This window comes from Macrobrachium nipponense, chromosome 13, assembly GCF_015104395.2.
Source record: "Macrobrachium nipponense isolate FS-2020 chromosome 13, ASM1510439v2, whole genome shotgun sequence".
NCBI classification, from domain to species: Eukaryota; Metazoa; Arthropoda; class Malacostraca; order Decapoda; family Palaemonidae; genus Macrobrachium; species Macrobrachium nipponense.
The window spans coordinates 60722510-60866688 of NC_087206.1; the positions used below are offsets into that span (position 1 = coordinate 60722510).

The following is a 144179-nucleotide window of genomic DNA, read 5'->3' on the forward strand; positions in this document are numbered from 1 at the left end:
TGTAGATGGCGTATAATCACAGCCTATACACATTTTTATTGAAGGAGTTAATAATTATTTAGCGGGAAATAATATATTAGACGATGTAGAGGCATTTAGAGAGGCAAAAGCTTTGCTAGATTTCAATAGCGGAGACCTCTCCCACCATTGCAGGAGTTTCCAATTTACAAAATGTCGTACCTGGACGGACTTACAAGCATTTTTGAAAACAGCGTATGGCTCAAAGGAACGCGGAGATAGGTAAGGGACCTTCGGGGTCTTTATAAACTACGGAAGGGCACTAATAGCCTCGTAGAACATAGTTCAAAACTTTTTGACGCAGTGGCGGATTGGGTAGGAAAATTGAAAACATCTAAATGGGCTACAGGAGGTAATCTCTCTCTGGATAATATTCCTAAACTGATCTATTTTTCCCTGCTCTTGCATGAGGTACCAGATGCGATAGTGAATGGCTTTGATGAAAAGATTGAACCTACTTCAGACGAAGAATTACTTTATACCCAAATAGGAAAACATATGTCTAAATGTCCCACTGTAGATAGCACAATTTTTAATGGGACAGGCCCGAGGGATAGAGTGCAAAGAGACAGAATTTTCTCCTCCTCGTCTGTGCGCAAAAGTTGAGTATAACAAAAGATTGATCAATCAGAAGCAATAGCAGTTGCGCTGTTTCAACTGCAATAAACCAGGGCATCCAAAGAAATTGTGTAGGGTTAAATAATGTGGAATGTGTAAAAGTACTGATCATTATTGGCAGTCTTGTCCGTCTCAGATACGGAGAGATGTGAGACCTACACCTCAAGGTTCTGGTAATTTTGTTGTGAGAACTTCCCAGGCAGGTCAAACCAGAGGGCAAAGGGATTGGCAAAATTTTTGGAAGCCCGATCAACAAAAAGGGTACAGGTGATTGGTAAATGCCATTGTGGTCTCGTGGGGGACGACCCAGAGCCCAAGCCTATAGTCTATGGAACAGTAGGGGATGTGGATATCCCGATATTCATAGACTCGGGAGCATCAATAAATCTAATGGACTATAATTTTTATCAATCCATGTTCTCCAACTACCCTTTGCAACCTTCAACAGAGACGGTGTGTGATGTGCAAGCCCATTGATTAAATACCCTGGGTTGTGTTCAAATACAGATTACTCTTGGTGACAGACTGTTAACAGAACCATTTTTGGTAATGAAAGGAATTGCGTTGGGCAATAAACTTTTGCTGGGTCATCCTGCTTGTAGATGACACAACATTTCGATCCATGCGGGTGCTAATGGGATAACAGTCGGGACACTAGATATTTTTCTGCCTTATGAGGACGTGAATAGAATGGAGGACATGGAGGTTATTGAAAGAGGAGATGTGCTCGGTGGTATTAATGGCGGTGATACGAGTGTTATGGAGAAAAGTAATATTAAAACCCACGTTGCTGATATGGGAAATGATTACGGGGGTTCTATCAGAGTTCACAGTGATAACAATGGTGATGATGATACTTTGGATGGTGATGTTGATACTAACATTGATGTTATTTCTGATACTAACAATGCTGGGGTGATACTGAGGGTGGTAATGTGTATGGGGCAGTGGCAAGGGGAGGTACTAACCACAAATATAGAGGTGTTTTATCCGAAGATATTATGTTACTATCAGGTTCAAAGACTATGGTAAAAGTTAAATTGAAGGAAATGAGAAAACCCACAGATGTGTGTGTTATTGAAAATAGTGAAAAGCTTAGAGGGGTTGTTAGCACGGCATCGGTGAACAGTGTATCCAAGGATGGGTTTACATGGTTAGAGTTGCTAAACTGTAATGATACAGTTAGGAGATACCAGAAAAACACATATATATTGGATTTCCAAGATTGAAGTTGTGATTGGGGTTCAGTGGCTATCGTAGAGGGGAAACCTGAGTTTTCGGAGGCAGAAATGCAGTCAAGGAAACGAACATTTAGAGAACATTTAGCTAATGCGGATTATAGCAAACACATTGAAGCGATAAGCGGGCTCTTGGGAGAATTTGGGGACATGGTAGCCTTACAAGCTGATAAATTGGGGTTGACTAATGTGTTAGAGCATAAGGTAAATTTGGACAGTGGCACAAAACCTATTTATATTCCTGCATATCGCATACCTTTCAAAATCAGAGAACAAGTAGAGAAAGAGGTTAATAGATAGGAAGAAGAAGGAATTATTAGACCCAGCGTGTCTCCTTACAACTTTCCCTTGTTAGCGGTGCCTAAGAAAGACGCACTAATGAATCCCCCTGTTTTGAAGTTTCCAGATTTTAGGGAACCTTTTACATTAGTGACTGATGCAAGCCAGGAGGGTATAGGTGCTTGCCTTATGCAAAAGTTCGATGGGAAATTTCATCCTATAGCTTTTTAATGCAGGAAGTTCAGGACAAAGGGCAGCAACGAGAAGTCCATGGCCACCATAGATAAAGAAGCCTTTGCAATAGTGTCGAGCTTAGTTCATTTTAAAATGTTACTGATGGGGAATAAAGTAGAAGTTCTTACAGACCACAAACCATTACTAGATCTTTTTAATAAACCCGATTTGTCGCCCAAAAGAGCTCGGTGGTTTTTAACTATCAGAGATTTTAATGCAAAGCTCAAATATATAGAGGGCAAATTTAACGTGTTGCTGATTCTCTCAGCAGGAGTTTTCATGACACAGAAGGTTTTTTAGCAGATGCAAAAGCGTTTCTAAGAGGGGAATTAGTCAGGAAACGTTATAAGCTGCCTTTTTCGGGTTTGGAGTTAGAAGGTAATCTATTGGTTAGGAAAATTAAATATAAGTTGAGAACCAGTGAAAGTAAAGGAGATACGACACAGATCGTAATTCCGAAGGTCCTAATTCCAGTGGTTTTGGATATAGTTCATTGCAGGTTCGGTAGTCCACACTTGGGAATAGAAAAAACATATGATGAGGTTTGTGCTAAATACATTTGGAAAAACATGGGAAAAGATGTGGAAAATTTTTTAAGGAATTGTAACGGTGTGCAACGCATGTAAGCCTGCAAGGACAACTTCATGCAAATTAGGACTGTATCCTATACCGAGTAGATCTTTTCAGAGAATACATGTGAATATCTTAGGGAATTTTTGTGAGTCTAAATATGCGAACAAGTACTTGTTAGCGATAATAGATGAACTTACAAGGATAGTAGAAATTTTCCCACTTAAGCATAAAACGGCTGAAGAAGTAGCCATAGCGTTTTTCAATGGTGTCATTTGCAGATATGGCTCACCCGAAGTTCTATTAACCGACAATGGGAGGGAATTTGTGAACAAAACCTTGGAATGTTTAGCTGAAGTAATGGGGATACAGAAAGTAACAATTATTCCATACAGACCCGAGGCTAATGGGTTGTGCGAACGAGCAAACAGGAAAGTGCTCGAGGCTCTCAGGAAAACTGTAGGTGGTAATGATAAGAATTGGGACAGATATATTAATGTTGTTAGACATAGTATTAATACTATGGTTAGTGATTCAATTAAAATGTCCCCATTTGAAGCTTTGTTTGGTTGTTCAGCACGAGGCACATTTGATTCGCTAACTATGCCTCATCATGGGGAGGATACGGTTGAGGCGTTAGTATCCACAGCGAGAGAGAGACACGTGTCTCAGCCGTAATCTCGAATCCACAACCAGAGATATGGTACAGACGAGTAATAGTAAATCATCTGATCCCAAGATCAATGTCAGAGACAAGGTATTTTTAAAACTTAACGTGAGAAATGAGTTAAATTACAAACTAGGCCCGAAGTTTGAAGGTCCTTTTAAAGTCATTGAAGAGAAAATTGGAAACAGATTTGTAGTCTTAAATGAAAAAACAGGTCAGTCGAGGTTAACACATATCTCGAAATTGAAAAGAATTGGTTGTGGTGATTAATATATTGTCACTCAATTGCATTTTTTTTTCCTTTTTTTTTACTGTCTGTTTTTGCAATTTGGTGGCGGAATGCTTTCACGTTTTTTTTTTCTCTTATTTCCTTCTACTGTTTTTTTTCTTATTATGGGCAAATCTCCGGCGTTTTGGCATAAGATTTCGGGGTTAATATTTTACGTGGGGATGTGTTGAAATACGGCAAATTTTTGTTTTAGATGAGAAACGTGATGATAAACATGTGATTATTCCTGCGTGTATGATATTTGGGCTGAATTTTTGGGGTTTCACGAGCCGAATAGATGACATTGGAGTTTTATATAATTCGGGTAATGTCGTGGGGTGTTATGATTTAATGACAATTTTTTTGGAGGGGGGATGATTTTTTTGGCGTGGGGTCATTAATTAAATGGAGGAAATATTTTTATAACTGGAGTGGTGTTATTATTAAGATGATGATTTATATATATATATGGAGATGGCATTAATCTTTGGCGGGTGACCTTTTTTGTTGTTATGATTTTTTCTTGAGTTTAATTCCTGGAGTTTTTTCGAGCCAAGAGAAGAGTTCTGTGGTTCTTTCTTTTTGGTTTCGGGACTAATTGGAGGCGAGTGGCATTACTGCATTACGAGGCCTGTGGAGATGTTATTTTTGGAGGCATATAATTGCTGAATTACGAGTTTATTATAGTTTTTTGTCCCGAATAGGTGATAAATTTTTATATAATTGGACAGTATCGTTTGGGAGAATTATGTCTTCGAGATAACTTTGGAGCACCTTGGTCATATCCTGGAGATAGTTTTGTGGAATGTGCTGACGTAGTTTCAGTATAGAACATTTTTTTGAGAATCATGAGTTTCTGGTGGTGCAAGTCTGACTATGCTGCAGTTCGAAGCACCTGAAGTGTTCACAGGTGGATTTATTGCTAATGTTGGAGTAATGAATCCAATTGCGGATTTTTCCCTTTGGAATTGATTACTCGGGGATTTGCACTATTTTGTAGATGCTGATTATGGCATTCCACGGGAGTGTATCATGTAAGGGGATTCTTTTCTGATCGTTTCTGGTCGATGGGATTGCTGCAGTAGCAGATTCCGCAACGGTACACATTCCGTTTTGGGAAAGATATTGAATTATATATGTTTCTTTTTCTCTTATGTGCACTGTGTAATGGGGGAAAGTTCACTTATTATTGTTGTTATTATCTTATTTTCTTTTTCTCCTTTTTTTCTCCTTTTCTTACGAGAGATGTTGTAATGGGGGTTAAGCTCTAAATAGCATTTTTAAATTAGATAGGAGATATAATTTGTCAGGGTATGTGAGTTAGACAGAAGGGGTGTTCGGCATTATATTTTATGGAGGTTAGTTACATAAACCATAAAGGGGTTTTTGCTGTTAGACGTTATGGGTTCTCTTTTGATAGCGTGTTTGTCAGATATGGGATTATTTGTGAGGATTCAGTGAGTAAAGATTATATTTTTGTTTAGCGAGGAATTTTTAAAATTTGACTAGTAGATTGAGTATATTAATTAATGACGGATTTGTGGGGTAAAGCATGACTTTAGTTATTTTATGACCATGTAGACCTTTTAAATACGGACACACAGTGACTTTAGAGAATTCCCAACTCTACGTGATGATGGCGATGGAGACGACTTCGTGCTACAGTACCAGAGGTCGAGTCAAGTCTACACACGAATGGCGTTTCTGTGGACTGCCTTTGCAAAGGATGAGATGTCTTCGATATATAGTCTCAGGATACGTTCTGGGATAAATCAGGAGTCTACAGTCTTCGATGAGGCGGGTGCAAGTAGCACATGCATAGAAGTCACGGGATATATCCTTGACAACGGGGTGGTGACCACATCTCCCTCAGTAGAAAACGTCGAATCTACAGTTTCGCGACGAGAGGGTGTTGGATACACTCACAAGGGTCACAGATGCTGAATAATGGCGCATGCTGAGTTGTTCCGAGTTGGTTTACGCACTCGACCCACGTCTACAACAATTCGCTCATCCTACAGGGATCCCAGCTGTTTGATGGTTCCTGCAGGGTTCTCTCGGATTTCTTCATGGTACTTAGACGGCGTGTCTACAACTTGTCCACAAAAGAGTTTCATAAACACTTATATGAAAACCATGAGGCAGTTTGAATTCCGCCTACAGTGGAGACCGTTACAGTCCCGCTGCTAGAGAATAGTGGTGAGGGTGAGCCTTTCTTTATTGACCGTTACACTATACCAATATTAATGATCATGTTAGGTGCTATACTGATCATAATTTGTGCGCTAGGAGTTCTTAAACTTTTGTGTATTCAACGAAGCACAAGGGCTCCAGCAACGGAGGTGGCCCTAAGTCATGTGTTAAATTGATACATTGTGCATTAGTTGCTGATGTGGTGTGCGACAGGAGTGCATAGAGGACATAGGTGGCCGAGCCATCTTGCAAGTGTGTAATGTTAAGTGAAATCACATATCACGTCTTGCTTGGAGACAAGCGGAGCTGTAGGGGCAGCTTACTTGAGCGAAGGAATTTGAATACGCAGGCAGTTTAACCGAGAGATCACTCACCCTGTCGTGAGGCATGTACATTCGTTTGTACGGATGTTACAGGCCTAATAGTCCAAGGCACTTGCAAAAGTCACGTTCTTTGCAGTGAACGCTAAGAGGTCAGGTGGTACACGCCAAGTGTCGGGAGAGAAAGCCCCATCGTAAAGGTAGGACATATTTTGTAAAGACTTAGAAAACCGTTACGTTTGAAAAAGAGAGAGAAGTGGGAAATACTCTCTTTACGTGAATACTTTGAAAAGAGTGATGTGTGAAGTGTATCTTTTATCCATTATTATCTTTATTACAGATGAGTCCTATTCCATGGCTAATTTAGAGACGGGAATCTCTAACCTGACTAATATGATGAACTTATTGACATTTTGGGTCTGGGCATGAATTCTTAGTTAGGAGGGTTGAATGTTAACTTACTGGTTTCTTTATGGGCAGATTTGGGTTTTCTGTCATTATGACTTGTTAATCATTTTGTTCTATTTTATAATCAACTGCTTTGGGTAATAAATGGTATATTTTTATACTTACGAGATCTTAATAGCCTAACGACATAGTTGCAGACAGAGGGCACCATTGGCGACAGGTGAGGGTTTATGATTTGTGTAGTTTAATAAAAGGGAAGGTAAGATATATATATATATATATATATATATATATATATATATATATATATATAATATAATATAATATAATATAATATAACTATTAGTGATCTACCATTGATTGATTGATTTGAACAGCTATGGCCAACTTCTAAATATCATATTTGCAAGAGCAATATATATATTTGTACTGGCCGACAGTTTATATCTTTTTTAGTATTAAAAACTTGTATATTTTGGTGTTGGTAAATAATATGCTAAGATGCCTAACATAGGTGAGTTAAAGTGGAGACGGTTTTTTTAAATCTGTGATAACTAGTTGGTCAAAAAAGTTTGAAACTATAACTGGTACAGGTGATATCAATGGTTTTCTTCATTGAGAGACTACTTGAGGGAATATTTGTAGAAAATCCAGCAACTGGATAGTGAAATATTGATCTAACAGATCCTATAGGACAGCCTGACCAAATGATGAATCAAGCAGAATAAAGGTAGGCACTGAAATTCATAAACCAAACTCCTCCATCACTGATCCTCTAGCTTTAATGAGTGAACTTAGTGCATCAATATTGCTTGTAAAAGCCAGTGTAAAGTTGCCTAAATTAGACCTCTAACATTTTGATGATGATGTATCAGAATGAAATTCATTTTGGGAACTCTTTGGAGTACCAGTACACCAACGTGCAGACTTTGAGAGTATACAAAAGTTTTCGTATTTAAAGGGTCTGTTGGAAGGTGAGGCTCTGGAACTGATATCTGGTTTTAAATTAGAAGGTGATAAATATTTGCAAGGAGTGAAGTTGTTGAAAGAAACCTATGGCTGGGAGAATGAGATTAAGTTGTGTTTAGTTAAGAAACTTTTCCAGACTGTGACTCGCAATGCAGAAGCAGAGTGCAAATTGAATGCTTTATAAGGTCATTGGAGAGTTGTATACCATTGCTCTACTCCAAACTACCTATAGTCCATTCACATAAGGTAGATTCTTGTGCCTACGAGACGTTTGTTTGGCGGCCTCTGATTGGCTGGTACTGGGAGGCAAACTTCTTGCTCAGTGGGTCATATTTCGTTTGTAGCTTAGAAAACTAGCATTATGTTTACATTTCTTCATTTATCTCACGTTTTACAGAAGATAGGAAAGTTTTGGTCATACCAAAGGATTCGATATTAAATGTACAATTAATTAATCTTTTCCTGAAATCAATAAGTTAAAATACAAAGGAATTACATCGAGTAGAAGTGAAGAGAGAAACATTTCATTCTTTATACCTGTTTTTATTTATCGTCGGATTTTGCATAATTCATGAGATCAAGATAAAATAAAATCTTGTGTTTTTAAACAATAAAATCACCCTGAATACGCTGGTTCTTTCAGATTTTAGATGTATGTAATATATAAAGAAAAATGAAGAATATGTCTAATGATGTTGCATCCATACTTGACTCGGTTTGACAGTAGTGTCGAGAGACGCAAGATATCGTGGGGTCTGGCCGTCTGGCCCTCTCAGCTACAGCCGTTGGCAGTTGCCAGTTGGCGATATGAGAAGTTTGCAGTTTCGAGAATATGTATTTACCGAATTATTATGTCATTACATTTTCTGTAAATAAATGCATAGATTTCCCATTATGACTTTCGAACATTTTAACTCAAATATCATATATGTCCGTATTTCTAGACATATCTGATAAAAAAAAAGTAAATAATCAGATGGATGCATCTGGGTGTTGGCTTCAATTTAGTCTAGGTGAAAAATGTGCATGCTTTATGAGGCTCACTGATAAATAACAGAACTTGTTTCTCTGGATAATTACATCTAAAGCTTATGGTTTTCATATGTTCCCTCAATAAACAAAAGTACATCTGTTTATTTCTTACCATAAAATTTGTTGACGATGTAACGAATATAATATTCTGTCCTTTTCAGAATTGCTTGAGTTAGTCTTACACCAGAATTTGCAAGATATCAATTTCTTTTTGTTCATATCGGTAGCCTAATGACATACCGATGTAAGCCTACTGTGTAATGACTTTCTTTTGTGTTTATGACATATCTGCATGAATTTCCATTCTTTTTGTTTAAAAAGACGAAGATATAATAGTCTTCTGATTAGTCTCATTATCCTACCAAACTAACCAAATAAGACTAAATACCGGACAGGAAAATAAGAGGCTAAGCAGTCAATTTTACCTACAGCTTCAATAACCTTAAAGGGTAAAATAGGTTGCATTGTGTGAAAGAGATGGTTGTTGGATACCTGTACTGAGAGATCATTTGCAAAGAGATCTGCTCTTAAGGGACTCCATTGCAAGAGCAAGGGTGTTGAGGACTTCCAAACCAGTCAAAGATTATGAAAAGGTAAACATCGTTGTCCCTCACCGGGGTAGATAAATACATATGGATTATATAGTGATAAACGAGCTACCAGAATATGCAAAGAAATTTTATATTAACAAAAATTTGAGGTCGCTATGTAAAACGAAAATCAACTAGCTGATAAAGATTTATATCTACCCTTAGAGAAAGAATCGCCTTTAGAGTTGTCAAAGAGGTTGACAATTTGTTCAACGTATTACAAACAGGGTTTAGGAAATTTGAAAAGTTAATATTGCTACCAACCATATTTGGTTATGTGGTAACTGGAACCTGTAGTTCTCCTCCCACCAAGTAGACTCATGTTTCCATTTTAATACTGGCAGTGGAAACAGGTGATATAACGATGACTGAAGGAGTTACTCATTTAAAAGAACCAAGGGAAGATCTTGAAACTTCATGGAGTTTAGATTATTTACGTACTGACTGCAGTGAGATTATGCAACAAAAAAAAAAGTTATTGGAGAACTTTGAGAGTACTGTAACCTATTCTGAAATTGACAAACAGTAGGTGACATTGCCTTGAAAAGGTAATGAAAGGAGATTAACTTCCAACTCTGGGTTGGCTTTGAATAGATTAAAGCAAAAGTGTTTCAAGTCTAGTTTTGGGAGAAGTAGAATATTTTAAAACTGATGAAGCCTGTCATTTCTTGGGATATTATGGTGTTAAAAATGACAGCATTTGACTGGAAAAATGGGTTAAGCTTGAACGACTGTTTATGGACGGGTCCACATATAACAGCTGACCTCTGCAGTTTAGAACAAAATTGTCTGCTAGTATTAGTGACACAGAGAAGTCATTTGGTGCAACTTAGAGAATAAGATAGAAACTATACAAGATTTTTATGGTTGGAAGATCCAACAGACCTTGGCAGTAGATTGTTGATGTATAGGTTTTGAGTTGTTTTAGAAAGGATGAATAGAGGGCTATATGTAGATAACTTACAGTTCATCAGCAATGATGATGAAATGGTAAATTTTTTCTTTGAAGCAAATAAGATAGTTGCACAGGCACATTCATATCTGAAGGGATGGATGCTTAATAATGGCTCCTTGCAAACTATAGCTAGAGCATATGGGATCAGTGCCAGAGAACAAGCAACTCATAAGGTCTTAGGTCTGAATTGGGACAAAGAGAAAGATACCTTGACATTAAATCCTATTACGAGCGCCTCAGTGGCGTATGGTCTTTGCCTGCCACCGAGGTGGCCGCGAGTTCGATTCTTGGGCATTCCATTGAGGTGTCAGAGAAGTGCATTTCTGGTGATAGAAATTCACTCTTGACATGGTTCAGAAGTCACGTAAAGCCATTGGTCCCGTTGCTGAATAACCACTGGTTCCATGCAATGTAAAAACACCATAGAAACAAACAAACAAACAATCTATTACGAGTACTTCTACCTGTTATTATTAGGCAATACTTGCAGAATTTGTGGAAGCAACAAACTGGATTGGGATGATCGACTTCCAGACCCATTACAGAAGCAATCAGCTGAGTTATCCAAAGACTTGAAGAAATGTCTTGATATCTCCTTTCCTAGGAATACTAGCCTTGGAGAGGGGGACTCCTTACACATATCCTTCTATGCCAGTAAGTCAGCATATGGTTGTGTAGCATATAGAGTTAAACGAAAACTCTTATTTAATGATGGCGAAGGCAAGAGTAGCACCCATTAAAGAACTAACTGTTCCAAAACTAGAGTTGATGTCATTGTTAAATTGATTCAAGAATCCTTCGGGAAGAATGAGTTTGTTGAACTGTTCATTTGGTTAGATATTAAAGTCGCCCTAAGTTGGCTAGTAACGAAAAGTGTTCTCTCTGTATTTGCGAAAAATAAAGTACAGGAAATAAACTTTTTAGTTCCAGAGGCGGTCTTGTCCTATGTGCCTACAGATGATAATCCCATTGACTGGTTGACATGTGGGAAAAGGACAGAAATTATTTGGATAGTTCTTTCTGGTGGAAGAGATCCCCTTGGTTAAAAAATTCCTCTTGGCCAATAGACAGGTCATGGTTGTCACTTGTACGGGGTAAGGAAGAGAGCATTTGGGTCAATAATGTAGGGGACAACCTGAATTGTTATACACTTGCTGAATTGGGAAAGATTCAGCACGGTTAAAAAGGCCTATAGGACCACAGCATGGATCCAACAATTTTTCATTAAGCGCAGGAGTTCAACCAATGGGAAAATTACTGGTAGACTGACCTTGGAAGAACTCCATGAGGCAAAGAATAAGACCATTGTCCTCATACAAAAGGAATTTATTCAAGAGGATTACAAAAGCTTGATGAAGGGGGCAAGAGAACCAAAACTAACTCTTGTACACCAGTTGAATCTTTACCTGGACAACAGGATAATAAGGTGTAAGGGTAGACTAGAACACACAGTTACCCAAAGTTGCTGAGTTTCCTATACTGTTGCTAAAGAGTTTCTATGTTACTCAGGTAATCAATAAAGAACATCATAATACTAATGCTCACATGGGTGTAAATGCAACTATGGCAAGTTCTAGGCAAGAGTTCTAGATCACAGAAATAAAGCAACTAACTAATAGTATATTACACCAATTTGTTATTTGTAGGAGAATGCAGGAGAATCTGTATAGGCCCAATTTGGTTACTCCATTACCTAGTTCAGGGTACAATGTAATCAACCTTTTAATAACACAGGCATGGACTACACTGGTGCATTATGGCTTAAGGAAAGTGAACAGAGCCCTAAGAAGGCTTATTTCATCTTATTTACTTGCCCGATAACCAGAGGCATACATGTGGAACTAGTTGACAACCAGTCTTGTAACTCATTCCTCATGAGTTTTAGAAAGTTATGCAGTAGAAGTGGTTTCCCAGTACTCGTGTTGAGTGACAACACCAGCATGTTTGTAGCGGCACTAGAATATCTTGGGACCATGGCGGAGAATCCCAGGGTAAAGGAACCTCTGTTAGATATACAGTGTAACTGGAAGTTTATTCTAGCAAGAGCACCATGGTTTGGTGCTATGTGGGAAAGGCTGATAGGACTTCATAAGTTATGCCTAAAAATAATCATAGGCCAAGCCTCACTCAGTTTTAAAGAACTGACCTGCGTATTGATGGAGTTGGAATGGATCATCAAACATAAACGATTAAGTTACATCCCCAGCGTTTTGAATCAGTTGGAAATTTTTACCCTTACCATTTGATTCATGGGAGAAAGCTTAATCACTTCCCAGAGAAGTAGTAAACTGGGAAAAGATCTTTGGCAACCCTACCAATGGACAGAGGGATTTCATGGAGAAAAGAGTCCTGTATGTGTCCAGGTTGTGTGACAACCTGTGAAAAAGATGGGAGAGAGAGTATTTAACAATGCTAAGAGAAACTCAACGAGTAGGAACGATGCATAGCTCTTGGCCTAGGATAGGGGAAATAATCCTCATTCATGATGAGGGGCCAAGGAGCAAGTGGAAGTTGGGCCAAGTGATCAAGTTACATATGGGGCGAGGAAAGATCCCAAAAGTGGCTACTGTAAGAATGGCCCACAGCCAGCTCATGAGACCTGTAATTAAGTTATACCCCCTAGAGCTGTGGCAGGATATAGAAGAAATTATTCCTGCGACAGTTGACACTCAGTCAAGCACCTGCCTGAGCTGAAGGACCGCTCAGATAGTTGCAGAACCAGAAAGGCATTGATAAGAACAGGACTTGTAAATAATGTAGATGTTGCAGTACCAAGGGACATCAGAGTGGATGAGAAAGAAAGAAAAAACTATTGAATATCAAGACCTGAAAATGGAAATAAGAAGGATATAGGATATGCCTGTGGAAATTGTACCGATAATCATAGGAACGCTAGACACCGTCTTACCTCAAGAATTTTTATTTCCAAATTCAGAACAATCTTCACTGTATAAAACCGCTTTTAAAAATAATAAAGGTAAAGGTATAAATCGATTTCATTGAAGTACTTAGATTTTATGTAGTAGGGTATTTTCAAGCATATCAAAAGTCAATATCTTACATTTTGAGGACTGCTTAGAATGACTAAAATGGCACTGGTACACGAGCCTCAGAACATCTTAGTTAAGAATCACAGCACAATTGTATATCCTGTAACACCTCCATGCTGTGTCCTGAAAGTGAGGAACAATACCGTTGCAACTAAAAAATAGATTATTCAACAACAAAAATCTATATACAAGGACCTACTCTGGAGAAACTACGAGGCAATACAATTAACACTACTCAAGAAATCAGTCCTGATTCCAAAAATTCGTCAAAGATAGACAAAAAACGAGGCTTGCACAAAGGATTTGTTTTGAGCAAACTGAAGGCTACTTTTTTCATTTCTAGCATGAACTTTTCTAGGTCTTGGTCGAGAAATTCTGGAGCTTCTTCAGGCTCTGCCAGCAAGGCTGGTATGATGCCCATGGAGAAAAGCAAGCCAAGTTTATTCTTGCTTCGGAATTCCTTCACGAGTTCCCCTTTGTCAAAATACATAGGCACATCAGCTCCCTCTAGCACTTCTTTATAAGACGAATAGTAAATGGTCATGAAATTATCGATGTTTGGTCTCCTGACGTCACCTGTAAGACTTGTATATAAAAAGTAATTCAAGTCACAGGCTAACGAAGCTTCACGACTTATCTGAAGATCCACTAACATAGGCTCAACAGGACGACCTTCATCATTATATCTGAAAAGAAATGTGCGGAATTATTGGAAGGCTTCAAATCATTACTGAAGCTTTCAACACACCTTAGAGGTTTACTGATATCGATAAAAACTAAGTCACCTAGATGGAAAACCATTTTTGAAAAAAAGACAAGACTTGCCAGGAAAGAGAAGAATGTAAAGGAATTTATTATGTTCAATTGTCAGTTGCACTTGATCTGTACCGGGAAACAAAGATTATGTACTACTGAACTGCATCTATTAGCAACGTGCTGATATTTGGCTACTCATTTCATAAGTTGTATCACCAAAAGAATGTAAATGAAAATCCCCTGGACTCCCATGTACTAGAGTAGATTCACTTCACCCGTGCATCTCATGCCTAGCGCCGTTCCTTACCAAGCTCCTGATTGGCTATTGATAAGCCAATCACAGGGCTGGAAACTTCCAGTCTCTTGAGGGTGTTCACATAGGCAGGATGCATGTTCCACCTCTCCTCTTTCAAAAGTTATAATTTTCATTACACCTCAGTTTTACCGATAAAAAAGTAGCGTTTCCCAATTGCATCACTAAACATCATGATGATATAAGAATTATGAAGAAAATCGTAATAAATAATAAAAAAGAATAATGAGAGGGATATAGGACTGACTAGCAAAAGAAAAATCAATGGGATGAATAAATTTCCTCCACTAGGTATCAATATCTAAGTAACGATTTTTTATATAGAGATATCCACTATAAGATATGAAAGGGTGATGGTGATAATGATAGTAACGATAATGAAGTCTTAATATTCTTTTTCCCCCATAAGACTTCTTCGTATCGAGGGGTCGTGCTCATGACGATGACGTCATCGAGTGATCACGTGAGCAACACCTGACTACACGAAGATAAGAGAGAGAGAGAGATTAATATTCTTAATCTTTTGCTTGATATTTTCATATTGATAGCCCTGTCTATCATTTTTTTTTTTTTTTTTTTTGTAGCATTGTCTTCCATGACATTTAAAGCCACGAAACTGTATGATACACAAGATGACAAATGATGAATGCACTGCGATTTCATGTAATGAATGAAAGAATATATTTTATACTAAGAATTTTATGTTTGTTTCACTATAAATATTTTAGCATTAGTTTACTGAAGTACATATTTCTTATATCATTATAATCCTTAAGTTATTAGCTTGACGATGTTCATTGATGAAACTGGGAAACGTTCCTTTTCTGCAGGTAAAACTGAGGTATAATTAAAATTATAATGTTTGAAAGATGTTGGAACATACATGTTGCCTACGTGAACTCTCTCGAGAGACTGAGAATTTCCAGCCCTGTGATTGGCATAGATTACAGAGACATTTGATATGATTATGCATTTTGCAAAATTGAGAGTTCTAATGGGTTTTACATAAACAGCCTTATATAACTAAATGTTACAATCACAGTACATTGTAGGCAATCTCTAACATTTGCTCTTAAGAGTTGCAAATAAATGTTCTTGCATATCGTACTTTAAGAATTCAAGTATAAAATTTTGCATACAAGAACTAAAGTCACAAGCTGAAACAGCTCTGAAATCTTATTGGTTATTCTAACAACTGTTTCTCAGTTCCAGAGGAAAACCTTATTTTCTATTTTTACTTGATTGCAGTATGGTCCATAGCAGAAAGGTAAACAAAAATGAAGATAGATTAAGGAAATCAACAAGGCCCAAAAATCTACGACAAAACTATATAATGAGAAACCCTAGGTATATTTAGTAGAAAATTACTGTAGCATATACCTTACCTGAACAGAACATTGTTATTCCAGCAATCACCGTGGCAAATGCTGGTATATTTCTCACTCTGGGTACCAGTAGAGCAAACTTCCGGAACTTCTTCTTTGAAGTTTCTCAGCCACTCAACGCTGCTCTCATATCCGCCAATTGCCTCCAACATCGTTATACCCGTGTCAACATTAGATTTCATAAATGATTCAAAGACAGGTGCAAAATCAGGTGAAAATAAATATTCGTCTGAGATGAAGTCAAATTTCGACGATAAGGATTCCCCTTCCTTTAATTTCTTCAGAAGCAGATAAGAAGCACTGTGCAGCCTTGCAAGCTCAGACAAAACAAGAGATGCATGATCATAGTCCATTCCTTTTCTCCTGTCAAACATTTTGAAGTCCCTCGCTCTAAGATCCTCTAGGTACAGTTGCTCCTTCCCATTTTCTAAAGAAACAAAGAAGCACTTTGGAACCCGAAGGACCTCTTGACCAGCCGAAATAAGCACTTCATTCAGCACTGGTACAATCTCTTGGTAAAATCTTCCTTCCTTTGCAAAGATAACTGGTGAAAAGTCGGGGCCACCTTGGGGAGCCCTACAGGCATTTAGCTTGACGACATAACTAACTTCATGTTGGACACCACTCTTGGTATATTTGACCTCCACGCTTGTCACCACACAGGCATAGTTGTCCCCACGCTTGGTGAAATCGACTACCTTCCAGGATCTCAAGAGAGCTTCACTACCCTTGTCTGCTTTCAGTGCTTCCCTGACATAACCTTCAGTTATTAGGCTCTGTGGTATTAATGCTTGTTCCTTAGTCGACTCCACTGGAAATTGATAAGGAATGTTAATTTTCTATTGCCACTTATACTTTTGGGATATAGATATATGGCTGAATTCTTGAAAAAATTTGTATGAACAAAATACTTGCAGATGAAAGTTTAATTTCTCATTTCTATACTCCCCTATTCAACAAAATAGATAAAGTTGTCATGTTTTTTTTTAACGGGGTTTCACATATGTAGATTTATTTGCAAGGGAATGCCTATCCTCTCACATCTCTTGTCCTAATAATTCTAATAAATCTCTAAACTTGTTAAGATTGTAAGTTTAATTCTCCAATCCACGAAAGTAAAAAAAAAAAAGATCAAATTTTTATGAACTTTAAAGATAGGATTTTTCTTTTAATGAAAATATATTGAAATTTGAAGTATAACTTCTGCATTGCGGAAGATTTGTTAATATTTACAGAATTACGTGGTTGAGGAAACAATTTCCAAGGAAGGAATACAATCACGACTCTTTCCCTCTCACCTCTGCCAGTCTCTTCACGCCTGGGATGGACATTGGCATTAGATTTCCCCTTCCATTTGCTTCAGATTCAGGAAGATTAACACAAGCAGTAGAGAACCTCATACATTCATGTGCATTTTAAGTCTTTAACATTCTACAATAGCCACAACCAAATCTTAATCAAAATACCTAGTTCTGGCTCTCCAAGGCTTTTTATCTTTGAATCTTCATCCTTAGTTAACACGTTATCATTGTAGGTAGTACGCCTATAGTCAAAATGTAGATATAAAAGAGGGTTGAAACCGCAATTTCCATCCCTAATAATGCAATGTTGATGTGACCTTTGTGATATACGAAGCAGTGGAAGCTGTGAAAATTTCTGCTCAGAAGATTAATCCATTATTCAACTGGATTTTCCTCTGCAATGACACCCTCTCAGGAAAAAACATTTAATGGGAAAAAAATTCTGTAAAATGCAGACCAACCGTATGACCAAAGTATAACCATCATCTGTGCCAGGTACGATGAGAACAATAAAAGAAAGTTGTGGAAAAGGACAACGCTTAAGCTTGATGGTAGCATAGTAATGTACCACTGTCTCGAGACTACTTACATTCATAATGAACCGCAGCTTCATCTTTTAGTTTTCAGCAAAGAAAGTCAGTTTGACATCATCTTGTAATTAGACATGCTCCACAAACAAAGAAGCCTAAATTTTAGCCTTTAAAAACACTAAGGTGACTCATATTACCATTTTCCGTTTAAGAGACCATTAACAATCATTCCCAGACATAAAGGGGAAATTTTTTTGAATAACGAAAAAACATACTTGCGAACGGATGCAATAATATTCCAGTTGACAGAGCTACGACGAACGTGACTGGAGGAGGACCGCCAGTTTCTGATGCCCCAAAGTTATCGATGATAGCTGAAAGGAATAATAGATAAGCAGTTGCTTACAAGGTTGTATATGAAATCTTCAATTACAAAATTAGTAAATCTATAAAAGAAATGGGCACTCAACTATCAGTGTCAGGGACATAATTAAGGCAGCAGAGTACCAAAATCAATGACTCTGGTACTCTTTGCTTCTTTGCTGCTTGTATATTTGTTTGCGCATGTTGGCGTCATGCATGTGAAAAATTTCACACACTGGATACAGAATACAGTACTTTATAATCAAATATATTGGCTTTTGCACCTAAGCAAAATTAAAAAATCAATCCAAAGTACTCTTTATTGTAAATAACTAAAATGTAAATATGCAACTAATAACTCCAAAGGATCAATCCAGACTTAAACTTCCAGAACTTCTTATGATGAGCTCAAAGATGATAAGCAAGTAGGTAATGGGGAATGTTAGCATTGAGCATGCAGAGATCAATAAATGGTTCATAAACAACGGTATTCAGACCTCAAGTGGTAGATAACGAAATCAGTTGATATGACGATCTCAAAAAATGGTTCATAAGTGACAGGTAATGGAGGTAAAAGGAGTACAAACCTCAGTCACTGGTACATAAAGGGCATGTGATAGAGGAGTCACTGGTACATGAAGGGCATGTGATAGAGTAGTCACTGGTACATAAAGGGTATGTGATAGAGGAGTCACTGGTACATAAAGGGTATGTGACAGAGGAGTCACTGGTACATAAAGAGCATGTGACAGAGGATTCACTGGTACATAAAGGGTATGTGATAGAGGGCACTGGTATGGCAATCTCAGTCTGCGGCCGCCCAATGAAAGGTAATAGAATCAATGAAATATCAAGACGGATAAGATGGGAGCCTCCTTTCCCCGTGATTGTGTCTGGAAGAATTCGTTGCTTATCCCAAGCTCCCATGTGATAAAAATGAACCGTATTTTCTGATGACTCCTTTCAACCATTCTGTGGCCTGGTTATCCAACTTGGTTAAGATGAAACCTTCATTTTTCCCTAAGATTACACCTGGAAAGAGAGTGTGACCACTTGCAAAGTTGTCCTTTATGATCAACTGTGTACAGTGTCTCAGATCTTGTGTTTGAGATCAAAGGATTCTTTACAAAGGACCAATTGTTCAAAGAACAATGTAAGACCATTAAGCTATAGAACCATACGGAAACAAAAACGAAAATGGCAGTGAAATGGAAATGTGTATTAAAACGTGGTATCTAAACTTACATTATTAAGGTCGGCCAACTTGGAAGATGGGGGATGATGTAGCCTCATATATAATAGCAGAAACATTTAGATTTTTTCGTAATATATAGGCTGACGGGACAAGCCACCTATAATCATATTTAGCCCAAGTCCATTTCACAAAAGCTTGTTAGTTTCAAGGAAAATGGAGACGAGAAGAAAATTCCGAAATTTAGCGGTAAAGGGAAAACCTGACATGGATAGAATCTGAACCGACTTGGCTCTTCGAAGCATAATGACTCAAATACATAGAAGTTAAGATTGAGGTTATATTAGTGGAGTCCGGTAAGTATGATCCCAAACTGTAACCAAGTACCGAACCTTCCCTGGAAAAGCGGAACGTCCTATCTTAAAAACTAACCATAGAAACCTTCTTGAAAGCCATCTCATTATGATTTCCACACCAACATCATAATCTGGTCGTTTCGTTGCACTAACATAACCAAACCTAGTGGCATGGTAAATAAAAAATGAAAAATAAAAACTTTTGCGTCCGGTAAATGATTTATTGGAGGAAAGTTAAAATTAATGAAAAAAGGTTAAATAATGTAAAGCTCGCAGATGTGACCTTGTAGACCCCAGCCGTTAAAGTACAAAATCTTATCAGCTCAGAAAATAATCCTGACTTAAACGTGGCAAGAACTGAGGGATTATTATCTTTATTAACATTTTCTACAGCTGCAATAATGTAGCATTTCGAGAGTTACTCCAGGTATGTCTTGCCTTCTTAAAGTGACTTAGTTCAGTGGCTGCAAACATCTTGACTCATTAATTCCAGAGATGTTTCAAATACGTCTCGAAGCATTTGTCAGCTGTCATTTTGAGTCCGAACGTACTGTTTATGTCTTTCGGCTCCTCTACAAAGGCAATAAAAATTTCTAAACCATTCTGCTTTTTGCCTTTGAATATTACGCTTGTAAGTGTTTCCATTCAAGAGATTTTTGGCTGTCACATAATCACGAACGGGATGTATTCGGAATTCCTCGATGAGATTACTTCCATTATTTGTATTTTAGGATCACCAATATCTAACTGCCGCATATTCCTGATGTTATATTGTTAACTGGTTTACGTAAAAATTTCTCCATTTTGTCCCGGGGTATTTTGCATTTGCTGTTACATTTTCAGTCTCTTGCATTACACTTGGTTGGCTTTATTCTGATTCTCACAGCGAACATTTGCACTTTTTAGTTACGGTACGTAATTGGTCTTTATAGGAACTGACACACACACACACACACACAGAGAGAGAGAGAGAGAGAGAGAGAGAGAGAGAGAGAGAGAGAGAGAGCAGTTGCATGCGCTATTATGATGATAAAAAAGATTTAAAGCTGACACTGAATATGAGAGGCGAAAATATTCAAAAAAGAATAAAAAACAGATAAAGTTTTTTAAAGTTTTATTCATATAACTCCCACTGGAAAATTTTTCAGAAAGAGGTTTAAATAATGGATTATGTAGACAACAAGGTTAAGAATAAGAATCATATACAAACATTACTGAGGATACAAAAAATACATTCATAATAATAATAATAAAGAGAAAAGTGGAAGAAAGATATCACTGCATTTATTTGATATAGAAAACCAAACAGTTTACGATATGAAAATTCATTCAAATCTTGTCTCGTGTCTATTTAGGGGGAGCGCCCCCCTTTGGAAGGGGTTATTGAAAAATTGTCCCTGATGGGAAGTTGCTGCAAGAAGTTTCATAAGTTCTTTATTATTCATTTTTTTCTGGATGTTTTCCCAATTTTTAGATGTGTTGCTTTAAATCCACAAGGCTCCATTAGTTTCCAACTAAATTTTAAAAACTACACCAATAAATACTCACAGAGAGATCTATCAGAAACTGTAGTCAGAATTAAAAGAAAAAAAATTATTTTTATCAATGAAAAAAATTTTTTACTGTGATATTAAATTCTAAAATTAATCAAAATTCAATACATGAATAATTTTCAAATGTGTCGACAATTTCTGATGTAAAATTTATCAAGGATTCTTATGGTTTTTGAATTTTGAAAATCTGACAACAAATTAGAAAGCCTTGTTGTTTTAAAGTTACTCATATACCGTAATACTTAATTTTGAGATAAGTGGTTAAGTTTACGTAACGAAATTTCAAGTGTTAATGTATGAAGCTTCTTCCTCCTTCTCGGAGCTCTTGTTTGTTTTTCCAACTTTAACTGTGTTTGTCTTTATACTAACCTTGCACGGCTCATCTGCCGACTCCCAAACCATTTTACGTGAACAGCAACACAAAAAAAAAAAAAAAAAAAAAAAAAAAAAACGGGAAAATAAATATTGCTTAGCTGGGCTTGAGAATCCACGAGTGATGTAAGGTTACGCGTGCAAGTTTATTGGGTGACTGAGGTATCTGCCAGATACCTCAAAAGTACCTTAGATTGAGCCCAAGATTACCCTGTTTGCTTCAAAATTACCCTATATTTCCCAAAGATATATATATATAATATATATATATATATATATATATATATATATATATATATATATATATATATATATATATATATATATATGAAAAATAGAAAAATAGTAAATGTTTAATACTGTCTCGGCGTGTGCATTCATCCATGATCAAAGAAAAGCCATTGTTCCTCAGTAGGTTATGCAAATCATCCTGCTCTTTCCCGCCTAACACATGCTTCACAACCGCTTTGTATTTTGTCTTACCACATTTTGGTTTTTTAACAACTTCCGAGTCAGGGCATATTGCCTATATCACAGAAACTAACCGATCAGCATCTGTGAAAGGCAGGTCAAGTTCACTGATGACCCCTGTTAGCCTCATTTCACCTTCTTTTACAAGCTTTTCTGTATATAAATGAGGGATGAGCAGCAGCATAATGTAATTTTGTTAAAATTACCCTAGAATTAGGGATTTTTCAAAACTTTTACCCTGCTACCCTGATTAAAGTTAAGCTAGACCTGTCTTGCTCTAATGAGACTTACCCTAAAGCGTGTGTACAATACACCATAATTTGCTCTCCCTAGGGCTTCGGTGGTAGAAAAATACACCGAGACTGCTTTACTGATTAAAGTTAAGCTAGACCTGTCTTGCTCTAATGAGACTTACCCTAAAGCGTGTGTACAATACACCATAATTTGCTTTCCCTAGGGCTTCGGTGGTAGAAAAATACACCGAGACTGCTTTACCGTTGGTGTACACAGTAGTGTGTTTGACGAGGAAGTCTCAGTCAGACTTAAGACTTGTTTGTAGTGAGATGTCGCAGGCCAGGCACCTATACACTGTTTTTTATTCCATCTGTCCACCCGCCTGTGGTGTTTGCGTATGGTAACACTGCGTCCCAGGCTTTTGATATTAAAGTTCAGCTTACATTCAACAATAATAATAACATCTTATTTCGAATAATAACGGTGTAATTCGCATACAGTAAATTATTAAATCACTTTTCAGTTGCAAATGTACACCCAGATATCCTTTTATTTACCTAAAACTTACACATAGCGTAACTATCTAAAGCCAGGGACGCAGTGTTGCCATACGCAAACACCACAGGCGGGTGGACAGATGGAATAAAAACAGAGTATAGTTGCTGCAGCTGCGGCATTAGTCGTAATGAAGGATTTGAAGAAAAAAAAGAGAAAGAGAAGTGTGTGGATCATAAAAAATGGATAGCCAGTCGAAATGAAGAAAAAGCACATGTAAAGCTTTTAAGAGAATTGGTTGATGAAGAAGCAGTATCCTATACGAACTTTCTACGTCTGTGCACTGAAGATTATGATTATTTGTTGGAGAAAGTGACCCCTAAAATTAAAAGACAAGACACTCATCTCAGATAAGCAATACCCCCTTCAGATTGTGCCACTTTCGTGTGATCTCTGATTCAGGAATATTCAATGTCTTTGCTATTTCTTTTGTAGCACTTACCTTCCTTTTTTTATTATGGTAATGCACCAACGACACATTCCGGAGTTATGGGAACCTTTCATATTGCTGTATTAGTGACATTGTCTTGTCACTGTCCCATTTCCATTTTTCACTGGACGTCATTTTACCCACGTTGTACAGCAGTTCTTTCCCTAGATCGAAAAAAAAAATCTATTTAAGTTCACAAATATGTCTAGAGCAGTCCAGGCACATGCTCTAAACCTCGTGTCCACTACAACACTAGCTAGACTATAATTTCGGGGATTAAGTCTACCTAGAGCACTCTCACTGCTGTTTACACTATTTAGAGAGTTCTAGCTAGAGTAAATCTAGCTAAAATATCTACAGTGTACACGTACCTAGAAAATTTTGAAATTACCCTAAAACAGGGTAATTACCCTGTACCTGACAGCACTGGCATCTGATACTAATGTTGTGTATGCTTCCTAGCTTTTGTTGTAAGCCTTGATTGGCAACGGAATGGAAAAATAACGTAAAAAACGTTGATTATCTATGTCTAATTTATGTAAAATGAAACACAACGAAAGGATATCGTGATATCAGGATTATCTTTCATTGCAAATACTTTCATTAAAAAGGCTTTTACTTATTTATAGGTTAGATAAAGTTTTAATACTTACGTCTGGCAACAGCACACATACAGGGTGCCAAAAAAGATTTAAAACAGAAAATCGACCTTTGCACCCCAAACCAACCCCCAGCAGGGGAGGGGCTCCCCTTATGTCCCTATCATCCGGTAACGTTTTAAACAGTTCTGAAGCCTGTGAAATGTTTTAATAGATCCGGTTTACCATGACTCTTGGCCACAGTGATAGCAGATAGATAGATAAACGTAAGGTAAACCCGGTTGAGGGAATGAATGTCATCGTGATTTCCAGAACCTCACTGTAACAGTGACTCGTAAGTTTTCTGCAGACATTCAAGGGAATGGATTGTCGTTATTATTATCATCACGAGACGCCAAGACATAAATGCGTTTGTCACATACTGACTCAAGATTCAGCCATGATCTTGACTAGAGAACTGTAAATTGATGACTATGGTTTCGTCGCGGTAATCTGCTTTTATTGAATTTTTATGTTTCATAGAACAATACAACTGTTTATATATCTATATATATATATATATATATATATATATATATATATATTATATATATATATATATATATATATATATATATATATATATATAGTGTATATATATGTATAATATATATGTATATATATATATATATATATATATATATATATATATATATATATATATATATATATATATATATATATATATATATATATATATATATATATATATATATATATGGCATTCAGTGTGTGTGTTTAGCGTCAACTGTCTACATAAAAAGCGTCAAAAAATACCTGATTTGAACTTCTTTCAGGCAATGAGCCCATTGTCTATAAACTCGTCAAAAACAGACAGAAACAGAGATTTGCACAAAGGATTTTTATCCAACTTCTGCAGGGCTGCTCTTCGAGTTTCCTCCATGTACTTCTTCCAGTCCGTATTTTTGGAGACAGGGACATCTTCTCGTTCTCTTAGTAAAACTGGTATGACGCCTAGGGCAAAGAGTATTCCGACTTTGTATTTACTTCTGCATTCATCAAAGAGTTCGATGTCACTGAAGTGCATTGGTACCTTTAACCCGTCGAGCACTGCCTTGTATGACGAATGGTAATTGGATAAAATATGGTGGAGGTTCGGTGTCCTGATGTCCCCAGTGACACTTGTGTACAAGAAGTAATTCAAGTCACACGCCAGGGAAGACTCACGGCATAGCTGGAGATCCAATAACATGACTTCTAAAGGGCAGCCTTCGTCATTATACCTGGAATGAGATGCGAGTCCTTGGAGGTTGGTCCGCTGTAGTTTAATTCATAATGACCTAAAACAACCTAGCGGCTGAATTTCCAGGACTGATCCTAGTTATGCCTTTCGGTCAACCCCATTTTTCCAGTATTACTGATGGCAAAGATTTTGTCAATTAAGGAAAAAAGATATAGCTTAATACCCGCCCTTATGCGAGTAAAATAAAAAGAGAGGTCCTCTGGCTGCCCTCACTATCCTTTTTCCTTGAATTATTACAGTGCAAAAATCCTGAGCCTAGCCATCATACAAGAGCGCGTCACTTTATAGGCCGGGTCTAGGCATTTTCCTACCCTTAATGATTTTTCTATGGTCTGTTCAATTAACTGTACACATAAAATGTAAGAATATCATAGTATAAATGCTACAAATATCAAAATATAACTAACTATAGAGACGCTAAGCATTGTGTTGTGTAGTAATATTTGACAGCGAGCGGACTAGAAAATCGATAATAAAGAAACAACAACTTTGTCCCTGGGACTGTCATTCTTTTGGTGTATCGAAGAATAAAATTACAATAAAATAATTAGCTTCTTTTACTAAATAGTTGACTGTAATCTTATATTTTCACCCCAGATAAAAATCACTTGGATAAAGTTCAATCCATAGTTAAACAGAATTCAGTTGTCACATACCAGAATGTCAAAATTCCTTTTTGGAAAACCCTTAGAAAAAGTTGTGTAAAGAATATTCAAATAATGGTCAAAAGTATCAAACTGTGTAAATTAGAACAGATCACTTTGAGTCAAATTAACTTGATTATTTACCTAAAGAGAAGGTTATTGTTCCAGCAATCACCGTGGCAGATGGCTGAAAACTTCTTGCTCTGCATGCCAGTGGTAAGGACATCACTAACTTCGGGTTTAAATCTCTCCAACCAACCAACAGCAGTGTTGTAGCCACCAATTTTCTCTAGAATTTCGATACCGCTGTCAATTTTACTGTGAAGTACTGCTATGACCTTCTCTTTAGAGTCTTCAGTAAAGTTTAAGAAATCTTTTGTCAAAAAGTCATACTTTGTAGATACTGTTTCACCTTCTGGCAATTTTTTCTTCAAAAGATAAGAAGCACTATGTAATCTGGCGAGCTCCTCCAAAACTAAAGTGACGTGATCCATGCTTATTCCTTCTCGTACATCAAACATTTTGTAGCCTTGTACTCTCAAGTCAGCAAAATACATTTGTTCTTTTCCCTTTTCAGTGATTACTAGGAAGCACTTGGGAAAGTGGAGAAGTTCATGGCCTGCGGATTTTAGTATCACATTCAGTGCTGGGACTATCTCTTGGTAAAACCCTCCTTCCTTGGCAAAGAGATTCGGTGTGAAATCTGGGAAGCCTTTTCTGTTCCTACAGGCATTTAATTTTACAATGTAAGAGACTTTGTAGTCACCTCCATTTGCTAAAGTATATTTGACTTCCACACTCGTGACAACACAGGCATAGTTATCTCCGGGCTTGGTGAAGTCAACAACTTTCCAGGACTTTAGGAGCGCATCACTCCCTTTGTCAGTTTTGAGGACTCTCTCGATGTGGTCTACAGTGATAAGACTCTGTGGAGCAATGCTCTTCGTCTCGGGAGATGCCACTGAAAACAAATTCAGTTTTCATTAGTCTCCCAGCTGTGTCCAGCTCTTGGTTGACTGAAGGTAATCCATAAGCCAATAAGTTGATTAGCGCCATCCGAGGGCGTCAAACTCTATTGTCATTGTTTGACAGCTAACTGTATTTGTAATTCAAAATAAGAACACTGGCACTTGAGAGTCACAGCTGAAGATTAGTAAAGCAGTTAACATATCCGTGTGTAAGATAAAGAAAATATTGTTTTCCATTTGAAAAACTACACTGATTTTATATGTTGACTCTATACTCAAAAAATTGCTTTCCTTTAACATCAAGCAGAATTACTTTGGATAGTGTACGCATAACATACATATATAATTAACTATAGCGATAGACATAATGTATAAAATACACAATTTACTCCAGAATATAATAGTGTAATGATGCTTAGATCATGTTATCCATACATTCTAAGTATCATTTATATAGGAATATCAAACAAATCTTTTCAAGCTACAGAAATTAGACATCCTGATTCATATGGAATGAATGCAATCTTTGCTATTACAGTATCTGGTTTGTTCCTCAATTTTACCACAATCGCATATATATAGGCTATAAGGCAGACGTTCACCAATTCAAGTTACTGCCAGAATAATCCATCTGTACTCTGGATTCAATATATGATCCCGTAATGACCCTCTTCAGAGGCACATTCATGAACATGCTCATTGTTCTAGAACATTGTTTCGCCACTCCCTGTGACATAGAAGTTCCGTGACAGGATCCAGGTCAATAGGGTCAACACTCGTGGCTACATGAGCCACCCAGATTTCCAAGACCCAAACACCTTTCCGTTCTTCGCGAGAACTAAAGATTACAAAATAACCTGGTATGCGCTGGCAAGTGTTCATCTGTTCTCAAGATTTCTCTGACACATCAACACTGTTTGGACATTCCATCAAATATCTTATATTATCTACTACTAGGAATTGTTCTATAGGAGTTGTCAACATATTTATATATATGTGTGTGTGTATGTGCCATTTTTACCAGATACATATGTAATTGCAATAACAACAATGCCCTCTTAACTTCTCGAATTCTTTTCGCTTTATCAGATACACTTGTCACTACAGAGCCTTAAGATCCACAAGAAATATAACGAAATTATGATGACCTGTAGCCGGTCATTTTAACGTGAGCACTGGAAGTAACGTGGCAACACCAACTAAATCTTCTCAACCAACCTCCCTTTCCACGTCCATCTCCTCCTTCGCCTCCTCACAACCTTCTCTTCCTTGTCCCTCGTCATCCTCATCCTTAGCCCCTCCTCATCAACCTTCATCCCCTCTCCCTCTTGTCCTCCTCCCCCTCCTCATCCTCAACGCCTTTCCTTTCCACCCCTAGTCTCAGACGCAAATGAATCTCCACCTCTACCCAAATATTGAGCGCTACCAGACGAAATAAGGACCTCATAGACTGCAATTGTTGCCTTCGAGGTGACCAACAAAAAAGCAAGAACATTTTCAGAATAATCTCAGAAAATTTCATTTTTAATTATGTCATTTTCACTGTTTCTATCTTTGAGTACTGTTTACTGCACGACAACGAATTCTCAGGAGATTAATGTAAATAAAAGAATTCATCCAATGTATCAAGTCACTGAGTGGATCTTTTGTCATAAGCTTAAAAAGTAATCGCTATTCAGCAATGACCTATTTCATTTGCATCACAATTACTTACTTATTGAGGAGCAATTCAGACGCTCTGTATAAGACACCAGCGGGAAGCTCTGACGTCAGGCACAACCAGTAACACGGTAACTCTATCACCAACTCGAGTTCAGGGCTGAGTGGCTTTAGAAATCACTCAGAGACCATCAAGCCCTCGTGATATGTTATCTTTCAGATCATAAACGCACAGTACAGCTCTAATCAGTTTATCAGTCTTGTTTCTCCTTCTTCCCGAAGGGAAAGTGAAGGGTTGACAGATAATAGAGCAAAGTTTTATTGTGTCTCATCTGTGTCCTGTTCATGATTGCAGTTCACGATAATTCATGACTGCGTGTATTGTATTCATGTCTGCCCGTTGTTAACCTTTCAAATGTGACAGAAATGAGCTTATTGTCTCCCTGAGTATGCGAGGGAAAGAAGTGTTAATTTTATATATAGTATTATATATATATAGATATCTATATATATATATATATATATATATATATATATATATATATGTGTGTGTGTGTGTGTGTGTGTGTGTGCGTGTGTGTGTGTGTGTCTGTGTGTGTGTCTGTGCGTGCGTAAGTGTTTAACAAAAAAAAATTTTTGTTTTTTTAATATTTAGTTTTTTAATATTTGCATCAAAATGCTTTTAAAGATTAATAGATATATATTTTCGCTTTGGCTGTTAACATACAATGAATTTATTATTACATTCAATGAAGGAAATGTTTAAAGTTTTTCAGAGAAAACAAGATCGGGAAAATGTTATGGAAATATCAAATTTACAATCAACTGTAGACAATGGAAAAAAATTACCGTTTTAATATTGAGAAAAACAGTTTGAAAAATACTATTGTTACACCCTTGGTGTCCTTTTCTGTAATTTTGCTACCCATGTATTTTATGTAATATCTTTGCATACCCGAAATAGTTGTTGAATAATGCAAATTTTCTATGAACACTAGATGAAATTATCAATAATTAGGGTATGAGCCCCGTTGCCAAAAATTCGTCAAAAATCGACAGAAATCTTGGCCCAAGCATGGGACTTCTCACAGCCGAATTCTTCATCCGCGTCCAGAAGTCATTCACAACCAACTCCGTCTCTGCTTCGTCTTCAGTCATTTCAAGTACTTCGTCCTCGTCCAGCAGTTCGTTTGGAATGCACGTTATAACAAAGATGGCCCCTAGAATGTTCTTATTCCTGAACTCATCCATAAGCTCTTCTTCGGTGAAGTTCGGCTCTACCCCTCCAGCCTCTAAGATACCGTTGTAGGTCGAGTAGTAAATGTCCAAAAAACTTTCCAGGTTTTCTGACCTAACATCGGAAGTCACAGTTGCGTACAAGAGATGGTTTAGTTCTGACGCCACTGTGGCGTACTGGCAGGCCTGGAAGTCCACCAGCATCATTTCTACGGGTTCGTCTCCTTCATATCTGTTGAAGAGATGATATACTACTTTGTATATTGCAGCAACAATTGAAAATAAGATACGATTTTGTAGTAAATCATTAAACTCAGAGCCCTTTCCTGTGCTACACTAGTTAGTTCCTGGCTGAATCTTTGATATGTAGTCATAAAATATTACTTTAAATGGTTGAAAACAGTGAAGAATTCTATAATAATTTATTACTGAACTTATCTTTCTTTCCCTTACTAAACTGTTTACGTCCACAGGCAATCCGCCAGTAATCTGTTGCTTTGTTTTAAGAATTTAGTCACTGTTAAGTACTTTCATAAATCCAGGTAGATATCCTCTTATCATTGTAGCTGAAATTGAGAAGTTCCTCTATAGATGTAACTATTTCTGGGCATGTGATCGAACTTTTGAGCTATTTTATCAGAGAATTACTAGAAACTACTTTTAAGTATGCTTTTAGTTCTCTACTCTTAAGCTTTCAAAACCAAAATGGTGTATGGGAAACTAGTCCAGGTGCCAAACTAAGATTTTTTACATGACCTTGTTTTGTGGTCTGCCTAATGTTTTTTAACTGATTTCCCCCATTTGGATGGTGCTGAATTCAAATCTGAATGATGCCACTCTGGCATCCTTGAGGGTTTTGAGATATTCAAGATGGCCGCCAATATGGCCACAGTATTTTGTACTTTTTCTTTTATTAACACTATTCTAGCTAAACTGTAATTCTAACAGATAAAACTTGATAGGATCATGTTACAAAGACCAATTTTCATGTTCTGATGAGCAGATAATAACTGGTTATCATAATTATACTCAATTATGTTTATGAAATTTTATATTTTGTTTGTTTATAATAAGAAATATTGATCATATGATATATGATATCTATATCTATAAAATCTATTTCGGATGTTTTTAGGTATTTAAACTTTGGATCCAAATGCAAGAAATTTGAATCTGAATATGTCACAGCTTTGAATAAGCACAAAATCATATTAAATATCAAATTATATTCTAAAGCGTTTCCATTTTGCAAAACTAATTTTGCTCCAAGACTTGGTGGCATCCACATGTTTATGAGTTTTGTTGGACGTGTTAGAACTCTTATGGCTGACACTGGACTGAAGGAACTTATGGAGGCAGCTTTTAGAGGGGTAATCAAAATGTTATCTGGAAAGAAATTCCCACAAAATGTTAGAGCTCTTCGGCTGGTTGCAGAAGAACTTCTTCGCTCTGTTAGCCAATAGTATCAGAGCTATGAAAAGATGTTACAGATACTGGAGAAAATAGCAAATGAGAGCAAGACAACAAATTTATGAGTTGATTGCTTAATCAACCTAGTGCTTATAATGATGCTCTTTATAAGAGCAGAGAGAGAAAGAGAGGCAGAATGGCCCCTTCATCTGATGGCAGTGAAGATTATGTTTCCATATTTCTTTACTGCTGGTCGCATTAACTATGCCAGGTATAGTTTCTACAATTTGGAATCTTTGAACAAACTGCCAAGGGAGGTCTTTAATTCTTTCATGAAAGGAGAATATGTAATGCGACATCAAGCAGGCATCTGGAACGGGATGTGGTCTGATATGTTCATAGAGACCACATTTATGAGATATGGCAATGGCCCCGGAGGACTGGTGGGCATTATTCTTAAACCAGCTGCCATGAAGAGATGGGCACTTAGTTTACACCACTGCAGCCAGCTTGTTAACATTCTTGTAGAAATGAAAGAAAACTATAATCAGGTAAATGTTATTTCACACAAGGAGGAGTCGTATACTCGCAAACATGCTGATGAAACTGACAGAAAGAAAATCTGTGAGAAGCTGTTATCTTTCATTGATCCTTGGAGTCTAGATGAACATCAAGATGGCCTTGTCAACATAACTTTTGAGGTTGTGATATATGGCCAAGTGAATGTTGATGAAGCAGTTGCCTTCGGAAATGAACAGATGGTAGAATTTCATGAATCATGACCAGCAGGGTTCCATAATCCGATTCGAACCAGAGTTAAAACACTGTCTGACACTAAGAGGAGCGTTACTACTGGTCTATCATCCACATTTGACACTGCTCTGATATACTCCAGAGTAATGGGTATTTACCATGAACTTGCTCCAGTACCAACATCAGTGTTTGATGACAGTGGCCTTATGAGAATAGCAAAGGCAAAATCAGTATTAAAGAGGAATCTACAGATTGAGCAATCTTCTCGCTCAAACTACAATGATCAACTAATTCAAGAAGTGCTAATCATTGATGGATGTGCAATACTGTGGGTAGTTCATTGGCCATCAAAAGGGACCATTCATGATTACATTGATAGCTTTGTTGACTACATCATGCGCAAGCTCAGCGAGAATGGCTTGCATTTAGTTTTTGTCCGGTACTATGATTACAGTATTAAAGATGGGACAAGGAGTGGACGTGCAGGAGGCGTTACCAGACAATACCTACTGAGGCTAGATATGCCCTTACCAAAACAGTGTTATCCTTAATGTAACATACAACAAGAAGCAACTGATTGAACTTATTTGCCAGCAATTGCCATCAAGGATATCATCTTTACCATCATCTCATGAAACTAACAAACACAAGCCAGTCCTTACAGGAGGTAACCCAGTTCCATTTCAGGTTGAAGAACGAACTTACTTATCAAGACATGACCTCAAAACTACACATGAAGAGGAACATGTTATCATTGTACAACAGATGATTCATCTTGCAAGAGAAGGTGGGTGTTTAATCAAAGTTATTTGTGATGACACTGATGTGTTCCTCCTTCTTGCACACCATTACCATAGGAACAACATTAACATTCCTGTTGTGATGGAAGGGACAAGTGTCAAGAGCTCAGTCTGCAGCATTTCTAAGACAGTGATCAAACATCAGGACATAAATGAAGATTTTTTAGCAGCCCATGCAGTCACTGGAGGCGACACGACAGCTCACATGTTGGGCATTGGAAAGACTACAGCTATCAAGATCCTGAGAAAGGGGTATACACTAGTAAAATTAGAAGAACAAAGTGACTTTATCGTTATTGTCCAGGAAGTTAGCAAGTTTATTGTAGCATGCTATGGTTGCCATGAGTACACTTTGTAAGAGGCTAACAGAAATATCACTAGGATGCCAGCACTGAAGTCCTTGCCACCAACTACTGAGGCATTCATAGAAAATGTGAAGAGTGCTTACATTCAAGTGTGTACCTTGAACCATGAGAAAGAGCCAGATCCTCCAAACCTCCAATAGTGATGTCAAGAAAGAGAATATAGAGGAAACTGAAGACTAGTATATCCTACTACAAATTGTACATATTAAACTTTCTCAAAGCAAAAGATATGGCATTTTAAAGCATATTTTTCATCATTTATTGAAAATAGTACAGTAATGACGTAGCTGAGTAATAATTTTTTTTTCATTGCTTTGTATTTTGATTCTATGCTCGAATGTCTGGTAATTATGTTTCATCTTTCTGGGTTTAAGTATTAAATGAATTTTGATTGAAATGAATAGTTTTTGAGATATCTATTGCTCAAAGTTAATTCATAACATGTGGAAAACCTATCATTGGACATTTTGAAGCAATTATGATGATAAAATGAGATATTTCATATTGAATATTAACATTCTGGCACAAGTTATTCGTTTCTTTTTTAATCCTAACAGAATATACCTCTAATAATAATAATAATTTATCAACGTAATGACCATAAGACCAATATTTACATATTGCGGCATCCATATTGGCGGCCATCTTTAATATCTTAAAACCCTCAAAGGTGCCACTGTGGCATCATTCAGATCTGAAATAAGGGAAGTCAGTAAAAGAAACATTGGGCAGACCTTGCAACAAGGCTCGGGCTTTGACACCTAGACTAAACTACTATGCATTTCAGGGACCACGAGTCATCGTTTTTCTCAAATATCTTTCAAACTAATTATTTGATCGAAATGGTACTTTAACACAGTGTACAAGACTCCCCACCCTAATTGTTGGTAACATACTTCATTGTCAAATGGTGTTTGTTAAGATGTTTACTCTTGACTTTTAAAGGCAACGTCATAAGAGTCAGCAGGTCTCATTTACAGATTCGAACGTCTGCTATCCCCCATCCCTTCCCTTTCCCTCTCTCCCTCCCTCCCTCCCTTCTTCTCACTCTTTCTTTATCGCTGTTTTTCATTTCTCCCCCAATACCTCTATGTAATTTACATTATGGAATAAAATACCGTTTTCCATGATATTTTTCAATACCAGCAGATAATTGGAGAGTTCATAATGAAGACGATAGGGAGGTTGACATAATGATCATAAAAATAGTTAATTTTCCCCAATATATCCTGTTTATGGTATCCTTGGCGTGTCAGGCAATACCATAATACTAAGAGGTTGTCCGTCGGCTGCAGCACTCGCACTATAAGTATTCACTTCGTAATTGATGAAGACGGATTTTTTATCGCTGTCATGGCCGCCATGTCACTTTGTCAGCGTCGTTGCATAAATGCATTTGCATGCTCCAAACCATATAAAAAATTAAGAAATTTAACGATAGGTTAAGGATCAATCTCAAAAGAAAAGTGAGACGGTCCAGAGCCATCGAGGATGAATACTGGTCCACGGATAACATCCACAAACCTATAGATCCCGAAATTATCAACATCGACAGTGATAACGAAGATTATTCGTCCCTTGATAGTGACGAAGACTGTGGATAATGTTCCTGGGATATTATCAAATGTTTTCATCCCTTTTCAACCTATGATAATACTTAAATACAAGCGAGAGACAGAGAGAGAGAGAGAGACCGATTTTATCATTCCTTTACCACTGTAAAGAATAGTTTAATTATATACTGGGTTGTCAATTAAACTGTGTGAATTAATTTTGCTTGCCTGATTGTCACGGGGTAATAATTTAGTAAACGTCTCCGTTTTCTTCAAGATGCACTTGTGAACTAAGGTAGACTTGAGAATTCCTATCATTCAAATTCATAAGCAACATGTCATGAAATCTGTTGATAAATATATATCACCAGCATTTTTGGCCTTTTGCCGTCAAAGAATAAAAATCGAGCGACTCTTCAATTATGAAAGTCGCGATGCTGCAAAATAGATACAAATCTGTGAAAGACATGAAAATTGAGTTCTTAACTGATTATGAATGACGCGAAAACTGGATACCATCTTTATAACAACAACAACAAAAAACCTGAATGTCAAATGCCTGAAAAAGGGGTAATAGGTAACACCTACATTAATGATAAGTAATATCATTCAAGAGGCAAGAAGCTCAGCTCATTTACAAAGCTCAGTATATGCGGTACAAGAATGACATCCTTATTACTGGAGTTAGATTAGTAGAAACGAAATGGCAGTGTGATATGAATAGAGAAACGCAGATATACAATGATATTATGATAGTAGCTTCTCCCAAATTATGCCCCTTTTCTTTTTTTTCCTTTTTTTCTTTTCTCATTTACGGCAATTCAGATGCTGAGCATTAAGGAATTAGACAAAGATCCACCTATTTGGGGGATTTAAGAGAAGTGAGGAGACCGTGGTGAACAGGGTGACGGTCATACATCCCACGGTCTTTAGCTTACTCCCATTTATATAATTTAAGAAAATACAATAACAATAATCAAATGAACACAGATTCTACAAAAACCAACATATTTATCACATTCAAGTTCATTTAATATAATAGGCAGGAAAGGGGCAGGGGCGGGGGGAGAGGGAAGGCCAGGAAAGTGGGTTGAATGAGGGATGAGGAGGGGAAGGGTGAGGGACGGGATTGGAGTAAAGCACGTTCGAAAGCATAGTTTGGCAATGCTTGGCAACACCTTGTAAGTCAAGAGTAAACACCGTAACTAACACCATTTGACAATGCGCTATATTATCAAAAATTAGGGCGAGGTGTCTTGTGCACGGTGTTAAAGTACCATTTCGATCAAATAATTAGTTTAAAAGATATTTGAGAAAAACGATATCTCGCTGTCCTTGAAAGTAGTATGCTAAAGGTATTATAATGCCAATACAGTTTGAATCCTGTAAGATTCTAAACTCACGTCTAATCGTGTATGTCTTATATTTTTCCATCTTATAAACTAGTTTGTGATAAATATTTTTGTGAATAGCAAACCCAGGACCTCCCAGTTGAGAAATGATGGGCCAGGTTGGCAGCTCCTGGTTTCTCACCTGAGAGGTAGTGGATTCGCTCAGGATGTAAGGTAAAAATAAGATTATTTCTATCACTTTGCGCGTTATTGTATCTGTGTGTATTGCCATTGGTTTTTGTTTTATTTGAATGCTAGGTTCACAATTAGAATGGCTAAGTTTTAGCCTGGTGATTGTATATATCTGTGATTTTTTTTAAGCTGATAGATAAGATGGGTGAAAGAAGACTGAGGGCAGTTAACTAGCTAATCATGGCAGGGAATAGTTTAGAAAGTTAAGTATTAGTAAGAGTAATGTAAAGTGTGGTTTATCCACAATTTTATCTGTGATAGATATTCATACATTCTCCGAGGGCGAAGTAGTAATTTTGTGTTAAGGGGCACTAAACTCAAAATTTTTCTGTTAAATAAAGGTTTTCGCGTACTTTCCATACCTTTTTCCATTGTGGATTGAATTTAATGATACATGTGACAACATTCTTTTCTACAAAGACCGTCAACGAAGTAGCTCCTCGTAAATTGACAATGAATTAGTTTTGCGTGTGTGTGTGTGTGTGTGTGTTTCCGAAGAACGTTAAGGACTGCATCATTTGACTCTTGTTACTTCAGTATATAGTACATGCAACGTTTTTTATATTGTAGTGTTTGAGAAGTTCCATTCATAATGTAGGATGGTTGTTAAGTAGAAAATAATGAACACAGAATGGTATGGAATTCTCAGAGCATCTAATCACTTACCGGAAAAGCAAATTGTTGCTCCAACAATCGCCATGGCAGATGCTTCCGAACGTTTCGCTTTGCATGTTGCTGGTAATGACGTCTTGCAGAATTGGCAACAAATTTTCGATCCAGTCTAGGGCTCTTCTATCCATGCCTACACTTTGCAGTATGTCTCCTGCTTGGATAAAATGTGCTTGCAAAATCGGAATTAAAACTGCATTAGCATCTTCTCCTTGATTGAACCAGTCTCTCAATGTAGGATCATACTTCTCTACCAGAGGTTCCTCGGGAAATTTCTCTTGCAGGAGACGTGAAGCAGCATGTAATTTTGCCAGCTCTTTTAGTACCAAATTAGTGTGAGCAATGTCTAGGCCTTGTTTTCTATCAACCATCTGGAATCCACGTGCCCTGAGGTCCTCGTAATAAACTTGTTCTCGTTCAGCATCTAAATTTGCATGATAGCAAATGGGAACATTGAGCTTCTCTATTCCAGCCTCTTCAAGCACCGAGTTCAGATCTGGGACAATAGATTTGTAGAAATTTGCTTCCTTTTCAAACAGGGCATGAGTGATTGATTGGAAGCCTTCTAAATCCCTACAGGGATTTACTTTTACAACATAGGAAACCTGCAACTCCTCGCCATTCAAGGAATATGTCACTTGAATGCTTGTTACAAAGGTAGAGTAGTTGTCCCCAGTTTTCGTAAAGTCCACGATTTCCCATGATATTAGCTCAGCGTCCTCTCCTTTGTCAATCAGAAGAGTTCCTTTCACGTCCTCCTCAGCGATCAAGCTCTTGGGGTCTACGGGTCCTTCCTCAGGCGCATCACCCACTGCGGCGGGAAAGAAAATCAGAAAGGATTATTTAGACTAACTGCTAATATAGTTTCTTTGAAGAGTAACATTCTTTAATTTTGATTTTGAAGTAAGTTGAACCAGTCTTCTTCTGAATCAATAATTTATAACCTAATATTTCATGACTGGTTAGTAATTCTTATCTTTGACAGTAATAAGTATCAAACTCTCGTTTAGTAGTTGTGAAAAAGGAGCTATATTTCAATTTCGTATCGTGTAGAGTCGGAGCAGAGGTCACGTACGACCTAGTTACATACTTATCATGAAAAAATATCAGTAGACATATTAAGGTTTCGATATGAGAGACATCAGAAAACCATTGCTGATAAGTAATAATTCAAGAAAATCTCAGTGTCATTTGCTGAAGCTGACTGACTACTCCTGTATCAGATATTCCTGGAATCTCCTTACTTCTTTATTGGCTGATAGAAATCTTTGCACTTTCTACTTCTTTTACCAAGTGGAAGTTTTTATATCCATCCAGATCCCATCTCCTACTCAAAAAAAAATGTGACCCTTGAAAAACCAAAAAAAAAAAAAAAAAAAAATCAACGCCATCTTGCGTCTCCCTTCTCATTTGACGGATCAATAGTTTGCTCTACTAGTGGATAAGTCATATACCTGTTACACTTTGTCCTTTTCTCATCCCTCGTCCTCCCAAGCATTCTTTCATCATAAGATTCATTGTGCTGCTTAATCGTAAAGGTTGGCAAGATAGTTGGTCCATGTCATATCAATATAAGACTCAATTTAGTCGGTTGCAGCCGAACTGGCAGCTGTGCTTAACCGCAAATCTTCTGGTTCGCATCATCCCAAAGCTAGGACACTTAATCGTTCCAGTCACTAATTATGCATGAATTCTAATACTGCTGAATTACTCAAGTGTCTTAAATCCAACTCTCTTTATTTTGTTATATCTACCATGTGAGACTTGAAAATGTTATCATAGTTCCTTATACCTATATGGCAATTGCAACTGAATTTACTATACGATTCTTTCATAAGAAATTTCGGCCTTTACTTTATTCCTTTTCATTATAACCTCATTTCCAGCGTTTAATCTAGCAGCCTTACACACACACACACACACATACATACATATATATATATATATATATATATATATATATATATATATATATATATATATATATATATATATATATATATATATATATATATATATATATTTAATCTTAAATCACGAGGAGCTAAAAACCGTGATGATTATACGAACAAACATACAGCCATTCAGGAAAGTTGAAACACTGGAGATGTGAAGACGTTCGTCTTATTAGCAACTAAAGATACACAGAAGCAGGGGCCTATATAAATAGTGGTCACAGAACGGTTAACAGATTAAAAGCGAAATCTACCTATTGGTAATCCTCTTTATTCTATCTTTCAATCCCTTCTGGAACATATGTCTTATGACCTGGTCAAAAGAAAATAATCCTTGACTTACATTAAAATTATTCATCCAGGCAAACTGAATCAAAACAGATTCTAGTAAATTCCTTGAAATGGTTTCGTTACAACGTGACGATATTTGGCTTTGCGTCCAATGTATTCGGTGGGACTTTTCACTTAAATGTAAAAATAAAGCATTATTTGTCTCACTTGCTCCTATTGAGTATTTGCGTTGCTTTAATCTGGTGTTTAATTCTTTACTGATGAGCCCTAAGTGTAATAAATCACAATTCATACATGAAATTTTGTATACAATATTGCCATCTTTACGGAGGTATTTCTCATTCGTTTCCTACCTGAAGAGAGAGACAGTAGTCTCTGAAACATAGTACTTAGTTTCTATAATTTGCCGTTTTTATGGGAGCCTTTTATTATATATAATATAATATAATATAACATAATATAATATATAATATAATATAATATAATATATATGCATATATTTATGTGTATATATATATATATATATATATATATATTATATATATATATATATATATATACTGCAATATCTACTGCACTCTTTCTTTATTGGCGTTCGTCAAAGCACTCTCCTCTCACTTATTCTGTTCCTTTATTTTCTTAGAAATTTTGATCTAGTCACCTCTGGCCATTGATTCCAAATTTCATATCAGTTTATGTTTAGCACCAAGCACTCAAATTTGGATAGTTTTCTCATCTTTAATGACTCGAATCTTGAGGGCAAATTGAAATGGGGATCCCAGTCATTCACTTCTGTTTTCTTTCCTCTCCTGTCCATTTTCCTGTTCACCTTCATACAAAGACTAATTAGCCCTTTGTCTCAGTCAATATTTGGGGTATTCACACTCATTAGTATTGTGTCTTCCTTCTCGACAGAACGGAATCAAAGGCATTTTGTATTACTAATGACACTTACTTTTAAATGGCATTGCTTTGTTGAACGTCTTATAAGGTGACCTCACAGCATGTGCAGACCACTTGTTGGTTTGTTAGTATGGTGTGTTTACGTTGCATGGAATCAGTGGTTATTCAGCAACGGGACCAACGGCTTTACTTGACTGCCGAACCAAGTAGAGAGTGAACTTCTATCACCAGAAATACACATCTCTAACCCATCAATGGAAAGCCCGAGAATCGAACTTGCCGGCATCGAGGTGGCAGGCCAACACCACACCGCACCGACCACGCCACTGAGGCGCTCAGACCACTGGTAATCACATACATTTTATTGTGGAAATCCCTCATCCCCAAATTGTTTTCTTTTCTTGCTAAGCCGAAGACAAATCATGGCGAAACCTTGAAACTGATTGTCTGCCTTCCATTTTGTAAGGGTCAAATCCGTTAGTTTTTTTTCATTTTGTGTACAAGAAAATTATTGCGACGGCTTTGTCTGTCCGTCCGGACTTTGTCTGTCCGCCATCAGATCTTTAAAAACTACTAAGGCTAGAGGGCTGCAAATTTGTATGTTGTTCATTCACCCTACAATCATCAAACTTTCCTAATTGCAGCCCTCTACCATTTGTAGTTTTGATTTTATTTAAGGTTAAAATTAGCCATGATCGTGCGGCTAACAACGAAATAGGACATGCCCTCACCGGACCGTGGTTCAAGTTTTATAAGCCGAGGCTCATACAGCATTTTACCGAGATCATCGAAAGATTGATATATTTTCGGGGCCTTTATTATACGCTGTACAGAAAACACATTTGCGCTGAAGACACTTCGTCGCATTATTAATAGACTTATGGTTAAAACTTAGTTACTCTTCTTTCTCTTTTCTCATTCTTCTTGATGGGTTTGACTCGGAACTTGTTTGCCAGGAATATATATTAGGCTGCTCCTCCCAACGGCCTATACATTCGAAAATTGACATAATAAACCCATTTCTAGCTGTTATTCGAGTATCAGGTGATATACCATGTTGCCATTTCCTAGATTTATTTGTCACAGGCTAGGTACCTAGTTCTTATCCAGCATATTGTAATGTTTCGAAAACTTAAAGGGAATTATGCAGTCTGAATCAATATAGCTTTTGATAGCTATTTCATTTGCACTCATTGTCACATTTACACAAAGGCCTCGACTGCACTTTGCTCATTTCAGCTCTGTTACACATCCCTTTATGTATTGCATCTTTTATTGAACTTAGCAAATTCTGATATACATTAACTTCGTTCTTGAGGATAGACCCAGTTAGACATCCTAGATGTCAATCGACTTGGAGGATGCGGTTCCTGGGAAAGGACAAAGCACAGAGTACTAGTAATGAGAGGCTCTCTGGCCTTGTGTTATGAGAAATGTGACCCCCTCCTTACGGGCTGCTCTATGAGCAAGAGCCCGTGCTCGCATAAGGCCAGCTTAATCAAAAACAACAGCCCCCCTCCCCACAATCCCCCAACTTCCAACACCAAAAAAAAGTCGGATTTGCGTTCACATGGGCTGTCGGCCTCCCCCTAGAAGTCAGACGATAGGTTGCATCCTTTTGTCCTTTAACTAGACGGGTCTATTGCAATGCTTTTACTGTTTACATTGGGTCGCGATCAAATGGGGTTATCAGATTACCTGATCTACCCACCTCTTCAGTAAAAGAAAAAAGTATACTGGAGTTCAGCTTATATCTTCATCTTATGGTGTGACAGAGAGAACGTAGATGTCGGTTTTAGTCGTATTTAAAATGTTATTACGTAATTTCCGATAAACAGCATGCTCTTGTTAAGGTATGAAATGATTAATAAGATATGAATCATATTTACCCTCGAAGACACTCGTATACAGGGACATTTGCAAATTTGTCTGTCACTAGCACCACTTGCTTTACTTCCAAAACCAAAATATATTTTGATAAGTTTATTTCTTCAAAGTTTATAAAAGTATTCAATCGTCCCAGATAAACTTGAAATAAATTTGGCAGTTGTTCTAATTGCTAACAGTCGTAACATATGCGAGTAGCCTTTGGAAATTAAGTGGTCGTTGGTTTCGACAACCAGACCATCGTGCCACGGAGATCGGCTTCTAAAGCTTTCTTGTTACCAGATTACACTGGTTCATTTATTGACTGGGTGAGACCTTCCGTTCCATCGACAGAAGAGGGATGACAATTCTGCCAGTCATCCTCGCACTCAGATAGAATGAGTGCTATGAAGCTTCTTTAGATGACAATATTGAAAAAAGTAAAAATCTCCAGAGTCCAGTTATTCTCTCTTTCACATCACTAGTCTATTTTCAGTTGCTTTAATCGCCCTCTTAGTAGCTTTAGCATCATTACGAAATCGTTTATATCGCAGGTATCAACACAGTTGCTCGTGGAACTGTTTCATTGTAATCTACGAAATCGAGCACTTCCAAGGAGGACACAGCTGTCGAAAGTAAATCTCTTGATATAACTTAATAAGAACTTACTTGCACTTGTGCAGACGCCAACGAAATAAACCTTAAAGCGAAATATAAATATCGAGCGTGTGACGCTGTCGCTTCTCAAACACCAACTGACCTTCTGTGAAGATTTTCTGTTGCACAAATGCGAAGCAAAGACGGTACACCTGTTACCTCTCCCGTGTACCCTTTACACTGTAGTACTCTTCATGTATACTTCCGGAGGATAGAGCAGTATTGAGTTCTGATCCTTATTCCTTTTCTTGTTTTCCGGTAAGTAGACACTAGCTACAGAAATCATTTTCTGGGTTGTCCTTCCAAAATGTGTACACATGAAAAATAATACTCATGTATGTGTAAAGATATATTTTTACTGTAATCATGAATATTATGTATGCCTTTAAACCGTCAAAAAAATAAAAGAACAAAGAGTGAGCGAAGTGTTACCGAACTCCTGCAAACAGAAAGGAAAGGGTTCTCATCGATTAACCAATTTTACCGAGATCGATAAGCTTAACGCTGTTCTTACACTTGATATCTCAGTTGCCGTTATGGAAAGACTCCCTGCTCTCGTCACATAACGTTGCAATGGAATGATTCTAAAATTATGCAGAACACTTATTTTCAATATTTTGTGTGACTCACATCTGTTTATATCATGACGCTATAGGTAATGACTGACTTAACTTCTCAGACCTACAGAGACAGGAGGATTTTAAGTCTGCCATTTAATTTGTTTTTCAATAAATGTTTATTCTTGACGGGTGGGTCTTTTCACCTTTATTCAAGTATGTCATATTAGATTGTGCTCCTCAGGGGCTTTACATCGCCATTCCCTTACCTGTTGACCATACCGGGGCACATCAGGTACGATTTACGTCATCTTCACCGTTACTTCATAAGCTCTCATCTTCACAGAAGAAAAAACGTAGGGGTTAGTGCCGTCAGTGCTCCTCGCGCGTTGCTCTGTATATGCGTTACTCAAGCGCTTGCAGCTTCCCTTAAAACCCAAAGTGCACCCAATTTTCAGTCTTGTAATTGACTTCCATCCCATCTTCCTCTCTTCATTCAAAGCTGAAAGGAAAATTGAGAGTAAAGTAACAAAGGTGTTGCACTTAAAACAATTGTTAGAAGTGGTTGGAAAGTAAAGTGGAAGAAAGAGAATATGAAGGGAGTTACAGTAAAAGGAATAAAGGGGGTTGTAGCTAGTGCTGAAGGGACGATACAAAGAACCATAAGAACTGCCTAGATTGCACCTCTCTTGACTGTTGCCTCTCAATGCAACTGTGGGGGTTTCTCTCCGTCCCACCTGTTGATCATTGTAACTCTTCAACTCCTTAATCATCTCAGGCTCTTCATCTCGCTGCCCAACTACTCCAGCTCCCTCTTATCCCTGTTTTAAGCGCTGAATGGCCACCAGTGCCCCAGTGCTGCTTGGATTTTAACAGCCTAAATTTCATAAAACCGAACCGTCACAAAAAAAGAAAAAAAAAACAAATCTCCCCGTGGGGAAAAATCCCAAGGATCATGAACATGTCCTTCGTAGGGGGGTAATGCCGTCAGTGCACCTCACGTGCGGTGCACTGTAGGCATTACTTAAAGGTCCTTTGTGGCGTCCCTTCAGCACTATAGCTGCAACCCCTTTCATTCCTTTTATTCTAACTTTACTTTCCAACCTCTTCTAACAATTGTTTTAAATGCAACAGCGAGGTTTTCCTCCTGCTACACCTTTCGTACCTTTCTCTCAAGTTTCCTTTCAGCGCTGAATGGCCTCATAGGTCCCAGCGCTTGGCCTTTGGCCTAGATTGTATATTTTCCAAGAACATGCCTGGCTAGCTAGCTGGGGCCAACGCTGTAACCCCCAGATCTGAACAGCCCACTTGAAGCGTCCATTCACTCGTACCTTTCTGTCAGGCTCGAACTGCGATATTTGACAACCAGAGCCATCTTGAACACCTCAATAAAACTAAATGATAAAGGGGAGAGACCGAACGGAAAAGAAACTAATTTTAAGATACAGTATATCACAAGTGATGATTTCAACTGTGACACACTGGCCTTTAGATCTCTCTCTCTCTCTCTCTCTCTCTCTCTCTCTCTTTTGCGATCATGAATTTTGTTTTCCATCCACATGTCCAGATTGATAAAGGAACTCCTAAGGGGTAAGGGGAATTAAGAAAAAGAGAAGTAACAGTAATAGTTACAATGATAATATAAAAGAGATTCTAAAATCATTTGAAGATCTCTTTTATTTACCTTGAAAACGATTAATTTTCTTTCTAGCCAGTCCTTGAGACTAACTGGTCATCACAGTCTTTTTTTTTTTAGTGGTACAATGTGATCCATATATAATAAACATCGAGGGAAACTTGTAATATATTTCCAAAATAGGTGATAAGAGCATGTGTAGCTGGATACAATCAAACACACACACAGACACATACATATATAATATGTATACATATATATATATATATGTGTGTATGTGTATGTGTATGCGTGTGTGTGTTGTGTGTGCATGTGTGAGGTATTTATGTATATACATATATATATATATATATATATATATATATATATATATATATATATTATATATATAAATATATATATATAGATAAATAATATATATATATATATATATATTACACACACACGTACACACACTCACACACACACACGCACATATGTGCAAAGTATATGTGCGAGTGTGTGTATTGTGAGATATATATATATATATATATATATATATATATATATATATATATATATCTCACAATACACACACTCGCACATATACTTTGCACATGTATATATATGAAAAATATGTATATATGGCACATATATTTCTAAGCCGACAAAAATAAACATTACGTTATTATAATATCGTTGTAAGAAATATCCCATTCGCTCTCTCTCTCTCTCTCTCTCTCTCTCTCTCTCTCTCTCTCTCTCTCTCTCTCTCTCTCTACTGCAAAAAGGCGTTTGATGTGACTCAATTATAAACGTCTCAGCTTCAGTGGAGATAACGACCATATAATTGAATCCGCCTAACCTGTAAAGACTCCAACACCAAGAAGGTTTGGGTTTCGTGTTTCCGGAGAAATTAAGTATCGAATTTTTTCTCTCTCTCTCTTTTTTTGACTTTGTAAGTATATTTATGTAAATGGATATATTTGCTGCGTATACTGGTGTGTTCATAAAGCGTTATTTGTACACGTAAAGCTATCAGTAAGACCTACCCGGCGGAGCCTCAGCGGTGATCTAACATTGATGAGGCTGAACTAGTTTTCTTTGGTTAGAAAACTTGCGTCGATAGAACGGTTTCGCTGAGCCATTTTGTATTCATGAATCTCCCTCTCTCTCCTCTCTCTCTCTCTCTCTCTCTCTCTCTCTCTCTCTCTCGTGTGGTGCTATCTCTGGCTCACTCTTCAGCCAAGTGCCGGTTGAGAAGCGATTCATTTATGGTCGTCTGTTGCAGTAGGTCTTAAAGAAGTACTACGTGGTTGTCAGCCTACTGGAGTGGATAGTGACTTGGGTTAGACATAGGAAGATTAGGAGGGAAGTAACAAAACTGCTAGCATACTTGAGCAATACACCACCAGAATATATATACTTTTATAATGTGGTTAAAGTGGGAAAGCATCGACTATGTAATCCTTTGAGGAGTACAAAGTCGATTGTGGCAAGGATTATCCATACCACACTGGATTAGAATCTCTCTCTCTCTCTCTCTCTCTCTCTCTCTCTCATTCTGTTTTGTGTACTGACCTTGTTGGTTTGGAACCCTCATAGAATGCAATATAACCGGCATGATTCCTGCGAGCATTTACTCCAGGCGCAAAATTCCAGATTTAGTCGAGGAGATTTGCTGCGGAGACGATCGCTTACTGCGCCTTGACACGCTACGTCTGCCGCCCCACTGCAACTCCGTGCAGAGTGATCTATATCGGTGTCAAATAAATCATGAAGAAGAAAGCGCCCAGGAGCGAAGTTTCTGGGGACAAAGTGCCAGCGACCAGAGCTAGTGAGGAGAGGGTGGGAGGAGAGGCGTGTTAGATAAGCGTCGCCAACGAGAGCGTTGTGCATTAATGCCTGATGGATTTCTTGTAGTAATAATACAGTAGAATGAATAGTATCGGCATGCGCCAGGTACACTCTCGTGAATGGATGATGAAAGTAATCGACACAATTCCCAACCACAGCTGTTCTATGTGGAATATAATGTTATGATAAAGGTTCGGCTACTTGTGTGGAATGCTGCGTAGTACTGTAACTGTATCTGTAGCTGTTAGGGTTCTCACCCTTTTTCACACCATTCCTCCCTTCATGAATTCTTAACATTCGTGTGGCTCCCCTTCATTTCTCTCCCATATCCCACCCCCGCCAAAAAAGGTAAAAAAGAAAAAATAAATAAATAAATAAAATGTTGATGAAGAGAACACCCTTGCTTTATTGCGAAGTTTACAGTCATAATTATCTTATATTCGATAGATTTCTGTGATATGCTTAATTTACATCACTAGACTACAAAAGACTAGCGGACAATAGCAAATTTGAATTTGTGTGGGGAAAATTTTTTTTTTTATTATCATTCAGATTCCTAACATTATTTAGAAATGTATTATTTGCAACAGCCCACCGTGGCCCCTAGGTTGAGAACCACTGTGTTAGGGGGACGATAGGATAGGACGAGAGTTCGGTTGAAACCGATTTAAACCCTTTGGAAGCCCCCCGGAAGGGAGATAAGGTTTGGAAGGGGGAATGGCGGGGGTGAAAGGAAGGTTTTAGGAAGAGGAATAAAGAATGGGACAGACGAGTAATATACTCAGGACATTATGCGCTGACTCAGAGCTCTGCGTTGTCGATAGCAGTGAAGGCGCAATCGGAGCAGTTTTTTTTTTTTTTCTGGAAGGACACAATGCCGCCCTTTCTTAAGAAGCAGTGTACTGCTGTATCGGATTCCTTTGACGAGTATGGCGGGCGAGTAAGACTTCGTAACACCGCTCTTTATCATGAGCAGACATATTGATCTCTCTCTCTCTCTCTCTCTCTCTCTCTCTCTCTCTCTCTCTCTCTCCTACTTTAGCTCAAAATTCTCAGAATGCACGTTATGACAAATTTCTTTCTATATGTTTTCCGAAAAAGACCAAAGAATCTTCCATTATCGAGCCTCATAAAATCTCTTGTGTGAAGAACATTCATTTGATAATTAATTCGTATTGAGAAAAACTTAAAAAATAAAAAAAAACACAAACAAAAATATTCCGAGGAAATAAACTGAGAACGGCATTATTTTCACTTTCTTTTAAAGTGAAGGTTGCCATAATGTTCTTCAGATATTGAATTTTTATATAAAAAATGTCAGACAGTATATACATGGAATGCAGCAAAAGATCCGTCTTAGAATACCGTTTAACAGCCGTTCTCTGAATGACTAACTGCTATGAAGTATTGCTTTACGCACATTCAGTAGAAAAGTTAAAAAGGTTAATATAGGGCTCTTAATTACAATTGGAAATAACAAAGTAAAGATTAACAAAAGAATTAGGATGTATACAAATACACGCTATATTGTCAGAAATTCAGGAAAATTAAGGCATTATATTACAGCACCTCTTGAGCTATCGAATATCGACTATCACAGCACTGAACTGTTTTAGTCGAAGGTTTAACCTTTCCACCGTTTTAGATTGAAAGGAAAGAAAAACCTCTGACTGAGAATCATTTGTCATTGAGGAGTAGAATTTAGTGAAGGATTTGTTTGTGTAATGGTTCAACATCTTCATTGAAAACTCTCTCTGGAGACATCTGGTATTTGGGCCATGTTATTCCAGTAAACCAGTTTATTATGGAACAAAAAATATTCACCACGGTTCCAGTTTAAATGTAAACTATAAAGAATAACAACAGAAACGTCTTTTTCATCACTGGAATTAAATTCGTTCCAGAAACAAGCGATTGTATCACGCAGTCCCTAACAAGACTACTTCATTTAAGTCCATTTACTAATCTAAGTTTGATGTACCTTTGGATTCACTATACTCTATTTTTTTTTCCATCTGTCCACCCGCCTGTGGTGTTTGCATATGGTAGTACTGCATCCCGGGCTTTAGATAGTTACGCTAAGTGTAAGTTGTAGGTAAATAAAAGGATATCTGGGTGTACATTTGCAACTGAAAAGTGTTTTAATAATTTACTGTATGCGAATTACACCGTTAATATTCGAAATAGGATATTATTATAATTGTTGAATGCAAGCTGAATGTAACTATCTAAAGCCCGGACGCAGTGTCACCATACGCAAACACCACAGGCGGGTGGACAGATGGAAAAAACCCGAGTATAGGTGAGGGAACGGGCAGATCCATCTTACGAAAAGTGATAGAGCATAAAAGATCAATAGATATGCATCAGAGAGCTCGGAGCCTTGGAGAATTTCGGGTACTAGCCATGCCATAAATTTTAGCAGGGTTGAGCAGCTGGACCTTCTCTAGGGAAGAGATATTACGACGCTAGTCGATAACTTTTTTTTTTTATACAATGCCTTTCTGTTACCTTGTTGTAAAACGGTTCTGAATAATTTATTAAAGTCTTTCATCAAAGAAACCATGCACAAAATAAAGGAGAAGAACTCTGCTATAACTTACAAGCTTGTTTATATTCATTTTATAAAGATTTGAATGTTATTCTAACATTATACTTCCTAGTTTTCATATTCTGACTTTTTCTTTCGCATTCATATTCATTCAAACAAAAGAGCTTATCAGTATGTAGATTTACAAAGAATATTGAAAAAGACTAAAAGTTTATTAAGGGTATGAGCCCTGTTTCAGTGAATTCTTCAAACATATCCAGAAATCTGGGTCTCAACAAGGGACTCTCATCAACCAGTGACTTGACACGGGCCCAGAAATCATTTATGGCTTCTTCAAAGTCACCACTAAATTCCGAAATGTGAGGCAATTCTCCTGTCTCGAACAGAACAATCGGTACAATCATCATAGCAAAGATGGCGCCAAGAATGTTCTTATCCCGAAACTCCTCCATGAGTTCTTCCTCACTGAAACTCATCTCGAGCCCACCAGCCTGGACTATGTCATTGTAAGCAGAGAAGTAAGTCCTCATGAAGTCTTCAAGGTTCTCCTTCCTAACTTGGTAAGCCACACTTGAATACAGCAGGTAGTTCAGTTCGGAGGCGAGTGTGGCATACCGACAAGCTTCCAGATCCACCAACATCACTTCCACAGGTTCTTCGTCTTCGTACCTGTGGGAAGAAGAAAAAAACTGACTTTCGGAGTTACATACTCTGGGTCCTTATGTTCACTCTGTCAACTGAAAATGGGTTGTAAAGTATGCATTTATATTGGAAGCAATATGCAATTTGGCAAGCTTGCATTATGGAGTTTAGCCTTTCTTGTAACTGGGTCGACCTAGCGATTATTGCACCATCAATTAAGACTAGAGATAGTTGCTGTAAAATCTGAAATTAAAGGAAGTATCTTAAAATGTTACACTAAGAAGTAATTATTGCGGTTACAATCAAAATTTTTTTTAACTGTTTATAAATGATTCACCATAATCACTCATACAATACTGCATTTGTTCTTTCATATGGCTGGGAAAATTCATCATTCTGCTATTTGACTGAATGATTTCCCATGAATTCAAAGCACACCAATCAAAACTAGTCTGTACGAACTTAACCCATAGCCAAGACCAGCAGGTTAAGGCCTTAAGTAAACCGAGCTGCCTGTGATTAGCAAGCTAGTCAGTGTAACCACACTGTAGCTAACAATATACCCTGGTTAGCAGATAATCTCGGAACTTTCATAGATGTTAGACTTTAATGTGCATTCATGCAATAGATACTTGTTAAAGCTGAAGATATAATGTAAAATTCTGGATATTCACTGTTAACTTCAGGAAGCTGCATGCCATATGTTGCTGGATTCTAGTGAGCAAAGTGTTGAACTGCTATATGGTTTTGTGTTCCTTAGCATCTGTTTCTACTTTGTGCTCACTGTTTTTGCATCACTTTTTCTTATATATTTATAAACAGAATATGTATTTCTGAGAATATCGTAACATGATGTACATTGTTCTTTATTTAGGGATAGTCACTTGTCTTTCTTATTTTCTTTGAATATCTTTTAGTGAATTGGATTTTCCTGTTTTCATGCTCCCTAATGTTAAATGAAATTAGCAAGCAACCCGTCTATTCCAAACACCTAACTAGACAAGTCTTTCTTTAGGTCTATTATATCTACAATTATTAACAATCATTGGGCGTGAGATAACATTTTCCGAAGTACATCATTATACTAATTTTTGAATGAAAAACTATTCATCGAGTAGTCCCTTAAAACCTTTTTTCGCCAATGCCATAAACCATTGAAACGGTTAATCTGGGATCCAGCTGAGCCTATCGTGCAAAAATAGGTTTGGACCTGACGCAGAAAGATAGATTTTCACCGTTATTTTCCCATTGAGACACAATAGTCACAATAATTCAGGGGCAACATTGCCAAAGTTCCTTGAAAACTTTGCTGTTATCACAAAAAGAGGTAACTTTAGGACGTCTATGCACCAGTTTTGTTCAGTTCACTAGAGTAGGCAAAAGGTTAATTGAAAGCGTTACTACTTATTTTATCTATAATATAAAGAAATCATTAACATGTCAATTAAACAACTAAGAAAATTTCCGTATTTTGTTAACAATACTTTCTTCCCATATTTTAAGCTTATGAAAAAATATTGGTGGTATATTTTTTCCGTATTGATGATGTCTTTTCGTAATTTTAAGTTTCATGTTTTGCAACAGATAAGTCATTTTACTTGTGAAAATGCAGTATATTTACACTGAAAAGTTTAGCTTTTCAGTTGACCATGCACATAACATTACAATATCTGTTGTGATTATAGGCTATGATAAAACTGCCATTTCCTTGTTTTCTATAATAACTGATTTCTTAGTTCCTATTTTGCAGCTTAGCTCCATATGTATTCTTTCGATTACGAAATACTTTAAATAAGAAATTCTGAAAAGCAAATTTCTAACATTTATTTCACTGCTATACAGTAAGTTAGTTTATTATAGAACGGAAATTATTCACCACGGATGAAGTTCAAACGTGAAATATGAAAAACAATAACAGAAGACCCGTTTTATCATTGGAATGAAATTCTTTCCAGCTTTATTTACGTGCATCTTCACTAACATTAATGTATCGTATCATCGGATTCACTGCGTTGGGGAACAAGTAGACCCATCTTACAAAGAGTGACAAAGCTTAAAAGTTCAGTTGGATATGCTTCAGAGAGCTCGGAGACTTCGTACAAACGAGGGATATTGGCCATTGGAACAGCGCTGAGCTGTTTTTAAAAATTAATCGCCCACACAAAAGGGTTTGTGGAATACGCCATCATCATACCAGACTAGCAGCAGGTGGGGGTTAATGAGGACTGACCCCTTATAGAAGCTACACAAGGACGATTTCTTTAACCCATGCTATTTCTGGCTTCAGATCCGATAGATATTTACAATGAAGATATATATAATTTTTTTTCAATTTCCAAGTAACACCAAATAGCCTTGATAGCAAGTCATCTATTCAACTGGAGTGCTCTTAAAACCATGCTGCTGTTCTCAACAAAGCTGGTATGTATCACTAAGATGGCAGATCATATCAAAAGAACATATGTGACGATGCCATTATGGCATCTCTACAGTTTCCCTGTATTGGGTTGTTAGCAGGGGCCTGTGGATGTTATTTCACATGAAAATGAATCAGCAAGTACAAAAATTATTTTGGAAGTACTGTTTCTTCAAATCCTTGAACATCTGTATGCTTAGTCAATGGCTTCTGACAATTTTGAGGGGTCTTCAGAGGTCTTCTTTTGGATAGTTAGTATTGTCAACAGAGAATGAACTGCCAGAACACAGGTGGTTTCGTCAAATGCCACTTCTGTGAGAGAGTTCTTGATCCCTCATTTGTGGGCAGTATGTAATATGTGTCCATCACATCTGGCAATAAAGGTAGTTTTGAGAGATCAACAGGTTTTTTCTGGCATTCACTTGGTGAATTTTTTAACCCATTAATTTGGCTAAGTAGCTCCATATCTCGGAAATGAAAGTTGGTTCTGTCAGATGTCAAGTAGCTGGTAGCAACAGAACAGATAACCTAACCATTGAAGAGAGCTTTGGAGCAGGTATGTGTCCCCAGTCACTATGTACTACAGTGTACTACAGATTATTCTGTTACCATGAAGGTTGGCCTACGTTAGTCCTTGAATTGCCAGGGTTGACATGAAGATCATGTTGTGTCTACTGAGCCAGTGGAGAACAACCTTGTGCTCATGAGGAAAAGAAATTTAAGTCGAACTAGGCAGCATACTGTGTCTGTCACCGGTTTCTTATGTTAGTAGGGCATGGTGACATTTAGTCCAAAAGTTACCAGTCAGTTTATGTGAGAACCATACCGGGCTACCAAAGAACTCCAAGGTCACCATCCTAAGGACAGTCATACACTAGATTCTGTGAAACACCTGACTTTTTTCGTGGGATAATGCCCGGTTTCATATGAAATGTTGATAGAGACAAGGCTACAGAGAAACAGATAAAGCTAGTGATGCAGAAGCACGTTTACAAGGATGCTCTGTGATTTCCTGCCAAACCTGGTAGCTAAATCTGGGTTTGGCAACAAAGTATGCAACTTTCTGCTGTCAAAAAGGCTTTATCTAATAGTGGTTTATAAACACACATTGTATAAAGAGCCAAAGCTGTCAAACCTTGCTATTTGGGAGGAAGATGCACTCTGGTATCTTAGAAAAGCTCGTGAAAAAAATTCGAATGAGAGGTCTGATTCAACATGCTAAGATTTTAGTGTCAAAAGGAAAGTATTAAAAAAAGGGCATCTATTCATCAAGGAAAAAAATCAAGTGCATAGTAGCATGTAAACACAAAAAATTCCCTTGTTGGAAAATATATTCTAATCAGCTTGACCACGATGTGATTTTGCATTACAGTGGTACTTTGCTGATAATTGTTTAGCTATTTTAGAATGGAAACCGTATGTTTAATGTATTATGTAGGCAAGGGTAACCGTATTGCTATGTAATGAATGATATTTTATATCTGAAAAATGGTGGTTTGATTATGTAGATGTCATAGCAAATTTTATTGTTTCATATTAGAGGATTCTTGTCCCAGAAAATTATAAAAATGGAAAATCGAAACCAGAAAATTGATATATCAGTGTTAAGTGCTTTGACAACATTGAGCCCTTGGTTCCTGACTATGATTTGTTTACATTTATATTTTTGCCTCTTTCATAGATATATTTTCAATTATAGATATCTCCTAAAAGTGGTAGTACAAGAATAACACAATACTCAAATATCATAAATCAACTAACCTGAAGAGAATGTTGTTACTCCAGCAATCCCCATGACAGATGCTTCCAAAGGTATCGCTTTGCATTTTGGTAATCATATCTTCCCGAAGATTTGGTCTTAAGCTCTCAATCCATTCCAGGATTCTCTTTTCCCCACCAGAATTTTTCAATATATCTCTCGCATGGTTCAGGTAACCTTGCAACATTGGCGTGAGGACCTCATTGGCCTCTTCCCCTAAATTCAACCAGTCTTGCAAAGTGGGGTAGTACTTTTCCTCCAGAGATTCCTCGGGAGATTTTTCTTGCAGGAGACGTGAAGCCGCGTGCAATTTAGCTAATTCTTTTAGCACCAAAGTAACGTGAGCAGCGTCTAAGCCTTGTCTTCTGTCGACCATCTTAAAGCCACGCTCCCGTAAGTCCTCGTAATATGCCCGTTCCTGCCCTTGGTCTAAATTAACGTGGTAACATCTGGGTAAATTTAATGTTTCTATTCCAGCTTCCTCCAGCACAGAGTTTAGGTCTGGAACAAGATTTAAGTAGAAATTGACCTCCTTTTCAAAAAGGGCATGGGTGATTGATTCAAAGCCCTCCAGTTTCCTACAAGGATTCACTTTTGTAACGTAAGAAACCTGTAACTCCTCGTCTGCCATGGAGTACGTCACTTGAATACTCGTTACAAAGGTAGAATAGTTGTCGCCAGTTTTTGTGAAGTCTACCACTTCCCATGAAATGAGTGCAGCTTCTTCTCCTTTGTCGCACAAAAGAGTTTCTTTCACGTCCTCCTCTGCAATCAGGCTCTTCGGGTCCACCGGGTCATCTTCGGGTGTATCCCCCACTGTTCGAAGAAACGGAAGAATCATTGAGAGTGATCAAGGTTTTCGTTTAGAAATGACGGTAAATATCCGCAGCTGAAATCATGATACAAATGGCTGGTGGTGAGCGTGAGTTTTCGAAGTGACAAATAGTTTCAGTCATATCGGCTCTAGATATTACCCATCATCCAAAAAAAAAAAAAAAAAAACTCTTTTCTGTTGAGAATTTGATAGATAAGTGGGGCCAACATTCTATGCCTGCCAAAGGTATTGTTGGTTCTTGCTTAGTGATGACCAGATACGTGTCTTTACGCAATAAAGGGAATTGGTAAAGCAGTTCGCGTGCAAGCAACTAAGCAAATTTAGTCTTATTTCGTGCTCTACATCAAAATGATATTTCCATATTAAATTTGAGATCTTTAGTTCGAATTGTCCTTGTTCATTTAATTGAAAGACTAAAGAAAAGTATTTTTACTATATAAATAGTTATTAAAACTCAGCATTTAAAAACTCCAATTTACTGTTTTTTTTACTCCAGTCCTCTCTAAGCAGTCTTTTGCTCTTTACATCAATCTGCAGTGTGCGTCAAATGCTCAGTTCTGTATTAATGCATTTAATGTTAAAAGTTATATCTAGTGTAGTAAAGCATAAATTTAAAGATAAGGCCTCATTATGTTATTTTAATGAAGCTACAGTAAACATATGTTGCTATCTTTTTATTCTCTCTCTCTCTCTCTCTCTCTCTCTCTCTCTCTCTCTCTCTCTCTCTCTCTCTTATCAAGGTTTTATTACTTCCACTTGTACGTACCCTGCCTATCGCCTGCCCACTGTGGATCCCATTCACGTCTCTTCTGGAACTTGACCATCGTCTCAAATCGTATCTAAGAAATTAATGCAGTGTGTGTGAGTGGTGGGGGGGGGGGGGGTATGCTCAACACTGGGATAGACCTCAGTGCAAAACCAATAAATCTTAGAGCAAATGACTAATCTCAGATGAAGCAGTTCAAAACCCTGCTCTTACGCTGATACACGTTGGTTTTTAATTAAAGAAGTAACCTCAGAAATCTCTCGGTTCTAGCGGTGAAATAAGTTTATTTTTAAGTAACATAAGTATTTTTACAAAAGAAACTGTACCATACGGCCTATACAGCATCCAATGTATTTAATCACAAGTTAGCTGATAACGTTTGACGTATTTTTAGTTAGAAATACAGCCTTCCTGAAAGTGTAGGATAGGGAATGGCACCACTCCCTCCCTGGTGCTACAAGATCCCTCCCTGGTGCTACAAGATCCCTCCCTGGTGCTACAAGAATCCCAATCCCTGGGGCTGATAACAAGGATCCCTCCCTCCCTTGGGGCTACAAAGTATCCCTCCACCCTGGTGCTAACAAGGGATCCCCTCCCCTGGGGCTACAAGATCCCTCCCTGGTGCTACAAGATCCCTCCCTGGTGCTACAAGATCCCTCCCTGGTGCTACAAGATCCCTTCCCTTGGGTGGGGCTACAAGGATCCCTCCCTCCCTGGGGCCTACAAGATCCCTCCTTCCCTGGGGCTAACAAGAGCCCTCCCTCCTTCCCTGGCTAACAAGGATCGCCTCCCTCCCTGGTGCTACAAAGGATCCCTCCCTGGTGCTACAGGATCCCTCCCTGGTGCTACAGGATCCCTCCCTGGTGCTACAGGATCCCTCCCTGGTGCTACTGGGAAACTCGAATGACGATGGACTTCAACACCATTGCTATCATAATGTCGCCACAGCTCTTGTAAAATATTGCTTAATTATTCGTCTAGATTGGGAACCCCAAAACATGGATGGTATAAGACTATAACCTAAATTTTTAACAATTACTTTGCGTACTTTCTTTGACAATTTCGACTAAAACGCCTTGCAAACTGAATTCGTGACTATTCGGATAGCTCTAAGGATAATGGAACTGAAATCGTAGTTGTTATAAAAGATTCCTTTACAGCAGACAGTGTAATTTATTTGAAATTGGAACTTAACGTATTATTATAATTAAAGCTCTAATGGCCTTGTGAATAGTATAAATAACTGAAACTGCGGATGAGCCCTCTGTGCAAATGTGAATCTTGCTGTGGTAATTGTCTTTTCTTCTCTCGGGAGCCACCCTTTGTGGGGAGGAGAGCCTTAATGTTAAAAAATAATAATAATGATGATAATGATAATAATTTCATTTGCAATTTATAATTTGGATTTTGAGTCTCTTAAGCTACTCGATGAGTCTTACCACTGAAGATAAATCATCTTGCCTGTAAAATGAATGCAGATCAAAACCACTATTTCTAATTGAATTTAGTTTCTTTTCTTAGTTAATGACTCGGTTTCTTCCCCACTTTATAAAATCTATGAAGCATATTGCCACTTATTTGTTACCATCTCATCTGAATTCATGACCTGAAATGTTGAATTAAGAATTCAGTTACCAGACATATCTAATGTTTATATGCAGTACCTTTCATCTTTATCAGCTTTGACCTGATGTCTAATTTTATTGCTCTGTTATTTTGATGAATGTTTTGAGAACCTGAAGGGGGCCCTTCACCATAATTATTCGAGTGTATGATTGTGTGTGTGTGTGAGAGAGAGAGAGAGAGAGATTTTAATTTTCTTATAATTCTCTTATCTCGTCTTTGTTTTTCTCAATTTTACTGAGGGAGATTGGTGGTTTGTTCTCTAAGTCTTATTGAATATTATCAGTGATATTAGAAACTGAAAACAGTAAATCATTCCCGTATGAGAAATGTGCAACATTAGTTAAAACACCAAAATAACACTTCGTGCATTTCCGGGGTCTCTTCACGGAGTGTATGTGACTAATTTCGGTCCCGTTCTCGAACCCTCACATTTCTTTCTTTTTTTTTTTTTTTTTTTGTCTGTACAAGAAAACTATAGTGTCGGCTTCGTCTGTCTATCCACAATTTTCTCTCCACCCTCAGAACTTAAAAACTATTGAGGCTTGAGGGCTGCAAATTGGTATGCTGATCATCCATTCCTTCAATCACCAAACATACCAAATTGTAGCCCTCTAGCGTTAGTAGTTTTTATTTAATTTAATGTTGAAGTTAGCCATAATCGTGCGTCTGGCAAAGCTATAGGACAGACCACCATCGGGCCGTGGCTGAAAGATGCGTTGGCGCGGCTCATACAGAAAACCCGACTGCTCCGAAGAAACTGCGGCGCATTATTTACTTGTTTATTTTTGGTGCTACTTTTGTCCCATAAGATCTTCAAATTTATTCTTTTGGCGTTAAGCTTCGCGCATTTCTTTTTTTTTTTTTATTTGAGATACGGCTTAAACGTTCACTTTACCTCTCAGTTGTCCTCTGATACAATACTATTCATTCTTATGTTTCCCTTTTTCGTCTGGAAGTCATTTTGAAAATTGCTCTTAAAGACGGCGATAAAGGAAAAGCAAAATGCAGTGTCAATTATACGTTCTTAAAGATGACGGTTCCCGACATGATATTTTTCCAGACTTCCATCGTTTGAACAGAAATCCATAATACTGCGTTGCTTGAGTCTGGTTTAATCAATAGTGTTTTCTGGTTCTCTGCAAAATTTATATTTGGGAATATTCTCTCTCTCTCTCTCTCTCTCTCTCTCTCTCTCTCTCTCAAAGGATGACCTAACCCTTATCTAGCATAGACATGGCTCAGAAACGCGATGTGTGAGGAAGGAAAACGGAAGATAGGAACGAGTTCCATGACCTCTTACTGCCTTATTTAACCTTTGTCATTTTGCCTGAATAAACCTGACTCTCTCGTAAGGATAATATAATAATAAAATCCGAGCGGATCTTTCTTTTTTGTCCGGCCCGGATGAGGTGAGGTAGCTAGGGGATAGAGAGGGTAGGGGAGACATGACGGACAGCGCCGGGTTCCAGGGGATCTTCGCCTCGCCATCAATCACGTAATTAATAATCAATAATAATAATAATAAGTGATGGCTGTCTAAAGAATACTGCAATCACAAGACTAAATAATTCCGCTTCACTTTCCAATTAGTTTTGCAAATGAATGTGGTAAGGATAACAATAATACTGTTATTCGTTGTATGCAAAATGAATCATTCCAGATCATGCCAGACGCGGTTGCGTGACCGTCTCCAGTAAATCCCGTTTTCTAAGAACGCAGCCATTAATATTCTAAGTATCCTGTAATTTGACCGACTTTGGAAAATTCGTGCTATCCATATTTTATCGCGTTTATGCTTTTAAACTTGACGACTTTCCGTCAAATCCATTGCATGTGTTTGTTTATCAAATCTGTTTGTCTATTTTCCATTGCAAAAGTAAACGTAATTATATAACCAATTTTGGTGTGTCTGTAGATCGCCATACTTGTTTTCAGTGACCTTTCAGCCTTATGCAGGAGTGAATAACGCAATTAAATGACAAATGATGTGCGGAAGTCGCTATATTTTCTTCCTTAATGTTCTTTTTTTGGTCTTTTAAACTCCTTGTCGAAAGGTTTAATTATTTTGATTGTTGGTGATATTGCAAGACTAAGGAACAGGGATTTTTTATCACTTTCGTCTATGGATGCTTGCTATTGGAGAATGATAATAATATAAATCTTTGCCATATTCATTATGGTGATGATTTTTGCTTTTACGCCCAAGGGCCATAATTTCATTTTCAAATCTTTATTTTTCTGCTTGGGTTACCAGAACACCCCTTGTCATAAGGTAATTCTATTATGATGGTTGAAAATGAGTTGCAAATTCTGTGTATTAATGAATAGTGATGAGATTAACCTTCCGTACTAAAATTAATTCCGATGAAAAGGAATATTCTCTTCATGGAGGGAATGAACTTTCAGTGAATTTTGTGCGGTTATTTAAGCCCACAAAACTGAAGCCTTGACACTTAGTACCATCGTGGTTAGTACAATCGTCCTGTGGGAATGAACAAATTTTATTCACCTCACTAATTCTTGAGGATCTCAATCATTTTCCACAGTACTACATTTAAATTTAATCTTGACGCAAGTTGAGAAATAAGTTTCTCGGACTATAATTTCGTAGTAAGGTGTGCCGAACAGTGCTTAATTGGTTGACGAAAATTCTTTTCTTCACTGTTTGTGGTGGTGCTGTGTACGTTGCTTATAATGCTAATGATCAAGTGCTTTTACCAATTGATCTTAGGCTATGTCAAGACATTGTATAACTACTCTTATTTTATGGAAATTTGTACATTATTTTTGTGCTCTCTCTCTCTCTCTCTCTCTCTCTCTCTCTCTCTCTCTCTCTCTTCCTTACCTGACAGTAAATATCTGCATCTGATTTCAGTGAATCTCATCCTGATTGGATGCCAAACTGCTCAGCAGCCATCATAGGTTTTATGACATCGGCTGCTGATATTTACCGTTAGCTCCAAACAATCAAAGTTACAGTGTCAAACTAAGCTAATGAGGATGCGGGTCAGGATGAGAACAGCTGATGTATATTGTCACTAGTGGTTCAAAACTTTCGTAATACCTCACAGTCAACACCGGTGTCATTCTGACCCGTTTCGCGCATTTATTATTTATAATTCACTCGTCCTATCCGGCCTCAGAAATGGAGGCTCCATCATAAAAAGGAAGCCTCGCACTGCACACATACACTTTCAAACTCAAATTGCATGTTATGTCTAACGTACTTTACGAAAAATGTTTCCTCTTCAACTTACGGGTTAAACAATCGGACGTTCTGCCACCTGTGAAAAATCAAACACATTCACACCAGACGAGTTACTAAATAATATCTTCGAAATGTATACATATGATTGTCGCTTACTGTCACGTGAACGTCGGCCTCCTTTTATTCCAGATCGATGAAGAAACGAAATAAATAAGATGGTGTGCGTCGCTGCAACTAAGCAAACCTGAACTGGCTCTATAGTCTAGGCTGTTATGTACTTAGACGTTGGAATGTGTGGCAGTGGAGGGAAGGAATGGAGGAATTGGACACATCCCCTCCTTCCTATCCCCCTCTCTCTCTCTCTCTCTCTCTCTCTCTCTCTCTCTCTCTCTCTCTCCACCAATTCATCGATTCACACGGAGGAATTATTTGTGAATTATTCAGGATTACCTCATGACGCCCTCAGATGGTATGTGCGGACACGTAAGCTTGAGGTGGAGACGAGAGAGAAGGATTGATCCATTGATTTCCGAAATAAAGTTGGCGTCGTAGCGTTGTGGGTCAATCAAAATAAGTGAGCACCGCGAGAGAACGAGATTGTTACGTCTGTGCATATTCAACCATTATTTATTGAAAATTCTCGCGACAAAGATTCAATGAAACGGCGCTGTTTGCTTTCAGTTAAAATTAACCATAATTACCTCTATCATTTTCAAGGACAGTGAGATCCAGTTCTCTTTGTGTTGGCTCTCACTCCTCCTTCAGCATTCTGTGTCCACGGTTACAGCTGTTTACAAAGAAAATGGTAACTGCTTTTCTTATTTCACCCCGGCCCTAGGACTGTATCATTGCAAATTTCATCAGTTTGATCAAAACAAACTGCTTTTCGTAGCTCCTCTGAAGTATGATCTTTGGTAAGGACTAACAAATTCGCAAGAGAAAACGATGTCTTACATTTTTCATGGCAATATAATTTCATATCAGACGTAGTGATCTTACCAGCCAAGTTACAGCGCTAGCTGGATAAGAAGCATGGGCAACCGCCATCTACTAGAACATTATTGATATATATTAATATATATATATATATATATATATATATATATATATATATATATATGTGTGTGTGTGTGTGTGTGTGTGTGTGTGTGTGTGTGTGTGTGTGAGTGAGTGTGTGTCTGCTATGGTATTATTATAGGCCTGTACCGAGGGGGGGATGTGTCGGAGGGGTCGAACGACCAACCCCCACCCAAAATTTATGGAAACCCATATTTTCTCTGACTATCCTTTTCACTGAACTGTACTTACAAAGTAATGAATAATAATCTTTTGTTTTTTGAGCAAGTCTTTTTTTTTATAATTTATTTTTATTAAACATTAACATCATTCTTCAGTAGTAGGAAATACAAGAGTGTTAGAAGGAATATAATATATACCTGTATATGCAATTACATTTAAAGAGGAAAAAGACCCCCCCCCCCATAAAATAATTCTGGGTAATCACTAATAACAGAGTGTTGAATCCAGGAAGCAGGAACGAAGTAAAGAGAATAGCGTCATCTGTATAAGCATTAAGCTTGTTTTCAAGGCCAAACCGCTTATCCTACTTATAATGTAACTAGTAGTGGACTAAGAACTCTAACCTGAGGAACGCCAGAAATTACTGTCACCGTGGTTCCCACCAACAACTAATCTTTGCAGTCTGTTTAATATGAATTCAATATAACCTCTACAAAAAAAACTTTCCCCCCAAACTCCCATCTGTCTTAATATGAAAACACTCAAAGTTACTTTATGCATTGCACCCTAACTTCCTCCTATAAAAGGCATATTTAAATAATCAAACAATAATGTTTTACCAGCAGTATTATGATTTTGCTAAGTAGCAAAGCTTGCCTTCAAGAATCATTTTACTTCAAGACAAACATAAGCTATTCACAAGTCATTTTCCCTGAACTGAAGCGGACACCGAAAAGTTACCTGAGTTGATCCTATTACATACTTTAGAATTTCTTGTAATTCTATATTTCCAGTAATCTTTGGTTTCTGGAAAACCAACCTCCTTGAGCTCTCCTATTGCTTAACTGGACAGTTTCTGTAAAGGTGTTCCTGTCACGGAGCTACTCACAAACATTATTTTTCCCTTTTCATTTATGCTGCCCATGCTCATCTTGACGTGAGTTCACTGTTACCTTGATAATGACGCATAATCTTTACATTGCAGAAACAAATCCAATTAGGTATTTATTACTTGTATCTTAAGAGAGATTGAAAATAGGATTCGAACAGTTTCCCGAAAGCTTTCTTTGCAGATGTATCTTTAAATATAAGTACTAACTACATATACACCAAGCCCGAGAGGAGCCATTATTAAGCTCAGAGGTCTGGATAAACTAATCCTTTATACTAATAGTAATAACTACATATATATAGCTGTGGATTTGTTTCTCCATTTCAAGACTCATGCTACTGAGTAAGTCTTAATTTTTACATTAATGTCAACCTACATACAAAGAACTGAAAGGAATTATTATGTACAAGAATGCCGTTAGCTATATGAATCTCAAAGTAAATCACAATCAAGGGATAAAATGATGATACCACCGTAGATGACTTTTGCGAAAAACAAAAGAACTCCTCTTTCATCAAAGTGATCTTCTAGTGAAGCAGTTTTTTGTTCCACTCACAGACGTTGCGTTCCGACACCGATTCCCGTCCTGGTTTATTGACTCGGCCTTCCATCCATTGATTAGCTTAAAGGAAAGTCTGGCAAATCTTATGTGAACCTGGCTGAGTCAGAGCGTTTGGGCCTGAAGTCCGATGGAAGCTATTGGTAGAATTGATATTATGTTACCCCCCACCCCCACTCTCTCTCTCTCTCTCTCTCTCTCTCTCTCTCTCTCTCTCTCTCTCTCTCTCTCTCTCAAGATTTTACATTTTTATATACTGGTAGCTACAGATAATCTTTAGAACGAGCCAAATGGGACATTACATTCCTCGTACGTTTCCCAGATAAGTGTGCAATAAGGCTGAAAGAAAATATCTGATATCAAAATAACTGAATAAATCTATATATAACCAAATAAATATAATACCAGGATCCTTAAACTGCCTGGTTTGTGGTCTTGAATTTTCTTTTGATCTGTTTTACTTAACTAATGAAGAGGAATAGAATTTTGATAGAATAACTTTCTTAACAAATATTCTTGTTCAAGGTCAGTTGACCCAGTTTATTTTAAATTCTTGTTTAAGAAAGCAGCTGAAGACGCCTTCATGTTTTTGCTTTGTGTGAATAGTCTGCAGTGAGCAGTTACGATCGGAATCCCATTTCCTGTGAGCCATAATGACTGTGTCTGGCGCTGAGGTTTTCAGTCATTTAATTCGAGGTATTTTAGTCCTCGTGAATACTGAGATGTAGTTTGACACTTGAATCAATATTTTTTAATCTGAGTATAGGAAACGAAACTATGTTAGTATTCATAGAATCATCAGAAATCTTTCTTATGAAAGGATGAAAAACGTCCATGAAGCCAGAGTTCATAAACCGGAGGGGCAGCAGGTTCGGTCGATCTTTCATACTACGTTCTTCCAAACGGTGGACTTCTCTGCCTTCACTCGGGCTTCCATGGCAACCTTGTCTCTTTATTATGAAACACTATGAAATATATAAGTATCGTTATCAGATTCATCGGTTCTTACTTCCAGTCGACGTACAGACAGTATGTTTGATTGTTTGCAATCAAATGGAAAGGACTCCGTTGTATCCATTTCATTCCTCATTTAAAACTAGGTTTCTTCTTCTTAGTACCTTCCTTGTTTCGTCATCGTAGAGCTTTAACTAGGTTATCAGATCAATGTGAAAATTTATCCGAGCAGTAAAGCCAATGCAATGAATTTCTCATTGCACTGTTGGACATTGATTGTTCCCTTTTTTTCTTCGTTTTCTTATGAATGTTAGATGGAAGTGCTGCAGCACTCGCCAGTTGCAAAACCATTGACGTTACCTACACGTTGTGCATAAACCAATCACAGGCACGACTACATGCAAAGGTACACACACATACACACACACACATATGTATATATATATATATGTGTGTGTGTGTATATATATATATATATATATATATATATATATATAATATATATATATATATATATATATATATATATATATATAAGCGAGAACCACAGGAAAATGACAGGCAGAAGTTCAGTACTGAAATTCTGCCAGTCATTTCCTGTAGTATTCATTTATATACTGAAGTCCCGTGGCATTAACCGTGATTTTTCAGCATATATATATATATATATTATATATATATATATATATATATATATATATATACATATATATATACATATATATACCATATATATATATATGTATATATATATGTATATATATATACGTGTGTGTGTGTGTATGTATGTATGTATGTATGTATGTACGTATGTATATGCATATATACATATAAATATATATAAAATAGATTAAGTCGAACTTCTCCTAGCAGGGGTAGTTTCAGATAAAAACCACAGCAGTTGGTGCCACATTCCAGAGCAGTTGATCGATCACCGTTACCCACTCTGTGTAATTCGCCTCTCAGACTCGAGTGTTCAGATTGTTTGATTGTTTCTCTGAATTGCTTTAGATCTTTGAGTGCCGCCCTAACACTGCATTTCTATGTGAAGTAGAACAAGAAAATGAGTTATCATTTTTGGATACGCAGATATGCAGGAGTGAAGTTGCATTGGAAACTCCTGTTTTTAGTGCAGTGCATAATATTGGATTCGGATTAAATTGCATCACTTTTAGATCAGCAATGTATAAATATCATTCTTTAGAATCTTTTTCAAGACCATAAGACTATAGTTCCGATTTTAAACTCTGCATTTTCTTTGCGTTCAAGAAAATATTTCTGTACTTTGACCGATATACATTACTAACAAAAAAGATGCCAAGTTATGTCAACTGCCTTACGTTGGACAAGATATTTATTGAGTTAGATAAAGTTACAAGAAATGCTTGAATATATTTCTAATAAATATTTCCGCTCTGCTTTTACAAATCCCTTTACTAAGAGATCACTAGTCAGGAAGAGACCGGCTCGTCCCACCGACCTGTATTCGATGTCGTTCATTATTTATTCATCTGTCGAGAGCACAGGTTTAGGTTACGTACGTGGAGCCACTTTTCAATGGGTTAGAGTTAGACCATTTAGGAGCTCTGTCGGGACAAGGTTTGGAGTAATTGTAATTGTAATTTAACTGAAATGTAATCAATTACAGAATTTCGTATAATTGTAATTGAAAATGAAATTATAGTATGTAGCTTTAATATAATTACTTGCAGAATTTCGTGATTATGGTTGTAATTGAAAATGAAATTAAAGTAAGTCATTAAAATGTAATTAATTACAGAATTTCGTGTAACTGTTATTGTAATTGAAAATAAAACCATAGTAAGTAACTGTAATTTAATTAATTACATGATGGTGTAATGTGTAATCTAATTAATTACAGGACGATGCAATTCTTAATCTAATTAACTACAGGATGATGTAATTTGTAATATGATTAATTACAGGATGATGTCATTTGTAATCTAATTAATTACAGGATGATGTAATTCGTAATCTAATTAATTACAGGATTATGTAATTTGTTATTTTATCAATTACAGGATAATGTAATTTGTAATTTAATTGCAATTATAAAACTGAAGTGGTAAGGGTCGGGCTCCATTGTGAGTGAGGGGTTGCTTATATGACTTAAATTTTCAGGTGCTAATAAATGCGTTTTTAGTATGACCTCTGCTCCCCTGCCACTTACGCTTCTGGAAATGAATTGTGAAACCCTGTTAGCTCGATTTGCTCGCCTCAATACACTGATTCTAGTGCCAGATCCCTCGTAATTGTAACTGTAACTGCAATTATATTTGTTGTAAGTAATTGTAATTGTAATGTAATTGATATTTCAAAATTTGATTACAATTGTAATTATAATCTAAATTTGTTAAAATTGTAATCATAATTGTAATATATTACTTCAAGTGTGATTACTCTAACCCTGATCAGAATATGATGTCTTTTTAAAACCACATTTCTTACAGAGTGGAAAAAAACGTTGTTGAACCAGGATCATCACTTCATGGTCCGTGATCCTATAACGCTGTCCTTTTCTTACGAGAATCGACTTCCTAGTCTTGTGAGTCATTGTTTGTCAGGAGAGTGAGACTAGGCGTGAATGACAATTTGTCTGGTGCGGCCATTAAGAGGGTCAGCTGTCGTTTGTCGTTTGTTTGCTTGCTGTTTAAACAAACGTATTAATTTCGTTTTTCTTTTTCCCTCATAGTTTTAATCGCTTTACTTTTATTTAGTCTTCAGATCCACTTTCTTTCCTCTTTCGTTTTTATTAGTTTTGTCTCTCCCATTTGGTTCATTTCAACTATAAGAGGAACATTCCTCTTAATTGCATTTGTAACAATTTTGATTACTTTTTGTAAATTTCAGAGTGATGGCTCGGCCATTAACCTCGAAAACTGGCTGATCTCGGTACTCTCCCTGACTAGGCCAATACTGTTTGTCAATTACACACACACACACACACACACACACACACACATATATATATATATATATATATTATATATATATATATATATATATATATATATATATATGTATATATGTGTATATTATATATATATATATATATATATATATATATATATACATATAATTATCACATCACCGTGATTCATATATATCATTCGAGCTACAAATGTCCTTTAATATCTTATTCGCTCTACCTTGGAATTGATATATTTTCATGTATGTACGAAGGGGAATTTTTAGTGATAATAATTTCGTCCCCTCATGGGATCGAACCACCGTCCAGTGGACGGGAACGAAATCAGGCCGACTTGATAACGTCACTTGTCCGTCCTGATTTCGTTCCCGTCCACTGGACGGTGGTTCGATCCCATGAAGGGACGAAAAATTCTTCCCCTTCGGTACATATATGAAAATATATCAAATTTCCGAGGGTTAGAGCGAATTAGATATTAAAGGACATTATTTGTCGCTCGAATGATATATATATAATATATATATATTATATATACCATATATATATTATATAATATATATATACATATGTACTTCTTATATGTGTGTATGTTCCTTTAGCATCTTACTACCACCTACAGTGCATGACTCAAGCAACCCTGGGCCTAACCAGTATTGAGACGGATGCAAACTGTTTCAGCAAAAGTACTTTGCTGTCAGTATCTTCTAATTACCTTAGGCCTCGTTTTTCTTTTAGCCCAGAGACAACAAAAAAAAAAAAGGTATTTTTACTACCTCTCTGTGACATTACTGAACGTTGCAGCAGAAGAACTTTTATCGTCTTTTTGCAGCAATTTCTGATTATATGGGAAAGAGAACAATCAAGAGGAAACAGCCATTTATTTAACTTTTGAACTTTCTTTTACTAAAAGGGAAACAGACAGACACACAGACTTATAGGGAATGCAAATACAAAAGAACACTACCAAAATTACCTGATTTTAGTGGTGTTATTATTTCTTCGTCACTTCAACTTTCGTAATAAAACGCTCCACAAAAGTTTTTTCGTAGTCAATGGTTTATCAGCACGAACATAATCTGTAGCTCCTAAAGATAAAGTTACATGTCAATACTGCATCCTAATAGAAAAAAATTTTTTTTTGTTCCTGCAAATACACTGCAGCCTCTTCCCTGACTTTAGATGGTAAGAAGCGAGGTTGACTATTGGTAGATATCTTATCTCCCCAGGGATAGCTGGAGGTATACCTCGCATTACCTCGCATTTAAGGCATAGTTTTTTCAATCCAGTGTACTTATCCTTTGCTCTAAATAGGTTCTCGAAATCACACCATTTGTGGGGTTTTTCCTGTTTTATTCCTGGTGAGTTACATCCATTTTGTCGCCAATATAATAATTAGGTTACCAAGTCCTCTACAATTATATTACCTGGTAGTTCAAACGGTCATGAAGAATTGTATATTAGCAAGCTTGCAGTATATGATATGAACGGCAAAAGAGCCGCTGATTCAACGAATTAAAAATCTCTGATTGCAAGTTATTTCATTGTCACTTCATTAAGTTGCGTAAAGATAAGTATTTGAAAAATCTGTAACCTTTTTGCCGAAAAAGTATGTTAAGTGTAAAAGCTGAACTTTTGCTTTATTTATTTAACTAGTTTTCCTCATGACAGAGTGGTGAAAATAAAAATATGCATAAATGTCCAGTTGAAAGATCAAGAACTTTCACCGCTGAGGTTGTACGAAAAGCCTGCGGCGACCAGTCAGTTTAGTTAGGAATCTTTTAAAAGAAATCCAGTTGATGCGCGTAAGAACAGATAAAGAAGTTGAATGAGCAGAGATCTGAAAAGCTTACATATGCAAGCTAATTTTGTTCCTAGATAAGACATGAGTGCTAAGTATCGGAAGTGCGCAGTGAGACCTTCAAATATTTCAGGAATTCTGTGTCCAGTGCACCACATGAAATAATATTTGTAGTTTCACAGATAACATTAAACTTTTTCTATTGTACCTGTGCAGAACACATAATCGTTTGAAGAGAAGAAAGCTACAACTATTCACTGATCAACCCCGATTCCATGAATTCTTCAAAAATTGCCAGAAATCTTGGTTTGAGCGTTGGGCTGGTCTCTATCTTTTCGTCTATATTAGCCCAAAACTCGTCGAGTATTTCCTCCATCTCTCCGTCAATCGTCGCACCATCTGGTAAATCACCGGATTCCAGGAGGACGGCTGGAATAGTCAAAACCGTAAAAAGTGCTCCGACGACATTGTTTTCGCGGAATTCTTCTGTGAGCTCTTCTTCGTTGAATGGCATCTCCAGTCCCGCGGCCTCAATAATCTCCTGGTAGGCGGCAGTATAAGTACCCATGAATTCTTCAAAGTGCTCCTTTCGCACTTCTTCAGTCAGACTTGTGTACATCAAGTAATTGAGATCATGAGCCAGGGAAGAATAACCGCAAGTTTCGAAGTCCAACAGCATTACTTCCTCTGGTTCCCCATCATCATTATACCTGAAAATTCACGGCTGCTTATTAGAAAATCGTATCTAGTGAAGTTATATCAGTATTGCTCGCTCTGCTCACCTATTCTAACCTATTTGGAGTTTCTTCCAAGTATCTGCACATTTCTCATCCCTTCAATCCTTCTTACTTCGCATATACTACATTTCTGTAAACAAGGTTTGGCTTTTTGTTTCCCCTCCAAATCTTTTACATACCCCTGCTTTACATAGTCTGTATCTCAACTCTACCTATCCTACCACTTGTTATATTTACTCCAAAATATTCACACCAATTAACAATTCCTACTCTTTCATGAAGCATACAAGTACTTATTGCTCCATGTTCAAGGTTTTCATTTATCCTCATTGACTTTAGTAATTACTTTTATCTCTTTCCTCTTACAAACCCTTTGCAACTGTTTAATCATTCACTAAAGCCTTATTTCACTATGACAAATCAACAGCCCCTTTACTTGTCCCACGAAGTTATCCCAATATCTCTCTCTGACCTTGTCTGGCTTATCTCATCGCTCAGTTTTTAAGGTATTAAACAGCCATAAAGATATACATAAACCATACTTGTCTGAACCCACTGTCACGCAAATCATTCTCTCCCATGTACTTATATTGATACAGTCTTTTCTTCATTACTAAAACTTTGTAGCATTTCTGACAAATCGCTTTTTCTTTTGCTTTCTGACTTTTCATATAACTTCTGGACCGAAAATAGCTGATTCTTTTACCCACTTCCATGTCTGAACTCACACAGATTATCCCTTATCGATCCATTTTCTCTCTCGCTTCCTTGATCAAATTTTTTGCCTCACAAATTCCTAGACATATTGGGTATCGTTGGGCCTTTGCAATTCTTGCAGTCATCTCCGTTACATTTACCACTATATAAATGACCAACGTTCCCTTCACCCCTTCCCTTGGCACATATCCCTTATACTCATATACCTTACACTCCCAGTCAGCCACTTACCTTATATCATTACTATTCCTTAACATCTCTTTTCCATTCTTTTGTCTTTTGACTTCCCTCCTGTTACACTTCTAAAAGTGTATCAGATTTACATTAACCCTTTCGCTCTTGTGCTACACTCAACAGCTCTTGAAAACTTCTATACTGTCGACGCAAGACCTGATTCACCTCAGAGGGTATTCCGATACTTGTATTGTTCCCATTTTCATTTGAATTTCTCTCATTTTTTTTATTTCCGTGTAAAACAACTTCCTTTCCCCCTCAAGTAGTTAATCAAACTCAGTATTTTTTTACCAGTTACACTCCAAGTTATGCTGGTAAAAAACGCAGTGTAAAAACCGAAGTAAGAAATATCAAATATAACATAGAGAGCACAGGAGTCAAAAAGGAGTTTAAAAATAAGAGAATGTTGTAGTCGATGAGGTAGCGTTAGGACTATTCATTTGATCAACAGTTCCTTTTATTTTTTCATTTTGTTCAATGTCTTATTCCAAGTTTGCAAAGATGTATATAATGCTAAAACTTAGTCATGTCTAGTGGTATTAAATCAAGTAATTACTTTGTTATGGAACCCCTAATAATATTTTTCCAGTGGCGCGTTGAAATTATTTTGGCAACATAGGATCATCTTATTAAAATGAAAAAATGTAAAATATTTCTTACCTGAAAAGACAGTTGTTGCTCCATAGACCGCCATGATTCACTGCTGCAAAGGCTTCCTTCTCTGCTGGCTTGCCAAGAATTTCAAAAGCCTGTGGTTTGAGACTTTCCAGCCAATTTACTGCCTTCTCATCCCCACCGGCCTTTTTCAGTATCTTTCAGCATGATCGAGTTGCCCATTGATCATTCCAACCAGCAGAGGATTTTCAGCAAAGCTTCCCCAGCTCTTCAGAATAGATTCATATTTTTCCCCTAGAGGTTCCTCAGATTTTTCTTGAAGAAGACGAGAGGCTGCGTGCAGTTTGGCAATCTCTCGGAGCACCAAAGTAGTGTGAGCGGCGTCTAAACTTTGTATTCGGTCGACCATCTTGAAGTCACGAGCTCTAAGGTCTTCATAGTATGCTTGCTCGGTCCCAGTTTCGAGATTCGCATGATAGAACTTAGGTATCTGCAGCGGTTCCTTTCCCGCTTCCTCAAGAGCTGCATTGAGCTCTGGGACTAATTCAGTATAGAACTTCACTTCTTTCTCAAAGAATGTGTGATTCAGTTCTTCAAAGCCCTCTAGTTTTTTACAGGGATTGACCTTTGCTATATAAACAACTTCATGTTCCTCATCCTCCAAGGTGTACTTGACCTCTATGCTGGTTACGTAGTTGGAATAGTTATCCCCTGGTTTGGTGAAATCGACGACTTCCCAGGAGGTCAGCTCGGCTTCCTCGCCTTTGTCGGCCTGAAGGCTTTGCTTCACCTCGTCCTCTGTTATCAGGCTTTTTGGATCGGTGTGGTGGTGCTCTTCATGATCATGATGTTCATGATGCTCATGTTCATGGTGATAGTGGTGATGGTACGAGTAATGAGGGTGTTTGTGATACACTGAAAATCAGAAGAGGAAGAAGAAGTTTATATTAAAGAGCTACCAGATGGTCATCATGCTGTTATCAAGACTAAATTCTTATATAAATTCAGTTATGAAAATGCTAATAACTCTCCTTTCACTTGAAGACGAGATTGGTTTTATATATTGATTTCTTTGAATAAAATATGCAGCAGACTACGACAAGAACCGCTTACCTACAACGCAAAAAATGAACAATGATTCGGTCTCATGGTATTGATTATGCATTAGCTTAGGATGATATATCATTCAGAGTTCATGCTTCGCTTATGTTAGCAAAACACAACAATTGAGAAAAAGAAATCCATCACTAACGCACACGCTAAGAGTATATAGTCTGAAGCTATTTCAGTCTGTCACTAAAGGATGGTGTGAAATACCATCTCGTTTAAGCGTCGGTGATGTAATTCACTTTTACATCCTGAAAACCCTATAAAGTCACGAAGGACTAAGTTTTAAGGAACGGGACATCTAGATTTCCAGGATTAGAGTCATTCTAACGTCACAACAAAGAGGCTTCATACTATAATTTTCCCGTTGAGCGAAAAGAAGACGCAAGTGGTAGCCACGGTCTCGGTATATAAGTATGTAATAGTATATATATATATATATTATATTATATATATATATATATATATAATATATATATATATACCATAGACCGTGGTAGTAGCCAACTGTGGATCAGGTCCACGAGTGGGTAGTGCCCAAAAAAATTAATTTCGTCAGAGCTTTGGATTAGTCATTGCTTCAGCACTACAGCCTTCCGGTTTTGAACTTGAGTTCTCTTACTTTCCTCTGGTATTTTATTGTCATCTATTGTTTAACTTTTTATTGCCTCTCTTTTCTCTATCCTTTCATTCATTCACAACATTCTGTTCGGTAGAAGTATGATCTGCAAACCGTCTCGTTCCGTTCAAATATATGTACATAATGAACAAGAATAATGATAATAAGGATAAGAAAAGGTAAGAACCAATAACAACATGGTGGTTTTTTCTAGAAAAGCTGAATGTCAACTAGATATTGAGAATTTTCTTGTTGCATAAGAAATGTCTAAAGATTGAGGGTCAATTTTTAATCTTGCTTCAAAGGTGGAGCAGTACACTTAATTTGTTTTATATTTGAATTACGATTCAAGCCTGATCTACGAACAAGGAAAAATAGACTGGACAGTCGAAGTCAGTAATGCAAGAGATGATTTAAGAATACATATCACTCTTTCGTAAGTATTCTCCTGAAAAATTTATTTCTTTGTATGATGAAAATACCGGAATGAATATAGCTGTTTGTATGGAGGTCTGTCGATGTAAGAAAAGTGTACTGATGCATTACGCATGTGATGCTAAACAGACCTCTGGAAATGATGCAAGTTGAAATTATGGAACAACATAGGTTAGGTTAGGTTAGGTTAATTAATTGTTAATGATTGGTTTCATTAAACGTCAGCTCTCCTCGTTGTCAGTCGTCTGATTCAAAGGAAACTTCTGAATCGAAACCTTCATTAGTTTTGGTTCCGAGATCTGTATCAGTAGTGTTTTACTAGAATTGCTGACCGGTTTTTCTCTCTCTTATCTTTTATCTATTAATCATCTGAGCTTCCATTTTCCAGCAAATGCAGTCCACATATAAATCATCTCCTTTTGGGAGACAGCAATAAAAGAACCACAAATTACTTTTACACAGTAGGGGACCATTTAAATGAAATTAAATCTGAACTTTTCGCCTGGAAGTATCGAATTATTAGGTCAGGCTACTTTAGTACACAACGGGAACGTTTGGAAATTCTTTTAAGACTCTGGAACTGGTCATGACTGAAGGCCAGTTTTGTGTGTTGCATGTTACATGTTAATTAATATATCATATGCGGATCTATTGAAAGAGACATTTTGCAAGAACGCAGAATATTACTCGACACGGAAAGTTATCTCTTCAAAAGAAATAAAAGAGAAAATCATTATAATCGCTTCAAAGACAAAACGTGGGTTTTATTGACATGAACAAGACGACATGTTTCGTCATCCATTCTTTTCTATGTATACAGTAAGTTGGAATTACTTTAACTATTATCAGATTAATCTTTGTTAATTTAGATAAAAACAGCATAAAAGATCGATTTAGGTTATCTAGACCTTTTGAACCTTAACTTCAAACTAGACGTCACTTCCGTCGTTCATTTAAAGGAAAACTCAGATTTGTCTTTCTTTTTTGCCCATTTAAAGAAATGCCCAGTTCTATTTATCTGCCATGCGCCACAATAAGGGGTTCTGACCCTAACAAGCAAGGTTAAATTAATGTTAATCAGGAAAAAATTATAGGTATCACAGTCTTCCATCAGATAATGAAAATAGAGCATTGGCCTAAGATGATCCTCCTGGCATATTGGAACTTGGTTAAAAGTCATTGGAATAGAGTGTGACCTAATTGCTCACCCCCTACGTCACACAGTCCTTGACAAAAACATGACTGAACTTTTCATTAAGATCAATTACTAAGTACCATTAAGTAACCTTCTCCTGAAAAGGTTGTAGGATTGGTGCCACAGGCCCTGTGGTAACAGTTACATTGATGCAATGAGGGTTCGTTGTCGCCATAGTCATGTCACTTGGGTCAGTTACAATACCATCAAGACGTCCTTTATTGGAGTCCTTCAATAACTGTTACAGTATTATCATTACTTGTTTCATGGGAGTCTTTTGTAACTCTTACAATGAAGCATGGCTGTCTTGCAAGCGATGCTAAAATAGAAAACTAGAGGATTCGGATATTAAAATAATTGCATACGTTGTTAGAATGGATAATAATAGATAGGTAAATTGCAGAGTGGTGCGCAAAGTCTCCCTTTTCATTATCCATCCCAGCCATAAGTTCTCAATGTCCTTACAGAAAATCTCAGTGCTCTAGATGCATGAGTCAGAACAGAAAATCCTGAGCCCACACTACAAGTAATGGTAACCCATTTGACTATATTAGGTCTTGATAATGACGACGAGAAATTGAATGTGTTGATGGTGATCTTTTACTTGGCCCTTTGATCTTCTTATACAATATAAAGCAAAATAAAGGGATCCCTTTTCCTTTCTCTAGCAACTATTAATGTAATTATATAATTTTTCTCCATCTACAGGAAATCCATTGCTGAATGATTTAGTCATCAAAGCTTCTTCATGATTTGCCAAAGCATGTCATGAATGTCGTAAAAAACACGATTGGCACTGAATAGGAAGAGGCTGGAGCCCTCAAAACGTTGGTCCTTTTTGAAACCAAAAACAAAATATCTCAAATGAAATCATTTAAAATTTATGGATAGATTAGTAGGTGAAAAACAATCTAACCACTGGTATTATTAATATTTTCGAAAGCGAAACGTGTTCATCCCCTTGAAACAGCATGCAACTTGGTAAACTTTGCTATTGCATAAATTGAGATCTACAGGAAGAGACAAAAATACATTAGCATTAAACCAGACATTTTAAAACTGATAACGCTTAAAATCTGCCTACTTTGAAATCAGACCCATTAGAATCACAAAAGAACCGTCCCCTAACCCAGTAAATGTAAGCTAAGATCGCAAAACAACAAGGCGTGATCCGACCTCCAGCTTACTCAGGGCTCTTGCAAGATTTTCCCCTTGCGCATAAGATGCAATCATTATATTCCTAACTTAACGTAACTAATACTCATAGTCACTACTACTCATACTAACAACAAGGATCAAATAAAAAGGACTCAAAATAAGCACGTTCATATATTCTCAGTTATAAGTCGAAAGACAAAATAACTAAACAGAAATATAGTCTCTAGATTCAGCATATCAAATCAATTAAAACGTGCTAAAATCTATGGCTAGATATACCGTTGTATTGTTTTACCAACGGAAAAAAATATGCGATATCTTATTAGAAGCAATTTTTCTGTATTTTAACATCCTCATTCTTTATTTTTTACATTTTCATTCTAATAATTAATCATAAATATCCTATTCTAAAATTTATGTATCTGTAGCTCAACGTAAAACATATTTTTCAAACCTTTTTAGGCTTTCCTTCCCCCACCCAACCAACAACAACATGAACAACAAAGTAGTTTGTAGGCTTACTCCCCGAGTAAGCAAAAATATCTGTCGAGAAAATCAGGATTGCTTCATCTCCGTATATCTCATTAACAAAGCACCAAGTTATTTTATAAACAATACCACCGGTAAAGCGATAAAAAACTTGCTACATAATTATACAGTGGGCCTTAGTGTCAGCGAATCTCGTTTGGCTTTTACCTGTGATATAATATAAGGGACTTCTTTATGGCCACCGTACCTTCAGAGAATCAGAGAAGTTACTCAAATCGTAATAAAAAGAAATGCCCCCACAGTCTATTCTAATGTGTAATAAAGCAAAGTATCAGATGTTCTCAAGAAAATGTATACTGCTCACATGAATTAGAAAAGAATTCTGTCTACCTTAATTAACAATGGATGGTGTGAGACTACTTGATAAGGGGACTCTATTTTTTTCAAGTTACTCAAAATCAGAAGAGGCACTAAGTACAAGAACTCTTAATCAATATTAACATCTTACAAAAAATAACTCCTACACGAATACATTAACATAAATGGACTGAAGACAACTGAGGTCGATTTATTTCCAACATACTTGCGTCAAGTTCCGAGAGCAATGTTCCACCGGTCAGTAGGGCTTGGGCAAAGGCGAAGTGTGTGTGCAAGTCCTCCACGAATCCACGCTCGACTGAGGGCAAGAATTCCTCGAGGCTAATATTATATTCGAAAAAAGGTTTTCTGTGACGGATATGACGACCTGTATTGGGGATTGAGGGGGTTTGGGCTGGCTGGGGGGGGGGGGGGGGAATTACCTGGTTTAGCCCCAAACGCAATGCTATCAATAACCATGTCTCTCTCTCTCTCTCTCTATCTCTCTCTCTCTCTCTTCTCTCTCTCTCTCTCTGAGCGTATGTGTCTTATGCGAATAATTCACTTCAACACTCCAGCGACATTGATTACGCGGTTTGTAGTTTTCTTAAGCATTGGCATTGCCAGAATAAAAAATTATTTTAGGTCTGTCATGAGAACCTGTAAACCAAGAACTCTGTATAACTGTATACTATCCTTACAACTTATTCGATATATATATATATATATATATCTATATATATATTAATATATTATATATATGTATATATATATATATATATACATATAAATCTCTGTCCCATACAAGAGTGAATAACTTTTTATATTCGTAATATTAAGTTACCGATAACTTTTCATACCGAATTTACTATACCTTGGGAATAACCTGCAACCAAGGTGAATTATAGTTAATAACTGTGTCTGTGCCAGCCAGGATTCAAACAGTGGTCTGGTTTAGAAGCAATGATAGACAGTGACTTTGACCACCCAGTTATCAACATATATATATATATATATATATATATATATATATATATATATATATATATATGTGTGTGTGTGCGCTTGTGAGTGTCTACATTGAGCTACAAGTTTCCACTAAAATCCAATTCGCTCTACCTCGGAAATAATATATTTTCCTATATGTTAACCTAAGGGGAATTTTTTAGTTGTTAATAATCTCGTCCTCTAGTGGTTCGAACTAGCACATAGAGGAGGAATCAGGACTGCAGTGACGCCCTAACCGACCAGGCCAACAAGTGAGGACATTTGTAGATTAATGCTCGTACATGAATCAAAGTGATGTGATAAAAATTCATATATATATATATATATATATATTATATATATATATATATATAGATATATATATAGTATATATATATAGATATATATCTATATATATCTATATATATATATATATCTATATATATATATATATATATATATATATAGATATATATATCTATATATATACTATATATATATATATATATATAATATCAAATTTCTTTCGCAGTTACTATATTTGTGGTTAATGCAGTCTACTTAAAAAGGTTTTTCTTCCCTATGTTGTTACTGATGGTAGAAACGTTTGTGCTCTAAAAACACAGGTAAACAATTTGTTACATGGACCACTGTTTCACCAGGATACTGCAGGCGTCCACAGAAAGTTACTACATAGCATGGTTTGTTGTTGTTTGGTTTGAATTGAGTCTACATTTTGCCAATACTGCCCTTGCCCTGATGTGGCCTGTAAGTATTTCCATACGAGGTTCACCTCTGAGTACCTTCAATTATATAGGAGTGTTTGTTAATTTTTCGATTTCAGTGTAGAGGTAGTGTCTGACACCGATTGTCCTGTAAACAAGTAAACAATAGAACAAAATGGTTTATAGTAAATTCATTTTCAAGAAGATGCGTTTTTAGCAGTTTTGTTTTCTTTAGTACATCACTGTGAGTAATGCATTTTCTATAAATAAGGGGCTGAAGAGGATAGGAGGCTTGATATTTATATCTGGACTCTGCCATAGTAACCTTTTTCTTTGTTACAGGTCAGCTACTGTTGTGCCAGAAATCTTCCCTGATGAAGAGGAAGAAGTGGAAAATGATTCCTAAGCAGGCACTGAAGAAGCAGAAGAATACCGAACCAAAATGGAGGAGACTGAGGACAACAGCCAATGTCCTCTCTCAGTCTTCAGCCACACTATTCCAGTTACTTTGGCCAGCCTGTTTGAATACTTTTAAGACTTCTTCACAGTAAACCTACTGGCCCACATTGTCTACCACACCAACCTGAATGCCCACCAATTGGATGTCTGCTCCACCTTATCGCACAGATAGGCATGATTCCGTTTTGTTCTAGGCATCATCCTCTAATTAAGTGTTTGCAACTTTGCCCGGGCTGGATGACAACAGGGCAGCATTAATCAGAGTATTCCAGGTGATTGGCTTCATGCCTCCCAAAGAGTTCCAACTTTTGGAATCCTGGGATCTTTGCTGCACTTTAACAACAATACAAAGGCAAGAGAATCCTTTCCCTAAATACCATTTACTTTGTGTTTCCTCTAGAAATTTTTCACGCCCTTAACAACTGTTGTGTACAGTGTGGTTACTTAGCTTTTCAAGCAATAATTTGATGTATTGGTATATGTGCACAGGTAAGTCTCTTCTCTTATTGTCAGAAGATTATTTCACTAGTACTCACAGGTACTGCACACTCAATCACTTCTGAAAAAACGGGCCAAAGTTAGTCTACATAGACAGAAACTTAGGAGGTTCTAATTCATGAAGTGTGCTTATCAACGGGAATATAATGGATTCTGCCACCACTAGTATACCTGATGCAATGATAGTCAGGCAAAATATCAAATGTCCATACAGTAGACTAAGCAGGAGTACAAAACGTGTGTACGTGTGTCTCTCCTTTGGCTGCTCAAGGGTTTTCCAAAATTCTTTCAATGAACATGGTGAAAGATGATTATAAATAGAAAAATGGAAGATTATAACCAGCCTAGAATTATACTTACAATGACCTGCAGCTGCAGCTTACTTGACAATAAAAAAAAACATGCTCTGAAGACACATGCTTTAGGGTCAAAACCAAACCATGCCAACTACATCTTTTTTAGCGCTGAGCATGATTTGGTCCGAATCACAGTAATGTATGCAATGTTTTCCCTGAATGAACTGAAAACTCCATAACTATTGAAAGTGGATGGTGGCCAGGTTAGCAGGCATGTAAGGAGAAGATGAGACTCAAAAAGAAAAAGGTCAAAAGAATTAATAGCCCTACAAATTTCGCTGATTGTAGGATGCCAAAAATATCAGTCGTAGCTTATGACACACTTTCACGTAATCCAAAACAAATGCATATAATTTTCAACATTTTAATTTTACCTTTGCTTTTTTCAGCATACCACAGTAAAGTACAAGTATCAAATTCACAAACATGTACAAAGTAGGATATTGCTTATGACATCTCCAGCAGTAGGACAAACAGAACTCACAAAGGACTAGTGACTAGAAAGGTTCAGAAGTTAATATCAGCAATACTTATTAACAGTTTTGTGGAAAGTAAGGAATAAAAAATAGAATGGGAAATAACATACTTACAAAGAAGTCCTAAAAACTTTCGATGCCTAAGTTTAGTGGGAATATATATGTGTGTGTGTGTGTGTTTTCGACAGATAACAATAAAAACTGGAGGAGACAACTGGGAAATAGTATTAAAGTAGAATGGAAGAAGAGTGACAAAAAAGTGACACATACAAAACTTAGTTATGAAAGATATGGTAAACAACAGGCTACAAATGCAACAATAGGCTACGAGTATTTGGACGGATTGAGGTGTTGGAAAGACTTCTCACTGAAGTTTGTAAGGTGATGCTGAACATCCAAAGGTTTTAACTTTAAGAAAATGTAGTTTCTATTTAGGAAGTCATAAGACATTACTATTTTTTCTTTACCCTACTCGATTGAAAGCTTTTTTTATGTAACTCACTGAGTGAGAGAGTAATGCTAGAGTCACGCATTGGCTATTCAAGACTGCGATAGTCGTAATGGCTGGGTATGGCGATGAATCGACGTCAGTCGTGGGTCTTGGGCCACAAAAGAAAAGAATAGTCAGCTGATTACGACACTATGGCGTCCTACGCAATGTACCATTAGGACAACATTCCACATGTCGAGATTACATATGTACATAGGTCATGCCCACATTTGGCAGTTGCAAAAATACGGTAATATCCATGAAGGCATGGAGATGCATGACAATTTAATTGCGATGTAGTTATGTCACAAGCCGACATATGCAATGGAATCGTAACTGTGTCGTAAACATGGATGCCCACATATATAGTGCCAGGTGAACTCGGCACTCATCATTCTTGTTCCAGTAGCAGACAGAGCAAGAGCATGGAGGACATGGAATTGCTGAACCTCATACCTGAGAACCTACATGATCCTGAATTAGTAGAATGCATTTTGGATTATTACAGCGCCTCATTGCAGTTAAAGGGGAACTTCTTGTTGCATATGTAGTATTATTCTATTTAAGTACCCCTAGTGAAAATTTTCTCTGAAAGGGGCCTTTTCTTATTTTTTACACCCAATTTTCTATTGCACCAGGGGCGCCGCCATTTATGTGCGGCTCATCTGTTATGCATGACGTCATGTCGCGGTAGGCTCAGACAGGCGGAACTATTCCGAGGGCACATCGTCTTTTGATTATATCCTTTCTGGTTTGTCTTTGTCTGCGGAAGATATATTGAAATGGTAAATAAAGAAGTAGCCTGAAGTAGGCCTAGTTAGGCATATAAAACCCTAAATTCTAAAACCCCATTAATTAAACTAGTTAAAAAGGACTAAGTGAAGGCCCTCATCAATTCATGGACACATACGTTTAGAAAACGGACGTTCACCCCATCACACCACGCACATGGCAACTGACAAGAATAAATTTCAATTCAAATGCATACAAGTGGGGACACCATAGTATAGATAGCGGTAGATAGATAGCCGCCCTATCTTCGTCGGTACCGTGGTCTGTTCAGAGGGAAATTAAGTTCCCAAAACATATCATATAAATTTCATAGCCATACAAAGCAACCAGCTCCTAATGTCATCTTTTAAATCTGTTGGCAAAAAATGGTCCGAACAGACAATGGTTTGCGTCGTAGCTTGAGAGGTTTTGATGATGATATCCTCCCTTCGAAGAGCCATCAGCCAGTGACTTGATTTCTCTCTAATTGACGGAATCCTGTGGAATGATATGCCTTTTGGACACTTACCAGAAGTATTGGCACAACCAAATCCCGTACAAGTTGGCATAATTAATACTATTTGAATGATAATTGACCTAAAACACGAAGTCAATACCGAGGACGAATACTCTACAACAAGTGTGCATCGCTGCTCTTGTTATTGTGAGGCGACGCCGCGACCGCAACACTACGTCATCGGTACTAATCCGCCAGATGGCAACATAGTCAAATCCTGGATAAATGGCGCTCTCCATTGAAGTACCTCGGCGCTAATTTGAAATTAAATTGTAAAAAAAATGGGATTACATATAGATTCTAGCAATGGCTCATATTTTAGCTTATTAAAAGTTCTGTTTGACGAAATTTAATGGCTAATAACTAAAGAACAGTTAAGTGCCTGGAGGAACGAAAATGCAAGAAGCAAAGAAAACCAAGATGATGCTGGGTCTGGTCCTACTTACAAAGAAGATAGGAGAAAGGATACCATGAAAACTTGATGAAAGAATTGGCAACCGAAACTCCAGGTCTGTACCAGAATTTTACCAGAATTACGGATGAGCTTTTCAATGAAATTGGGGAACAGGTCACACCCTACATAAAGAAGACCCTCATATTTTGGAGAAGACCCAATGAGTCAGGCCTGCATGTTGCAACTACCCTACGTTCCCTTGCAACTGGAGAATTCTACGCAATCAGCAGTATTGTGCCTGAGACTTGTAGGGCTATTGTGGCTGCCAATGGAGATGAGGTCAGGCAGGTACCCAGCACTCTGGCCCATAGGCTTGAGCAACGATAGAATATCCCACACACCCTTGAAGCAATAGACGGGAAGCACATCCGCATCCAGAAACCATCCCATGCAGGAATTCATTATTTTAATTTTAAGAAGCTCTACCCTGTAATTGTACTAGGAATTGTTGACACTGAGTACAAATTCCTGTACGTGGATGGAGGTGCCATACAGTCCGAGTCTGATGGTGGTGTCTTTGCCAAGACACAGCTCAGCAAAATGCTTGATCGACATGAGCCAACCTGCATGCCCCTGAGAGATTTCCGAACGAAACCGAAGATAAACCCCCGATCGCCTATTTCTTCATTGGGGATGGCACCTTCGCTCTTAAGTTAAGAAGTGTATGATGAACCCATACCCTGCACGAAGTCTGACAGTACCTGAACGCATCTACAATCATGGACTAAGCAGGGCAAGACGTATAGTGGAGAATACCTTGGGATCCTAGCAAGTAGGCAGATATTGTTCACAATTATTACTATTTTTATGTGGTCTACTTGTTTAAATACGAATTTAATATGAAATACCTATTGTATACCATCATTTTTTATTAAGAAATAATACGTATTTAATATAAAATACCTGTTGTATACTATTTAACAATTAAATCAATATTTTCCATTTGTCTCCCCTATACAAAGTCGTCGTGATCGTATCGAGTCCGTGGTGTTGGCCGCTTGTGTGCTGCACAACTTGGTTTTAACAAGAAATCTTCATGACAGGAGTGAGGGAGATCAAGAGGACTCGGTGATACATGAGGTCCTATCTTGTAAGTGAATGTCTGAACAAAGTTTATCAAGCTTGGCTCCCCCAAACCGGCAGACATCAACCATAATTGGCAAGACTCAACGTAACGTGACCACCTTCGGGATTATGTAAACCCCACTCACAGACTCCGTTCTTTGGTATGAATCAATGATATAAAAAAGCAATAGGAAATGCCTTTCATACTTCACAAAATCATTCTGAAAAACCTTGTAAATTTCCTAAATAAAAGTTGAAATTCAAAAATATTTATAGTACTACCAAATATATCTTCTTTTGAGATGTATTCAGTGTCATAATTATCTGTATGTGAAATTTTATATCAAGAGTACTGAAAATCTTGAATGCGATATATATTTTACTGAAAATAGAAAATGCCTTTTCACTTCTTATACTTCAGAGCATTCTAATAAATTGTATTTGACTGAAATCAATTCATGTTTAAAAAATGTAAAATTCCTGATTAAGAGTAAAAATTTAAAAATATTTACATTATTACAAAATATATTTTTCTTTTATGTTTTATTCTGTGTCATATTTATCTATATCTTAAGTTCTTAGAGTATATCAAGATTGCTGAAAATCTTGAATCCAAAATATATTTTAATCAAAATAGAAAAGAAAGGCAGTTTTGGGCAATTAATTCGCACCTTGACCTTTCTCTCTCTTTCACCCCCATGGGATAAGCTTAATCCAAAATATATTTTAATCAAAGTAGAAAATAAAGGTAACTGTGCGCAATTAATTCGGGCGTAATTAATTCGGCTCTCTCTCTCTCTCTCTCTCTCTCTCTCTCTCTCTCTCTCTCTCTCTCATCCCTTGGGACAAGCTTCAATCTTCTTTTGACTGAGTGGCTGGCCCCAGATCTTGAATCAAGGTATAATCTTGCCACCTGGAATGAAAGACAGTTTCTCTCTTCACAGTATACCAACAATAATGAGGATATATAACACATATATTGTACTTATTACTAGTTTTCATGTGTATCTTTGTCTGAATTTCTGAAAATATTTCAAAAATACTGATTATTTTGATTTGCACATTACTTTTTACAAGTGTTAAGTTTTATTCTTTCTTCATCTCAACTTTTAAAAACATATCATACCCTCATTCATGTCCGATTTGATATAATTGATTTGCTTATTTTTTTACAAAGTTTAAGCTTCATTTTTTCTTTATCTGGACTTATCAAAATATCAACCTTCATTCATCTCAAGCTTGATAACCTTGAAAATATTGTAGATGGTTTGCAGTTAAAGAAATTGTTATCCACAAATTAGAGTTCAACATTTCAAAAAGTATTGTTACAGAAATGTTATTATAGCTTTTAGGAAAATTTAGTACATAAACAATATAAACGTTTTACACAATTTATTATATGATGAAAATATACATATATAGAATTTATAGTAGCAGTATCATATAGAAAAGTTACAAAAAGAATTGACAGTAGCATTATTAGAAAACAGTAGCAAGAAAAACTTATTTCTTTTCACTACTGTGTGAACAATAACAAAAAGGAAAAAAAGGGAACCAAAATACACTTTAAGGTTAAGGGGTACTAGGAGCCGTCGTTGTAGTGACACTTGTAGTAGAAGGCATCATCGAAGCGTGACTTGAAGTAGAAGGAAATATGTTCTTTACGAAACTCACTGGCGTCTTGGCTGAGATTCGGCAGTGTCAAAGGCGACGGCGGTGTCATGGGGTGTAGACGACCCACCACCAGGAACACTGCCTACATAGGAGACATCCGTTGACCCTGAAGCATAGCTATTTGCTGCGTCGTCAGCCGGTAAAGTTTGTCCGATTGTGCAGGAGGCTGAGGCGCGAAGGATGTTGAAGGTGGAGGAGTCTGAGGCACAAAGGATTTTGAAAGTGCAGGCCGAGGCACGAAAGATCTGGTTGACGACATATCTAGGTCCATTTCCCAAAAACGCATCTCAGGTGCTTGGGAAAAAGTCGAAACTCGCTTTCAGTCTCCCTTCTTTCGTCGCCTTCTGTAGTCTTTGCGCAAGAAACCCGATCTCCATTTGCAGGTAGGTATATAAGAAAGGGTCAATCTCCGCGCAATCATCCACAATCTTCTTCAGGTGGAGATTCCAGTGGGTCTCTTGGGAATTTGACTCTATCCAATCCATAAGTGCCTTCTTGGCGGCTAGACTTTTTCAATCACCTAAATAATATAACGTTCAGATGTTAGAAGCTTCTGGATCAGTTCCAAGGTAGAAAATCTTCCATTACGAACTCCCTGAATCAGCTTATTATAGGTCTATGAATTAGTTCTATGACAAACAACATTCCTAAAGGCAAACGAGCTTCTAGCAAGAACTTTCACCAAGACATTGTAGAAGTCGTGGCTCTATGAAGCGAAGAAAATCCCATCTCAGTGTCAGGGTTTTGTGTACATAATCGTTAGCATGCCACCGCTGTTCATCGCAAATCGTTACTGAACCGGCACGCGAGTATGAGTCTAACCAGACTGAGTCTAACGATTCTGCTTGATTCTTCTTGTCAGTTTCTTGCTTCGTGAAGTCATATTTGTCTTCTAGGTAATAGGGCAATAGGCTCGTTGGTAGACACGTCCTTTCAAACCGTGTTCTTTTGACATTTGCGTTACTATAGTTCCGTTCCAGTAGTTAACTGGCGATAATTTAAAAAGAATATACTAAAAATTATTTGTTCTATTGGTTTCTACATTAAAATGACACTTATAAGAAAAGCAGTTATAGGAGATTGTACGTACATCAATGGTAATGCTTATGAAATAAAACAAGACAAGACAGTGATTGGACACTTCCTTTGTGTCTCAACTAAATTGTTCATAGTCTTCGAAGATATGGCTGTCGTCTTCCCTAGGTTGTAACTTCCCGTTGACCTGACCACTACTCCATAAACAGTGCTACTGAAAGAAAATTTATATTCTCCTCTTAAGTTTATTGTCGGAGACAATAAACATTTTCAAAACGAACAGCCTAAAAATGGCCTCTATGAAGGCGAACATCAGCGGAAGTGAATAAACAAACCAACTGATGAAATGATCAAAATGAAAATCAGGATTTAGAATTTCATACTCTACAGGAAGTTTATTCTAAGGTTTTCCTTATAATTTTTTAGGAAATTCTAATAGCATATATGTAGGAAAAGATCAGAAGAGCTAATATAAATAAATAAAATATAAATAATAAAAATAAATAAATATATATACTAATAAAATAAATATAAATAAAATTAATAAAAATTTATTAATATATAATAAATATATAAAAATAATAAATATAATATATAAAAATAATAATAAATAAATAAATTAAAAATTAATAATAATATATATAATATAACCTAAATAAATAAAATAGAATAAATAGATATAATTAAAAAATAATATAATATATATAATAATTAATAAAAATTAAATATATGATATATATAATTAATGTATTTATATATATATATATGTATATATATAGTATATGTAATAATCTATATATATATATATATATTATTATATATTATATTATATATTATAATATTATATTAGAAGAATAAGAGTTGTGTACCTTTCATTTATTTCTTTTTAGACCATATTTCCTACGACCTCATGTCCAAGGCTTCGTCCTTTCTTCCATTTCTTTTATAATTTCATTTTCCTCTACTTTATAATCTCTGTAAAACTTCTTGTATTTCTTTTTAGTTATTTCTCTCCTCCCATTTTTCCTTTCTAAAATTGCCTTTCTGTTCAGAATTTACATTTAATTCAAGCTTTTTTTAACCTATGACCCGATATGACTAGGATCTCTTTTCTATCTTCTGCTTACCTCTACGTATATTTCGTTACCTACTGTCACTAGGCACACTTCACTCTTCTGGCTTCCCATATCCTATGTACATACTCCGTTGCGGTAACCATCACTCTCTATCAAAAATAATCCTGCCTTTTAATGATTCCCGATAGCTTTCTCCTATTTTGGTTTTTTCCTGATATCCTGTGAAACCATTATGTCCTTTGAAGTCTTCCAGAAGCATTGTTATTTCTTTTGCATTTTCTGTTGCTTCCTCTACGTCAGCTTTCTTCCAATTCCTTTCTCTTGTTTCCATATTTACCTTACTACCCAGGTAAACTAATATTATTCTTACTCCCCTTTTAGAATTTTCCCCTTTTAGAAATCTAATAATTCCCTGCTTTCCTTATTTACTTTTCATTAGTCTAAGCTGCATTCTCCTTAAATTGCAGCATTAGGCCATTACCCTTCGATTGTCTCTCACCTCTCATTTCGTGCACTCCTTTGTTGACTATGGGGGGGGGGGGCAATTCTCTTCTGCGTCTCTCCTAATTATATCAAATCACATCTTTCCGTGGGTTTATAAAATCGGCTGCTCAAGTATTCCTGTCATCGTAGACAACAACACCCCTTTCCCTCCGGTACGAAGATCTGGCCAGGGATTCGGCATAGCAGATCTGACGGGAAACTTTCCAAGGCACGGAAATAAATTGGAAAATAGCTTTATTGCTATAGATATATTAAGGCCAAAAGTTATTATCCAAGAACACTCAATGGTCACATGGACTGAATTACCTGGCATGGTGGTTTTCATGCATATTAATCACCAAAATAAAAATGTATAGATATTCCTCCCTAAAAGTACGAAGTTAATATGTTTATGCATACAATTTAACTTGCAGACAACATAAAAGGAGAGAGAGAAGAAGAGAAGAGAGAGAGAGAGAGAGAGAGAGAAGAGAGAGAGAGAGAGAGAGAATGTGTTTCATTTCATAACTATTATCGTTCAAATATGCAAACACACATAAGTCAAAAGCCACACAAACAAGCCATCCAGTGTTGTGACATATAACCTTGTCCTAGCAAACTTTGACAGAATAGAGTACTCACACGCAAAAAAGATTAAAATAAACAAAACAAAGAGAAGGAAGCGATGGACATGTTCGTAAAACATATTCTAGTCACTCCTTGTTAAGACAAACACGCAATTGCCTTCGTCAATTAGACATCACCAATAAGTGCTGTTAGCGAAGCTTTATTCTCTCTGACACTAATGACTCGTTCCACTGTTGACTTTGTATCTGAAAACCGAATTAGCAATGAACTTCACTGTCCTGACATTAGTGCTGAAGGTAGCTGCTAGTGATGTGTAAACACATTCGTACACGCATACGAACAATAGATGGAAAAGCTTTATACGCACTCATTTTGTAAATTCAATTTAGGATGGCTCATGTCAATGGAAAGTCTTCATAAAACTTTGCAGAGGATGGTGGCTGAATGAATCGTTATGAATATTTTACCATATTTTTTGCGGCTGGCGTACAGTAAACAGTAACACTTATAACTGTGCTGTTCATAGTTACAAAGTTTCTTTGAGACCCAAATTCAAGTATAGGACTAAAATTATTTTGGTAATAATTTAGCTATCCCTAGAGATAAGAAAAAGTTACATGATGATTTTTTTATAAAATTATCTTAGTGATTTGGAGAGACTGATGCCCTTGAGAGATGTCTTAAGAAAATCCTGTTCATTTTTCCACTTGAAAAAGCAGAAATGAAAATATAGTTTGTCTTTTGCATAGTGCAGACACTATACAATTAGTGTGTGTATTTTGTTACTGCTTCCTCTAATTACTACATACTGTATGAAAAACTCATCTTTTCTCAGTATTCCTATAACATATTTCTATCTACCTTTCTATTCACATTATCCCTATCTACTTTTTCATATCACTTTTACAACAGTTTTTTTGTCAGTCTATCAAACACCCAAGTTCGAAAAACGCCTTGAATTCCCTAGGATGCAGATTCCCTGAACTTCTCTGACTAATTCTCAAAACTCATTCTAGAGAGAAGCAGTTTCCACATCCTTTACCTTATCCTTAACCCTTCATTTCCATGAAACTGTAGGTCTAGTTCACTGTCTGGAAATTGCCTTGCGATTGTGGAAGGGTGGAACGTCCTTAACACCATGATTAATCTTGAAATATAGGCTATCGCCTTCCATGACAAGTTCAAAAGGTGTGGAAATAAGTGCAAGCTGCGCCAGAGGAAACCATAAATATTCATTGTTGACATCGTCTGACTTCAAAACCCTCATCACCTCCCCAGTGAGATGGACCAACAGATGACCACCAAGTAGTACTATTTAACCCATTTCTGGATTTCTTCATTCTCGTTGGAGCACAGGCTTCCACAGGAAATAACGAAACCCAAGGTGAATTGTTATTACTAACAAATAGTGACCGGACCACTGAAATAACATTCTCATCTCTGATATGGCTTGCCAAGGTCAATTTTCCAGTTGTCAGCCCATTGTAAAATAAACAAGTAAAAATTGCGCCGAAGTTTCTTCGGCACAATCAAGTTTTCTGTACATCGTATAATCAAGGCCACCGAAAATACACCTATCTTCCAGTGGTCTCGGTATAATGCTGTATGAAACTTTAACCACGGCCCGGTGGTGGTTTGGCCAATATCGTTGCCAGACGAACGATCATGGCTAACTTTAGCCTTAATTAAAATAAAAACTACTGAGGCTAAAGGGCTGCTGCAATTTGGTATGCTTGATGATCGGAGGGCTGATGATCAGCATACCAATTTTCAGCCCAATAACTTCAGTAGTTTTTTTAGATCTGAGGTGGGACAGCAAGACTTCGGAAAGAAAAAAGTGCGTACGGACAGACAAAGCAGGCACAATAGTTTCATTTTCAGAAAACTGAAAAGAAAAAACTGAATTTGATGAATAAAAAACTGTTACCAAATGATAACGATAAATCAACAAACAGATAAATGTGTACGAGATCATTTGTACAAATAGAAACAGAAACCTTTTATTTGTACTCTCTACCCACATAACCAGATATCAGAAAGCTTCTCTCCGAGAAATGAGAGATTATGCACAAATGTACCTTCGTACGTCATAGCTTAGCTCAGTAGGCCTTGTTCTTCTCATTTGCTTGTAAGCTGCATTCAAATGGGCTGCTTAAAAGGAACCAGAGCTTGCTGGCGTATGGTCAGCCGGATCCATAAGGCAAGTGCCAGTAGCACAGGAAAATAACATTGTTCACTTCAAGTCAACAAAGGTTGACCTCTGGAACCTCTTCATTCATGTTTACCCAGAATTTTTTCAACAGAAGCTAATTGTCTTTGATGCTCCGGGAATTGTTGTCATTGCCTTTAACATTACCTACATTCGATGGAAACTTAGTTTATTGAATTATGACGCCGAGCTAGCTAATAGCATGCATTTTTTCTTTACCTGTTATATTCATATACGTGTTTACGCATATATGAACGTAAATAATTCTCTGTTGTGTCAAAATGCAGACAAACTTAGAATTCCAGAAGGAGAAATATTTCACCAGCTCCATAATGTACAGTGGAACCAGTAAGAAAAACTAACTTGATGTTGCCAATTATGGGCTGCTCTAATCAACATTCACTGGATTTGATTCAGTGTTCATCGACGCATTTAGATAACGTTCAATACTATTATTCATGGCATTCGTAATGACAGCGTACAAGTCAATTAACGCCAGCTGTATTTAATCAACCAACGTGATTATCGAAGCATTGGTGATAATTTTCCCTGTTCTTTTTCTTCTTCTTCTTCTTCTTCTCTTTAACGATTGGACGAGCGCCATGAATGAGCTTCCTTGTCAGAGAGGGTTTCGCTTCAGTCAACTGCAGAGCTTCGGGACTGGAACTCAAAAGGGGACCGTGGTAGTGCAGAGCAAGGCACCTCTGAAATTCGTCCATTGCCGATAGTTACCGTAATATAAATTTGTGCTTCTAACTCCATGTTACACTTCATTTGCTTTTCTTTTGTTTGGAAAGTATTTTAATTATATTCTCCAATCATCTCTCATTTTATTGTTATATTGTTCACATACTTCATCGTTAGATTTCAAACTCATTTATTTACTTAATTTTTTTCCAAGCAGGTTTTTTTAACATGGGCTTCATAATATCTTGAGTCCATAGGTTTTACGCATTCCAGTTCGTTCTTTTCATTATTCTTATATCTTTCAACTTTACGTATTCTTTCTGTGATTATTTAATTGTAATGTTTCCCATTCACTACATTTTTGAAACCGTTATATTTTCCGAAATTTCCCCGGGTAGTATTCCTATTTTTGTTATATCATCCAGGCATTTTAACTGTTCGTTGTTATTTTCTGAGACAATATTTATAATTACACGAAAATAGTCAGTGTCGTTGACTGTCACGCCGAAATTATGAACACTAATTTTATTTCTTATTTGTATAAATGCAAAATTATTAATTGTTTACAGAGAGTCATTTATGTAAATAAACATCTGCTCGCTGAGTATAGCTATTTCTTCTAAACGACCATTTTGATACTTATTACACTCACAAAGAAATACTCATCTTTCAGTGAATTAACAATTTATTCTCAAAAAGCCGCGCTATGCTGTCTTCATAGTTTGCAAAAGCTCTCTCTCTCTCTCTCTCTCTCTCTCTCTCTCTCTCTCTCTCTCGTTCGATTGCTCTCTGTTCTCAACCGAAGAAACCCAAGTTCGATTCTCGACAGAGGGACGAGGCCTAATGCTCCTTCAAACCCACCGAGATTCTGTTGACCTAATCAGGGAGTTATATGCCTGGCTATTAGTCGATTGTTGTAGATCATAGCTGGCTCCAGAGAAAGAAAGAGAAAAAGAGTATAGAGTCCTAGTATTCATCAGGATTAATATTCATAACCTTCTCTCCCTCGACCAGGATCTTGCCGGTGGCTCAGGGATGTTGTCAATATTCATCCGCCTTGCTTTAATCTTAGGTAAGTTCATGGCATTTGACCTCGACCAAAGCTGAAGGGGCGGCTGTAAATAATTCATGGATTAACCAAACAAAAACTTCTTTCAGTATTCTTCTGAAGATTGAAAATGAAACCCACAAAATCACTGTGTATAACGTGTTTAATTATAAGTATTTACATTTTATTTTACTCCACACTCGAGTACTTTCAGGCCCTATCTGTGGCCCATTTGCAAGAGATGTGTAGGTTGTCAGGCTGGGTCAAGGCCCAGCAGTCTTCTGCAACTTCAAGAGATGTGTAGGCTGACAACCTACACATCTCTTGAAAATGGGCCACAGATAGGGCCTGAAAGTACTCGAGTGTGGAGTAAAATAAAATGTAAATACTTATAAGTAAACACGTTATACACAGTGATTTTGTGGGTTTCATTTTCAATCTTCAAAATTCATGGATTTTCTCGTTTCCTATCAATCCCTTTTTAAATACTTTCCGTCTGTTGATAAGCAAACTGCATAAAGAGCATATAGCATTACATGTGAATGAAGGGTCGGCTTGGCTTGGCTTCTGTCCAAATGTACCTTTCAAAAAGCGACCAGAAACCGATTTCCAGTGGAAATCTAATGGCGACGACAGGACAATATTTTGACCTCGCTTACAACTGATACTCTTCTTCCCTTTTTATATAGACTTATTTTTTACTTGGGCTTTACTTGAACCTCTACCTAAAACCAAGCGTATGCGTTCCCTAAAGGTATACATCTTTGACAAGAATGTAACGTCCTTATAAAAAAAAAAAAACTGTTCTTGATTCGATCATTGCTTCTACTCTTCATTAAAGTATATTTTGGGCAGATGAGCATATTGCTTCAAGACAAATGTTCAACATCACTTAAATAGCAAGATTTTTTGCAACAGTCAATGTGTCTCATCTTTCAAAGTTGCGGTTTGCCTTCAATGAAGACCGCATTAGCGATCACATAAAATATCCCATTTTCCCTGTGAACGAAGACACGTTTTCTTTTAATACTGACAGAGACCTACCTCTCATTCCAAAGCAATGGGATGTCAGACGTACCATTGCAATGTGAGTATGTGTCTGCTCCAGGCCTTCATTCTCATGCCGTAGTTTGCTTTCCAGTACCTCAGACCTATTCCTCAAACCGCAGCTCCCTTCTTCTGAGTACTGAGTCTCTAGAAACTAGAGAATTTTAAGGTATATTGATATCTAAAAAAAAAATGAGCCATGTATCTTCTTGGTAACTGGCTCATGTCGTGCCTTTACCATGCTACCTTTGAGATACCAAAAGCTGTAGTACAAATGAAGAAAATATCACAAAAATCACGTAAAATATAATCATATGATTACTTCTGTGTCCAATACCCCTACCAGGATGGCTTAAAATAGCCTGGTCCCACGAACCTGACATTCCGGAAGACTTCGCACCTTATCGCGTCACGAAGATCAAAGGTAACAGCGGCATGCGTGAGGACCTGGTAATCCATCAGGAAAACCGCTTGGGATACTTTGGCCTATTCAACAACGGCAGGTAGCTTATATCAAAGAAGAAGTTTCCACTTCTTCTTTTTTTTCTTTAATAATGAGTATATCTTTACAATAACTTTACAAGATGGAATGAGAGACAGACTTATTGCCATAAATCTACCCATTCTTAATTCAGAAAGTATTAGATTAGTTTTCCCAATACGTACGTACACGCAGTCATTCAGAAACACACATACCTATATTGTCCAATATAGCACGAAGAAACACGTGTTTGGGAATATCCTTAAATCCACGGTAGAAAGGTGAGCGAAAAACTGGGGACGTGGAACAAGAACTTTCAATAAATATCCTATATTTTCAAGTTTGAAAATGTAGTCTGCATCTTCAAGTTTGAAAATGTAGAATATACCACAAAAGTACTTGTTCCAATTCCCCAGTTTTTCACTCACCTTTCTATCATGGATCTAACGATACCTATACTGTATATATAATTATCGATATACGTATAATATATATATATATATATATATATATATATATATATATATAATATATATATATATATATATATTAATATATATATATATATATATATACGTATATGTAATATATATATATGTGTGTGTGTGCGCGTGTGTGTGTGGGTGTTTATATATATATATATATATATATATATATTATATATATATATATATATATATATATATATATTTATTATATATGCATATATATATATATATATATATATAGATATGTGTGTGTGTGGTTGGTGTGTGTGTGCGTATGTATGCATGTATGTATATAGTTACACTGTGAGTGCGGTTGTTGGTGTGAGCAAGTATACCTATTTCTTTTAGCATTTATTGAATACCTCAATATTTTGAAATAGTGCCACAAGGAAATTAAAAAAGCCAGACACTGAATGCCCCATAGCTATTCAATGGTATCCATCAGTGAGCTGAAGAGAGATGAAAATATACACATAAACCCGATGTGCTTGTAATTTTAAATTAAAGTAATTATATAGAAAAAACAAATAATCTTTTGAGGATGAAAATACATACTTCGAACTAAATGAATCAAAGGTGCCATAGAAAGATTGATCGGGAACCACAATAAGAAAAAAAAAACAGAAAAAAAAATGCCCCGAAGTTGATTCTGCGCAATCGAGTTTTCTGTACAGCACATAAAGCTGTATGAGCTGCGTCCCATGAAACTTTCAGCCACTGCCTGGTGGTGGCCTATCCTATATCGTTGCCAGACGCACGATCGTGGCTAGCTTTAACCTTAGATCAAATAAAAACTGCTGTGGTTAGAGGGCTGCAATTAGGAATGTTTGATGATTGGATGGTGGGTGATCAACATACCAATTTGCAGCCCTCTACCCTCAGTAGTTTGTAAGACCTGAGGGCGGACAGAAAAAGTGCGGAAGGACAGATAAATGCCATCTCAATAGCTTTCATTTTACAGAAAACTAAGAAAAAGCTAAAGAGCTGTTAAATGGAAATGCAAACGTGCGAGAATGATTGTGCGCAACCTTTCCATCCTGACCGGATGTCTGTGGACAATAAAACTCAAACAAATTTTGCAGTTAGGTCAGTTGCTAGTTCCGTTAGTTCCGCTCCATTGGTTGGTACAATTTTTGATGCTGATATGTTGAAAAATGTTGACTTGATGATTAAATCTGAATAAATACTTTCTTTGATATATTAAATGAATGGGTCCCATCAATGAAATTCGCTTTGGAAATAGAAAATGGGTTTTTAGATTACCTAATATATAGAAGTAGTTATGGGTTTACATGTACTATGTTCAGAAAACCCACCAACGTTTCCGCCTATGTACATTTCTATTCAGATCAAAGCAGTAAAGAAATCAGTTTTCACATCCATATTTTTAAGAACTTTGCATATATGTAGCCTTAGATTCTAGGGCTACATGTATATCTTTTCCATCATCAGTGTATCTAGGGCCTAGATACACTGATAATGGAAAAGATATAATTAGGAATAGAGACAAGAAACTAAAATGTCCTGATTCTGTATAACACAGTGCATTAGGAGAAGCATAAAAGACTTTTACGAAATCAATAAAGAGAATTCCAACAAAAAACCAGTTTGAACTACCACATAGTCATAATTTCAAAGGTCTCCCCCACCTACTTAAGAATATTGGTGTTGATGTAGAATTTAAGAGCAACAATGAATTTAAAGAATTTAAAGGATGTCTATGATATCCCATGTAAGTCCTGTGACCACTTCTATCAGGCAGACTGGAAATTCACAGAAAAAGGGAATAGAGCATTATAAGATATTTATAGAATATGGGCAAGTGAACTATATGTTAGTTAAAGGAGCGTACAATCAGTAAAGCAGCGACAAAATATACTTTATTCCAGTTATATTCTTTAAAGAAATGTCAACAAGTCTAGTTTTATAAAAGGCAGCTTTTGTAAAAATATGAATATCAGTCAATTTAAAAAAATGTATGTAAAATGCATAGATTTTAAGAAAAGTCGTTGACATGGATCGACAAACAATTTAACAGCGTACTGACCTTAAATGCTAACTACTAGTTCCACCCATCCCCCACCAACCCGTTTTTTTTTCCCACGTGTAAGTTGTGAATATTTGGTTTCCAACAGTCTGTATGTTCAAATTTTTGTTCCGTCCCTCTGGTATAATGGTTCCCAACCTTTTTTTTTTATTCGTTACCCACTTTTAATGGAGGGTACTTGTACATGGCCCACCGCCCACAGCATCGAACCTGTAAATTGCCTCCACTGGCTACCTACCAACTGAACTCCTTTGCTTTTATACATACATATCCTCAGATATTGCACCTTGCATTCTGCTACATGGTCCCCAGTTTGGGAACCACTGCTCCTGTATATACATTGTAAATTTCTACTACTATGTATCAGCCTTCTAAAGGCTGACATGCGCCCAATGCTTTATTTTCTCTGTGGTCTATTTATCTATCTATCTATCTATATGCATACGTAGTTTTTTCTTTTACTCTCATTTTCATTTTTCTTACAAATTAACTTCCCCTCTCTACATCGTGTCATTTCCTTTTCCTATGATCTAATTTATTTCCAGTTTGGCTGAGAGTCCGACACCAACGGTACTGGAGCAACTCCTGTCGTTCATGTTCTCAGCTTCCCCCCCTTACCAAACATACATCCTGTTCGACAATACGTATCCAGGTATGTGAAGAACGTATTAATCAGCATTGTTTAGGCGAAGGTCCAATGGTCCAATCCCTTTAGTGTTCTCATCTATCTGTTAAAGGATGGAAGGTCCCAAGCTAGAAGAAAGGTCAAAATAAGACGATTTCTTTGGAGCTACGGTGATCGTATAAAAGTCAAAAAATTATTTTGGATTACTCTCAGGTAAAGCACAAGTTCAGTACATTAGGTTATTTTGACAAAAGGAGGTAAGTGCATCGACGGTGAAAATCTATATTACATAACACGAACTAGGAAGGTGTGCATGTCAAGAGAATGAAAAATTCTTCTTTGAAGGAACAAAACAAATCCAAGAGAACATTTGTAATGGATGTCATTGTTCTGGCTTCACGCTAACACAGCCGCTTCATTTTCAAAATTCAAACCCTCATAATTTGTTTTGCTACCTCTGCGATAAACGAAGGAAATCAACACGTATTGACGTAAATTCATCTGTGACAACAAGATGTCACTGCTACGATCCATTAATCTCATCAGGTGACAATAAGAATGGCATGACATGTGGGAATACACAGGCACTGCGGTGGTAGGCGAACGGCATTTCTAGCAATTAAAGTTATGTCAATGTTCGATTGTCAAGGCGAGACGCTCGCGTGAGCCTGGGTTTTGTGAGTACCATTTATTCGAGTGGGTTCTCTTTTTTTTTTTTTTTTTTTTTTTTTTTTTTTTTTTTTCTACTGGCCTGTTGGTTTGGCAGCCCAGTGTCTTCAGTTGTCCCAGGCACGAAGAGAGCAAAAAAAGGAAGGGACCAGGAAGAAGACTAGGTTGAATCTTAAAGGAAACGATGGACCTTCCTCTTAAATGACGAAATGTTGAGTCAAGGGAAAAGTGAGACAGAGAAATCTCAAAAGTTTGCCCACGTAAGGCTTTTTATTTTTATTAATCTATTTCACCTCCCTTACAGAAGCATTTTTGCTGGAACCTCAGTCTTCAATTGTAAACAGCTCGAGGGTACAATAACATTGATCACCATAGGCGTTTTCTTGCATTTTTCTGACCGAATTTTGAACTACTTTTATTCATCTTTGAGTTTGAAACTGATTTTTTTTTTTTTTTTTGTATTTACTATACTTCTCTGCGCTAGGTTTTGTTTTCTCTTTCTTCAGGTACCTAAATGCCTTTATATTCTGTGCCATCTTGGTTGAGTCAATTAATGTTCCTTTTGACTTGTTTTACACATATATGAGTTCATGTTGAATAACAATTTGCAAATCTGTAGCAGAAAAGGAACAAAATAATAAAGAATGTTCATTTTCAACGGAAAGTAGCAATTTCTACACATCACAGAGCACAAATATGAATCAATGGCAAAGTAACTTGATTATTTGAACTGAAATCACTGTTCCAAATTCATTATACAGTAAGAATTATATTGCATTTATTACATTGGCTGTGGCGTATGATACAAACCAGTTCCTAACCAAGACCTTCCCTTTGAACATTACCCATCGTCCACAAAACTTATGAAATTTGTTGGTAACTCTTTGAGACAACATTGCGGTAGGACAAACAGACAGACCAAGGGACAGACACACGTGAATACAGAACCGCCGTGCAACTTCTTAGCGGAGTTAGAGAAAATTCTGCATTGTCCCCAACCCACAGACAAAGAAAAATGAGCTGGTGTGAAAAACGGTAATAGGAAGTTCCAAAATTAATGTTGCCAATAAATTCCTGTCGCTCGTGTGATGTAAACGAAATCGTGTCCCACTCCTCGTTTATCATAGAGACGAAATTATGGCAACGACAGCTGTAAAACATTATTCGCATTCCATTCTCACAATTTGTTACCCGAGGTCCTTCCGATCAGCTGTCACTTTAAGGTAAGAAGGTATTAATCCGTTATGTATACAGCTTTGTCAAAGTCCAGATATCGTTTAAGATAGAATTTGTCGACCATACAATAAAGAAATGGTTTTATATAATACTTTGATCCCAAGGGGCTAGTACTAAACACGGCGTCCCAAAGAGCTTCCGCGATGCTGAGTACTATAATAGATTCACATCAACCGTGCATTTGATGTCTAGGCTAGTCCCTTACGATGCTCCTGATTGGCTGTTGATAAGCCAATCACAGGGCTGGAAATTCTCAGTCTCTCTCGAGAGTTCGCATGGGTAGGATCTATGTTCCACTTCTCCTGAGGGATACGTCTTTCAAAAGTATCCTCAGGAGAGGTGGAACAAACATCCTGCCTATGTGAACTCGAGAGAGAGACTGAGAGTTTCCAGCTCTGTGATTGGATTATCAACAGCCAATCAGGAGCGTCATAAGGAACTGGCCTAGACGTCAAATACACGGTTGATGTGAATCTACTATGGTACCTCGGAGTAGGTGACAAAGGTGGATGCTAACCGGATTAATACCGGAGAAGAAACGGTCTGAGTATGTCGCTGTTTTAAACCACCATTTCTTCAATTGAAAAAATTGTGGTGTCATATTTTGTGTTTTGTTCTATGGTGAAACATTTGCGCCACACATCATGTGCTGGGAGGATCGATGGAGCCCCAGAAGTCTTAGTTACATTTACGTCCTACATGTTAGCTTAGACAGAAATACTTTATTTTTCTCTGCAAGGTAGCATGACCAAAAAAAATCACGAAATAAAGAAGTTATGAGAACAATGCGGTCTATTATATACCTGTGAATAGGACTAGTTGACCATATGCGTCAATAAAACAGAAGGAAAAACTTTACATTACGTCACGAAGTGAGGGAAGTTTTACTTCGGCTCTGGTAAAAATGTATCGGACTTCGACAGCCTTATGAACATGAGCTGGATTACATTACTCTCTTAGCAGTATATGGCGACCTAGTACCACTTATGAAAGGGAATTTCGTTAATTTCCTCTTTGGATTTCAAACCATTCAGCGGAACAGATCTGAGAGTCAGTGTGGTCAATTCAACAGGTATAACTTGTCAGCGAAGGGAAATCATGTTTCTAAAATTATTAAGAGCTTAAACCTGAAACAAGTCATTGACAACCAACCAAAATTACTGAGAAGTCCCGTCCCTTGTTGGATGTTGCCTCACAAACAAAATGGACATTTTAGTAAAAACAGATGTATTGCCAAGGCCTATAGTAGATCATGAAATAATATCTAATACCGTAAATATTAGAAGACAAAATCTCAACCGGAAATAAGAACGTTCAGAAGTAACTTAAAAAAAAGTGTCTAGCAAAAAAAAGGGTGGGAATAATTTCAACTCAAAATCGACAGGGCTGACCAAGCATTAGACAATAAATTCAAACAGACTAAGAAACAGTGGAACAGTACTGGACTACGCACTGCTAAGAAGAACCATTTTGGAAACGAGTTTAATAAGAATAAAGGCAACAATGTAGCTACGTGGCAGGTATTTGAAAACACGATTCTTGGTTTCAGAAACAAAGAAAGTAATCGACCTTTCGAAGACCCTCTCAAGGTGACGGAGGATTTTGATCAGGATTTTGCCACTGCCGGAGAGACATCTTTTCGAAAGTCACAAGAAGGTACTGTGGAGAATTAAATAGCGTATGAAGAGAGAGCAAATATTAAATTTTCAATCCTTACCAAATATCCTCGATTTTCGACCTCAACCTGTGGACGTTCACACAGTTGTTTTAGCATTCAAAGAGTTACGTGAAACAAATTCGCATGGTTCAGATGGTATTCCATATAAATACTGAAAAGATTCTCCTCCTGTTTTGATCTTTTGTATTACAGATATCATTAATACGTCCGTTGTTATCGGTCTCTTCCCAGAACTTTGGAAACACCCTCTTGTCATTACTTTATCAAAAGTGGCGATGTCGACGAAGTGGGGAATTGTCTACCCATTTCATTGCTCCCAATTCTATTAAAACTCTTTACAAAAATCTTCCATTAATCTTCAACCAACGCTTAAGAAGATTAAAGGAAGATTATCAGCGGGAGTGACCTCAATTGGCTTACCTGTAGATGGACCTCTTAGTATAAATACCACCTTTTCTGTAACTTTTCTCATTCATCCACCTGAAGAGGGAGACAGCAGTCTCTGAAATATAGTATTTTTCTCTCTATATTTTGGTGTTTTTATAGGCTCCTATAATATATATATATATATATATATATATATATATATATATATATATATATATATATATATAAATGAGCTGTTCTCCCCATAAGGCGTGGCCTCAGAGGAACACAATTGCCAATCAAAATAAACACTCATTCACACACGCACCCATATATATATATATATATATATATATATATATATATATATATATATATATATATATATATGGGTGCGTGTGTGAATGAGTGTTTATTTTGATTGGCAATTGTGTTCCTCTGAGGCCACGCCTTATGGGGAGAACAGCTCATTTTTTTAATCTCAGCAAGTCTTTTGGGCAGCGGTTGCTAACCCATTACCCGTCTTACCCTTGATTGCGACCACAGCAGTCGTCTAACTACCAGTGGATTTTCTTTGGAGCTTGCCCTTCCGTCCGAATCACGCAGGATTAAAAAAAAAATGTGGTTTCTTCCTAGACTGCGTGGCCTCAGGGGAAAACGATTGCTGGTCAAAATAAACACTCGTTCACAGAGAGAGAGATACAGAGAGAGTCAATGGGACAGCTGTGGTAATTCTTAGTAATATAGCAAAATAAGGATCAGGTAATATAAATGTTACACGGTAATTCAGCATAACAAATATTACAGCCTTTGGTATTTCAGAGATGACGAGATTGCTGAAGATGTTCGCTTCGAAATATGAGCAAGCGACTCTCATCAAGTTTCTGCCAGATGTTCGAGAACTCCACTCTAATTTGGTCACGCAACTCACGGTGAATGGCTTTGCCAGACGTAATATCGTAACTTTATGCTCGACGGACAACGTTGCTGCAGTCTTTAAAACGGTATTTTCATTATATCCCTAACTTTATTTTGTAATCCATTACTGTAGGGGAATAGTACATATACTAGACCTCTGTGACACCCCATCACTTAACAGTCCTGGATCCATTGCATTTCTAGGAAGCCAGTTTAACCAAAGTACAGGATGTAATTTATTTGTGCGTGTGTGTGATTTTAAAGCAATTGTTTTGCATTCTCCGGAAGAAATGAGTAGATGGATATTTTTATTTCCTTTGACAGGTGGCTGCCAAGAATATGGAAAAATCTCAATTTCGGTGGATGGTTGTAGGTTTGACCGACAACGAAGATGAGATGAAATCACGCCTCCAAAATGTTTTGCGAGAAGGTTCTCAGGTAAGCTCCAGAACAAAATGACCAGATTCAGTTTAACATCTACATCAGTTTGTTTTGTCAATTTTTGAACCCAAAAGCCAGCGGGACAGTCAGCCTCATGTCCTTAAGTTGCTATGGTCAAACTCACTCACACACACACACACACACACACACTCATGTATGTACATTCTTTATAAAAATAATATGTATGTGCGTGTGTGTGTGTGTGTTTCTGTGTGTAGTCACGTGACGGTGCAGTCAAACTAGGAAGATTTTTAGTTTATTTAATTTGGCGGTCGGGAGCACTATCGAAGTTTGTGGCGGTACATTAAGGACAAGATTTGTACCTTCTGCAACTATGTCTCAGCTTTAAAGTGCTCATAGCTGCACTCCCCTTGATGTACCAATGTTATCAACTTACTAGAGATGTATCAGATTTCCACATCCGCGTCCGTGGATTATCCGCATTTTTTATAAACCCGCATCCGCATTGACAATTTCTTAACATCTGCATTAGCATCACTAGGAACATCCGCATCTGTAGTTTGAGAATGCGGATATGAGGATATCACCCCTTGCTCAGTGTTCAATAGTCCATACTCATGCATTGTAACTAAAAGTAATTCTCTTTATTTGTGCTAAATTTGGCTCTTTCGTTTTTATTATACAGAATACATGATACACAATTATATATTTCACACAGTATATACTTTATAAGTAGCTCTGTTATAGCGTATTTGTTTTAAAGCATATTTTAGTAATTTCATACCATTTACAGCAGTTGTAATCATAAAGGCAGGGCATTGCATTCTTCAAGAAACAATCTCTCTCTCTCTCTCTCTCTCTCTCTCTCTCTCTCTCTCTCTCTCTCTCTCTCTCTCTCTAATACGAAGAAGGGCTTTGAGTTTTGTTACCCTTATTATGCAGTGAGCATCAAATGGCCATCTGCTAAGAAAACTAAAACGTTCATTTATCGCTGTTGCTGTTGTTACGTTCATATGAAAGTATACACACACATACATGAGTATCACTTATGTTTCTACTTTCAATTAGTACATCAAATATTATGTGGTAAAACGTATTTTTTAATTATTTGGCTGAAAATCGTCTTCAACAATTAAATATTTCTAAATTATTTAGATTTCCAAAGTATCCGCATAAGCATCCACGAAGGTATGGTCATCAGATATCCGCATCCGTGAATTTACAAGATTGATATTGCATTCACATCCGCATCAGCAAATGTAAAAAAAAATTATATCTACATCCGCAAATCCCATTTTCAGACATCCGATACATCTCTACAAACTACACAATCTCTACAGTATGCCTTCTAGGGTCTCCCCACTTCCCTAGACCTAAATAATCTTTCTGTCAGTCAAAAACTTTATCTTGGATGTCTGATCTTCATCCTCCAGATTTCATTTATGACACTGAAGAACTCGGTGGGAATTCAGTACGTTATCTCAATATTATCCTCATGAATAATTCCAGTATAAGGAACATCGGTCTGAGGCTTAGAAATGCTATTTAAGATCCACCAATGACTTGAATAAAATCAGTGGATATAACACTTTCAAATTTTGTTTAGGAAATTTAACACTACGCTATAATGCTCTTCAATATAACAACAAAAAGAGGGCAGTGGGACAAAACCAAAATAACTGAAATCAAGTTTTCTGTACAGCCATGGCCCATGAAACTCTCCGCCGCTGTCCATGAAACTTTCAACCATGGCCCGGTGGTGGCCTCTGTTGTTGGCACATATAGCGGTGCTAGACGCACGATCATGTCTAACTTTAACTTTAGATAAAATAAAACCTACTGAGGCTACAGGGCTGCAATTTGGTATGAAGGGTGGACGATCAACATACCAATTTGCAGCCCTCTAACCTCAGTAGTTTTAAGATCTGAGGGTGGACAGAAAACGCGCGGACCGATAGACAAATAGCCATCTCAATAGTTTTCTTCACAGCAAACTAAAAACTGAAACACAAAATGGTACACAAAATAACAAATAATGGAAATAAAGCCAAGATGAATCTAACTCATTTCTGAATATTATCCACATTATTACGTTAATCGCAAAATCAAACACAGATGCCTAAATAAGAACAAACTAAATTTAGCTTAACCATTCATACATGGTGAGACTGGAGTCGTTAAATTATTCAGCCGTTTCGGACAAATGATAAACTAAAAAGATGAAACTCCAAGACTGCACATTAGCCTCTCTCTCTCTCTCTCTCTCTCTCTCTCTCTCTCTCTCTCTCTCTCTCTCTCCCACACAGTGAATAATACAAAACTCCAATTTTACACGCGAGCGGTGCTTCAAGCAAATCTTCAACAATGTTGACGTTAAGAAGCAAAATACGCCATATTATTATCAATAATTATAGTAACATTAAAAGCTGCAATAATGCAAGAGAACTTTATATCACCTTCTGTCAAAGATAAAAACTCTGAATGAATGACTCAGGACATTTGCACTCGCCATCAGGCACAATCCTTAGCCTAGACAATTACATAAGAACATTTGCTTAAAATGCATTCATAAAGTTTGATAAAATATATGTTCAGCAATACAGAAATAAATTATAATATCTCTATTTATTAGCTTCCAGCGACACGCTGCTACTTGGTATAAACCGTTCTCTTGTTTTACGACTGCAATAATTCAGCAATAGTAATGATTCACTTTAACGCAGAGTCAGTGATATAATTGCAGCATACCACAAGTTTAACTTACATCAAGGACTTCTCTCTTCACGATAAAAATTTCCGAAATTTAACTTTTATTTCAAGGGCCTATTTTGAAATGCAAAAGTTTATAAGTTCAACTTTTACTCTCCGAGTCTTTTTTTTTTTTTCTTTCTTTTTACTACAAAATTTCTGAGATTTAACTTTTAGGATCATGGACCTCCTTTCTAATGCAAAGCCTTCGCAGTTTAACATGACCGTCAGGGACTTTCGTTTATGAATGCTAGACAGAACTTTACCATTCTTTATATGACTGCATTACTGAACAGTGAGACTAAAATCGCTAGAATGTGTTTTAACCAGAGTGGAATATTACTCCACAGAGACAGCACTCTATATAGTCCGGTGGTTTTCAACCAGGGGTGAATTTCAGAGTTTCATGGAGCGAATTGTGACCACAGATTGGCAGGCTCAAATTGGTTCTTGGAACCGCACAAAACGCAGTGTGCACCGGTCTGCACTTCGCTCGCTTGTGTGTTTATGTTAGTATTTTGTTGCATATTATTTGGAATGCACTTGTTGAGGCAACAAATTTTGGAAAAGGGGGACTGGGGAGTTTTGTTCTGACATGACGTTTCCACAAACCATCGAATCGGTAAAATTCTTGTTTTGAGTAAATCGCGTTGAAAGATTTCTCTCGATTCAAATCATTTTTTTTACCAAGTAATGAAATCGGTAAACTGTTGATTTTTGGTAGTTGATAATTTTAAGACCTTCTCTTTCTAACAATGATTAAACAATTTCTCAAAATCATAAAGATTTCTTAATAATGTTTATCAAAGACATTCGTCAGTTTGTGAAAACTGACTGACTTACAGTGTTAACGATTCGACTTCTATTCGTCACTTTGTAGTGACACATTGGTATTTGAAATAGTGGATATTCGTCACATACCGGATCTAAGGTTGAAATTTTGTTTCACATAAATACGCAATATAGGCTGAGATTGTAAGATATATAAACATTTATTTTTATGTCATATATATATATATATATATATATATATATTATATATATATATATATATTTGTTTAAAAACATTAAAAATTTTCGAAACCTTTCTTTTTCTGAAAGGTTATCCATTTTTAAAGGCGACATTCCACCTGATTGTTTTGCATGAGAAATATCCATGGGAGAATTGCCATCCTCAAGATTCTTATTGGTGGTGGTGAGTGTTATTTCAGAATTCTAGTCGTTTGAGGTGTTTTTCTTGGCTAATTTTGACAAAGGTATATCATCGGCATCATCAGGGGCACACACGCTGGACTGCTGTTCTTCAAAATCAAGTATAACTCCTCTCCACCATTTATGGTCTGGTTTCCACCACATTTTAATTGGGAGTCCAATTCTCAACTTTTCTTGTTCAAGTAATTTCAAATCTTTCAGCTCCACCGCATTTTCATGACCCTTTCCATCCGAGCTGAAGGTCAAATTCTCAGGATCAAAAATATTTTTTTCCATACTATCTATATTATTCATTCTTTTCTAAAACTAAACAGCAAAATCCGTAAAGTTTATGATAGTTAGATACAAGTTGTTGCACGTAAATTAGCATAATACAGGGTGGAGCAGAGAGGAAGACCAATTTTGAAAATTTCACAAAATTATTAACTTTGGTTTCAAACAAATTTCATTGACATCAATGTGTTCACATTAAAGTAGCATTTGATAAATCTAAGTTTGGAAAACAATATCCTTCATGTGGTGTCCGATTTCACTTATGCATTTCTGAAGGCGTTCTTGGAAGCTGGTCTCCTCCACTCTCTCCAGCATTGCTCTCTCAATTTGGGCAACTTCCACGAGAACAGCTTCTTTCAAATCCTCAGGAGTACGGGGAGTATGCTCATACACACGTGCCTTGAGGTATCCTTACAAGAAATAATCACAAATGGACAAATCAGGGGACCGAGTGGGCATCAAGGCACGTGTGTATGAGCATAAGCCCCGTACTCTTGAGGATTTGAAAGAAGCTATTTGCGTGGAAGTTGCCCAAATGGACAGAGCAATGCTGGAGAGTGGAGGAGGCCAACTTCCAAGAACGCCTTCAGAAATGCATCAGTGACAACGGACACCACATGAGGGATATTGTTTCCCAAACTTAAAATTGTAAAATACTACTTCAACGTGAACACAGTGATGTCAATAAAATTTGTTTGAAACTTAAGTTGATGATTTTGTGAAATTTTCAAAATTGGTCGTCCTCTCTGCCCCACCCTGTAATCATATAAATATAAAACGTTATCATATTAGATAATGATGCTGCACTGCGAGAAAACAAATTGCACATTCGACAAGCCTCGCGTTTTCACAAAGTGACGAGTTGAACATTCGTCTCTTTGTGAAAACTCATTTAATGTGAAATGACGATATTCGACAGCACTGATATTGTATATGACGAAAACCACTTGAGATATCAATGTGAAAATCTGTGATATTAAAGATCAAAATATGCTTCTTTTTGTGGAAGTAATAACTCATTTTGCCCAAAATGTGCGATTCGACGGTTTGTGGAAACACCGACGATATAGTGAAAGGGTTCATGGGTCAAAAAAGGTTGAGAACCACTGATTCAAAACAACAGTGGAATATTACATCACTAACAGAAAGGCTTTACTGCGAGAAAATTGAAGTATTCCTACACTGATTCAAAAACAGCAGTGGAATATTACATTACTGACAAAGTCTTTAAAACAGTGTAACCATTCGACACCGATAAGAATTCTTTTACTATTCGCCAGTTATGAAACTGAATTCTGTAGGGTCAATTACACTTTAGCAAATTTATCTTAATTTCACAGTACTGTCTTTTAGTTCCGTCTCGTTGAAGTAACTCTCCCTGATTACCCTTTCACACATGCCTGTCCTAAATATGCTAATTAGTCCTAGACTTGGCTGATGGGCCAGTTCTCTCTTGTCCTTCGTGTATACGAGGGTTCTCTCAACATCCAGCACTGGAACATAATTCAGAAGCAACGAGTGGAGCCTTGAGATCTCCTCGTCTGCAATTAGGTTTAAATTTGAACTTCTTTGGAAGTCACTCAGGAGGCATAGTCTTGGATCTGAACTTCTGCAACGTCGTCTGGTACAGGATTAATAGAGTACAGGGTTAGACCAATTCTGACCAAAATAGGACAAGTCATCAGTCAGTATTTGACCCCACCAAAGTGAAGAACAAAGAAGCTATCATCCAGTACCTGGTGATTAACGGGGACCTCTCTCACACAAGGTCGTGAAAGAGATAGAGAATGTGTGAGGGCAAACAATTCCCATAGTGACCCTTAAATTATTTTTTTTCTTTGTTTTCTTTTATGGCCACCTACCAATGACGTCACAAATATGCGCAGTAACAATAGGACGGTCTAACACTGTACTCTATTAATCCTGATCTGGTATACGTGACTACATCACCTAAAGTTGCAATCTTTCACAGTGTATCTGGCCAAGCAATTGATGATCACGTCACTGGAAGTGTTCAGGTTCCGGCGAAAGTTGAAAAGGTCAGGTCATAGGTGAGACGGCTAGGCAGTTTTTTAATGGTTGTGTTTAGATTATTCCAGCACCCGTGTTTTGACTAATACTCACGACACTTCCTGATCGTTACTCTCTCTCTCTCTTTCTCTCTCTCTCTCTCTCTCTCTCTCTCTCTCTTATCATTCATTCTCTCTCTCTCTCTCTCTCTTTCTGTGTCTATCATTTGTCTATTAAGGGTTCTCTCTCATTTCTTTTTCTCTCTTTTATATTTACGCTATTCCTAACTAATATTCTTCCATCGGCTCCTTCATGGCGATTTAGGTATTGTCCCCTACGTTGCCAAATGAACTTCTCTCGAATTTTTAAAGACCTACCCTTCCCATTTACCCCTTTTAATTCGTGCGTCTGTCAAAGAGGTTTAACCTCCTTGGCGTTTGTTAATGTCTCCTGGGAGCAGTATACTTCTGGGTGTTCCCTATTGCCTCAACACTCCTTCGAAAATATTTCCATTCTTCCAGGTCTGTTTTTCATATAGGCCTAATTAAATCACTTTTTGGACCTTTCTTGTGATTCTCACAAGCTACTGGACTTCTGCACTTTTAATTTACTTGATTTTGTGTTAATTTACTGTATATATATACATTATATATATATATATACATACATATATACATATATATATATTATCTATACATATATATATATATATATATATATATATATATATATATATATATATACATACACACATATATATATATATATATATATATATATATATATATATATATATATATATATAGAGAGAGAGAGAGAGAGAGAGAGAGACGAGAGAGAGAGAGAGAGAGAGAGAGCTATTGACATTCGAAAAGGATTGTGTATGTAGACAGATAACAGAGCGCAGCATACATGTACATAGGTTACACAAATAAAATTATCGGCAGCTATTTGATTATTATCTATTCATGATATGGTCCCCCGTTTCTTTCCAGTGAGTGTTCATAACATTTTTCTATTCTTATATCTTCTTTTCTTTACAGATCTAGTTCCAGCTTTGCCATTTACTCGGAATTTTTCATTGTTTTTTTCTATGTTTTCTTATCAGTTTTTATCGCTGATTGTTCTCTCCAGTAGCATTGTTGCTTCTGAGGCGCGTTGCAGTGTTTGTCTGGCATCCACCATGGGTCCATGACTTGCTTTTCTTTAGAAAAGTACTTAACGACCCTATGAACGATTTCTCGAGCCTGTGGATGAAGATTAATGCGAGAACGAAGAATTCCCTCCATGTTCTTTATAAGGCGACAGACACCTTAATGAGTCAGTGAGTGTTTTGACTGAGCTTCCCAAGTGGAGGCAGGGCTGTTTGACATCTTTATGCCCTGAGGTCAGCTTAACACCTGAGAGAGAAACTGGCAGCTCTGGAAATTTTTTTTGCCACGTTTAAAAATAAACTTGTTGTTTTGTTGTTATTAAATGCTAGAAAATTAAGAAGGCTTTTAATAATTGGCAAAGATTGATTAGCAACCAATTATATTTGTGTTGTATAACTTATGCTGCCTTCATATACCATAAAACGTGAGTTGGAATAGTGATGTGGCAACGCCGGTCACCGTCCATGCCCTACCCTTTTCTCCATGAAGGAGCCGATAGAGTATAGCTATCATTACATCGTGACATCATTAGAGAATATCCAATGGTAAATAAGTACCTTTCCATTTTCTCTAAAACCGAAGTAGGTACAGTCTTTTTAACCAATAACCAGTATCTAGCGTTACCAAGTCCTTTTGTTTTAGGAGGGTGGGGGCCAAATACACTTATTTTCCGTCAATTAAGTGTTAGTTGAGCCGGTACGATGCGCGAATTACGAAGACCGTCTTCACACTCCGATCTTGGTGCTGAGGAAAATTTCCCGTTAGTGTGTGAAAACTGCTTTGTGAATTACAGGATTCAGAGCTTTCTCCGGATCCTGGTGAGTTACAGAGATTCCAGGCATTATTATGATGGCCATATTGAAAGACTGGTAACTTTTCCCCAAAATCATGATCTTATTATAACTTAACATATTTTTCTATGAGAAAAGTTACTATATAGTTTAAAAAAAAAAAGTGTAATTTTTTATGTCCCAATAAAACACATGGTTTGAAAAGTTTCATCAGGATATTGAAATAAATTTATCATTTTTTTGTATATTTGTTTCGGATTGGTTTTTGTATAAATTAGCTTGTTTTGAGTTTCACATCAGCGATCCGACCACCAATGATTGGTCCTCATTTTGGGAAGTGATAGTGAATTGGGCATTCAGGCAGTCTCACAAAATTGGAGGGGATGACCAAATAGCCGAAATTGATGAATTTGTTATGGGAAAAGTAAATATAATGTGGGGAGAATTACAGATAGTCAGGGGGTATTTGGTGGTGGTATTTGTAAGGAAACTGTACTCTGGCTACAAAAGGGAGTGCTTTATGGTTCTTGTTGAACAACGAAATTCAGAAGTGTTGTATGGTGTCATTAAAGAGTGCTATCTCGAACCAAGAACAACAATTATTTCTGACTGCTGGAAAGCATATGACTGTCTGGCTAAGAGCGGCTGCATCTGCAAGTGAAGCATAGCGTTAATTTTGTGAATCCTGAAACTCGTGCCCATACGAACACCATATATAAGAGGTGGTGGAGAGACGGGAAAAATTTGATGCCAAAATATGACCGAAGCAAAACGCATTTTGTCGGGTATTTAGCCGTGTCATGCTTTAGATCACAAATACAAGACCCCTGTGAGGACCAGAGATTAAGACAGGTAGCTGGGATACTGATGATTTATTTACAGACAAACTGGGTTGACATAGACAGGTGCGGACGGATAAGTAGTACAGACTCGCACTGCGAACATAAATGACTCTGAGACAGTGGATTTGTGATTTCTTACAGACATACATTTAGATATGATGATTGGATACAATGAAAATAGGGAAAAAGCGTTGTCCTTACAAATACTCGGCCCCAAGACAATGATTATGGAGTAATTATTGGATGACAATCTTGGAGGCAGGGGGTGACCCTGTGTCCTTGTGACACTTGTGGGGCGTCATCGAGTGTAGAGTCCTTCGGTTTTGCCGACTGACAGGATGCCTCCTGGCGGTAGCCTGGGGGGTTCTACTGTACGCCGGGGCGACCACGACTGCGAGAGAGAGAGCTGCATTGTGTGTGGTGGTGGAGTGGGACGGGCCGTGGGGATCCCCAGGTGCGGCAGCGGCGTAGGTTGGGCTGAGGAAGTCCCCAGCATGGCAGCGGCGTCCCGCGGGCAGAGCGGAACCACAAGTGAGCAGCGGCGTCAGCAGGTTGAGGAAACCCACAGGTAGCGGCGTCGGCAGGCAGGGGAGGCCCATAGGCGTGGCGGCGGTGTCGGTGGGTCGAGGAGGACTACAGGCGGCGGTGTCGGAAAGGGTGAGCAGGTCCACAGCCGAGGCATCGACGTCAGGAAGGCCGAGCAAGACCCAGGAATAATGGCAGCGTCGAGGGTTTGAAGAAACCCACAGGCAGTGACGTCAGGGGGCTGAGCAGGCCCACATGTGCGGCAGCAACGTCGGGTGGGTAAAGCACGTCCCTGGGTGTAGCAGCGGCGTCGGCAGGCAGGGGAGGTCGTCTGGGGACTTGCGGGTGCGGCAATGGCGCCAGGAGGAAGAACCGAGGAGGCCCGCAGGTTCGGCGGGTCGAGATATCTGGCGTCCCCCGGGTGAGGCAAAGTAGGCCGTGACGTCGGATGGATGTTTCTGAACCACCGCCTGTCGGCTGACCAGCACCCAGATAACCTGTCCCCGAAAAATAAACGCCAAAACACGCTGGGAAGCAGTGCCATGATTAGTCCATTAATGGCGTTGGTGTCGTCCTCGTAATGGAGTTTTCAGAGACCTAAACTGTGGCGCCGTATTGAGTCCATTAAAGGTTCTCTGAAGGTGAGCGGCCGTAACTAGTCCGTTAAAGGCTGGGCCTAAACCGCTGTGTCACCAACTTCGGGAGGTCACCAGTTGTGAGGACCAGAGATTAAGACAGGTAGCTGGATACTGATGATTTATTTATGTTGTTGTTGTTGTTTAAGATTAAGCTGGCCTTATGCCAGCACGGGCTCTTACTCAAGAGCAGCCCATAGGAGATTTATTTACAGACAAACTGGGTTGACATAGACAGGTGCGGACGGATAAGTAGTACAGACTCGCACCACGAACAGAAATAACTCTGAGACAGTAGATTTGTGTTTTCTTACAGACATACATTTAGATATATTAAGGCGTACGAATAATGGAATTGCATGTGTTATACATCGGCGGAAAGGCCGCGGAACGCTCTATCGGATGGAAGTAAGAACAACGCGACTTGATGATTGGATACAATGAAAATAGGGAAAAAGCGTTGTCCTTTCACCCTTTACAAAGGTTTCACGCTTTTGTGAAAGCTGCTGCTGCATTATATCCTCCACTCTAAGGTAAGTTACTTCTTGTGTATATTTTGATTATCGTGTGAAATACGCTGTCGATTGAGACTTCTAACACGCTGTACTTAAGTAAACAAATTCCCAAGTCTCTGGAGTATTATCTCTCAGTTATATCATTTATTTTTCTCATGCCCATAGAACAGGGGGTGGTCTTGGGGAAGCAGAAGGCCCCCCCAGGTAAGGTCGTTTACCCCTAATTTAGGTTAGGTTAGGGAAGTTAGGTCAGATTAGGGAAGTTAGGATAGGGTAGTGCCCTAAAAATTAAGTTGGAAATTGTAGCCTTTGTTACAATTCACATTCCTAAAATATGGTCTTATCTTTAGGACTGATGTTTGCGGCGTTTGGTGCCTATTGTTTTGGGCCGTGACTGTACGTTGATCGGCAAATCTTCTTTTCTCATGAGTTTTTATGGTATAGTTATTGATATGACCATAATTTCAGATGATTATTGCTCGTTTTCTTAACCCCCTCACCCCCTGTCACCCCAAAACCCCCTGCGTCCAATTAGCCCCTAGCTACAACTACTTTCATTCCTTTTACTGTACCTCCGTTCATGATCTCTTTCTTCCATCTTACTGTCCACTCTCTCCTAACAATTGTTTCATAGTGCAAACTGCAAACCTTATACTGTCAATTTCCGTTTTAGCGCTGAATGGCCTTAGTTGCCCCAGTGCTTGGCATAGTGCCAAAAATCTATATAAATCAAATCAAAACAAATCAAAACCCCCTGTTCCCCACTGTGGTCCCCCAGGATTGTAAGAGGGAAAAAGGGTGCAATTACTTAATGCCGCCAACTCGCCCGGTATTCAAATAGCTATCGTGTGATTAAATAGTAGGTACAAAAATGGATTGTTAGACATTTTACTTTGGGCATAGTAGTTTGTTTACATTTCACATTATTTTTATGTTTGGGTTTTTTTGTTTTTTTATGATTTTTATGATCCGTTTTTTTTTAAGTATGTATTTGATGTTCGTTTTGTTTTGTTAGCATTTTTACTGAAGGTTTTAGTAAGACAATTAGTTTTATTGTAATTTCAGTGGTTCTCATCCTCGTCAATTTTTCACCCTGATGATGTTTTATACCTCAAAAGCTCGTATAATAGAGGATGTTCACTTCCTGGTCTTCGCAATATTGTTTATCAATAATTAAGCTAAGATTTCCAAGTAGTCACCCAGTTAGCGGAACTACATATATATTTTTGTATGTATATAATCAGGTTAAATATTAAAAGTGTTTATCATTTCACGAATGCATACTAATACACACAAGCACATGTTGTATATAAGCATATTAACCATTTCTATTTCTGGAGATGCAGAAGTACGTCACTACTTTTCCAGCCCTTCTGTGGGAAGATCAGGAGGATCCCTCAGTCAAACCTGGGTTCCAAGGTTCCCCAGTTTAACAGTTCTGTAGAACAGTGGCCACCTGGCTTCCCTTGGGAAGCACCAGAAGAGATTCCATCTGCCAAACTGGTGGTTCTGGACTTCCTCCAAAAACTCCAGAGGTTTGGTTTGATATTGAGAAAAGGAACACAACTCAGCTTCTGTTTCCTGAGATGATTTGAACACTGCATCCACTCTGGAAACAATTCCATCACCTCCCACAAACTGCGATTGAAACTGTAGCCAACTCAGTGTCCCCGGGAGACAAAAGTATCTCATAGATCCCGTGCCTTCAAGAAATAGCAGAAAGTAGGACCTGGGTTGCGTACCTTTTTTCGATATTCTAGTAAATTAAATTTTAAATTCGAGCGAATCCTCCGAGGATTTTGGAGGAGCTTCGAATCTCTAGCCCAGATGAGGAGCCCGCTTCTGGTGTTTCCCAGTACACTCTTCTACAAAAATGGATTTTTCCTTGGCCTTCACTGAAGAACCCAGGGAACCACATTTGACCGAGGTACCTTCCTCGAGAGTTTCCCTCCGAAGCCCAGGCACCTCAGGGATTGTGAAAGCAATAATATACTTTTATGTCCCTAGAATCCGAAACTATCGACATTCATTCCAAAACATAACCCTAAATTTTTGTTTACAGGTCGCCTTTGCTCAGATAATGTCGCCAACAGTTTTCAGGCTTCAGTCATCAAGATTTGATGAGAAAGGGAAGATTAGGTGAGCCCAACTTAATCTTGGAATCTTTTTATTTGTGTAACCTTGTAAGGCATTGAAGCCTGTGTGATAGCTCTTAACTTGTTACTGGTAGGTAGTGAGCTTTCTAGAGAAAATAAAAAATCTGAAATTTACAATAAAATTTTAGTATCGCAATATTCCAGCGTTTATTGTCCTTTCAGTAATATATATCGATGATGTTACCTCCCATGGATTCAAACTAACGCAAGTTCATGACTCAAAAAAATTTCTTTCATCCCAGAGTCTTTGCTTTCAGTCAGTTTACGATATACAAAAGCACCTTTGCCTGATGGTTTAACTAAAGTGTCAGTAGACGTGTTCCCTTCATAACAGTACTTTTAGCATTACAATCAGTGAAAATTATATCTACCTTATCTATCGATGAACATTTTTCTGCCCAAAAATAGTCATATTTCATGGTCCTAACTCTCGCATCAGTGACGATTCTTTCTTATTGTATTTTTTCCTCTACGCTCTGCTATCAATGGACATTTTCCTTCTCGAAAGTACTGTTGTTTCACGGGTTTTGCTTTCCTCCCGATGAATGTTTCCCATATTCAGAAGCAGCATTGACACATAGCCTCAGCTTCTCTGCCATAATCATTTCCCGATGCCCACCAAACAAATTGATAAGTGAATAAATAAAAGTTTCATGGTCTTTGTTTTCATGTCAGCAAGTGGTCTTGTCGTAAGGTGTTCACTGTGATCACGGTCTAGGTATAGTATACCTAGACCGTGATTGTTTCCCTTACTTAACACGACTTCTCTTATGGGTTTCGATTCGCTGTGAAAGAAGGCTTTTCTTCCTAAAAATCAGGTTCCAAAACGTGTGTGTGTGGACATCAGGGGATGTCACATGCCCCAACAACTCTAAATCCCATATTCTCCCGTCAATAAACGACATTTATTCCAACTTCCACGGACGACAGCTCATAGCCACAGCACAAGAGGATTCTCCTTTCTTCAACGTTAAGAAACACGAGACGGGAGTCGTCGGTGTTTCAGGGGTCGACTTCAGTATTCTAAATGTGTTGGGAGATGTTCTAAATTTCACGTAAGTTTGTGTTCTGGAAGGAAGAGAACTTCACAAATCTAACAAGACTGTAAATTTAAGAAAAATCTAGATTGCACAATATTTCCAGTACCAATTGAGTTTCATTGGCACATTCGTTGGTGTCCATATTACTATAATTACTATGTTTTTCTTGTATATTTTTCCGTGTGTTTGTTCCAGGCACAAGTTACTGCTGCCTCCCGATGGCAAATGGGGCGGCCCAACGGATGAAGGAAAAGTGGTTGGAATGATCGGTCTTGTGTCGCGTAGGGAGGCTGACATGGCCATCTGTGAAATGTCTATAAACAGTAAGACTCTCTTCTCTCTCTTTTGTGGAAATTATGACTTTTATTACCTTGAAAGGGCGAAGATAGAGCCACGTTAAGAACTGTTTACAAAACTAACTTGAACGTTGAAGAGAAAATATTAAGGATATATATATATAAGGGGAAAACTTTCTAAAAACTTTATCAAGTGCCATCAAAAGTAATTAGGCTTCGAGGTTGAAGCACTGTTGATTAACCTTATGAAGTTGATATTGTTGTTAAACTACATCATTTATCACTGTGATTATTTTTCTGCGCAATCTCAAAAAATGCCATTAGCTTGCAGAGCCCACTTGAATTCACATTCATGGAAAGCAAAATGCAGTTGATGACTATAATTCTATCAGTACGACCTTGCAATTGAAGAAATAGCATCAGCATACTATCTCTTGTACATTTGCATGCCCTTTTCCAGACAAAAACTGAATATAAAATATGCTGACAGAGTCAACGATAAACTGCACTTCATCAAGTGCAAGCTAGTTCTAAAGTGATTTACGAGAAATGTTTTGTCCTAGTAATTCCAAACATTCACAGGATTACCTTTAAGATTTGACTTCAGCTGAGTTTTGTGGAGATAAATCTTTATCTTGATAAATTACGAGATTACGAGGTAATTCTACAATTTTTGTTCCTTTCGCACATCAGTTCAGAGAGAAAGCGTAACAGACTTCACCTATCCGTACTTCGTCGAGCCAGTGACGATCGTCTCCAACGCCCCGGGAGAGAGGCAAAGAGTTTTGGCTGCGTTGTCACCTTTTACGCTTCCCGTAAGTTCTTCTTCTTCTTCTTCTTCTTCTTCTTCTTCTTCTTCTTCTTCTTGCCAATTTGATGTGACGTTGCTGTTGTCGAAGGGACCTTTCGGATAATGAAAATAGTTCCTCCGTCTTCTTCTTCTTCTTCTACAAAGCAACTATTAAGAGACAGTGGAAGTTTACATTCATTACAGAGGTGATTTCAGTTTTAGGACCGAACTATAAAAAGCGTCAACAGCTGTAGCTGTAGTAAGAAGAGAGAAAGAGATGGGGATGTGGGAGTGGTATTTGTTATAAGTTTATTCTTCATCATGCATTTAGTTATCGAAACTATCTCGATACAGATTTTTAAATTAACATAGATGTATTATAAATATGTATATACATATATATATAAATGCCTTTTTTTTATTTACAGAGAGAGACAGACAGTCATACCTTATGTAATAATTATCCTTCAGGTATGGGCTTGTATCGCTGCAGCCACCATCTTGATAGGTCCGGTGTTGGATGCAGAAACAGCGTTCATAAGGAACTACGTGCCGGGGGACGCGAGCAGAGGATGGAGAGCCAGTGACTTCGCTTTCAATATGTTCAGGAGTCTGATCTGCCAAGCGAACCTCATTGACTCACAATACTGGGCTCACAGATTCACCTTCTTCTTCTGGTACCTCTTCTCTTTACTTGTGTTCGGTGAGTCTCTCTCTCTCTCTCTCTCTCTCTCTCTCTCTGGGATGTTATATTATTGAAATGATGTTATTCTCGAAATGCCATGCTATAGAAGCATAGAACATGTCTTTGTTTCTGTATATTTCTGAATATCTTATGACTAATTTTTATCATACGTATTCTACACATAGGTCTTGCTCATCGGTCTTCATCATTTGGCCACAGTATTGCTCTCATCCCTTAAGAGAATTCTCCTGCATTGAAACCAGAAAATACATCCTTTCTTTTTGTTCTACGTCAATTTTCACCCTGCCGTGCTTATCATTTTTTTACATATCTTGTTCTTGAAAATCAGTTTTTACAGCATATCTTTTTCTTGAAAATAATTTTTTCCATACACGGTAGAGTTTCTCTCCAGAGTTGATTTCTTCGAAAAGATATTTGCAAAAAAAAAAAAAAGGAAATAAATATTTTCTTATATTCTGTATATATTGTTTCCGCTCTGTAAACAAATTATCATATTCTGGGGGGGAGGGGGCAAATTTTACCTTATTGGGTCGTATCTTAAAATATTACTTTTTTGACTGTGGAACAAATTGTTTAAACTATTAATCTTTTACTTTTTCTTCTAAAATCGATCAGCTTGACTGTATGCCGTTTTTGAATAAACAAAAATACTTGTATTCATTTTTTTTACTTCAGAAATCAATCAGCTTACGCGTAGGTATGCCGTTTTTTGACAGGCGTATTAGATCAATATCCTCGAATATGATAGTCCTTCCTTAATATTACCTCAGATCACATTGGAGTTCATGAGCATTTTAATGAAATTAAACCTCACATTTTCTGAGCTGATTAAAAACAGGTAAAAAATGCGCCCAAGAAATCGAGCTTTCGGTACAGCGTACAATGCTGATTGAAACTCTCAGCCACGACCCGGTGGTGACCTGTGCTGTTGGCATCTATAAGCGGTGCCAGACGCACGATCATAGCTAGCTTTAACCTTAAATGAAATAAAACTACGAGGCTAGAGGGCTGCAATTTGGTATGTTTGAGAACTGGAGGGTGGATGATCAACATACCAATTTGCAGCCCTCTAGCCTCCGTAGTTTTTAAGATCTGAAGGCGGATAGAAAAATTGCGGACAGATTGATAAATAGCCATCTCAGTAGTCTTCTTTTACAGGAAACTAAAAATCAAGCCAAATGCAATAATATCTATATGCAAACAACTTACATTGACCATTACTCACCTTGTCTTTGACGCCTGAATGTCTTCACTCATCCAGCGTTAGCCGTTTCGCGAGGAATGAAAGCGTGATCGTAATTTTCTATCCGTTTCTCTCGTTTCCCATTTTCTGTTTGCATCATCCTGCATTTCTCCTGTACTTTACAGTCGAGTATTCGGGCATCCTAACAGCATCCTTAGTTACACCTTCCTTTGAGAAGCCCATCGACTCCCTCGTGGATCTCCCCAGAGCCGTAGCAGGTGGCGCCACCATCGGCTTGATTGAGGATTCCAGTTTCGATCATCTTTTCAGGGTAATTCAGACTTCTACGCACTCCTGTTGTAAACATTTATTCACAAACCTGTTCATATATACATACTTTAATCTGCAAGATACGGACAAGACATCGAGGGTCTATCGTTTTGTAGCTGCTCTGATCTTTATTTCATCCAAACTTGCCAACCGGTACCTAACAATGTTTATTGCATAACTCTGTTATCTTCAGAGCAGTCATGCCAAGGTCCTTTAAATATACTCCGAGTACAGCGACGGACTGGCCATTTGGAGAAAGGGGACTTTTCCCCTTGGGCCAGTGGTCAAAAGGGGCCTGTGGGCCGGTCTACAGTAAAAAAAAAAATTATAAATAAATAATGAAAATAAAAAATTAGAAAGTTAGAAGGAAAACTTTAAAATCTGAAGAATAGGGGAACAAAGAGAATAAAATTGGATAAAAAAAAACAGAAAGAGAGAGAGAGAGAGAGAGAGAGAGAGAGAGAGAGAGAGAGAGAGAGAGAGAGAGAGAGGTGGGATATGAATCTCATCGCCAGCACACCTTAATGCAGCCATTGCAAGAGGGTAATCTTGAAATGTCCTTATAAATGGTTGTTCCGATAATTTTATCAACATTTTCTGTAAGCTATCGTTCATTAACCATCAGCCAGTATACAATATGCCATCGTTTCCATTTCATTATTGCTAACTGGTTGGGCAACACAGTCAGAATTCTATGATTATACAGACATAAATATATAATAAAGATTAACACAATAAAAAACACAGTTCAGTAGGGAATAACATTCTATTGTTATGTCGAATATATGATCAAGCCGCTCAACACAGTACCGTATTGCAATGTTCTTTTATTCAAGGCTTCTGGTTATACTGCTAGCGAAAGGTTACACACATCACACAAGCAGTAAGACGCTGCTCAATCGGTATTCCTTGTATGTTATTTTCTCGTGGCTATTGTTATGCAAGTTTTAAAAAATCTTTTGTGTTCCATTGGAAACTTTGGCAGGCCTGATAATGCCCTATACACAGATGTTCTGCTAACTTTGGCTACCATACAAGAACATGAAAATATGAAATCAGATGTTCGCAGCAAAGCCAAAACATACATTGCATCACTACTCAAATATGAAACCATACTGACTGCTCAAATATTTCTTCGTATATTTGAGCAGACTACTCACCTTTCGAAGTATTTGCAAACAAACAGAATGGATATTCTCTTTGCGTACCGAATGGTTGCTACTACTAAAGAGAGTCTTGATAAAATAAACAGAGATTTTGGAGGTATTAAGGTGTCTGCAGATCATTTTGTTTGTTGGACTAATGAACAGCTAGAAGATGAAGAGAACGCAGATTTGGAGTTGGAGGTGCAGACAGAATTGCCACTGAAAAGAGTTAGAAAGAAGAAACCGATGCCTGGCGAAAAGGCTTATGATGAAAGGCTGATTGACGCAGAGAGGGCTTATGAAGTTGAGGTATATAATCCAATATTGGACAAAGTCGCATAGCCTCAGTGGTCGATTTCTTTCTCATGGGACATTTTACAACGATTTATCGATTCTAGACCCAAGATATTTTGATCAGCTGAAGAACAGCAACATTGAAGAGTATGAGTCTTTATTTAAAGAACTCAGTAAGCCATTGCTTAAGTTCGACATCCGGGCAACAGCTGAAAACTTGAAGCTGGAATGAAGGAGTCTAGCTACACACTGGGAAAAATTGAAAAATGCTCCCTTGGAAGACTACACCGTTAAAGATATGAATGATGAGGATGAACACGAGTCCTATTTAAATGAAGACAGACATGAGACAATTGCAACGAAATGTTCATCATGTAAGAGTTGTCCAGTCTGCTGTTACCAGATACTCAGTAGGTACAACTTGTTAACTGATGCCTATCATATAATTGGTCTAGTTTACAAGTATCTCCTGACCTTGTCAGTTACTCAAGTTTCCTGTGAGAGAAGTTTTTCTACCTCGAAATTCATAAAAAATCGTCTAAGAAGCAGACTCCCGCAGAAACGCCTCCAGGAGTTTATGCTAATGACAGTAGAGAGGGATATATTAATGTCTCTCGATAATGATTTAATAATTGACAAAGTTGCATCCAAGAGTGAACTATTAAAGAAAATTTTGATAACCTAAAATAAAAGTAAGTCCTTTAGTTACCTGCATGTGTTTTATTTTTCCCAGAGCCGTTTATCTGAACCATCACTATTATCCTATATATATATAAAATATATATATATATATATATATATATATATATATATATATATATATATGTGTGTGTGTGTGTGTGTGTGTGTGTGTGTGTGTGTGTGTGTGTGTGTGTGTAGCCTGTTTCCCATTAAATGTATACTTTCATTTCAAGATATACCTCCCCACTTCTATTTAGCTCCATCTTCAAGTGGGCCGGTCAACATCAAAAGTCCTGGGCCGAAATTTAGTCCCAGTCCCTCCCTGTCCGAATATATTTAATGGACCTTGAGTCATGCAATATTTACTCATCATCGCGGTAAACCTCTCGCCATATTTCTTCATTGCATTAGTCTTATCTGTTCATCATAGTGATTACATCATCTGATCTCACCCTCCTTATAATAAGAACATCTCCATATAGCCTCGTGTTGATTAAGCCATCTTACCACTTCATTGTGGTTATCAAAAAAATCATGGCTCTCGATGACGTAAACATGTTACCTTCTCTCTAAACTGAAATTATATCATCTCACTTTTTAATAGTAATTATACAACTTTAGCTCCAGGTGATATTGTCTATCACCTTGGCTCCTCGCCATAGTGCTAACTACGTAATATTGCCTCGTCTTTTCCTCATAGCGATAATGTCCCCTTAATACGGCCCTTATCTACTCTCCGTAGTAACCATATCTCGCCAACTCCTCAGCATTGTAATCATAATTATGTCTTAATTAATATTTCTTCATTACAATTATCACATAGCTTTATGTCTACAGAGTAGCAATTATAATATTACTTTAACCCCGTAAGGGGGTAGTGCCATCAGTGCACCTCATTCGGCGCAAGGTATGTATTACTTAAGGTTCTTTTCAGCGTCCCTTCGACCCCTGGCTGCAACTACTTTCATTCCTTTTACTGTCCCTCCTTTCATATTCTCTTCCTTCCATCTTACTGTCCACCCTCTGCTAACAATTGCAACTGCGACGCTTTCCTCCTGAAACCACTTTTCAAACCTTATACTGTCAATTTCCGTTTCAGCGCTGAATGGCCTTAGCTGCCCCAGTGCTTGGCATAATGACAAAAATTCTCTCTCTCTCTCTCTCTTCTCTCTCTCTATATATATAGATATATATATATATATATATAGATATATATATATATATATATATATATACACATATATATATATATATATATATATATATATATATATATATATATATAAATATATTACTCTAACTCTTCATGGTAGTGACCTTAGCACACCTAATCTGTTGGCCATTCCTGTCACAGGAATCAAGGGGAAACTTGTATGCGCAGACGTATGCGTTGCTGAACCATAAGGAGAGATCCAGAAGCTTTTTGAAGTATGCCGACGAAGGATTTGACAGAGTAAGTGACCCTAGTCTTACATTGTCGTTTATCGTTGTCTTGACTATTATTCATAATGTGTTTCATTTTTATGAACTAAGGAAATATGGCAAGTGATATCTTGGCAAGGCCTTGTAAAGAGCCTTGTAGCTACATTGCGTAAAAAAATGAAAGAATATGGATACATTCTACTATAGTAGATTCACATCAGCCGTGCATTTGATGTCTAGGTCAGTCCCTTACGACGCTCCTGATTAACTGTTGATAAGACAATCACAGGGCTGGAAACTCTCAGTCTCTCGAGAGAGTTCATATAGGGAGGATGTATGTTCCACCTCTCCTGAAGGATGCTTTTGAAAGACGAATCCCTCAGGAGAGGTGGAATATACGCCCTGCCTATGTGCACTCTCTAGAGAGACTGAGGGTTTCCAACCCTGTGATTGGCTAATCAACAGCCAATCTGGAGCGTCATATACGAATCTTGCTTCCATTTCTAATCAATTTGCCTATGCATATGTTAAGTTCGATGAACATAAATGCTGTGACGCCGGTTATAGGTTTACAAACCCATGTGAGTGTTGATGAAAGCTACTAGTAGTAGCTATGGTATCAACGCTTCAGTTTTTCTTCGGTATTTATATCATGATCACTTTTAATTAACACGTTACAGAACATGTTATACCCGTCTCCGTCCAGAAATATATATATAGAAACGGCAAATATTGTCTTTGATCTCTTATTGAAAATAGTGTAAATTCAAATTATGTTTAATCGTACATTGCGTCTATTCTCTTAAAAATGTGTACATTTTTTTGCGTAAACACTCACAAACAATTTATATATATATGTGTGTGTGTATATATATATATATATATATATATATATATATATATATATATATTATATATATATATATCAGAAATAATCACGATCACTTGTAGAACAGTCACTTATGGAACAGAAATAAATTTCTGATCCACATCAGCATCAAACCCAGGTTTTTTAATTGAAAGACCAGACCGCTGCCAACCAAGCCACACAGGTCATAAAAGAAGTTGGAACCTAAGTACCACTGTACCTGAGTCTTTACCTGGGCAGGTTAACTGCCTTGCATACCAGCGTATTATTATCCCCCAACTTCCCGAACCAGCAGTGACCCAATTGACAGCATTTCGGTTCTTACTTTCCAACTTCTTTTATGGCCTGTGGGCCCTGGTTGGCAGCGGTAGATTCTGATGCTGGTCAGAAATCTATATCTATATATATATATAAATATATATATATAATATTATATTATATATATATATATATATATAGATAGATTATATATATATATTATATATCTATATATATACATATATTATTATTATATAATAGACATAGCTTATATACATAATATACATATATATATCATATATATATATATATATGTATAGATATATATATATATATATATATATACACACACACACACATCTTTGAGATCATGTAATACTCAGATCACTTCTTTTCAGATCGTGGTCGAGAAATACACTATCCTAAACGGCCTGAGCGGGTCCAGGACGCGAGCAGCCCAAAGAGGCCTGAGGCGCTTTTCATTTTGGAAGGGAGACTTTCGCTCCTCAGTTCTACGGCATATCGTGTTTCCGGGGAGCTCCTTTCATCCCCAAGTTCAACCAACTGTAGGGTCGATTTCTCATGACGCAAAGCACCATGGGACGGAGGGGGCTGGGGCGGTGGGGAGGGGGGGGGGGAGGGGGGGGGCTTGAACAATCTAGTACAATCCGAGGTGGATAACCTATTGCTCGCGACCACCACCCTACTACTCTTCGATGGTCTGACAGAGCTCTTCAGGGGAAGTGAATGTACCCCTCTCGCGAGCACTGATGCAACACCTTTCGTAACTTACCATTTATAAATAAATACAGCACAAAATATGACATCTGATATCAAAATTCATATCAATCCTAAAAATTAACTGTTCGGTTCTTAAAAGGTTTATTCATTCATAATATAATGGCAGTATGAAATATATTAATCTACTATTTAAAAAATGATTACGAAAAAAAAGAAAGCTTGTTTCTCTCGTCTCGAAAAACAAACAATAGGTTGCTCTTGATGCTTAAATGGTTGCCCAACTCTGCAGTACCTTTATGTAGCCCAGGTCTGATGGGGAGATGAAACAGGCGTAGCTTTATCATAAAAAAATCTAACTTTTTTTAAACACGCTTTTATTAAAATGTGCTAAAAGGAATTAAATAATTTTTTGAGACATACCAGGATTTTCTTGCAATTATTCATGTCTACAAAAAAGAAAAAGCGTGATCGGCAAACACGGAAGGAAATGCTACAAGAGCTTAAAAAATATATTTCCTTTTTTGTAGCATTTCCTTCCATGTTTGGTGCCGAAGCTTTTTTTTTTTTTTGTTGCATGATTAATTGTAAGAAAATCGTAGTCTCAAAAAATTATTTTTAGTTCTGAGTACATTCCAATGACAGCGTGCCTAAGAAATATATATACTTTTTTATATATTTTAGTTTTGACAGAAAATGTAACCATTTTATGGTCCTAGCTAATGAAATTGAACGTGATATCCTCTCGAGCCATGGAAGGTTTGAAAAAATCAGTAGAGATGTTAACTTATTAAAGTAAGTCAAAAAGGTATAAAAAATCCGAAGAGTTTCATACAAATCCAGAGATACAGGGAGAGGTCACTGTAGGGTCACTGCTGACCTACTGATCATGTAAGGTCGTATTGCCACCGGGATTGAGTCATCATGCACAATTTCAAGTCCATCGGACGAAGGGAACGGCTCGAGTTTTGACTTAAACAGACAGGCAGATGCAAAGTCAAGTTAATAAAAGCATGTAATAAGAAAAGAGACAGATCCTTTACTCGAAAGAAGGGAGATTAAAACAAACGAGGATGACAGAAGAAGATTCCCAAAGCTTAGTTGCAGCGGAAAAGACTTGCCATAATTTGATATGGGATTTGCATCAATTAACGTAAGAGAAGCCTCGCTGGCAACAGGCTGTTTCATTGGCGAGTGTTGCCTTCCATCGAGTACTGGATAATGCCTTTGAACGTGTGGAAATATTGTGGTCATTATTTGTTTCCATATTTATTGATATATATATATATAATATATATATATATATATATATATATATATATATATATATATATATATATATATATTTTTTTTTTTTTTTTTTTTTTTTTTTTTTTTTTTATTGGGCTATGTCCTTATTTTCCAAATATTTATTTTTTTTACTTACCTAGTTATTTATCCATTTATTCATTGATTCGATTATTTATTTATTGAACGTCACTAAGCTAGTTACAGAAGAGTCTAATACTCTATCTTAGGAATAAGTAAAATTAATTTGATCGGGCAAAAAGTCTTATGCACTAGTTTGACTATTTTGCTGAAATGTTCGTTTTGTCAAGGGGAAACGCGCTTCGATTAAATGCTTGAAACTTCTAAATAGAGTCTACATGTGCCCTTGTACTAATTATGTTAAGGAAACCTCTTTCTTCTTCAATGGAAATTGCCATCCCCAGTTTGTTTCATTGTCTTTAATAACAAACGTTGGAATTCTTTCAATGATTTTGTTTTCTTATAGAGTATATATGTACGTATAGAAATATATATATGAATATATAATATTTATATGTTACAGGCAGTTAGAGAAACCATGCATTTCACGGACTGCTTGAAATTTCAGGCAGATAGCAAAATGCACAAAGAGCTAGTACCAAACTGGGCGAAACAGTGACACACTGCCTGGTTTCGCTATCTGCCTGTAACATGCTGCATGTATATGTCCATTTTTAATATCCTTTCATGTTTCTGCAGGTTATCTCGCATGGTTGCTACTGGTCTAATCAACAAATGGCTGGAAGACGAAATAGAGAAACACAGGGGAAACCACGTTGTTGATGACGACCCCGGACCAAAAGCTATCTCCCTTCGCCATCTTCAAGTTAGTCTTGAAAATCTGAAAAAAAAGGTGTTTCGGAGATATATATATATATATATATATATATATATATATATATATATATATATATATATATATGTGTGTGTGTGTGTGTGTGTGTGTGTGTGTGTGTGTGTGTGTGTGTGTGTGTGTGTGTGTACATTTCTCTCCCTTTGGAGAGAATGGTACTACTATAAGATTCAGGGCCTCTGTAACACGGTTTTTTCGCAATAATTTTTTATCTATGCATTTCATAAATATAACGTTTATTCAGAATACATATCATATCAACACATAAATTTTGAGTGTATTCTGCACTACGTAGGTTGAATAAATTTGGTACTTATAATGTAAAAGTGACCTTTTTTGAAGACGGGCCAACTTACTCAGAGAAAAGGTTTCGAACGCACTCGTTACGTAACTTATGACAGCATTTCTTCCCTCTTTCTCGATGGGTGATTGGCTATACGTAACGAAGGCTAAACCTCTGGCAACAATGACATACAAATTTAAATACAAGCAAAGCAGTACACCTTTATGAACTCTGGAACCTCTCCACTGATAATTGTCATAATGAACAAACCAACAAAATATGTTAATAAATACAAAAACACTTCGATTATTAGTCTAACTCCCAAAATAAGTTTCCATAGAAATTACAGTCTACTTTATGGGTCACAATCAGATTGAAAAGATGTAGGGAATAGTTGGTAATTATCAAAAACATACTAGACAAGCTTGATTTGATAACTGCTATATCCAATGTCAAGCAATTTTTATTTATTGGTTATCTACCTATTTACTGAAAAAAAAAAATAGCCGGTGCCGTATATTGGCTTTAAACCTTCACCAATAATTATCGTAAGAATGATGACTTCATGAGGCTCCACCCACTTTCGCCTCGTTATAATTCAGGATAACACTGAAGGCTACCACGGGCATTGTTGGATTAGAAAATTTAACTTCTGGCTTTAAAAACTAATTTCTCGAGCAGTTGTAAGAAGTGCTAAATGATCCTCAAGGATCCCAGCAGTTGGCCTAAACGTTTAATTCATGTATATTACTGCTATACTGTTGCGGCACTACTGCTACAGTAGTATTACTACGCTAGCACTGATACCCCACCCACATCTATGTATCGTTCCGCCATTCATAAAGTCTTTGGGTTCCAGAGCCGATGGAGTTTCTGACTGGTGGATGGGCGGGGCAACATTTCGTCATAAGCTGTGTTTACCTTACTTACGTAATGAATGGTTTTCGACTCTTGGCTCGTAATCATTGGCCATGGCGTCGGCTAGAGCATTTTTACTCTATAAAAATTTAAACTATCGGGTTTAGGTTATTGATAATGCTGGCAAAATTTATGTGTGGTTGTAAAATATAAGTATGTCAACTTTCAGCTACATCCGATGCTTTGACAAGGAGCAAAGTCCAAAAAACCGTGTTACAGAGACCCTGAATCTCATAGTAGGTTTTAGGGATCCTTAGCAAGTCTTCTTGGGTGGAATTGCAAGCCTTTCATCTTTTATCTTGACCCTAGCAGAAACTGGTTCCCATTTACGACTAGGGTGACTTAGTGGACAGTAGGGTGGGAGCAAACCACGGAATCAGTAAGCGTTATGTGACTACGGCGCCGCTCAGAGAATCTGCTCTCTAGACTAATTGCAAGTTTTCTATAGTGGGCATTGGGATCCCCACTTCCACACGCACATACACCACACACACACACACAGTATTATATATATATATATATATATATATATTATTACACGAAAATACTTGGCAGACTATCGTTTTCTTTCAAGCTTGAGGAGAAATCAGGACTTCAGTTAAGTTACCGTCTCGGCCAACAAATGAGATATAAGTTGATACCGATTCCGACCTTTGGTTAACATATATGAAAATATCTTAATTCCGAAGTAGATCGAATTGGATATTCAAGGATATTTGTAGCTTAATGCATGTGTATGAATCACTGCGATGGGATAAAAATTCATAATATGGCTACGTGCAGCAAACGTTCGACTTTGTTAACATGGCAGAGGGCGTTGGATATCGATTCTAATTACGAATTCTTGAGTTCGACGGTGATTTGTAGGATTAGGATCGGTATCAACTTATGCCTCACTTGTTGGCTGAGTCGGTAAATGCACTGAAGTCCTGATTTCTCCTCTATCCACTGGTTCGAATCTACTAGACGACGAAATTATTATCAACTAAAAAATTCCCCTTCGGTTAACATATATGAAAATATATTAATTCCGAGGCAGAGCGAATTGAATATTAAAGGACATTTGTAGCTTAATGCATATATATATATATAATATATATATATATATATATATAATATATTTATATATATTGAACCTGGGCTAATGAGGTCCTATGGTATATATATATATATATATATATATATATATATATATATGGACCTTATATATATATATTTATATATATATATGGACCTTATATATATATATAGTATATATATATATATATATATATATATATATATATATATATCCTCACACGGAGAGAGACTATGGGTTAATCCAATCTGGAGAAACGACCTGGGACCGTTTCCTGCATAACCAAATGCATCTCTGTAGACGACCTAAACTGTTTATTAGGCTTCTGTTGGTATACTACATAGTAAAATAAAATGTGGTAGGATGCAGCTACGGTTTGAATACAGTATGAGCTGGCAACCTATTTCCCAAGAAACTGCTTAAAACTTTTACGTAGTTTATGATTGCCTTTGGCGGACCTCTTTCAAGCGAAAAATATTATATATATATAATATATATATATATATATATATATATATATATACATATATATATATGTATATCCATAAGGAACTTGGGGAAGAGATCTCAGGCATTTGCATTGTTTAATGCTAACGATTCAAGACATAGCCTCATTACCAAAGCTGTAAAAAATATACACAAATACATTGAAACATCATAAAAGAATCGGACTAAAATATAATATGCTAAAACAAATACAAAATATTCAGCTTAAAATGCCAGGGGAAAGGTATTACCATGCAAGTGGAAAGAAATAATACCAGTGATTATAAGAAAAAAAACGTTAAAAGTCCAGGAGTGGAGGCAGTTTAGCTGTTTAACTTCGGAACTACCTGGTTTTATACAAGTGACTCGAGGATTGCCAGCTTCTGAGGTGATTGTGTAACTTGTGTTCAATATTTATTTTGTATTTTTTAGCGTGCTTTCGTATACTGGAAAACTCTGGATTCGACAGCTGGACCCCACTACGATAGTTAAACACGTCTGTGACAATTGATGCGGGCTTTTAGTAGAGAAGCACCGACTAGAAGTCCCTATCGATTGTCGCAGAGGTGTTAACTATCGTACTGGGGTCCAGCCCCAGCTGTCTCATCCAGTTTTCCAGCATACGACAGCATGCTCTATATATATATATATATATATATATATAGTATATATATAGATATATATAATATATATATATATATTGCTGGCAATCCTCGAGTCACTTTGTATAAAACAGGTAGTACCGAAGTTAAACAACCGAACGACTCCACCAAGTGAGCACACGATGTCTCCTCGGATGGGCTAATAATAATAAGTCTTTGAAACATCCTAATCCTTTGAGGCATCTAATATCTAATGTATTTATGTATTTGTATATATATTTTTACAGCTTTGATAATCAGGCTAAGCCTTGAAACGTGAGCAATGCCTGAGATGTCTTCCTCAAGTTCCTTATGGCTGTAGGCTGTATTTTGGCTGTTGATTGTCACCATCCTACCTTATATATATATATATATATATATATATATATATATATATATATATATATATATAACAATATAAGGAAATTACTTTTACATAGCCTTCGTCTCTATTTTAAGAACTATTCAAGGTAAATGAATAGCTGGAAATGGAGGCGAAAGCTTGGTAATACTCAGTCCTGTGAGGATTGCAATAAATATCATTGTATAGATAAATGGTTCGCAAGTAAATGAAAGATTTGTCTAAATTTTACTTATAAATGCTGTTAATTAAATTTACCCTTTTCTTCGCTGCTGTATATTTTCTGTCAAGATGGCCTTTTAACAGGAGAACTCGAATCTAATTCATAAATATATACATTAGTTTTTTTCATAACTTCAGATAATCTATGTTTGCTGATTCTCTTAATTTATATACTCTCCTGTAGACGTCAGATAATCTCGTAAAAATCTTAGTATAGCTAAGCTGCGAAGGGTAGATATACTGGACTATGTGGTTATCCTTATTGCAATTGTACACTTTTCTTTTATGTCAAGGTCAACCAACTCTTGGTAGTAATGTAAATTTTTCTGACATTTCTAACCAACACATTTTTGAAGAACTTATCAACCCACATAATTTATTTCCCTAACATACAATTGTGAATATGTTTCTATACTTATTTTACCAATAAAACTAGTTCCTTTGCTCTCGGACTGCCTGCTCTCTCTCTCTCTCTCTCTCTCTCTCTCTCTCTCTCTCTCTCTCTCTCATCAATAAGAAGAGCAATGAACATGTTTTGATACTAATTTAACCAACCAATTATAGAGTTTGCCAATAAAACTGGTTCCTTTTCAGGCTGCATTCTACATCATCCCCATCGGGTACATCTTGGCAATTCTGGCCTTTGGTATTGAGGTCCTCGTCTCGACGAAGAAGAGTAGAGTACTCCGGACCAAATTACGCTGAAGGCGTACCCGCTGGAGGAATGCCCACTTTGGAGGTGCATAATGAAAAGGAGTACATCAAAAGAGCGTTTGCTTAGAAGGATTGCGTGCTGTAGCGCATGCTAAAGTTCACACAGACGGGTGCACGTGGATAGAGCTTCAGCTGAAGGAGTGCACAATAAAGGACGCATTGGGTATTAACCCGGTATGTACGAGTAGCCACCTCTCCGAAGTGCTAGTGCTAACATGGCAGAAGCTCCTTGCGAAGCAATGTTTATAGTACTAGTCCCTCGGTGATCAAAGTATACACCCATTTCTATATTGTGTGATCGACACATCAACAAACGATAGCTTCGTGCGGTCGTCTGCTTTAATTAGCAGATGTTTACAATGTACTTTGGCAAAGATAGTTTCATACTGGGTTAATACCGATACATTGAAGGAGTCACCATGAGTGAGAGCACTGAAGTATGGGTGTTGAAAATAGTACGTACAGTGAGGGTGTGTGCACTGAGGGGATGTGCAATAAAAGATTAAAAACTATACTTTTTGTTTATGAGAGAGTGTGTAACATAGAAATGCTCATTCTTTAAAGAACCATCCAATGAAAGGGTGTGACTGTGTAGAATTGCCATTAATGAAGTGCAAACGTAAGGAGTAGCTACCTCGGGGAACAATGAAAGAGTAAACGGGTAAGAATTGTGCGCTGAGGAAGTGCACAGTCATTCGTTCCTGCACTCTTGGTTGTAAATTAGTATACCATTTTAGAATAAAGTTTCATAACAGTAAATTAAATTAATGCCCATGCATTTGGCTCTATAACCCAGTCACGGGTGTATAACCCTGTTTTATAATACCCGGGATATATATATATATTATAATATCTTATATATATATATATATATATATATAGGTATAATATAATATATATATATATAAGAGAAAAGCTTATATATATACAGAAGAATAAAGATGCTCCTTTAAAGAATGAGCACACCTCTACGGTACACACTCTCTTATAAACAAAAATAATAGTTTTTAATCTTTAATTGCACATCCGCTCAGTGCACACGCCCTCACTGTACGTATTTTCAACAACCGTACCTCAATTTGGTTCATTCTACTGCACATCGTTATTGAGATTCGTCGCTTAAGCCCCTTCCAACGAGGGGCAAAGACACGACGGGCACTCTGATTTGCCTGTAATTCTCTTGCTTGTCAACAGTGTTACCAGATCAAACAGTCCAAGGGAGGCAATAGTCACAGGCAGGCGAACCTATGACTTGGACCACACTCGTGATCGCCATCCACTCAAAACTGATAACAGTGTCTGCCTGCAATGCATTTGCCCCTCTTGTGGAAGGGGCTTCACACACAGGGTAATGTCCTGTCGTGATGTTGCAGGTTGATAAAGTAAAATACGATTCATATTTGTGCGTCGTGTTTGCTGAACAAACCAATCATGCACTTTTGAGGATTATTTTCACGATAGCACTAGGTAGAAAAGTGACTAATTTTCACACTTTATTCATTCACTTCATTGCTATTGAAGAGAATATTTTGACAATATGTCAGACTATATAGCAGCAATAGATAGAAGTACCTAAGGAACTCGCACTTCCGACAATTACACGAGAGATAGAGAGAACCGATCCCCATCCTCCAAATCCGAACACGTCTCAGAAAATCGAATAGAAAGCTGTCAAAACCCTTTCAGATTATCTGTTGGACAATCAGGCAAACTACGAAGGACACTAAAGACGCTGGTAAATACATAACCTCCATCCTAACATCTATGGGTGTGATATAAAGAACATGCAAAAGTAGTTGAAGAAATCACTAACGAGATGCTGAATGACTGGTTACTGCCACTGCCTTTTAGACTAGGCAAATTTACCATTAGAAACATTTATCTGCCAAACCCAAGATTCTGGTGAATATTTTGCTACCTTATTTACTTGACAGTTCCTTACCCCTCGTTAAGGACGCGGGAGGGGAGAGGGAATGATACATTAGACGTAAATCTTACAAAGTTGTACGGTATCACTTGTATTTACTCATTTAACTGAGTATGTATATATATATATATATATATATATATATATATATATGTGTGTGTGTGTGTGTGTGTGTGTGTGTGTGTGTGTGTGTGTGTGTGCCTCATTGAATACGTCCCTGTAAAATTATAGAAAAAGAGAGAGAACCTGCATATTTAACATATTTAAGAAATATAACTACAAGGCAGCAGTTCCACAGCTACTAGCCTTTTACAAAAAAAAAAAAAATAAATAAATAAAATAAAACTGCAAGGCAGCTGCTGTCCTTTTAGTCGCCGTTTACGACACGCAGGACTCGGTGGTAATATTCGTACACACCCACCGCAGGGTGAGTGCTTTGCAGATGATATAACTCAAATAATTATACACCCAGAAAAACGTACACGAAGAAGGGACAACTTTGAACAGACAAATAGCACAAAAAACAATTGGAAAAATAAATCAGTTTGAAAAGTAGTGGAAGATAAAGACAAATAACTGAATTCCAACTAGTATCAGTATCTGCATACAAACCTGCACAGCCAATGAATTTTACTAAAAGCACAAGAATACGAGGAATGCAATTCGGACAAAGAGGAATAAAGCTAAAAATGCTTAGGAATATGAACACAAATATCAAAATCCATTTCTACAAAAGTTTAATCAGACCAATAATGGAATATCCACCAATACCCACGCGTTTAGTTAGCATCGGCTTCCAATATAAGTGCATTACAAAAATTACAAAATGAGAAACTAAGGTCTGCATAAATGTACCTCAAGGGCGTGGTTGGTATGGTGTGGCGTCCCACCTCGGTGGTCGCGGGTTCGATTTTCGGCCATTCCATTGAGGAGTGAGAGATGTGTATTTCTGGTGATAGAAGTTCACTCTCGACGTGGTTCGGAAGTCACGTAAAGCCGTTGGTCCCGTTGCTGAATTCCATGCAACGTAAAAGCACCATACAAACAAATAAAGGTCTGCAGTGAGAAACAATCAAGTAGATGACGGTATGAATATAGAACAAATACACAAAAAATACAAATTAGAACCAATTATTCAGAGATTATACAGACCGACAACCAATGTATGGAGTAAACTAGTTAAATACAATTGTGAATTAACAGAGGAATCGGAAGCAGAACAGAGAAACCACCCAAACACTACAGACCACAGATGGTGGAGAAGAAAGAGTATTTTCATATATTCATCGCGATTAACCTCTTGTGAAAAAGTAATATGTAGAATTTACTATGTAAATATATTGCAAAATCATTATAGGTTAACATTAAGGTTAAAAAAGAAACCCACAAATTCAATTTGTAACTTGTTTACTTCTAAGTATTTACATTTAGTTTTACTCCACACTCGAGTACTTTCAGGCCCTTCTGTGGCCCATTCTCAAGAGATGTTTGGGATGTTAGCCTGGGTCAAGGCCCAGCAGTCTTCTGGAACTTCTTCTCGTTGTGGTGTCATTTATGCGATGGCTGTTCTGGTTTTCTTGAGAGTTGCCAATCCCCTCTTGTCGCTCTGATATCCTGAGCTGATGGTCAATGGGATTCACCCTTGTGGTAAGGGTGTGGTCACCGAAAGTCTGTTGGGCAGGAAACCTAATCTCCAGGTCAGCAGGGTCAATCTTAGCTTCTTTTAATATCAAAGCTCGGCTTATGGGATCTTCTGAGGTAAAACCTTTGTTTCCTTCAATTACTTTGATCTCTCTGATAAGTGCACCTTCTACTACCCTCCTGTGACTAATTTTGTTGCTTTTGTATATAAGCCTACTTTTTTTGAAATCCATCCTATGGTCATTTTCCCAACAATGTCTAGCTATAGCACTCCCCTGAGAGTTAAGCTGTAATGCCCTTCTATGTTCTTGGACTCTAGTCCTTATTCCCCTACCTGATTCCCCCACATATCTGTCTCCATAATTATTGCAATTGATTATGTATACCCCCGCTACATCATCTGTATTACCGTCTTCTCCTTCCAATTTATTTTTACATACTTTGTTTTTTAAGGTATTATCAAAGGTATATACAAATTTATATTGACTTTCTTTCATTTTTGAAGTGATTTGTTTCATTTTAGGCATAAAAGGGAGGGCAACTATTTTCTTGTTTTCTTTATTCCATGTACTCTCTACATTCGCTCTGTAAAATATTTTTCTAGCTTTGTTGAGTGCCCTTTTTCTGAACCATTCCGGGTATGCTAATGCATCGAAGCTTTTATCGATGTAATTTATTTCTTGCTCTATCTTGTAAGGGTCACACGTTCTCATTGCCCTAAGAAATAAACCTGTTAGAACCCCTATTTTTATATTATGACTATGAAAAGAGAAGAAATGAATATATGAGTTTGTATGTGTGGGCTTTCTATATGTGCTGAATTCATATCCTATTTCTTTTCTTTCTATGAGTATGTCTAAAAAGGGCAGTTTATTATTGTTACTTTTCTCTAAAGTGAACTGGATATTGTTATCAAACTTATTGAGCTCATCTAGAAAAGTTTCTATTTTATTTCCATCCCCTTGCAGAATGTGAAGAAAATAATCAGTAGACTAGGTAATGGGAAGGACATGCTATGCAATAAATTATTCTCAAGTAAATTACCTGAACTTGCATATATATATGGCAGCCCCAAAATACACAAGGATGGCTGCCCACTACGCCCTATTGTTTCTAGTAGGAAATCTCCTAACAAAAACTTAGCTGTGTGGTTAGCTGGAGAACTAGGAATATACTTAGGTATATTTTCAGAATCCTATATTAAACATTCAGTAGATTTCATAAACAAAGTTAAGAAAAAGAATATAAAGGGACACATGGTTAGTTTTGATGTAGTAGCATTATTCACCAATGTCCCCTTAGATAAAGTATTAGAATTCCTACAGACTAAACATAATGAGGGTATTTTCAATCCAAACATCGAAATAGGCGTCTTCCTCGAGTTGATCAAATTGTGTGTCAGTGATACTTATTTCACGTTTGAGGGACATGTACAACAGAAATATGGAGTAGCTATGGGGTCCTCATTATCACCTATACTCGCTAACATCTATATGGAATATTTCGAAACTAATCTAGTTCCTAATGTGAATGTCCCTAACTTAAAACTGCAAGGATGGTGGAGATACATGGATGATATTTTTGCTATTCTGCAAGGGGATGGAAATAAAATAGAAACTTTTCTAGATGAGCTCAATAAGTTTGATAACAATATCCAGTTCACTTTAGAGAAAAGTAACAATAATAAACTGCCCTTTTTAGACATACTCATAGAAAGAAAAGAAACAGGATATGAATTCAGCACATATAGAAAGCCCACACATACAAACTCATATATTCATTTCTTCTCTTTTCATAGTCATAATATAAAAAAAATAGGGGTTCTAACAGGTTTATTTCTTAGGGCAATGAGAACGTGTGACCCTTGCAAGATAGAGCAAGAAATAAATTACATCGATAAAAGCTTCGATGCATTAGCATACCCGGAATGGTTCAGAAAAAGGGCACTCAACAAAGCTAGAAAAATATTTTACAGAGCGAATGTAGAGAGTACATGGAATAAAGAAAACAAGAAAATAGTTGCCCTCCCTTTTATGCCTAAAATGAAACAAATCACTTCAAAAATGAAAGAAAGTCAATATAAATTTGTATATACCTTTGATAATACCTTAAAAAACAAAGTATGTAAAAATAAATTGGAAGGAGAAGACTGTAATACAGATGATGTAGCGGGGGTATACATAATCAATTGCAATAATTGTGGAGACAGATATGTGGGGGAATCAGGTAGGGGAATAAGGACTAGAGTCCAAGAACATAGAAGGGCATTACAGCTTAACTCTCAGGGGAGTGCTATAGCTAGACATTGTTGGGAAAATGACCATAGGATGGATTTCAAAAACAGTAGGCTTATATACAAAAGCAACAAAATTAGTCACAGGAGGGTAGTAGAAGGTGCACTTATCAGAGAGATCAAAGTAATTGAAGGAAACAAAGGTTTTACCTCAGAAGATCCCATAAGCCGAGCTTTGATATTAAAAGAAGCTAAGATTGACCCTGCTGACCTGGAGATTAGGTTTCCTGCCCAACAGACTTTCGGTGATCACACCCTTACCACAAGGGTGAATCCCATTGACCATCAGCTCAGGATATCAGAGCGACAAGAGGGGATTGGCAACTCTCAAGAAAACCAGAACAGCCATCGCATAAATGACACCATAACGAGAAGAAGTTCCAGAAGACTGCTGGGCCTTGACCCAGGCTAACATCCCAAACATCTCTTGAGAATGGGCCACAGAAGGGCCTGAAAGTACTCGAGTGTGGAGTAAAACTAAATGTAAATACTTAGAAGTAAACAAGTTACAAATTGAATTTGTGGGTTTCTTTTTCAATCTTCAGAAGAAAACTGAAAGAAGTTTTTGTTTGGTTCATTAAGGTTAAAGTTAAAAAACCAGAACTTTTGTTAAATAAAATTATACTATTAAAAAATAAAATTCAAAATATGTAATCTGTACTACAATCCACCATGTTAATATAATGTAAAATCATTCTTGTAATATGTTAATATTATGGCCATAGTAAGAAAAATTGTACCTTTACCCAAATAAAATTGTGGATAAACCACTCTTTACTCTAACTAATACTTATCTTGCTAAACTATTCCCTACCACGGTCTTTCGACCATCTTACCTATCAGCTAAAAAAAAAAATGCATCATATGTTCATTCACATGTTCAATATCAGTAACTTAAATTTAAAGATAACCCTTGACTAGCATTCTCGCACTAACGGAAGTCTCAGCTATTTGTACGTACGCTGTAAAGGCAAGGCACAACTCGTTCCCTTATGGCGCACTGTTCATCCTCAGTTGCTATTCAGCCGCTTCTTGTTTGCTCGATAGATCCGTGAAACGTGCCTGCCTGCCTGCCAGCTGCTGTGTGAGTGTGATCAGCAGGTGCCTCCCCTTTTCTTTGGAGTGAGAGGGGGGGGGGGGGGGGGGGGGGGGGATTCATGGGATGGGGTTGGGGGGGTCTATCATTGCAGGCCTATGTCACCTAAGAAAGTAGACATTTTTAATGTATATGAATTTATTTTGTTGTTACGACGATCTACACAGATTCGGCCTACTCTAAAATCACTTAGATCAGTCACCTCATTTTAAGAAAAATCTTACCCGTCAGATAACAACAAAAACACAGACACACACGCACACACACACAATTAAACATCACGCCAAAGTGCTCGTCAAAAGTCCTCGCGTTGCCATATTTGTCAAAAGCAACGCATAAGCTCGGATGCTCATTAGTGTGAACGGCTAAGTTACGTTTTCTGTCATGGCTATAGCGAGTACAGTTTTCTATTAAATTAGTTAAGGGTAACATTTTAAATATTTTATAACAACTCTAATCCTGAGGTTAAAAGTTTTTCTTTTTTCCTTTTAGAATTTTGACTTATTCAGTGGTAATGTTGGAATTATGTAGGTAGATCTAGGGTACTTATCCGCGGCGATACCGACTGTATTGCCGATGAACAATGGTGTGCCTATTAAATTTTCTATATACTAGGAGTTGCAAAGTCGGCATCCTGACGGTTAATAAGAAAAATAGGAGCACTAAAGTTTAAGATAACTAAAGTCATTGGCGTTTTTGAAGAGCTTCAAGTTGCAATATCCTCTTTTTTAGACTTGTTCGAATCTCTTGGTTTTCAGCACAAAACCTTTAAGCCTTTAAACCTAAGAGTAGCTATACTACACGGTTCACTTTCTTTTGTCGCCTTCCCCTTATAAACCTTAAGCACAGACTTTCTATATGAGACTGACGTAGACATGTTTTTGGTTAGGTTTTTGAAAAGGAATGATAACCCTGTCTGTCCGTAGACTTTGTACCAGTGTATAGATAGGGGACAACACAATTAAGTAACTGCTGTTAGCATAACCGGTAACTTACTGTAATGAATCATTTTTATTTTTGTGTTAACAATAAATCAAAAGACCTAAAGATGCACGAAAAATTCATATTTTTCTGTCTGATTTTATAAATAATGAGACATTATCTCGTGTACCTCTCTATTTAATGAGTGTTTATCTCTCACGCATGCCAGTTAGAACTTTAGGAAAATGACACCATTCTTTAAACATTCACTTCGCTTCTGAAATCTACACCGTCAACTTTCGGGAGGAATCACAAACGATGGTCGGCCAACGATCTTTAAGCAAAAGAAAACTTCTAGTAATGATATATTGCCTCCGATTATAATAATAATAATAATAATAATAATAATTATTATTATTATTATTATTATTATTATTATTATTATTATTATTATTATTTATTATTATTATTATTATTATTATTATTATATTATTACAGTAATCCTATTCGACTGTTTTTTTTTTCTTTTTGAGTTCAGGGTTGCATCCCACCTCTAGGAGTCCTGTTTCTAGGAGCATATTTCTGCATGAGTCCTGGAGCTGCTTCGGCTTACAGTTTTTCCAGGTTCCTTTATTATTATTATTATTATTATTATTATTATTATTATTATTATTATTATTATTATTATTATTATTATTATTATTATTTGAAGTATAAATCTCATTTGCTCTGAGGAACAAAACTTATATAACCCAGTTGCACTTAAATGTAATCATGCCAGAATGTGACGTTAACCAAGTGCTGATGCCATAGAGTATATTGTGTTTTATTTGAATTGCGATGAAAGCTGGCCGATTTAACTATAAGAATAATGTTAGTTCTGAAGATATAATTAGCTAAAGATCTGTAACAAATTGGAGCATGTGAAATACTGTCACGGAAGGATTTTCCCTCACCATGACATTAAGATACGAGAATAATACTACTACAGTATATGCACTGTTGTCAGTCTTCTTGCCTGGAGACTGGGGTCGGAGAATGGTACTGTGTCATAGTTGACACGGTGGGTATGAAGGCTGACGTTTACGCTGCCTGGGAAATAGGGTAGGCCTATCCTACCTGTTATTACATGATATTCCTTGTGTGTATGGGTCTTATTACTGATGAGACGAGGTGATGTCTTCCCACTGAAAGGCAATTGAAGTGCTGATTTCCATTTTAGGGGTATTGAAGAAAATTCCTGGTACTCAGCTTGTTTCTTTATTACTCATTACATCATGCCAGATTTCTCCCAGGCCTATAGTCTCCTGGACTTGGTTATTTTACCTAGTCTTCAGAACTCCTGGACTAGATCCCTTGCAAGGGACAGATAATCATTTGTATTAATAACTTGGTGAAATAGCCAAAATGAAGGATGGACCGGTTGACGTCCTCCTCACATGAAAGCATTCGTGATCCTTACATGGTCTTTTAGTGTTACCAAAATGCAGACGAAAGATTCAGGGCAGCGCTCCCATACTCAAAGCGACAGATAAACAAAACAAGGGACTGGCTGCCGCTACGCCTCGTGTCACAACAAAAACGAAACTATTTCATAGTTCCAATCACTCTTACAACAGTAAAGATATTAGAGAAGGATGATGAATCAATTCCTAAATAAATCACTAATAATTAAAGGAATATTTTTCCTATTACAATACTACTATCCCACCATCCAGGAGCTTCCGTTTCACCCAGAGAACTTAAATTTTAGGTTACACGTTTAGACAGATTCCCACGACCAGCACCGCCATATAACAATAGTTTTTGAGGTTAGAACAAAGTGCTGTTTTAAATAGGTTCAAAAATATGTGGGGGAAATAATCACCAATCCAATAATCAAGTATCTACTTTCGAAGTTTCATCGAATTCTGAGAATAGAATTATTTTTACAAGAAACTGACTTAGAGAATCAATCATTACCTCCAAAAGTTTCTCATCTGCCAAGTTTCATTAAAATAAATTACAAATAAAACTCCCTCCAAACACAAGGTGATTTTGAAATGTGAAGGTTAAAAGAAGTATACACAGGAAGCAATCACCAAACCGAAAGCACCCACATACCAATTTTCATTAAAATAAAAAAAAAAAATAAAACGTTGATCATTACAAAGTTGGTCTTTAAGTCTTCTTTTACATGAAAAATCAGGATAAAGGCAACTTTTGGAAAATAATCGTCAAACTCCAAAAGTTAATGCAAACAAAATTCATAAAACCAAAGAAAAATACAATTTTGACATTTGAATTTGCCTGTGAATCTGAGAAATATATTAAATTATTAAGAAATAATGGGAAAGGTACTCACTACTTCACAAAATACCTATCTACCAAGTTTCATCAACATCAGATAAAAATCAAAATGCTGACCTATAAACTGACCCATGACCTTGTAAAACAACCCAAAGTAAAAAAAAAAAATCGAAAAAATTCCTTCAACAAAAAGTAAAATTTAGATCAGAGGTCTGTCATAATGTCTGATATACTATACTATAGGACGAACATTCTAATAATTTTAGATTGATACGTCTATTTGGTGAAAATAATTGCAATTACCTCCATCTGCCAACTACCGTTCATCAAAATCAAAGAAAAAGGGGAATAATAATAATAATAATAACAATGATAATAATAAGCATATATAAATATATATAATATATATATATATATATATATATATATATATATATATATATGTATATATATATATATATATAATATATATATATATATATATATAATCGCAATTCCACAGGAAAATTATAGTCAGAAATCCAAGTGCTTTCGTCTTTACTCAGACACTGTCAAGGAGTTAATGAGGTACAATTGGAGAGAAAGGTCTCAGTTACAACACAAGATCAGGAATACTAGATGGTTAACTGTCAAATGGGTAAAAATTAAAAGAGATAATCCAGGATTATCGGATATCACACGGTCACAAACCTAAACAGATTGACCCTAACCGAAATTACAAAGTTTCTTTACAGTTCAAAACATGTAAAAACTGAATATATTAATTTTGTTGCTTATATTTATCTACAACTTTTTTCATTATGAAAGCATCAAGTTTAAATAAACCAAGACTTAAATTTAGAACATTTCTATTATTTGACTTAATGAAACAAGATTCAGTGATATTCCTTTTAACTGTGTCATTACATGGGATTAAGGCTCTTGCTTGACTCCAGTTAATAGGATGGTCTAAATCTCTCATATGTACGAATAATGCATTCGATATTTGCCCAGTTCTCACAGAATACTGATGATGTTTGAGACATTGTGAAAGAGATTTACCGGTTTGTTCGTAATAGACTTTATCAAACTTTTTGCAAGGAATTTCATATATGCAGTCTGGAAGATCTTTAGGAGAATTTTTGATTATTAAACTCTTGACATTAATATTACTGAAAACAACATTTGTGTTAAAAAGCTTGAAAATTCTAGGAATATCTAAAAACCTTTCATTATAGGGTAATTTTAGAATGTTATTCTTACTAAATTCAATAACCCTATCAGACCAATCATTAGTTCAGTGGGCTCAGTTACGTATAATTTATCTAAATGGCTTGTAAAAATTCTTACTCCTTTGGTAGGAAACATTTCTAACACGAATGTTAAAAACAATGTTGATTTTATAAACAAATTGAATCGTTTAAGTTTGAATTTTGATTTTAATATGGTTAGTTTTGATGTTGTCTCTTTATTTACAAAAGTGCCTGTAGATGACTTACTTGAATATTTGGAGGAGGAATTAGAACGTCATGACATTCCCTTAAGTGTGGCAAACCTCATTAGTCTCATAAGATGTATCAAAGATAGTAAATTTTGTTTTAATGGGGAATTTTTTGTACAAAAGTTTGGCATGGCTATGGGTAATCCCTTATCTCCTGTCCTTAGCAATATTTACATGGAGTTTTTTAAGACAAAACTCTTACCAAGAATTTTGCCCCAAAAAGTTATTTGGTTTAGATATGTGGATGATATCTTCTGTATTTGGCCAGTTCACGAAAATCTCCAGGAATTCCTTAATAATCTCAATAATTTAGTCCCTTCTATAAAATTTACTGTAGAGGAAGAAAGAAATTGTAATTTGAATTTTCTTGATGTAACTGTCCATAGAAATGATAGAAATTTCACCTTTTCAGTCTTTCGAAAGTCAACTAACATTGCCTCTTTTGTTCATTACTACTCCAATCACCATCAAAGTGTTAAATTCTCTGTTTTTTCTGGGATGTTTCTGAGGGCTTTACGTGCCTGTAGCCCGCAGTTTATTGACACTGAAATTAAAACTATTTATGATATTGCAATGAAATTAAAAATCCCCAAGGACTTTTGAAGATGTGGCATGGAAAAGAGCTAGAAAAACATTTTATTCAACTAATGACAAACTTGAATTTAGTAAGAATAACCTTCTAAAATTACCCTATAATGAAAGGTTTTTAGATATTCCTAGAATTTTCAAGCTTTTTAACACAAATGTTGTTTTCAGTAATATTAATGTCAAGAGTTTAATAATCAAAAATTCTCCTAAAGATCTTCCAGACTGCATATATGAAATTCCTTGCAAAAAGTTTGATAAAGTCTATTACGAACAAACCGGTAAATCTCTTTCACAATGTCTCAAACATCATCAGTATTCTGTGAGAACTGGGCAAATATCGAATGCATTATTCGTACATATGAGAGATTTAGACCATCCTATTAACTGGAGTCAAGCAAGAGCCTTAATCCCATGTAATGACACAGTTAAAAGGAATATCACTGAATCTTGTTTCATTAAGTCAAATAATAGAAATGTTCTAAATTTAAGTCTTGGTTTATTTAAACTTGATGCTTTCATAATGAAAAAAGTTGTAGACAAATATAAGCAACAAAATTAATATATTCAGTTTTTACATGTTTTGGACTGTAAA

General features: G+C 37.0%; 5 protein-coding genes across 8 annotated transcripts; all 5 read right to left on the reverse strand.

Moving 5' to 3' along the window:
• Positions 1-13263: 13263 nt before the first annotated feature.
• Positions 13264-28579, reverse strand: LOC135225833 (uncharacterized). Of its 3 annotated transcripts, XM_064265363.1 has the most exons (5): positions 28449-28556; positions 23233-23384; positions 17970-18068; positions 15864-16674; positions 13264-14095 (listed from the first exon to the last, which is right to left on the reverse strand). In XM_064265363.1, coding segments are annotated over exons 3-5 (1263 nt in total). In that variant the 5' UTR covers positions 17971-18068; positions 23233-23384; positions 28449-28556; the 3' UTR covers positions 13264-13644. The 3 variants fall into 3 exon arrangements, with proteins under 3 accessions (XP_064121433.1, XP_064121432.1, XP_064121434.1); XM_064265362.1 differs by lacking the exon at positions 23233-23384 and having other exon boundaries at positions 28449-28579; XM_064265364.1 differs by lacking the exons at positions 23233-23384; positions 28449-28556 and adding an exon at positions 23592-24062.
• Positions 24652-27434, reverse strand: LOC135225348 (uncharacterized). Its single transcript, XM_064264681.1, has 3 exons — positions 27350-27434; positions 25911-26727; positions 24652-25102 (listed from the first exon to the last, which is right to left on the reverse strand). The coding sequence occupies exons 1-3, from the start codon at positions 27432-27434 to the stop codon at positions 24652-24654; spliced, it is 1353 nt and encodes a 450-aa protein (XP_064120751.1).
• Positions 28580-29086: 507 nt separating the features above from the next.
• Positions 29087-46355, reverse strand: LOC135225482 (uncharacterized). Its single transcript, XM_064264785.1, has 3 exons — positions 46188-46355; positions 36760-37573; positions 29087-29861 (listed from the first exon to the last, which is right to left on the reverse strand). Exons 1-3 carry the CDS (start codon positions 46243-46245, stop codon positions 29408-29410), a joined length of 1326 nt encoding a protein of 441 aa, XP_064120855.1. The 5' UTR covers positions 46246-46355; the 3' UTR covers positions 29087-29407.
• Positions 46356-49050: 2695 nt separating this feature from the next.
• LOC135225483 (uncharacterized) lies at positions 49051-60556 on the reverse strand. 2 transcript variants are annotated; one of them, XM_064264787.1, is made up of 3 exons: positions 60423-60556; positions 53834-54647; positions 49051-49683 (listed from the first exon to the last, which is right to left on the reverse strand). In XM_064264787.1, coding segments are annotated over exons 1-3 (1281 nt in total). In that variant the 5' UTR covers positions 60424-60556; the 3' UTR covers positions 49051-49217. The 2 variants fall into 2 exon arrangements, with proteins under 2 accessions (XP_064120857.1, XP_064120856.1); XM_064264786.1 differs by lacking the exon at positions 60423-60556 and having other exon boundaries at positions 53834-54733.
• A 7633-nt stretch (positions 60557-68189) lies between these two features.
• LOC135225349 (uncharacterized) lies at positions 68190-97812 on the reverse strand. Its single transcript, XM_064264683.1, has 5 exons — positions 97743-97812; positions 93663-93740; positions 71326-71876; positions 71007-71158; positions 68190-69368 (listed from the first exon to the last, which is right to left on the reverse strand). Exons 1-5 carry the CDS (start codon positions 97810-97812, stop codon positions 68909-68911), a joined length of 1311 nt encoding a protein of 436 aa, XP_064120753.1. The 3' UTR covers positions 68190-68908.
• Positions 97813-144179: the final 46367 nt, after the last annotated feature.

Coding starts and splice junctions, on each gene's coding strand:
- LOC135225483 (XM_064264786.1), bottom strand. CDS start 54,672: ATGATTCTTCCGTTTCTTCGAACAGTGGGGGATACACCCGAAGATGAC. Junction 49,684..53,833: donor AGTAACAACATTCTCTTCAG/GTTAGTTGATTT, acceptor TTCTTCCCACAG/GTACGAAGACGAAGAACCTG.
- LOC135225482 (XM_064264785.1), bottom strand. CDS start 46,245: ATGCTCGCAGGAATCATGCCGGTTATATTGCATTCTATGAGGGTTCCA. Junction 37,574..46,187: donor GAGGGTTCCAAACCAACAAG/GTCAGTACACAA, acceptor TTCCCGCCGCAG/TGGGTGATGCGCCTGAGGAA. Junction 29,862..36,759: donor AGCAACAATTTGCTTTTCCG/GTAAGTGATTAG, acceptor TCTCTTCAACAG/ATATGAAGGAGACGAACCCG.
- LOC135225833 (XM_064265362.1), bottom strand. Junction 14,096..15,863: donor AATAACAATGTTCTGTTCAG/GTAAGGTATATG, acceptor ATTTCTTTTCAG/ATATAATGATGAAGGTCGTC.
- LOC135225348 (XM_064264681.1), bottom strand. CDS start 27,434: ATGAGCATGTTCATGAATGTGCCTCTGAAGAGGGTCATTACGGGATCA. Junction 26,728..27,349: donor ACAGATGGATTATTCTGGCA/GTAACTTGAATT, acceptor ATTTGTTTTCAG/TGGCATCTCCCGAGACGAAG. Junction 25,103..25,910: donor AACAATAACCTTCTCTTTAG/GTAAATAATCAA, acceptor ATCTCATTCCAG/GTATAATGACGAAGGCTGCC.
- LOC135225349 (XM_064264683.1), bottom strand. CDS start 97,812: ATGGCACAGAATATAAAGGCATTTAGGTACCTGAAGAAAGAGAAAACA. Junction 93,741..97,742: donor ACCTAGCGCAGAGAAGTATA/GTAAATACAAAA, acceptor CCACGTCCCCAG/TTTTTCGCTCACCTTTCTAC. Junction 71,159..71,325: donor ACGCCGCTCACACTACTTTG/GTGCTCCGAGAG, acceptor TCATGCTGAAAG/ATACTGAAAAAGGCCGGTGG.